We start from the raw sequence: 106513 nt of genomic DNA, 5'->3' as shown, positions 1-106513 counted from the left end.
GCCAGATGGATTGTCAAATGCATACAAACCTGTTATCTAAAAACTAAAAGAGAATTACCCATTACTCCAAGAGCACACTCCACTAGACAGAAAGGCGCCACAATGGCTTTTCTTGGTAATATACCTATGACAGAAATTTGTAAAGCAGCCACTTGGTCTACGCCTCATACATTTACTAAGCATTACTGTGTAGATGTGTTAGCAGCACAACAAGCCACAGTAGGACAGGCAGTGCTAAGAACATTATTTCAGACAACTTCAACTCCTACCGGCTAACCACCACTTTTGGGGAGATTACTGCTTTGTATTCTATGCACAGCATGTGTGTCTGCAGCTACACATGCCATTGAACAGAAAATGTCACTTACCCAGTGTACATCTGTTCGTGGCATGTTGCGTTGCAGATTCACATGAGCCCTCCCACCTCCCCAGGAGCCTGTAGCCGTTTTAGTTGCATTAAAAGTGTATATATGTAAATAACTTTGACCTTAATACTCTGTACATACACATTTACTCCATTGCGTGGGCACCTCTAGTATCCTTACTTTAACAACTCCTACCTCACCCTCTGCGGGGAAAACAATCTAAGATGGAGTTGACGCCCATGTGCAATGGAGCCGAAAGGGAGGAGTCACTCGGTCCCGTGACTCGAAAAGACTTCTTTGAAGAAAAACAACTTGTAACGCTCCGAACCCAACACTCGATGGCAGGGACAGTGCACAGCATGTGAATCTGCAGCGCAACATGCCACGAACAGATGTACACTGGGTAAGTGACATTTTCCATATATATATATATGTGTGTGTGTGTGTGTGTGTGTGTGTGTGTGTGTGTGTGTGTGCACAGCCAAGCTAGATAATTAAGAATAGAAATGCATCACCATGGGGATCAAATCCATCATCATCCTTCCCAACATCAAGCTGAGGAACCCTGGACAGCCGGAACAGGAGAAACTTCCCCGATGGGATATGATTTGGGTAGTACGTCGACCCCGAAAATGAGTTCCTTCTGCCTCCATGCCAAGCTTCCCCACCTATTATACCTTAAACAAAACCAAGAGGAAGATTCTGTCAACCTCCCCCTCCCTTCAAGCAATCGCTGGCTGTACTCAGTCTGTGTTGAAAACACGCAAAAGAACAGACCCTGCACCGATGCACATTCCTGAGACAGAGCTGTACCTTTCTCTGCTGAAAACATTCTCACCCTGGTACACTTTTATCACCTTCACATCCCCCACAATATGTTCCCTGATCTAGTGAGAAGAGCGAAAACACGTTCAGTGTAGTATAAAACAAGCTTTGTAGAAAAATACCTGCGCCATCGATGTGACAGCATCTGAAGCTAAGCACAAAATAGAGTCCGTGGTCAAGATGGAGTTGGTGGTTAAATACAGATAGCATTACAACCCACCCTTTGACCAGTGACTCTCATAACATATTGGTCTAAAAGTAACCCTTTTTTGCTCTAAACATTGCAATCAGATTAGGTATGCATTGTATACAGCAACATAGCATTATTATAATAAAAATCACGAGTACTGCGCCAAAAATTGTGCATAATTGCCCAAAATCAGGCAACCAGCTAAAAACCCAGCCCCACCACCCTTTAGCTACATCTTGTTTTACTCCCTTCTTCAATTCTTGTAAAGTGTCAGTGTGGGACTGAATAGATGTGGAATGGTCTGACAAGTTAAAACAGCACATACCCTCAAATTCTGAGCAGCTAAGATCGTGCTTCAGGAGCAAATAGTCAATGGCTGCCCTGTTTTGCAATGCAGTTTTTTTAGTGCCTCGTATATCTAGTAGCAACTTGGCCAAGGCAATATATTTAGTATTAATATTCTTGACTATTAAACATGCTAATTTGTTAATAACTTGAGCATTATAAACAGCTAGCCCTGGAACTCCTACCATAGAAAGGCTCAAGCTCAGATATTCTGACTTAGATAATAACCGAATTTCAGAGTCACAGTCTTCACTTAATTGAACTGCTTTCCTTGTGGGTTGCTTATGTGATAGAGTGAAATGGAAACATCTTGTTTTACTCCCTTCTTCAATTCTTGCAAAGTGTCAGTGTGGGACTGAATAGATGTGGAATGGTCTGACAAGTTAAAACAGCACATACCCTCAAATTCTGAGCAGCTATGATCGTGCTTCAGGAGCAAATAGTCAATGGCTGCCCTGTTTTGCAATGCAGTTTTTTTAGTGCCTCGTATATCTAGTAGCAACTTGGCCAAGGCAATATATTTAGTATTAATATTCTTGACTATTAAACATGCTAATTTGTTAATAACTTGAGCATTATAAACAGCTAGCCCTGGAACTCCTACCATAGAAAGGCTCAAGCTCAGATATTCTGACTTAGATAATAACCGAATTTCAGAGTCACAGTCTTCACTTAATTGAACTGCTTTCCTTGTGGGTTGCTTATGTGATACAGAGTGAAATGGAAACATCATAAGTCCTAACCGCGTAAAAGCACATGGTCTTCCAGATATATTGGCAGGAATGTACATATAGGTGGTGTTTCTACATGAGAACAACCACCCCGCCGGTAGTTTAACTCGCTTGATGTGACTAGCAGCAGTCATGATGCGTTGGCAAGACATACTATTATTCATGTTTTTACACATTTTATCATTTCTGTGCTGACACAGTACTTGTTGTTCCCACGGGATCGCTTGAGGAGACCCTGTTGTTGCTTCAAGACGCATTTGAGCACATTTTCCGATTTTGTAAGTGTTACAAGTTAAGTTGTAGCAGACATCACCGGTAGTAATGTTGTAAGTAACCATGTGTGTTATGTTATCCCATTTTTAATCTGTTACCTCTTGGCAAAACCTACAATACTCGTAGGGGGATGAAGTGAGTCAGTACATCACTTTCTTCTACTGCTCCATCTTTGTTGGTGGCATTAAAGATTTGCAGCAAAACACTGGCACTAGTCGGTATGGCGACTAAACACATGGCGATAACATCAACGGTACTTTTCATATTTGTCATGCAGAAATCCAATTTGTTGAGTACGGTACGCTCCAAGTGGATCCAAATGTTCTCATTCTGGTACAATAAAGGTGTTGATCGGCACTGTCGATCACTCGCTTCGGAGCTGGGGACTTTTCATCCCTCCCAACCCCACATTGACATGCCCGAACACCGACCAGGTGGCTCAATCAGCACACAGACACCTTGCAGTATGATCTGTAAAAGAGGCAAGTATGATCATTCTCACAAATAACATTTATCACCTGGTATGTGCTCCCATTTTTCCTGTCCTGGTTTCATGACTAATAATACGTTGTCCCTGCCTTGTGCTGTAACTTCTGCTGGTTCAGGAGGATGATTTGGGGATTCTACCCACACCTTAGCACCAGGATTTTTGTCAGTTGAGCCAAAACCTTCCTCCCCACGCACTGTAAGAAGGGCTGGGGCTGTCCCCTTTTTAACTGTTCCTCCATACACTGGAATAATGATAATCTGAGCAGTTCTGTCTCCATGTTGTATTATCAAATCAGCATATCTACTGTTTAATTGGGTAACCTTGAGTTCTCCTTAGTAGTCTGCATCGGCCACTCCCCCAGAGACCTGAACACCTTTGAGTGCTAACCCAGATATAGGAGCAATCAATCCGAAATGCTCCAGGGGAATCTGTATTACAACACTTGTTTCAAGAAGTGCCATGTCTTTTGGTTTCAATCTGTACATATTCAAAGATGTAAACCAAGACCTGCAGATTCTGGTGTGGCTCGGTAAGGAGCTAAGGCTCCTAATTTTATTTCCCAATGCATGATGGTGTTTGTTGCTACATGGTGTTGTATCTGTAACGGCGGAGTCAACATTCGCATTAAAGGAGTCTCTCTGCATTTGTCAAAGGTCTATTAAAAATTTGGAGGGCCTCATTTAAATGCTCTCTCCAATTTCTTAAAGTTCTATCAGATAATTTTCATAATTGGGCTTTTAATAAGCCAATCGTTCTCTCAATCAATCCTACAGCTTGTGGGTCATATGGAATGTGATAAATCCACTCAATATTGTGTTGTGAACAATAATCGTGCACCAATTTACCTTTAAAATGTGACCCATTGTCACTTTGGATTTGGAGTGGGACTCTGTAATACAGCATTAACAAGTCCAGAGTTTTGATAGTGTTGAACTGAGTAGAACGTTTGCAAGGGACTGCAATCAAATAACCAGAATAAGTGTCCACCACTGTGCAGGCGTATTGATACCCACGACTATTCGCTAATGGCCCGATGTAATCAGTCTGACATATTTGCCCCTGCAACTTCCCTCTCCCCAACTGACCTCTGACAGTTTGCGGGCCAGATATCGGTTGTGTGTGTTGACAGATAGGGCGTTAAAGAATGACAGTTTTGATCAAATATAGAGGAATGTGCATCTCTCTGAGCTCTGCCCACCTGTTGGTGGCCTCTCACAGATGTGTCCACATTTTTGGTGCGCTCACTTAGCCATCCCCACCTAGTCAGAATCCTATGTCGCCACTTCTGCCTCTGAGATTTTGGCTTTATCGTCTCAAAGGGAATTAAACCATCTTTCTAGGGAGTCGATGGGACAGAGGGGCATCTACATGATACACAGTGACTGTACTATGTTTTAACATTTCACAAATTTCTTGCCACAACTCTTTAACCTACATCTCCTTAGAATGCATTTGCCAGTTGTGTGCATGCCACGAGGGAAGCCAGGTGGCTAACCCATTGGTGGTGGTCCAAGAATCATTATAAATGTGACTTGTCCCAGGATGTTCCTGTTTCAGTGCCTGATACACAGCGTACAGTTCTGCATATTGACTACTCTTCCCTTCTCCTGTAGTAGAAAGCAACTTCTTGGTGACTGGCTTATATGGCATTGTCTTCCAATGTCTTTTGGCCCCCACATACTTGGCTGAACCATCGGTGAACCATACAGTACATGCTTCCTATCCTCGGTGGACAAGGATTCAAATGGCTCACCCCACCTCTCAGAATTACATTATGACCTAGGGTAATTTGCTCCATATCCACTGGAGTCCAGTAACACGCTAGTAACTGTTACTCAAAGGGAGTATATCACTCTCCAGCATCTGGTAGTATTTTGGTCCAGAAACACAGGGCACCCTCTTTCTTCCCTGTTTTTGCCACATGCTCCAATTTTCATATTGTCCCTGAATAGTTACATGTAACTCAGTGTCTCCTTCCTGTACTGGCCATAAGTCTAAAGCCTGTTGAATCGCCTCCTTTGCCAATTCAAACGCACATTATGCTCTCCCCATTCAAACTCATGCTTCTTTCTTGTCACTTTGTACAAAGGGGCCAAAATCTGACTCAAGTGAGGGATATGCTGTCTCCAAAAGCCAAACAATCCAATGAATCGCTCAGTCTCCTGCTTTTTACGGGGTGTGGCAAATTCTAGTATCTTTTGTTTTACCTGTGGCAACATGTCCCTGATTCCACTGAATTCCTAGAAACTCCACATTTTGAGAGGGTCCTTGCTTCTTATCTGGATTGATCATCCACGCTTTGCTCTGCAAAGCTGTCCCTGAATTATCACATCATCGATATAATGAGACAACTGCACCCCTGGAATGACAGATACTTCATGCAGGTGTTCTGCCACCAGCCGGTGACATACGGTGGGGCTGTGTACATACCTAATAGAGAGCCTTAACATCTTGAATTGTCCACTGCAGTGGGAGAAGCTAAAGTGCTCCTGACTCTCAGGGGCCAGTGGTATGGAAAAGAAAGCTTTAGCAATATCAATAGTTGCATACTAGGTCCATTTATGTTTTTGTATCCTCTCAGTCAAAGTGATGGTGTCGGGGACCGCAGCTGCCAATGGAGGCAGTATATTTGTTCAATTCGAGGTAATAAATAGTCATTCAAAAGCTCCCATCTGATTTGGTGACCGGCCACAAAGGATTGTTCGATTCAGTGGTGAATGGGGCCAACACACCTGCCTCCATCAAAGTCTTGCTTATCTCTTCATGCCCTCCCAGAATTCGGAAATGTTTCAAACGATCCACCGTGTTGCTGTGGGCACTTTCACTGGTGGTATCGTCAGATGACCCACCCTCACAGCTGCCACTTAAGTGTATCGCTTTGATCCAAATTGATAACAACCATCCTCCCAGTATAGAGTCATCCCCTTCAGAATGTGAATTCCTAGTATATACTCCAGGAGGGGCCCAATCAAAACAGTGTTTTCTCTTTTAGGCATTCTTCCTATTTTCATTTGAACAGTAGTCTGCACTGTGGAGTTTACTTTCCACCCTACCTTGTGATGGTGTAGTGCTGACCTATTAACTTTTTGGGATTTCCATAATTAAAGAGGCCTCTGTTTCGGTGTCCGCCACAGCCCGAACCTTTTGAACATTTCCATGTTTCCAATGAATTTCTAAATCAACATGGGGTCTTTATCTTTACAAGCCCATCACTGTACCCGAGCTTGGCCTGTTTCCTAATCTGATTTAAACCGGTCAAATTTTGCCCAAATCAGATCTGGATATATGCTCTCATATCTGCGAGAAGATTTCTCTCTTTCCCTGTTTTCAGCAGTTGACCAATCGGTGTCCAAATCTTCCTCCTCCTTTCCCCGTGAAGAAACATTTTTCCCCTTCTCTTTTCCTTCCTCCTGCATCTGTGACTTGCCCTGATTTATTTGTTTGTTTTCCTGCTTATCTACTTTTCTGCTGCCCTCCTTTCTGTCCAGCACTCGCTTACGGTACATCGCACATAGACTTTTCGTATCTAACCCATCTATCTGCTCTTTATTGAAACCATCCTTCAGAAACGCCATAAACATATTTCTCCTAGATACTCTATTAGTGTTTGTGCGACCCTCAGACCTTGAGGCTCTCTCAGGTTTCATCCAGTCTCTAAGCTCTCCTAATTCGCAAATTGTCTCCAATACATCTTTCAATGCCTGCCCTGTCCGATTTATTAGGAGAGTCATTATCACCTGCTTGTAAGCTGGGGGAGCTAACCAAATTATTTTGTTTCATACTGAAACTATCAGTGGAGCATCTAACAAATTGTGAGCCTCATCCAAGAGAATAGCAGTTTTCATACTTTCTTCTTTAATTATTTGCATAGCATCTCTCAACGTTTACCAGGGCTTATTATTTGGAGGCCTGTCTGACTCAGTCGATATTTCTGACTACACCCAACAACTGCAATTGCAACAAGTTGCTCCTTCATTCTCATAACCTCTAAACTGATCTTGTATTATTTGTATTTTTATTATTTGTATTAGTATTTATAAAGCGCATTCCGGCCGAGGCATCGAAGCGCTAGCGAAGGTAAAAGTTGCGTCCGCAGAGAGGGAGAGAAATCAGGAGACTGCAGTTAGCGCGTACGGAGCCAGTTTCTAACTAACTTCCTAAAAGTTAAAAGATATTGTTCCTTCCTGATTGTCAAGGGAAGAGAATTCCAGCATTTTGCTGCGGCCACCGTAAGGCCTTATCTCCCCATTCTGCTTTGTAAGTACAGGGGGCTGAATTCTAAAAGCTCCTGATGAGCGAAGAGGACGCTTGGGTCTATACCAATAGAGTTTAGAAACCAGATATTTGGAGCCGATCCATAAACTGCTTTATGAGTCAAACATAAGGTTTTGAAAATAATTCGCTGGGCCACTGGAAGCCAGTGCAGTTGTTTTAAACTGTCACTAGCCGAAGCTGAGTGAGGGAGGTTCAAGATAGCTCTAGCAGCCGTATTCTGGATCAGCTGTAGCTTGTTCAGAAAGGATTTGTCTAGATTGAGCAACAGGGCATTGCAGTAGTCCATTTTGGACATCACCAATGCCAAGGTAACTGTAATTTTCCATTTCCTTTGAAGGTAGGGGAAGACTTTCTTTAGCATTTTTAGGATCCAAAAGCTCGTTTTTACAATGTGGTTGACATGTAGACTAAAAGAGAGACAATTGTCAAAAATGACCCCTAAGTTTCTTGTGGCGGAGAAGGGACTGGGAGAGTGCCGCAGTCGGTTGGCCACCAACGAGAATTCCATAGTTCACTTCCTAGTCCAAAGCAAAGTATTTTGGTTTTGTCACCGTTTAATTTGAGCCAGTTAGACTTCATCCAACTATGGACTGCCTGCATGCATTTATTGAGGCGATCCGCCACTTCCTCCCGTTTTTTGTTAACTAAGATGATCAGTTGGGTGTCGTCTGCATAGGAAGTAGGTCTAAAACCAAACGATCTAATCAGTTTGGCTAACGGGGCAACATACAGGTTAAACAAATTGGGACTAAGTGATGAACCCTGATGGACACCACAGGGTAATAGGTAGGCTGGGGATCTGAAGTCTCCACAGGTAACCGTGGTCCACTTGTTAGTCAAAAAAGATTACAGTAGCTTAAAAGCCTGCTCTCTAATGCCTGGGCTAGCATAATTTGCGGGGCGATAGTGTCGAATGCCGCGGACAGGTCTAATAAGGTCCGAATAGCCCCTTGCCCTTCGTCCACCGTTTCCGTATGGAGTCCGAGGAGGTAATGAGGGCTGGCATCTAGTCCTCCAGATTCTAATATGAAGTTTACTAATTCCTTGTTAATGTGCTTCTCGAAAATCTTCGCCAGAAAGGGAAGAAGGGCAATCGGATGCAAGTTATAAAGGTCCTGGCTGTTTCCATTTTGCTTCTTTTTCAAAGGGATTACTGTAGCCTCCTTCCAAGATGCTGGATAGACCCCAGAAGTAAGGATCTCCTGAAAGATTGGAGCTAGGGCTGAGGAAACAAGGTCTGGAGCCAATTGAATAATAGAAGGGGGCAGGGGTCCGAGGGAGAGCCTGATTTGATTTCAAACATCAGCTTATTAATTCTGCCTGGGGGAAGAGGTTGAAAATTGTGAAGTGGCTTATACTGGAGTCCATGTGAGCCATATTTTGGTGGCTCGCTCTCTCCTCACAGGGGATAAAGTTAGCATAAATCTGTAGGATTTTGTTTTCAAAGTGCATAGCTACTTTATTGCAGAATTCCTGTGAATTCTCCAATTCTGGCAATATTGGAGGGGTAGTCAGACCATTGACCCCCTTAAAAAGTTCTCTAGGGGCATTAGAGGTCTCTTTAATTTTTGTGGTGTAAAATTCAGATTTGGCTTTAGTACTTGCTTCTTTATAGTCTTTATTATGGGGTCAGTGCTAAGAGTACAAAACATCCTTGCATCTCCCACATGCAGTACCACCCCAGAAGCTCCTGTGTCAAACAACTGCACCATCCACGGAAGCAATGCTTCCCCAGGTTTTTAGCAAACCCTATCCATGATGTCATTTATCTCCTGTTGAGAATATCTTCTAAGGAGTACATCTCAACCCCCCATCCCCTGGGTTTTGTTTGGTGCACTGTATCTTCCTTCTAAATATAGGCTGTGCAAGCTGGCTCCCACCATTTTAAACAGACTCTTCCCTGGAGTCGGAAAAAACTGTGGAATCCCAAATATTGGCATCCCAAACATCAGAATTCCAATCTAATCCTGCTTTAGCAGTGGCTAAATGAACTTTCTTTTGATTGACCCTCCCCCTGCGTTTCCGGTACCTATATTGTGCAATGCGGATGGCTGCTTTCTGTGCGACAGACTGATAAGTATCAACTTCATCCTGCAGTACCTCATTCTGACAGGGCAGCATGGTTATGTTATTTTTGGCTTCAATTCGCTGCCTCTCCAATTGCTGATATGCTTGTTCTAACTGCGTATATTTCTCATGCATTTTTCTATAAGCAGATAACAGCATCCGGCTCCATCTGCCTAAAATAGATAAATCATATCCCCTCTCTTTGGCACTTTTTGCAAGCAAATTAATACCTTTTTTGGTTCAGCATAGACAAGACATTCACTCCAATTCTCACCTAACCCGGCTCCACACGCCCATTCATTCGCAAGAACATCATAGGGTGCTTTTTCTCACCTGGTTTATCCTTTGGTACCTGGAAAACTGCATTTGACTTTTTGCCAAACATTTTCACTTTTAAATCTTTTACTTCGTATCCTGCAAACGACAATGACAAATTGTTCTGCTTTGCTTCAAACTAAGAGCAAACCGATGCCAAGGAATGCAGCACTCCTAGTTTGAGTAATTAATTTATTAAGGCACTTCCCAGATATCAAACAAAAGCGCATGAAAATATAAACATAAGCATTTTACTAGACTCTGGTAAAACATGTGTAAATGCTAAAATACTCACAGCACTTAAATGATGATGACAGGTATACATCAACAATGAATATATGTTGTGTGTATATATATATATATATATATATATACACACACACACACACACACACCACCCCCCCCCCCTCCACCCCCCCTTACCATGGGGATCGAATCCAGCATCATCCTTGCTAACAACAAGCTGAGGAACCCTGAACAGGAGAAACTTCCCCGATGGGATATGATTTGCGAAGTGCATCCACCCCCAAAATTAGTTCCTTCTGCCTCTGTTCCAATATTCCCCACTCTATATACCTTAAACAAACCCAAGATTAAGACTCTCACAACCTCCCCCTCCTTTTGAGTAAGTTATGAAATTCAAGCGCTGGCTGTACTCCTTCTGCGTCGAAAACACGCAAAGGAACGGGTCCTGCCCCAATGCACCTTCCTGAGCCATAGCTGTACCTTTCTCTGCTGAAAACATTCTCACCCTGGTACACTTATCACCTCTGCATCCCCCACAATATGTTCCCTGTTCTAGCGAGAAGAGCGAAAACACATTCAGTGTAGAAAACAAGCTTTGTGGAAAAATACCTCCGCTAGCGATGTGACAATTTCTGAAGCTAAGCGAAGCACAAAATGGAGTCAGTGGTCAAGATGGAGTTGGTGGTTAAATACAGATAGCATTACAAGTGGAACTCAGGACTTCTGTACACTTTTCCGCCGATACCGCTTCTGCCCCAAGTTCGGAAGGTCATCAAGGCAGACTAGGCCCAAGTCATCCTGGTGGCGCCTGACAGGGCGAGGAGAGTTTGGTATCCTCAACATCTGACCTTGAGCGCCTGTCCTCCAATCAGGCTGCCCCTTCAGGAGGATGCCCTGTCACAGCAGCAGGGCTGGGTTCTGCACCCTAACCTGTGCCCGCTCCACCTCCATGTTTGAAGATTGAGCGACAGTTGAGCACTTTTATCCTTCCTCCAGAGGTTCTGGATTTTATCCTTGCATCCTGGCTTACCTTTTCAAAATCTGTATACGCCTGCTGTTGCGACATGTTTGTGACTTGGTCCGCAACCAGATAAGTCGGTCTGCTCCATGCTAAATCTGAGGTTTTGTTGTTTGTTTTGTCTTTAATGAAGCAAGTCCTTACTTTAGGCACAATAAAGGCTATCTGTCGACTATTTCTGCCTTTTAGCTGTTGCCGGACCAGCATTTATTATTGAAATCACCAGTTGTGATGTGTTTCCTTAAGGGCTTTAACATTTGTCCCCCCTTTCATTATGCTCAAGTGGGACATGAATTCGTTTTTTTACCTTTGTTGTGTTCTTCTTTTCAACCCATGCATAGTTGACCAGTCAGGTTGCTTACCCTCAAGACTGTATTCTTGGTGGCCGTAACACTGGCCCACAGGGTGAGCAAACTTCAGGCTCCGTGAATCCTCCAAACATTACCATCTATCCGGACATGTTGGTTATACAAGCTTGTGCCTCCTTTTTGCCTAAGGTAGTGACTGACTCCTTTTCGCGTCAGTCAATCTATCGCCCTTCCAATGGTCTTCGCTTCTCTGATTCCTCTGTGACACTCCCATCTTTCCCATTCTGTGAACAGGACTCTTTCACTTAAAGAGCTCAATCTAGGAATGTTGTCACTGATCAAGATCAATTTGGTTTTGGCTCCACGTCTGTGGGTGCAGAATTATGAAAGCAACTGATGTCAGTGCGCATGAGTTTCACCTATATAGGCCTGTGCACATCATGTCCAGTGTGGACAACGTTTGCTTGGAGCTGCAGGCTCCACCTTCCAGAACACCAGGAGTACCGCTTCAAAGGTTTCTGAATTCAGTCTGATGCCTACGGAGTATTCTAAGGTGAGGAATCTGCAGTTGGATAGTCCACTAGAAAAGACGTTACCAAAGGTAAATAGCATGTTCATTTTGGCCCACGTCTTCCCTTCTGTCTCCTCATGTTCAGAGTCACTAACCATTATAGTTTTCCAAGTAGGCTTCATCTACCCGCATATCTGGCATTTTTCTGCCACTCATTGTTGCTAAGCCACTAACGTATATCTCACTTATCTCGTCCATGCCCACACTACATACACAGCTTTCTCCAAATGTCGCTTCACCTTCTACCACTGCTTACATTATCCCACTGCTGCCCAATTAATCATCCATGTGACATGACTGAGAGATTTGGTGAATGTAATGTGCGTGTCATGGTGCAGTGGGGAGAGTTGGGGCATATTGTGACTGCGCCAGGTGAGTAGTGGTTCAGGGGTTCAATGATGATCATCCCAACACTGCAGGTAAAGGGTAGAATTGAGTGCCACAGTGACTCACTTGTAGGACGGTGAATGGTTCAACTTGTGTTGCTAAGTGTTGTAAATAAGTAGGGGGCTAATTTGAACTCTTGGTTCAACAGGCTAATTTAGATACAGGTTGTAAGCTTTCCTTCTACAGAACCCTCGTTGGCTCAGTCGACAGAAACCTTCTTCTGATGGCCCAATGCAGTAGAAACAGAAAAAAAACTATGACCCCAACTCTCTGGAAGGAAACTCTGAGGGTGTGGAGACCTTGAGTTCTAAAGGTGCCTCTAGGCTATTTTTCTCCTAATCAAGAGTTTGATCCCTTTGGGAGGTGAGGATAGTTTGCCCACAGTTTTTAATTTTTGATTGAGCTCTGTGTACTTTAGAACACGGCATAGCCCTGTAGAACGAGTTACTTACCTTCGGTAACGACTTTTCTGGTGGATACATTAGCTACCTGTGGATTCCTCACCTAATGAATACTCCCATGGCGCCAGCATTCAACGGAAATCTTCTTCCTAGTCTCTGCACGTCGACGAGGACGTCACTCTAGCCCACGCGACGCCGTCTGACGTCATACAGGCAATAAGAGGTCCTCGACGACGTGCCGACGTCAGTACCAACATTTTTTACGTGCATGAGAACAACCACCCAATGCAATGAAAGAGCAAGGCAACATCCCATAACCTTGTAAAATACACAATATTGCAATGAATAGCTGTAAATTTAATATAACGAACAAATATATGCAAATCATGTATGTACACAAAGATATATACATATATATATATATATATATACAGATAAATATACACAAGTATCCATATATACAACATCTATTGCAACCTTGAAGACCAAGAGGAGCGCACTCAAGGATTACTTGGTAAGACTAGAAAGGCAACGGGGAGGCGGGTGGGACTGTGAGGAATCCACAGGTAGCTAATGTATCCACCAGAAAAGTCGTTACCGAAGGTAAGTAACTCGTTCTTCTGATGGATACAACTACCTGTGGATTCCTCACCTAATGAATAGAGTCCCAAAGCAGTACCACGCCCGGAGGTGGGTGCCTAAATGGTCAAACCAAGAAATCCTGCAGCACTGACCGTGCAAAATGGCCGTCCCTTCTGACCTCAGAGTCCAAACAGTAATGTTTCGCAAAAGTGTGAAGGGACGACCAAGTTGCGGCCTTGCAGATGTCAACCACAGGAACACCTCTGGCCAAGGCCGAAGTGGCCGACTTAGCTCTGGTGGAATGAGCTCTAATGCCCTCAGGAGGGTCCTTCTTTGCCAAAGAGTAACAGATTTTAATGCAAAGAACCACCCACCTGGAGAGTGTTCTCTTGTGGACTGCCTTTCCTCTCCTCTTGCCCACGTACCCGATGAACAGCTGATCCTCCAGCCTGAAATCCTTTGTTCTATCAATAAAGAAGCTCAACGCCCTCTTTGGGTCCAGACGGTGCAGTCTTTCTTCCTCTTTAGAAGGATGAGGCGGAGGATAGAACGTGGACAAAGTAATTGTCTGAGCCAAATGGAAGGGTGAAACTACCTTCGGGAGGAAAGCAGCCTTGGTCCTCAACACCACCTTATCCCCATAAAAAGTTGTATAAGGGGGCTTTACCGATAAGGCCTGCAACTCACTCACTCTCCTTGCAGATGTTATAGCTACCAGGAAAACTGTTTTTATAACCAAATACCTTAAGGGGCAAGAATGCATAGGCTCAAAAGGGGACCCCATAAGGAAAGTCAGGACCAAGGACAAATCCCATTGCGGCATAACGAATGGTTTTGGAGGATATTTATTTAGAAGACCTTTCAAGAATCTGATAACAATAGGGGATTTAAATAACGATGGTTGGTCTGGAAGACAAATGAAGGCTGACAAGGCCGACAAATAACCCTTAATGGTAGCCACTGCACAACCTTTCTGCGCTAGAGACAGAGCAAAAGACAAAACGTCCGATAGATGAGCATGTAAGGGATCAATCTGCCTCTCTCCACACCACGCAACAAATTTAGACCACCTATTAGCGTAGATAGATTTAGTGGAGTGTCGCCTGGCCGCTATTATAACATCCACTACATCAGGCGGGAGAGAGAAGGAACTCAGGTTGCCCCGTTCAATCTCCAGGCATGTAGGTGCAGACTCTGGAGGTTGGGGTGTAAAACCTGCCCCTGCGACTGCGAGAGGAGGTCTGCCCTGAAAGGGAGACGGAGCGGAGGGCACATTGAGAGTTGGAGAAGGTCGGAGTACCACACCCTCCTTGGCCAATCCGGAGCTATTAAGATGACTAGCGCCCAGTCTTGGCGAATCTTCCTCAATACTCGAGGAATCAAGGGTATGGGAGGAAACGCGTAAAGCAACTGGCCGCACCAGGTTATCTGAAACGCGTCTCCCAACGCTCCCTGCATCGGATACTGGAGGCTGCAGAATAACAGACAATGCGCGTTCTCCAGAGTGGCAAACAGATCTACCCGAGGAAACCCCCACCTTTGGAAGATCAAACGGGCTTGATCTGGATGGAGACGCCACTCGTGGTCTGCCGAGAATTGGCGACTGAGACCGTCCGTACGTACATTCAAGACCCCGGCCAGATGATTTGCTACCAAGCAAATCTGATGGTCCTTTGCCCAGGACCATAGTCGAAGAGCTTCTCTGCAGAGAAGGTACGACCCTACTCCTCCCTGTTTGTTTATGTACCACATCGTGGTAGTATTGTCCGTCAGGACCTGTACCGACTGACCACGAAGGGAAGGGAGGAAGGCCTTGAGAGCCAGACGTACAGCCCGTAACTCCAACAGATTGATATGAAACATCTGCTCCTCTGGAGACCAAAGGCCTTTGATCTCCAGATCCCCCAGATGAGCTCCCCACCCTAGAGTGGAAGCATCCGTTATGACCGTGGCCACTGGTGGCGACTGCGCGAACGGCTTTCCTTGTGAAAGATTGTTGCTCGCAATCCACCACTTCAAGTCCACAGCAGCATCTCTGGAGATCTTGACAGCACCTTCTAGATCTCCTTTGTGTTGAGACCACTGCCTTCGGAGGCACCACTGAAGAGCCCTCATGTGCCAGCGAGCATGCGTGACCAACAGAATGCAGGAGGCAAACAGACCGAGCAGACGAAGGACCTTGAGGACTGGAACTACCGCTCCATTTAGAAACATTGGAACCAATTCCTGAATATCTTGAACCCGCTGAGGCGGAGGAAAGGCTCGATTCAATGTTGTATCCAGTACTGCCCCTATGAACAGGAGGCGCTGAGAGGGCTCCAGGTGAGATTTGGGCTCGTTCACCGAAAAACCCAGGTCGAACAACAACTGAGTCGTTGACTGCAGATGATGCGACACAAGCTCCGGCGACTTGGCTTTGATCAACCAGTCGTCCAAGTAAGGGAATACTGCTATCCCCTTCCTTCTGAGCTCTGCCGCAACCACCGACATCACCTTCGTGAAGACTCGAGGTGCTGAAGTAAGACCAAACGGAAGGACCGCAAACTGATAGTGCTGCGATCTCACCATAAACCGGAGATACTTCCTGTGTGACTTGAGTATCGGGATATGAAAGTAAGCATCCTGCAAGTCGACAGACACCATCCAATCTTCCTTGTTCAACGCCAAAAGCACCTGAGCTAGGGTCAGCATCTTGAACTTTTCCTGTTTGAGGAACCAATTCAAGATCCTCAGGTCCAGGATTGGTCTCAACCGACCATCCTTCTTGGGAATCAGGAAATACCTTGAGTAACAACCTCGACCCCTTTCCTGCTCTGGGACCAACTCTACCGCGCCCTTTGAAAGGAGGACTTGTACCTCCTGTTCTAGCAACAGGAGGTGTTCTTCTGAACAATAAGATGGGCGGGGCGGGAACTCCCGAAAGGGAAGGGTGTAGCCTTTTCCCACAATACTGAGAACCCAAGTGTCCGTTGTAATAGTCTTCCACTTGCAGAGAAAATGCTCTAATCTTCCCCCTACAGGAGAGGAGTGAGTGGGAAACGGTGGAAGCCTAAGGCTGCTTTCCCTGCTGCACCCCTCCAGAGGACGAGGAAGAGGCAGAGTGCTGCTGAGAGGCTCCTCTGGTGAGGGCCCTCCCTCTCCCTCTAAAAGATCTATAGGGATGGGAAGAGGCAGGTTGCTGGAATCTCCCCCGAAAGGAAGAGGAGGAAGAGCCACGCCCAAATCCCCGAAACCTCCTGAAAATCCTGGAAGAGGCAGAGGAAGAAGGAGCTTGGAGTCCTAACGATTTGGCTGTGGCCCTGCTCTCCTTAAAACGTTCCAAGGCCGAATCTGCCTTGGCGCCAAACAGCTTGTCCCCATCAAAAGGGAGATCCAATAGGGTTGACTGCACATCCGCAGAAAACCCCGAATTACGGAGCCAGGCCTGTCTCCTTGCCACCACAGTCGTGCCCATTGCTCTGGCCACCGAGTCGGTCGTGTCCAGCCCAGACTGAATAATCTGGGTCGCGGCAGCCTGGGCATCTGAAACAACATCCAAAAGACCCTGGGGAAGCTCCGTAAACGATGAGGAAATGTCATCCATAAGAGCATGAATATATGCCAGACTGCAGGACGAAAAGATTTTCTTGGACTGCGCATCCAGTTTCTTCGAGTCCCTGTCCCCAGGCACCGTCGGGAAAGAACCAGGCGCTGATTTGGATGAACAGGAGGCCTGCACCACCAAGCTCTCAGGTGTAGGGTGCCTAGAAAGAAAGCCAGGGTCAGTTGGTGCAGCTCGATACCTCCTGGCTACGGCTCTATGAACCGCTGGGGAAGATACTGGTCTCTTCCACACCTCTAGCACCGGATCCAGCAAAGCGTCATTAAACGGCAATAGAGGCTCTGCCGCAGCTGAGGCCGGATGAAGCACCTCTGTCAGAAGGTTCTGTTTTGTCTCTGCCACCGGCAAAGGCAGGTCCAGAAAACTAGCTGCCTTCCGTACCACTGCGTGAAAGGAAGCAGCCTCCTCCGTGTATTCCCCTGGAGACGAAAGATCCCACTCAGGGGAAGTGTCCAGCCCACTGGCTGTATCTAGACCATGCAGTCCATCACCCGAGTCCTCTAGTTCTCCTTCTTCCAGGACTCGTTGGTACTCCTGCTCCTCTAATAAACGGAGAGCACGTCTCCTCGAATGAAGCCTTTGCTCGATACGCGGAGTCGACAATGCCTCCGCCGAAGCCGAAGATCGGCGCCGATCTTCAGAAGCCACTGACGCCGCATCCGGCGCCACAGGTAGCTTCGGCGCCGATGAAAGAGCACTCGGAGCAGATGGACCCACCGGAGTCACAGGACGAAATCCCGACGACGGAATGGAGATCTCCGGGACCAATCCCTCCGAAGTCACCGGAGCGGCCACCGGCGCCGACACCGGCGCCGAGCCCACGTTCCCAAAAGGGAGAAAGGGCATAAAGGGTGCCGGCCGTAGAGGCGCAGGATCACCCAATGAAAAGGCCAAAGGGCCAGCCGGAGCACCCCCTGGAGCCATCTGTTGGAAGATGGTATACATCGCATTTAGGAATGCGGTACTATCGGCTCCAGGGGTGGGAAAAGCCGGATACTGGGGTGCCTGTATCGAAGGCGACCCCGACGCCGGAGACAACACCAGAGGCTGCACCACTTCAATCACCGACGCCTGTCCAGGTGAAGTCGGTGACGCCGGAGAGGGCAACGGCGTCGATGGATGCGGCGTGACCGTGGGACTGACCTCCCAAGTCCTCCGGCGCCGATCCGAAGACCTGGAACGAGTCTCCTTGCTTGAATGGCGCCGTGATTCTCTACGGCGCCGGGAGTCTCGATGACGCCGATGCCTTGGCGAAGAAGACTTCTTATGATGTTTTTCTTTCTTCGACTTCGCCATAAACAACTTCGCCTCACGTTCTTTGAGGGCCTTTGGATTCATGTGCTGGCATGAATCGCAAGTCGAGACGTCGTGGTCGGAGCTTAAACACCAAAGGCAGTCGGAGTGAGGATCCGTAACTGACATCTTGCCCCCACACTCACGACAAGGCTTAAAACCCGACTTTCTCTGCAACATTATTACTGCAGCGAAGGACTACGCAGTAAAAAATACACTGTAACCACGAAAGTAACAGTTGCTCCCTCGAAGATAACCGTTTCGAATGCACGGAAAAAAGGGAACTGACGTCGGCACGTCGTCGAGGACCTCTTATTGCCTGTATGACGTCAGACGGCGTCGCGTGGGCTAGAGTGACGTCCTCGTCGACGTGCAGAGACTAGGAAGAAGATTTCCGTCGAATGCTGGCGCCATGGGAGTATTCATTAGGTGAGGAATCCACAGGTAGTTGTATCCATCAGAAAGACTTTAGCAGTTACGCCCCTGTTAAAATACACTTTGTGGCTCATGGAAGTTTTGTAGCTGAAAGCGCCCTGCAACAGAAATTCCTGCCCCGTTGATAGCATCCAAATCGTAAGCTCCAGCTTACCTAAATCTTTCTATTTCTGTTTGAGCATTGTGTATCCTGAGAACTGGCAGGCCAAAAGAGCGTAAAAATAGTTATCTGAATGCATGTATGTTATGTTTAAATCAGTCAGCCACATTATAGCTGACTGATGGGCTTTGGAGTTTTGTCGAAGGTTCTGCAAACTTTCTCTCTGTAATAATAGCTTCTACCTCTTTGGTTGGATGCGTTTCTTCAACTGGGCTTTCCTAATTATCTGCACTGTTATTCTCTGGGGCCTTGTGTTCATCACTGATTAATCTGGAAAATATTTATCATAGTTATCTTTTTTTTCTTTTTTTGCTCGAACCCAAGCTAAACCTGGCCTAGTAAAATGATTTGCTTTTAATAAGGCAGGTCTATTACTCCTTTTCAATGTAGAAAACAATATGGATCACTAGAATACTCCTAACTCGGAGACCTTTTCCTCTCATGCTATATACACCTAATTCCCAAATCTTTTTTATGCACAAATAATTTCTTCCCTTCAAACTGATCTTGTACACTAAGCATGGCTCCATTGACAAGCATTGTTATTTGAAACATTGCAAAGTCTAGAAAAACTACAGTTTTCGTAGGGGACCCATGTGCACAGGGTGGGATATACGGTGTGGGGTGTAAAGTGGACATCCACTTATCTATCGGGAAGTGTCATCCCAAGATGATCAGTGCTTTTTATCCCTGCTCCTGTGGACGGGTGAATCGATGCTAATCCCTATTAGGATGGGGTATGTTTTAAGTCACCCATCACCTCTACATGGAATCTGGAATTTAATGTGGTTATACTTAAAATTAAAGTGATAGCTCGTGATAAAGACATTCCATTGATCTTTGTTTCGCAGTGTGGCCCTATTCTAGACTCAGATTCTGTATATTAATCCGCTTTTGTGTTAATCAAAGGCTTTGTAATAAACAGCTGTTTTGTAATCCAACGTGTAAGGATAGTTTAATTTCCACTATTCGGTTATTATCAGAACTGTGAAATAGATTTATTTTGTTGACTTTGATGCAGGCACTGCTTCAAACGAACACAACAGAAACACAGTAGCACTCTACCAGAATTAAAAAGGATTCATTGCCTGACCATAACATCATCTATGTAGCAACCCAAATAAATGATATACTCAGTCAGACCCAAGGGTCAATCGGAACATATGTGTTTTTTTCATAATAACCCATATAGAGGTTCCAAAAGAGGGAGGGAATCTGGCTCCCATGGCAACACCTTTGGTATTTTCGATGTTTCTTTCACAGGTTTGACTTCTGCTTTTTGCTTGGAGTGCATGGCACCTTTGACATCTTGATTGCAAGGCATTTGGCAATCAATGCAGAATACTCGTATGACCTGCTTTTTATAATAACTTTCATGTACACCATACTAGTGTTCGTATGGTTTTATGGTTTATAAGATTGAGCACATGATTTGTTCACTATGGTATGAATTTTATTGCATGTTCATAGGGTTGCACCCCTACCCGAGATATCATAATACCAACTACTGTTATAGGTATATTATTTGCAGCCTTGACAAGTCCAGAAGGATGAAACACCTGTTGGCTGCTGTGAGGCTGGTACAATGCTGTGAACTGCATTCACTTTTTTGGGACTAAATCAGGATTCCTTTTTACTTTGGATCTCATTTGAGTGGACTTACATTTAAGTCTGGTACAGAGTGCTGCGATGTTTCTGTTGTAATAGTTCCCAGCCTCTTGGGCCGGCATCATAAACCGTCTGGCAAGGTGTTTTCACTGGATTGTACCTGCTTTTCATGTATACGGTAAATTGTAAAACATCATTAACTATTATACTTCTGGTTACTTTCGGATGTGCAGATTGATTACAGCATTGCCACCACTTTTTATGATTGTATAACTACTTCAAACGATGATCATTAGATTATTATTTTTTGACCTAACATACCCAACCACTAGATGGGATTAGTATGGAAAACCTAATGCAGCAAAATGGTTAAAATAGTAACTTTCTCTTCTCCCTTGTCCTGCATTTATTTTTCTGGTCAGGATTGTCAGCCCTTCCTTTGAGATAAAGTTAAAAAGGCGAAATAATTTCAGAAATCCCAAACTAGTCGGTAAGACAAGCAGCATTGTGGTGCTCCAAGTATATGATTGTCAATACCATACTAAAAATTATCACAAGCGATGTCTTACCCAGGTTAAAATCTATGGTTGGCATTATTACTAACAAATTTATGATTCGTCCAGGCGATAAAGATTGGTATATAGATTTTGGAAGAGGAAGGCATAGGGAGATCAGCGAAGAAACTGGGCAAATGCAAATTGGCGGGTCACTCAGCTGTGTGTATGGTTGCAGCCTCCATGCTTGACTGCCTCTGTACACAGAGTTTGACTTCCATGTATGCCTCTGAGGAAGTGAAATAACAAGCAGATCACATACCCGGTTGTCACTGTATACGGTCTGTTTTGAGTAGATGGCTGGCAAAGGTGTTGGCTGATGGGTAAACTGGAGCATAAGCTTACATGGTATTAAGAAGTGGTGTGCGACGTTGATTATGGTGGTGGGAATAGACATGATTTTTGACACTTTGGTTGTTGATAGTGAGTATGAGGTTTGAAGCAACTGATGCGGGGTGTACCATTACATCACTGGTGGTAAGAGCTGGTGGATGTGATTGAAATATTTAGCCTGAGGTGTCTGGTGATGGTTGCTTTTTGGGAGAGGGAGGCTTTGGAGGAAAACCATGCTAATAGAAGATATTTGAGAGTAGGTCACATCATGGGATCTTCATTATTATTGATAAATATTGGAACATCACTGTGCATGTGTAGTATCCTGAAATATTTCTTTGACAGAGAAAAGTAAATCTTCCTAACCATAAATGAACAGCGTCTGTGGATGCAACTTTTCTTTTCTATTTTGCATCATCTTACAACATAAACTGAGTTTATTAGAGGCCCACCAGAGCAGTGGTTACCAACCTGTGCTCTGGGGGCCCCTCAGGGTTCGGCAATGCCTCCTCAGGGGGTACACAACTGCTTAGAAAATTAAGTAAGATTAACAGATTAGGGCCCCAGCTTTCAGTGCTGACTCAGTGATAGGGTCCTGAATTCCAATAATGATTCAGTGGGGGGTCCCCGGGATCCAGTAATGATAACGTAGGGGTCCACAGAATTCAAAAAGTTGAGAACCACTGCCCTAGAGAATCTAAATAGGCTTTAAAATACACATAGCTACTGCTTAATTTTTCCTTTGAAAAAAAAAAACTCTTCCCATAGACATTACATTTCATATAAACGAAAACAGCACTGTCATGTTAAGGGAGGTGAGACCCACCACAATTCCAGCTTGCACCACAGTGCTCTTTGATTCCTCATGTTCTTTCTCTCCAGTGAATATCCTAAAACACTAGATCTGTTTTTCTGTGTCACAAATTATCTAGTGGAGCAACTGTGTTGCATCTCTTTGTCACCGATGTCTGTCCTCACTCTCGAAACTTTTGTCTGGTGTTAAAGTTTGTTTTTGATCATTCCTCATGACCGCTTTCCTCACTCTTCTTTTCTAGCCTGACCTTTTCTAAACCGAGGCTACTTTTTGACGAAGTCATCTTCTCGGGGATGAAGCCTGGTCATTGTTCGAGGATAAGTGTCTTCAGGAGAAGAAACACTAAGGAAAAACTATGTTAAGTTATTTCTTGACTTGCAGGGACTTTGGCACAATTTTTGCAGTCACAATTACCACTAGAATGTCAAAATAGAGGTTGGGTGCTCTTCCCGATGGTGTTGCCTGGACGTCCCAGCAGTTGTAAACCTTTCAAGACGGATGTTTTGTGATGGGTAATTTCAGCATCTTTTTTTTCTTCTAATTCTGACTGCTCTTGTACATACTCTCTCAAATATATAAATAGAATTTATATTGCAGTAATGAACAAGGTCCCTTTGGTACGGTTACTCTAGGATTCCCTCTGAAGTACATTAGAATGTTTTATTCTTTGCCACCTGGATGCATTTCAACTGTGATCTGAAGTAACTGTTTTCAGATGTGGCGCCCTTTGCTGACTCGCCTGCGTGTTATGCCTATGTGCTGGTAGACCAAGACAGTGAGGCAGTTGGGAAGTGTCAAAATGGCCCAGGGAGCTTACCAGGCCGGCAGGCAGCGACACCACGGCCCTTGTAGCCTATCAAGCAGGTCGACAGTGTCTCATTCTATGACATGCCACTAGATGTCATTTTTTGTTACCTTTTGCTCATACTGATGTCCAGTTTTAGGGGGTCATTCTGACCCTGGCGGTCCATCAACGACCGCGGGAGCACCGCCAACAGGCTGGCGGTGCTCCCATGGCATTCTGACCGCGGCGGTACAGCCGCGGTCAGATACAGGAAACCGGCGGTGGAAACCGCTGCAGCGCCGCCATGGGGATTCCGACCCCCTTACCGCCAGCCTTGTTCTGGCGGTTTTGACCGCCAGAACCTGGCTGGCGGTAACGGGTGTCGTGGGGCCCCCTAACAGGGCCCCACCAAGATTTTCAGTGTCTGCCACGCAGACACTGAAAATCGCGACGGTGCAACTGCACCCGTCGCACCCCTTCCACTCCGCCTGCTCCATTCGGAGCCGGCATCTTCATGGAAGGGGGTTTCCCGCTGGGCTGGCGGGCGGTCTTCTGGCGGTCGCCCGCCAGCCCAGCGGGAAACTCAGAATTACCGCGGCGGTCTTTTGACCGCGCAGCGGTATTCTGCCGGCGGGACTTTGGCGGGCGGCCTCGGCCGCCTGCCAAAGTCAGAATGACCCCCTTAGTCTTGGCCAACCTTGTGTGCTGTTAATGAGTCAAAACTTCTCTTGTTACCCCCTCCTTGCCGCCCCCTCGTGCGAGGGGGGCATCAAAAGAGTACAACAATACACAGACACAGGCAGGGATGGAGAAAGTGGACAGAACATTGACAAGCTCCAACTGCACATAAATTAGGCACATAAGAAGTGCGTCGCTCCAATGCAGACTTGCATAACTGGTGTGCCAATGAAATGGACATAGGCTGGTAATTAGGCAAAAATCCATGTGTGCAGATTGACTGAATCAACTAATAGCTGAGGCATGCAAGTGTATCTATATATGAATGGCTCTGCTACCAACAGCTGAGGGAGGCTCACATTTTGTCCCTCCCGCCTTGTACATCGTATAAGCTCTCCAGACCTAAATATGCACTTACTAGCAGTTATGTTTTCTATATTGAAGATATATGCTTCTCTGTTCTTAGCAAACAAGACCTGCACCTGTTCCTACACAAAAATACTGCCCCTATGTTTTTGTGCATGCTTTAGTTGAGCCACTCAAAATTCCTTACTACCCATTTTAAGCTTTCCTTTTTGTTTTGCCTCATTTCCAGTGCACTCCTTTTTTATGGTATATTTGAATATCTGACTATGGTCCTCAGTCTGTCTGTGGTTGAATATTAATTTCTGTTAATGGTAAATGTATTGGTGTGGTTTGTGGAATTTCCTCAATATCTTTCCATACTGTACTGTAAGGTATAAATATCTATTGATGAATCTGGGCACCCTTGGTTTACCCAATGTAGAAAACGTGCCAGTTAGTCCATGGCAGAGCAGGACTGAAGCAGTCAGCCTCCTCTCCAAATCTGGCTCACAAGTAGCTAAGTGCTCTTATATTTGTAGCAGATATTTCTGCCATCCTAGTTGTGTTTCACTTCCTTCAAGTTCTTATGGTAGTCCCACGGCCTTAAAAACAGATGTTAAGCAGAGTGAACCTCTTTTAGAGCGACATGTAGTGCATCATTCCGCAACCTAGTGGTTGTGTCTGGAAATATTCCGCAGGACAAAGATTTTTTAGGTTGAGCTTGGCAGCAAGCAGTGCTGTCCGCAAGACGTGTTGTATTGACTGTGGGCTTTTAACCACGCCCACTCTTGCCTTTTGTTCTTTGTTGTGCTTGTCTTTAATGCTTCCTTTTCGTTGGCCCATTTTTAGGGTCGAGCCTGCGTCGCATGCATATCGCTAGCGAGACACTTTAGGAATTAGAAAAGGGCTCGGAGCCCCGTCCACGTCACGTCAGTGCCTTTCATTGGTTCATGGGCTTGCCAGTTAGAATCTGCTTGCTTTGATTAGTGGATTGCACGCATCCGTCATGCCTTTTCTGGTGGTTAGCCCTCCTCGAGCGCAGCGACCAAGTACAGAAAACATGCGAGGCTCGCTGTCTCCCGTCAGGTTTGTGGACACTTTTTCTCTATTTTTGCAGCGCAATCTCGCTTGGCAGAAGTCGAGCGCTTGCATAATATCGACCCTGTTACACAGTTACTTGCACTTTTGCCAGTTATGTACATAATTTCACTTTTACCGATAGGTTTCATTACGAGTGAACTGTAGCAGCGCGATCGCACAGTTTTTTTCTTTTAACGTGGCAAGAAAAATCCGGTTGGGAATTTACAACTGGTAATAGCTGTAACTCAGACAAATGCGAGATCCGTTGCATTGCAAATGCTTGTTCTAAATGCCGCTGTGTTTAGTTCTGCTGCACACCCGTGCTCGTTCGGTAAGCGTGTTCCGTTTCAGTTTGTGAAAGCATCCTATACTAGGTGTAGAGACCTTTGTTTTACAGAAATCCTTGTGTTCCACAGTCGACAAGGCGTCTCTGGCCTGCTTGTTAGCTTTGTCTCTGGAAATGGATCATGTGGCCTGAGGCTATCGGAGCACTCCGTTGACCCATGAGTTTGTTCCACGGTTGCTATGTCTCCAAAACCGCAGTGCGGCCGTTGCGTGTGATCGCTTCATGGAGAGCCACCCAACCCCCATTAGCTTGAAGAGTGCCTCTTCGATTGCCACGGTTTGTTCCATTCTCTGCCCCTTCCATTCCTTTCCATTGCCACTTTCAAGTGCTGTATCTTCAAGACCCGGGTTGAGAGAGTGGCGGGATGGTGTACTGTTTCTCGGGGCCCAATTTACTGCAGGGCTGGACATGACATCTACCGCGTTTCCCAATAATTTATTTAGTATATCACCCTCTTGTTTGCTATCTGTCAAACTGATTGAACTGAAAGCCACCCGTTGTTGATTCATGTCTTCTGTTTCAATGTTTATTAATAATTGTTCATGTAAGAAGTCCCTGTTCTACAATCACTTCTACCACAGTGTTTTTGGAATCTTAACAGATATTTTACCTTTTGCTACGCCAGCACCCAATGTAAAGCATTATAATTGGTGTTTTCGCTTGCAGTATTGGTGCAGTGCATCAGTGGCCTAGTACAACTGATTACAAGCCGCTGATTAAAATAGAGATCTCTTATGTCAATATGGAGAGTTAAAAGAGGCTGTTGATACCAGCAGCTGTTTGTGGACACAGCTGATCTTGTGCCTGTCCTTCAGTCGGAGAAACGGAACAAATCCTATGTACAGACAGGTGTTTTCTAAACTAACAAATTCACAGTTTCCTCCTGCCTTAAACTGCCATCACAAAAAACATCAGGTTCCCTTAACCTCCCTATGTGCTACTGAAAGTAATTTAATCTCCACAGGGGTGGCATACCAATTTTCTGAAAGGGAGTATGATTGCGCATAAATCCATACTAATGCTAATAGTCACTGTGCACACCTTTCTTCAAATGGCCTGCCCCGGACACCATTCGCAGTGTTGGTTCATAGGTAAATTATTTTTAATGTGGCAAACATGGTGTCACAGATAAGTGGCGGGGCCACCTGCAAGGGCAAATCATGAAGATTGAGTGCATGTGTGTAAAAAAAAATGTGTGTGTAAATAATATAGATTACCTAGTGGTGGTTTCTACTAGGTCAGTGGTTCCCAACCTTTTGCATTCTGTGGACCCCCACTTTAACATTAATGGAACCCAGGGACCCCCACTGAATCATCATGGGAATCTGGGGACCCGCCTGAGTTATTACTGAAAGCTGTGGACCTAATTTGTAAATATTTGCTAATATTTTTTAATTTTCTAGGCTCTCGCGGACCCCCCTGAGAAGGCTTCGCGGACCCCCAGGGGTCCCCGGACCACAGGTTGGGAACCACTGTTCTAGGTAGTCATAGTTAGGACCCGGTTTCTATTGAAATAATTTGTTTGTATTGCTAAAAGAAAATATGACACTCACTTCATCTGCTGTATGGAAAGTTTCAGGGTGATCTGTCAAGCAAGGCCCGAGCAAAAATGTGTGTGGGCGGTCCCAAAACATGTTTTCCTCATTCATTTTTCCATAGGGATCTTGAACAGCAATAGCGCCCAATGGACAGAATTACCCCAACTGTGGCAGAAAGGTAACCTGTGGTCCAGAAAGAGCCCTTTTTAGGTGGAGCACGCAAGCGCTTTGACCTGTTGTAAGTATTGTGGGCATTTAACCATACCCACCTCATGCCCATCACTTTCCCTAGTTCGTGGGCTTGCCTTTCAAATATCACTTGGTGTCATTGGTAAATGCTTTACGTTTGTCCCACCTTGGGACGGTTTGGTTAACTGCCTTGGACACTGACCCTGTTACAGCGATAATTGCACGATTGCCGATATACTTCAGTGCGGGCGAACTTGTTTTTTCTTTTGTCTGCGCTACGTGGCTGCGATGGCGCTCACAGCACGAACTCTATTAGTGGTATCGTTTTTACATTATATGTACTCTGATCTGCTTAGTACAAGTTCTTTGGAGCAGGCATATTAACCCTGTGCTCTACCTTATGATGACTCCAAGCTTCCACTAGACAAAAGTACGTTCTCTCTCCAGAATGAACATTAAATTGCCAGAGTTATTTTGACATTTTTACATTACATGCACTTTGTGATTTGCCTAGTACATGTTGTTTGCAGCAGGCACATTAACCATGTGCGCTATCTTATGATGACTCCAATCTTCCACTAGAAAAAAGTATGTTCTCTTGGCTGCCATGGAGCTCGTAGTGCGAACTTGATTGTTGGTATCATTTTTACATTATAAGCAGTCTAACCTGCTTAGTACATTCTTTGCAGCAGGCATATATACCTTGTGCACTACCTTATGATGACTCCAGGCTTCCACTAGACAAAAGTATGTTCTCTATCCAGGAAGAACATAAATCGCCAGAGTTATTTTGACATTTTTGCATTATGTGCACTTTGTGATTTGCCTAGCACGCGTTCTTTGCAGCAGGCACATTAAACCTCTGTACTACCTTATAATGAGTCCAGGCTTCCACTAGACAAAAGTATGTTCTGTGTCCAGAAAGAACATTAACCCTTTGTGCTACCTTATGAGTCCAAACTCCCACCAGGCAAAAGTACATTCTCTCTCCAAAAAGAACATTAATCACTAGTTATTTTGACATTTTTACATTATATGCACTCTGATCTGCTTAGTACACGTTCTTTGCAGCACACATATTCATTCTGGGACTTGGAGTTTTATTTTTACAACTGGATACAAGTTGGAAACCACCCCTCGAGTAGTATTCGTAGAGTTCTCCAGCTCCCTAGTTTGATGCGTAATTCGCTCATTTAGTTTGTTTCAGCTTTGTATTCTGGGACTTGGAGTTTTATTTTTAGAATGTGATACAAGCTGCAAATACAAAGCAGAAACCTGACTAGATGAACTACACACTTTTGAGTCTGTGAAACTTTAGCTGTGTGAGCGTGTATTTCTAAAACTAACCTCGAGGAGAGCTACACTTGATTATGCTGTAGAATGGTCAATATTTTATCACTAATATTACCGTTCAAGACTGACTGAGGATCCTTGATATCATGTGAGGTGGCTATCCACAAGCAAGTGAAAAATAATGTGCGTTTTGCTCGACTCCCCAGACTGCGGTAAAGGGACAGTGATCCAATAAGCACGCATTCTTGGAGTACAATTATTTATTCATTGCCCTGCAGTCAATGCCGCCTGTACCAACTGCCAAGTAAATATGTTTTGCACCTGAGAGTAGGTTGTGTTTTAAGGGCCTTGTTTAAAAAATATTTTAGTAGACCTTCTAGCCCTTTAGGCATATGCAGGGCCACTGGAATTAAATGGCATAAAGGACTAAAATATGCGGCAGTGTTGACCAATTAATCTGGCAAAAAAAGTCCAGTTATGCATTTACTCCAACTCAAGTAAATGTGAGACCTATTGCATTGCAAATGCTTGTTTCTTTTTTGGAGTCAGTAATAGACTCAGTCTGTGATGCAGAGCACAAGCCCACAATGCCCCTTTTCATAATCTTCTTATTTATAAACCTCTTTCTGCCATTGGGTTAGGAAGTGAAAATTCCTTACTCCACAACATTTTATTAAATATTCTAACGACTCCTGCACCTCAGCAATAGCGTCATCAGAATGTAAGGAGAGCTTTAAAGTCTTCATTTGCTTTTCTAAATGGATGCAACAAACTGAAGGTTTGGCTGCCACTGTGATGCATGCTGGATTGTATATTTCTTGCATGCCTTAATGTGACTGCAGCTTTTCATTTATATGAAATGATGTGTTGATGAAACCTTTCCTTTATTTCTTCTGTTTTCAAATGGTGACAAAATAGAAAAAGTTTGAGCACCATGCAGCTCAATGTGTTTGTGAATCAATTGTTACTTCTAATTGGGTTTCAGTATATTATGTTTGCCTTTTAAAAAGGTAAAATGGAAGGCAGTCTTGGGTTTAGGTAGACGTTTGTTCCCTTAATGGTGTAGAGATTTATTTCTGTGTGTTTTCCCCGATCCTTAACATGCAGAGCCATTCCATGTAAACGTAATGAAGATACCCAAGGTGAACTGGTGGTATGTGTAATTAACTTTTTCTTGTAGTAAGGAGGAGATGGACCTTGAGTGTCTGAATTTAACTGTTTCCAATAAAAGGCTTAAAGCTGAGATTGCCTTCTTCCAAATGAAACTGAATAAAAAAAACAGGGCGCCGGGTAGGTTTTAGGGCAGGGTACTTACATTTTGATTAATTTACACTTTCAGGAATCAAAGGCGTCAAAAACCCCAATGTGGCCCAATCTACTTTTTATTTATTTCCAAAGAATTTAAATTGGAAGTTAAAGCACGGCTTCCAATGTTGAATATAAAACTAGATGTGAATGTCTCATCAGCAGTCCATTATAAATCTATGTGTACATCTATATACACTCACATTTACATAACCAAATCTTTCTGGATCACTCTGCAAGTCTCGTGGAGATGGGGGCTGGATTAGAGTACATGCCTGCTTCAGAATTTGGGGAAGGAGGAGGGTTTAAGAGAGGTAAAGAAGGCTTTTTGCATTCCTAACAGTTCTGTTTTATTGTTAACGAAAGTTGCCAGTAGAGAACATCCCAGACTTGTTCCCCTTTGGCACACTGGGTTTTTCTTGAACAGTGGTTGAAAGAGCTGCGACAGCACTGACATGATAAGTGGGATTATTGCAAACTGATTACACCTCCTGCTCTACTTTGGTTGGGAGAAGAGGCCATGACTAAAAACATTGGGGAACAATGATAGCAAAAGAAGGGCCTAACACCAAAGTGATGCCAAAATATAAGTATATGCATTTATGAGTAGGGGTGTGGTTGACACCAAGCGTTATGGTTGGGGTGGCACTTCCATTAAGGAGACGTCAACCAGGCATGACTGTTCACTTCCTCTATAGAGGGTCGTTGCACCATATCCGGCTCCAGCAGCCGTTGCAGGAGGTCTTGGCAGTCCTGTGTAACACTGAGGGGGCTTGGAATGGAGACCCCCTTCTGCTGCTTCCAAAGCATTTTAGGAATGTCTGTGTCATCAAAGGGCAGGCTGGCACAAAGCATGACATACAGAACTACTCCCAGGCCCCAGATGTCCCCCTTGCGACTATCATGAGGCACCCCTTGAAGAACCTCTGGTGCGGCGTAGGCGGTACTGCCACAAAAGGTGCGGCTTAGGTCTGCACTTGTGGTTGGAATTAGCTTGGCAAAGCCGAAATCTGTCAGCTTGAGGATAACCCCCTTGTGGAGTAGTGCATTTTCGCACTTAAGGTCTCTGTGGGCCACACCCCGGCTGTGTAGGTAGAGTATGGCCTCCACCAGCTGCCGAAAGAGGAGCTTGGTGCGGCCTTCTGGCATCGGCCCTCCCTGTGCCACACAGTCAAAAACGTCACCGCCCTCAGCCAGCTCCATCACCATGTAAATTTTTCCATCTGACGACTCCAGGGTCTCATAGACACGGATTATGTTCTTGTGATCCAGGCGTCGGACAATTTGTAGTTCACGAGGTAGGAAGCGCTGGATAAACTCTGTGGGTAGAAAGCAGTTAGAGTTAATGCTGGCACAGTCTAAAGTAATCCTCAAACCATGGTACAGTCTGTAAAACTCCTCCTTTAGTGATCCTCTCCTGTAGGCCTATTGATACTTGTTATAATACTAGTTGAATGGATTCACTTACATTTCTAGCATTTCAGTGGTAAATGTTTGTTTTACACACACACACTTAACATATTTACCCATGTGCCCGTATGCACACACACCCACCCACCCCCACTTCCAGCACTAGACCGAGGCTAAAAGGGGTGAGGATTGGCTATTCAGGACACTAGCAGGAATGTGAAGCAACGGATCAAATACTGAAGCATCCTCATTTTCACAATTCAAGTTCTAAACCAATCCTAACTGAATAGGGTATCATTTTACCAAAGACGCATTAATTCATAAATTATAGAAATGCTAATTAGGCATACAAATTAGAGAGAGGAAGTGACTGGAGCCAAGTTTGTAGCTTTTTGTGGCTGAGCAGAAGGGTCTTGAGGGCATGCTTGAACTCTGTGGTGGCAGTGATAGCTGGGAGCTAATTTCTAGTGCATTAAATAGATAATATCGGCTGCTTATGTCACATGGTGCTCAGCTGGCTTTTAGCAATCCAACATGTTAAGCATGGCAGAGCATAGTAAAGTGCTGTAGTATAGAGTGTGACAAGTTGGGGAGGTAGATTGGTGATGTCTCATGAAAAGCCCTATAACTACTCATTTGAGCAATTCCTACTCAGCCACGTGTTTGGTCGAGAGTCAGTCTGCTAAGCTGAAAGTGGTGGGATGTGTGTCCCTTTTGACAGAGAAAGACTAAAGCCTCCGTGACAAATTAATTCTCCTTCACTGTCATGTCAATGACAATAAGAGTGGGGAAGTATGAGAAACAGGCTATTACAATAGTCTGTTCAGATTTTTAGTTATTGTCAATAGGATCATGTGGTAAATAAGAAATATTAACAATGGGAGAGGTTACTTAATCATGAGCAATGTTCTATAAACATTAAAGTAATGGAACATAAACACAGACGGAACAAATTAGGGGTTGTAGTTCATGAATATATTCAATGTTTACAATCTGGTATAGCTTTAATGACTTGGTGATTATTGAGGGGACTAAGGGTGTTGTGATGTATGTTGAGAGAGATCCTGATAGATGGTAGGGATGGTGCAGGTCTGTGATATACAGCTAACCAATACATAAAGTGAATGAAAAGGAGATTTTGCACTTGGAGGTTTGTCTTCATTGAACAGATGGAGGTTGGCTGAGCAACAGAAGGAGGTAAATAACGACAATTGAGGCAGTCCTTAAAGCCAGGAATTTGGACCGGTTTATACTGCTGGCAGGAAGTCAATCTTCCTGATGTCATAGGTTATGGGGAGGGAAATGGGTGATGGTCGATGTGGACCAGTGCACAGGAAGGAAGGAAAGTATGCAGGTAGCAAAAACGATGCTTCATTGAATGGAGAGAAGGCATGCATAGGCCAACAAGCAGGCAGTTGGACAAACACTAATGCATTTTGAGTTTGAGGTGAGTAGAAGTCAGGAGCAGCTTCTTTTCGTGTTGAGTAATGGCAACCTACTTGCCGGAGATATGTTGGAGCTTTAAAACTGAGGCATAAACTAGTGTCAGCTAGCTTGTGATGTTTTCTTTAAGAGGGGTACAGTCAAGGACATCATGTAGTAGACATATTTATTTTGTTGTAGGTAGGAAATAGATGGCTTCTGTTTGCAATAAACTGAGCGTATGACATCCTGGAGCCAATTAGTGCCTGAAAACGTTAAGATAATTTGAGAGTGAAGTTGAGTTGAAACAGATGGGAAAGAGAAAAAAAATGATACATTTGTGTGAAGGTGGCAAGAAAAAATGGAGGACGTTATCACTTAAGAAGGACTGCATAACAGAAATAGTATTGATCCAAAGACTGAACCTGTACATTGAGTACTAGTACAAATGTGCATGTGTGGAGCATGTGAAGCCTGGCAGCAGTGACAAGTGATGAATATTTTACGTCTCCTTTTTCAGTTGAAAAACACACCAACTTTCCACGCTGAGAGATATGAGGCCAGGTTATCCCTGAGAAGATGAGGGTCAGCTGGAAAATAGATAATTTAGATCTTTGATGAATTGAGCACTGGGAATACTAGGGCCATCCAATGCCTAATGGATCACAGACAGTCTGAGATCCTAGCTGTTAGGTGCTGAGGAGGTATAAGGAAGGGTAGGAATAATTGTATTTTGCTTATCATCATTATACATATGCTAAAGAACGATAAAATGTCACCAAGAGAGGTAGAATAGAAGAAGAGAGGCCCCTTCCCAGTGCCCTAAAGAGCACCTAACGTAGTGGCATGAGCCGTGAAAACAAGGGGCACTTGAAGACCAAGAATGACCAGTTGGAATTGAGGAGATCCATTTCAGCTCTGCATCAACAATGCCAAGAGAGGTAAAGGTATTATCCTTTTGACTGCTAGGGCTTTCCCCTGGTGCTAAGCCCTTTTTGGATGTTATGGGAAGCTCATATACAAACCTTTGGAACGTATGTTCCACAAAAGGTACCCACATTAAATTTGCATATATTTTTTCACAACAGGCTGGGGATTCTAAAGGTACACAAGGTTTGTAGGTTCCTATAGACGGAACCAAGAAAATCACCAAAATATAGCAATTTTCTGTGGTAAAAATGTTCAAGAAAGTGCATTTTTGTTTCTAAAAACGACATCAACAAAAGGTTTGCTGTGCTAGGATCACCATCTTTCCAGCTTTTAGAAACAGAAGTAGCTCTATATCAAAAAAGAAGTGTTTTTTTACCACCATTTTTGCCTTTTTCTAAGAGGTAGTCCATTATTCCTGATTTTTGTGGTTTCAGCCTACTTAAAGTTTGTGGTGGAAGCATGTGAGACTTCTATCTGCGGATTGCTTACCTTAAACTATTTCCCAGGTGTCAGACTGGATCTGCAAAATCTTGAGCACTACCTCTGGGCACCGGTAGGTGGCATTGTTTGCTCCATGTTGGCGTCATCCACTCAGGAAGTGACGTGTGCAGTGCCTATTTAGTCGCCACCCAGCGTGCTGATATCAGTCCTTTTCTTTCCACCCAATCAGCGCAGATCCAAAGAGAGCTACCTCAGTTCATTTGTGGACTCTTTTTTCGATATTTTTCGGAATTCTTTTGAGTTTTTGCTCTGTGTGCAGTAGGGATGTGCCCACAAATTTGTAGAGTTTAGACCCTGTGGTTCTTGTCACAGGCATATGTCTCTGACAAACCCCCAACCTGGTTTGCCCGTGGTGCCTGGAGCCAGGCCATTACTCCAAGGTCTGTCCCAACTGTCAAGCGATAAACTCTAAGACGGTCCATGAGGGCGCCCTGAAGCTCCTGGTAGTCTGACATCAGATGACACCACACCACTCCAGGTCCCAGTCTAGAGAAAGGCCGCTGGCCCACTCCCCGAGTCATTCCTGCCGATCATCGTCGCACTCCAGGTCCTAGTCAAGCAGGCCCCATAAAAAAAGTCCAGACAGTTGACGCACAGTTCGACTTCACCGCACAAGGTGCAGGAATGACACCACAAATCTACGCCCTGCTCCCACAAGTCGGCTGTGGAGCCTGATTTGGGGGTCTGCTCCATGCCTCTCAGAATTTCACAAAGCAACCCTTTCCCAGCCAAAAGAATTTTATGAGGCCATACATCTCCTAGTTGGGCAGGTGGGCCTCTCTGAAGTGCCTTCAGATCCCACATGTTCGGCAGGAGCACCCAATGTATTCCTACCAGTGCGTTTGCACTCTGTGCCAGTCAGGCCTTTTGGATCCGTTCCTGGATCTGCTTTAATTGAGAGTCTGTGACCTTTCCCAGAGCCCCTTTCAATGGTGCCATTCTCCACGCTGACTCCATTGTTATACCCGACACTGATATGGAGCTGGATCAAAGTAGTCCAACGTCGACTCTTGCGCTGACTGGAACAAGATCCTCCAGGTCGGAGACAGTGCTTTCTTTATTGGTAGACCATATGTGGAACATGTATGGAATGGATCTGAGGATCCTTATGGTCACCCCAACCCCATGGAAGAGACTGAATATAACAGGTATGAGGAACTGGCGGTTGCCAGCAGTCTAGACGGCTCACCAGACACTGGCCTTGTCTCTCTTCCTAATGTGGGTACGGAGGAAGGAGTTCCATTTGCCATGATGGTAAGCAGGTCGTCTGAGATCCTGGACCCCACTTTGAGAGGCCCTAGCTCCTGTGACAGGAAAGGGCACAAAATGCAACATGGACAGACAACCTTTTTCCACTCAAATTGGACCGTTTTTTTTTTGCACTGTGGATTTTACACCCTGGCTGGATTGCCACTGTAGGCATCCTTCTCTGCTTGGGCAATTATGAAAACTAGATTTCTGTGATGTAAACCTCTGGAAACTGCAGGGATCCACAAAATTCCTACCACCCACCTGACACGCATTTCGCTAACTTTGCTAGAAAAGCAGACATTTGACGTGAGCAAATTTAGAGTGGTGCTGGTGTTGTAGGTTGCTCTGTACTGGAGCTGCTCTCCACCTAAATTTGGGAACTACCCAGCATTCTCTGCTCTTTTGCATAATTTATTCATCACTCTATGCCTGAAAGGGTATTGTTTTGATTTGTACTGGGTGATCCCTTGTGCCTGGACAAAGCTAAACCTCTATGAAGAGCTATAATATTAGCGAAACACATGCCAGGGGTTGCTTTTGCTCATTCCAGGTTAGCTTGTATGGTATTTTACCAATTCAAAGTTGTAATATTGTGCCTGGAGTGGTGAAAGGCTTTTGCCATTTACAGCTCGGCAAGGTTGGCACTGAGCTAATCCTATGCTTAAAGACCTTGTTTTATATTTCCAGTTCAGCGTGGATGACTCTGTGCTAAATCTATGCTTAAAAACTTTGCTAGAAAAGCAGACATTTGAGGTGAGCAAATTTAGAGTGGCGCTGGTGTTGGAAACTTGGAAACTACCCAGAGTTCTCTCTACTCTATGATATATAAAGTTAAAGCTAAAAATGGTTATGGGAATGCCCTAAATGTCTTTTTTCAAAGGGTCCCATACCATGATTAAAAACAATTCAACCCAATGCTAAAGTGAAACTCCAATGATTCCGCATCTCTTGTATGCCAACATGTTTCGGTCAAATTCAAAACTGCCCAATGAGTCACTCTGCGTTCTCCTCCCTACCGTCCCTTTTCTAGCCCTAGGGGTGTGTGTGTGCTAAAGGAAGCATGGGGCTCTCCTACCTGATCATTGAAGAAAAATATAAAGGGTATGGAGAATATATATCCAATAGCTTCATTTCTGCAACACATAGGTATTCATACTGTAAAGTGCTTTTGTACATATGAGACCTTACACAGTTCCAAACTGTGCAAACCATGCATACAAGGTGCCCAAAATCCCTTGCACCACACCCTCAGTGTCCACTACACGCCATAAATCCAATCTTTGCTGATATATACTGCAGTGTATCTCAACTGTTAGTCATCTATGGCCTAGTATGTGTGGACGTATATTTTAGTAGGACAAATCTAATACGTGGCCTAGCTCAGCTAACTAGGTTTACTGGCAGGCTCCATCGACTTGAAGGGATCAGACGCTTACTTGTTTTCACACTTTCAAAAAGTAGAGAAGAGGCTCATCCTAACTGTTATCCATCCATATATCCTCATGCCTTATATGCCCTGTTCTCCAATGGACAAGAGAACTCTACTTATCTTTTTATTATTGTTATAATTAGAAGGTATGTGTCTTACTTGTATCCAATGAACAAAGTGTGCTCTTATTTGTTTATCTCTATGACCACTTGTGCTGCTTTGTATAGTATCCCAAGTGTCTCCATTCCAACACTCTATAATGCATGCACGATATACTGAGGCTGACTACATGTAACACATAACCCTTTCAGTATGCCTATCAGATATCCTTTTCTCTTTTACTCTTAGCACCACATTACTCATGTTCCAAATGGGCTCCGTATTTTAAGTTAATATCTCAATTATGCAGTGCTAGCATGTCACCTGAACCCCAAAATGCCTTGTGCCTGCTGTTACTTAATACACCAAGGGAATACCATCACCAATAATATCTAGATTGCTCTCCTCTGCCGCGTCAGACACCCGACCAGCAGTTTTGGGTAGTTCTTAATGCTCACCTTCGAGAACACCACCCCTTTCACATTGCATATGCCGATCATGGGGAATTATGGGAATTATGGTTCTCTTTCTAGTTCTCCACATCTGGTATGAGACAACCATGCTTAGCATAATCCTGCCATTTAGTGTTGGGTTTAGAAGTGTGCAAGTTGTTTTTTTCGAAGAAAGTCATTTGAGCCACACGGTACAGTGACTCCTCCTCTTGCTGGTAATGCACATGGGCATCGACTGAATTGTTAGATTATTTTCTTCCGCCATCAGGTTCAGATGTGTGCTCCTCTGCTCTGGTTCAACACAGTCATCGTTTGTCCCTTCCATACCTTAACGTCGGTATTGGTTTTTAATTGAGTTTCTTTAAAGTCTTCCTCATCTCTCCATCAACGTCGACTTTGTCAGGGCGACTCAAATCAACTGCGGCCCCGGTGGGCCTTCAGGGCCAACATTATCTTCCACATTGCCTCTACATCATGTTTACCTGGTGATAGAACAAATGCTCTCCAGATTCTGCCCTTGGTGCCACGACAAGTACCCACGCACAGATCTCCATCAGGTGTGTAACTTTTGCCTCTCTCTAGACCATCAGGAAGCCAGCTGTTAGGCCTGCAGATCCTTTCAGTGCAAGAAGACCCTGTGGGGTTGACAAGCTCAACTGCTTGAGATGAGCTCTTGCTCTGAGTTCAAAGTGCAGGACATCATGCCGGGACAACCTCTAGCACAGTGCTTCCATCCTTGCCCCAACACCAGCAACCCATTTAAAAAACTCAGGACCAACCAAAATCTTCACTTGGGCCACCACAGCCCTCAGACCATGGTTGGCAACAAGCAGCTGTGTCAGATACACCCAGCCCCAGCTCAGTTCCGAAAACACAGCTGAAGATATATGCTCTTGAACTTACTCCCTCACCATCAGAGTAGGGCCAAACATCAGACTCCAGAGTGTCAGCACTGAAGCACCACTCCACATTGGCGTCAAATCACCCATCGACCCATGACTCTCACCATTGAAAGCCTTGGAGTTGAAAAGTCTGGCATCGAAAGCCTTGGAGTCAAAAGGCTCAGCATCAAAAGCCTCAGAAACAAAGGTTGAGTTGAAGGCAAAATCATACTCCTGTGCAAAGCACACAGTTGAATCCGAAACAGTGGAACCTGTGCTTCATCGCATGCAGGAGGAAAGAGACTTAGGCCAAAAAATCTGTTCATTCACCCAGACACTGGACGTATCCTGGCTAGACCTCCTCATTCTGGTGCACAGCCAGCCAAGAGACAACTTACTTTTGAGGAAGTTTGGACATACCTATACTATCCGTGCACAGTAAGAAGGCTCAGAAAGCAACTAGCCCTGTGCATACCATCCCAGCACCAGCTGCAGCACTACCTTCACCAGAATCATATTCTCCAGAGGGTTCTATTCATTATTTCAGTGGGGACAGGGATAACAGTGATCAGTACTCCATTCCACATCAGAAACACCCATGCTTAAGGATATGCTGAGACACACACCTGACATCTTTAAAGACCCAGTTAAGACACATGCCCTTATTCCAAGGGTCAATAAAAAGTATAAACCTTCCCCAACTAACCCTACATACATGAGAGGCCAACTCCCTCCTAACTCTGGTGGTCACCACAGCAAAGAAAAGGGAGACTTCACAAAAATCTGGTGAGGCGCCCCCACCAGACAAGGAAAGTAAAAAGATAGATGCAGCGAGGAAGAGGGTAGATGCTCAGGCTGCCAACTAGTGAAGGAATGCCAACTTCTCTGGCCTGCGCTCTTTATAGAGTAGTGCTCATTGAGGCGAGATGAAGGAGCTCCTCCAACATCTCCTGAGGAACATTAAAGAAAGGACATTTGGGATCGCCTTGGAGGGTAAATTAATTGCAAACATCCATTCACTGCGCCCTTGATGGTGCCGACAAAAGAAGCAAGGAACATTAACTTTTGTGTACTCCTCAGACGTCAAGCGTGGCTTAGAGTTTCAGGCTTCAAACCCAAAGTGCATCCTTGCATTGCTTTTTGATGGCGAACACCTAGTTGACCCTCAAGTACACACTCTACTTGAAAAAATAAAAAAAATATAGCAAGACTGACAAATCTATGGGGGCGTAACAAACATAATCACAACGTATCTTCTTTTACCACTCCCCCTATTGTGGAGGGACGAAATTCATCCCTACAGATCCCTCAACCTCTTACCAATGCCTCCAGCCACACACCACCTTGCCCAGGAATTACTACAGGGGCTCCTTGTAGGGGCAATAATTCCAGGGGTTAAGCCAACTGGGTTTCACTAAACCCTTCACCACCTCCACTAAACCCTGACTTGCTAACCATCCCCCGACCACACAACACTTGTCGGGGGTGGGGCAACTACAAGGGCTCTTTCCCACCTGACGGAACATCACCTCCAACCAGTGGGTGTGAGATATTATCAACATGGTTATTCTCTGGAGTTCACTGCCACACCTCCAAACATTCCACCTCACAAACAAATTTTCCCTAGCACATCAACAGTTGCCCAAGAAGGAATTCTAGGCACTTTTTTAAAAAAGAGGCCATAGAACCAGTGCCAACACACCAGCAAGGCACAAGAGTCTATTCACTCTACTTCTTTTTTCCCTAAAAGGAGTGGTCCTTGAGACTAGTCTTGGACCTCAGACCCCAAAAAGAATATAGCCTCTCAGAGCACTTTCACATCGTCACTCTTTAATATGTCATCCCACTACTACAACAACACGACTTATGGCAGCACTCAACCTAAAAGATGCTTATTTCCACATTCCCATTGACTGCGTGCATCGCCAATACCTCAGGTTCCTAATAAACAACAATCATTTTAATTTTCAATTCAAGGTGCTAACCTTCAGGGTCACAACCACTCCCAGGGTTTTCACCAAATGGTGTTGCAGTGGTAGCAGCTCACCTGTGCATACAAATCATACTTTTTCCATATTTATACGATTGGCTTATCAAAAGAAGTACTTGTCAATAGTGCTTCCAACACATTCAGGACACCATAAATTTACTTCATCAACTAGGGTTCACCATCAATGCAGTCAAACACCATCTACAGCACTCCAAATACAACCCTACGCAGGAGCCATTCTCAGTACACAATTAGGGCTAGCCTACCCCAATGCTGCCAGGATTCAGTCCTTCCAGGCACTTATTCTACTGTTTCAACCTCCTCAGCAAATAACGGGACAGTCATGTGTCTTCTCAGTATGATGACTTCATGCATAGCCATAGTGAGTCATGCCAGACTCAACATGCGTCCATTGCAACAGTGCTTAGCACGCCAGTGGTATCCAGCAGAGGGTCAATTGGAGGATCTGGTGTTGGTCGGCCATCAAGCTTGCCACTTCCTGCAATGGTGGTACACCAACAATCTCCTCAAAGGATGGCCTTTCTTTGATCCAGTTCTGCAAAGAACTATATCAAGACTCCCCCCTCACAGGATAGGAAGCGCATTCTCAAAATCTCACTATGCACGGAGGCTGGACACTCAGCCAGAAATACCTCCATATCAATCACCTGGATTTGCTAGCTGTTCATCTAGCGCACAGAGCCTTCCTTCCCCACCTGACTGGTAAGGTGTTCTTGATCAAAACAGACAACATGACTGCCATATACTATCTCCAAAGGCAGGGGGGAACCAGGTCCCCTCAGCTAGTCCAGACCATTTGTGAATAGGCTCTCTGATACAGCATCCATTGTTAGCGGCGTACCAGCCTGAAGCAGACAATAACTTTGCAGATCTTCTCAGCAGGGTACGTCAACAAGTCCACAAATGGGATGTCCGCCACCTAGAAGTAGACCTTTTTGCCACAGCAGAAAGTGCAAAATGTCAAAACTTTGCCTCCCGGTTCCCACAATGCACGGTGGATGAGCTGGTCAGGGATATTTGATTTGATTATGCTTTTCCACACTGTAGATGTAAGACGAGCCCTTATGTATATAGATAAAACCAAGTCATTTAGAAAAATACTGCAACTCTTTGTTGCTTTTTCAAAGCGACACAAAGGAAAAACTTTAAAACAGGCACTGCATGTTGGATTGTCAAATGCATTCAAACGTGCTATGCTAAAGCTAAAATAATTTTCCCTTTCCCTTTTAGAGTTCACTCCACTCATTAAAAAGAAGCCTCCATGGCCTTCCTAGGAAATATTCCTATAGCTGACAAATGTAAGACAGCTACATGGTCTACTCCATATACATTTACCAAACATTACTGTGTAGATGTGCTGGCCCGTCATCAAGGCAGTGCTGGCCAAGCAGTTTTATGTACACTACTTCAAACTGTAACTCCCACAGGTAAGCCACCACTTATTGAAGAGGACTGCTTTTCAGTCTATGCTAAGCATGTGCATCTATAGCCACACATGCCTTGAACATAAAATGTAGCTTACCCAGAAAGCATCTGATTGTGGCATGTAGTGCTGTATATTCATACACGCCCACTCTTCTCCCTGAACACTTGTGCATGTTAGTTACTTTTATAAGTTATAACACATCCATTTACATCGACATTTTACTATGCTATGCTTCACATTCCATCCTCACCTGCCTTGCGGGAAAACAATCTAACAATGGAGTCAATGCCCATGCGCATTACCAGCGAGAGGAGGTGTAGTGAACCCTAGTTTGTTTTAATGGGATAACAGGAGTTAGCTTAGCCTTTAGCTTGTAGACTCGTGCCCCAGTCACCTAGTGACTTTTAATTTACTTAGCTTGTCCTGTCTTAGACCATTTATTTATTTAATTCTTCCAAGATGGCTGCCTTGTTTATAGTTAGGCCATTTTGTTTAGATTTATGTTATCAGTGTCACCGCGCTAAGGTGTCATGCGACAAAGACAAACAAACTGTAGGTGCTCACATTAGAAATTACCGTCCCAAGCATGCTGTGTTATCTATTGTTTTGGAACAACCTACGTCAGGGGTCCAAGTAGCTCTGTATAAATACATCACACTTTAGACAGATAATCACAGGGATTCCGACCAGATACCATCGCTGCTATCGATGCTGCACGTCGCCTTGACGCTGACCCGGACTTCGTGTTCTTCCAAAGTCTGAGCTCGAGACCTCATTCCAAGGTAACAAGGGTTGGGGGTTCTTTCCAGGGACATGGCATTGGCAGAGTAGGTTTAACATACCCAGCTCTCTTCTAGGGAGAAGGTTAGCCTATTATGATAGGGTACCAGGACATATTATACACTTTGGGGGTCATTTTGACCGCCGTGCTGAAGACCGCCAGTGGTGGCGGTTTTCCACTCGGCGTATTATGACTGCTGGCAGTCCTCCGTCCTTTTTTGGATGGAGAGCCGCCAGCAGCCATACTGGCGGGCGGCGGGGAAGTGGAGTTTGCTCCACCTCCACCGCCACATCAACAGAACTCCGCCCACCGAATCACATCCTGTGATTCGGCGTGGCGGTGTTCTGTTGACTGTGTGGTGGCGGTGGAGCAGCCCCCATGGATCCCGTCCCCTCCTGGAGGATCAACGGACCATGTAAGTTGATCGTCCGTTAGGGGAGTGGAGTGGGGGGTGCTGTGTGTTGTGTGCGTGCATGGGGGTGTGCGTGTGTGTATGTAGAGGGGGGGTGTGAGTGCGTGTAAGCATGCAGGGATGTTGTGTGTTTGGCAATGAGTGCGTGTCTGTATGTATGTCTGTATGGATGTGTGCGTGTATGTCTGAATGAGGGTGTGCGTGTATGACTGTGTGTGTAGCAGTTGGCATGTATGTTGGTGTGTGTATGTGTGTTGGTGCTGCCTACGTGCGTGTCAGGTGTGTATGTGTAAGGTAATGTTGGGGGTAGAAGTGGGGAGGGGGGTCCTGCCACTTTTGGGGTGTGGCAGGGGTGGTGGGGGGTGTAGGGGAAGGACTCGGGGTGGGGGGTGGGGGAGACCCCTATCAGTGCCAGGGAAGCAATTCCCTGGCACTGATAGTGCTTACCGCCATAGATTTCATGGCGGTTCCAAACCCCATGAAATCCATGGCGGTCAGCCGGGTCATAATACCGCCGGCGGTATTGTGACGACTGCCGGGCTGGAGACCCAGGTCTCCGGCCCAGCGGTTGTCTCCGCCCTGGCGGGCGGAACAGAGAAGTGGCCCATGGTCATAATTTCACAATATTTACTGCCAGCCTGTTGGCGGTAAGACCGCCGCTTCTCCACCGACTGCCAGGGTCGTAATGACTCCCTTTATGTCTTTCCATGCTAACGCAAGATGGTGGGGGTCTTCATAATCATGACTCTTGTCTTTACGTTTCTATCTCTTGCACTGTTCATTAACCTAATCATTGCAGCCCATGCGATTTACCGCAGATTGAATTAAATAAAAACTATTGAAACATTACTGCATCTTCGTTATTGCCTGTGTTTGGTTGAGACATGATATCTCTGTGAGAAAGGGGTAATCTCCTTTTAATGTTGTGACGGGGCCACTCACCTGAAAAGCAGGATGTCTGAAGGGGCCATGGTGTGCCCGACCTCCTGGAACACCTCTCAGCACTTCCTGGTGGACACAGAAACCCCAGCAGATGTCCCAAAAGGAAAGGGGGAGTGTAAGAGAAAGAGACAAAACACTGCTACGCCTTGCCGGTCCAGCCAGGCACCCTTTATCTTCGGGGGCAGGCTGTTGTTGACAGAGTGATAGTAGAGTTAGTGCACTCAACTTCCTAGAAACTGAATCTCTCTTTCTGATATGGGCACGGGAGCGGTAGAACAACACCGGGATGCTCCAGCACTTTTCTTGGATAATAATAACTGTTGGCACAATTACTAACACTGAATTACCAAAAACCCAAACTGAGTACCATAACAATAAGTACTGCAACATTAGGGCTGGCTTCACAGAGATTCACTGTTGCACACTACAATTAGAACTGTGGTTGTACTTATCATGCACAAGAAAGACAAACAAGGGCATTAATTATATCACATATAACTTTCCTGCATGCATAGGGTTAAACTAAAAGGAACAAAAACAATCCAAGAAATACAAATGTCCACTCTGGGTTCAAACAGTTAGGGTGGCACAGTTTGTTTTGGTTTCACTGTGTGTGCGAAAAACCCTTCAAAAAGCAAATTCCTCAAACCTGAAACACAGGCATGAATGACACAATTTAAAATCCAAGAGTTATGTTATTAGAGAAAGAAAAGTCACGTAAATGCTCTGTTAAAATTGCACTGTCACTTTTTGTAGTACTTGAGCTCAAGCAGATTTCCCGAAGCACATTTAGGCAAGTAACTACAATAATAATGTAGAATGTTCAGAAATGCATTTGTCTCTTCAAGATAAGCACTCTGCCAAAATACGAGGTCTGAAATACACCAGCTGTTCTATAAAAGCGCAGCACTCAAACAACAAACTCCCTGGAGAATAATAGTCACTTAGCTGCAGTCTTTTCCGGAGTGCTGGAACAATGCCTGGTGTCAGCTGGTGCAGGAACGAAGAAAAGAATTGCCTCAAAAGTCCTGAATACGAGGATGACAGCAGGGGCTGGACTGCCAAGACAGATGCTGAGATCAGGAAGAAAAACAAAGCCAAGCAGGGAGGCATGTTTCACTCTGCTATATATAGCCAATCAGGAAAGCAGTTGATTTTCCACATGTGGATGAGTCACCACACTCAATTAAAAGCACATGTCTACACCTGCTCACATTAGCAAACAAGCATTGGTAAAACAAGCATTGATTAAACCAATTGTGTAACACAGCACATTATGTTTACTTAGAAACATGAAGGTTTAACCAAGAACAGAGATATGATTTAACCCTAATCCCTGGGGATGCTGACAGATAATGCAGGAGGCACCTTGGGGGTTCCTGACATTTAACCACGACACTCCCTGAGATGTCATACTTCTGAGTCCATGCGTAACGGCTCCAACAAAACACCTTTAACTGGTTGGGATTTTGGTGAGGTACTGCTAGTGAGCCGGAAGGGTTGGGACTACAGTTGCGACTTGTACTTTAGGCATAATCGCCTACAAACATAAGTACTGTCATCGTTGAACCAGCAGTCTTGCCCTGAGCAAGGGTCCAAACTACGACATGGCGCCACCAACGATGGTGTTTAGGCACTAATTTACGGGTACCCCAATTATCACTGTCTCACAGATGACAGGTACACTAAGTACCATTATACAGAGACGTCTGTGGTCTTTGGAAATCCTCCTCAGCTGAACAGGGAACACCTAATTAGGCTGTAGGTTGTTCGAGCTCGAACTCATAAAAGGAATATACTCCCCACTTGGGATTCCATCTCTTCACCCAATTTTTTTTTTTAGCGCTTGGCTTCAAAGAAGAGGGCTAGGATGTCACTTTCATAGTAGAAGCTAATGAGGCTTACCCAACAGAAACATTCTACTCCTGGGTCACCTTTCCTGAGGAAGACCGCAGGTCAGTCACATTCCACACATATAGAATTGCTAATGTACCTCAACGGTACCTAGAATACCAGTACCATGAAATTCCGCTCACTTATCAGGAGCATCAGAACTGGTTTGAAGGCGCCCTATCACATGTAATACAATGCGTGAGGTTAGGTCCCTTGAGTAATGACGGACCCACATGGCCTATGTTTGCCACATACACACTTCACCCGGGTATACAAAATTTGCAAGCAGCAGATCTGCGAAACTTATATAATGAAATAGTAACATTATATAGATGTCTTGTTCAGTTCGTAATGCAGACTTTGAACACAACACCAGCGCGTCCAGCACCACCAGCACCTGCTGGATACCAATTGGCTACTGGGGTTAATCCACAAACAGTGCATACTATTATGGGTAAAATACCCACAGAGCGGGAGAAAATACCATATTGGATAGCCCAGAAAACAAATCAGCTGGAAGCTTTGTTTCCCCATACAGGACCACAGGCGAAACATAGAATTCTAACAATGTGCTTGCCCTTTGGGATGGTTCCCTCAGTGGATGACTGTGCCACATGGGGTACAGTCTTTGCTGCAATATATACTACCACACATGGTATCCCGACACTTGCCAATTTACCGGAGGTGTTAAAACAAATACAGAATGAGCATGGGGCAGCACCTTCCCTAGATTTGGGGATGAAATTGATGCATAATTTTGACGCAGTATCCTTGATAATACTCAGCAACATTAAAGGGGAAGCTGTAGCACTGGCTATACACCAGCATCTCCGAGAAACTCCACATTTGGATCAAGAGAGACAGCTACCAAAAATTATTTCCGATACCTATACTAGTATAGGACAGGATAGTCTGGGAGCCAAACCAAAGAAACTGGAAGTACAGAGTACCACCCCTAAGGAAGGTACAAAACAGACACAAAAGGGTTCGAAAAAGCGCTGGGAGAAGCCAAAACAATTTAAAGACAGACAGAAGCAGAGAGCAGACTCTCCGCATCTGGACAACTCCGAAAGGAGATATACTTTCAGAAATCAGGAGAATATTAGAACTCCTGATATATATACTGATTCACGTCCCTCTCATTCCTTTCAGGATGCTCCGGATAGGCGTAGCGAGAGAGAGGGCCGTCCTGACCGACGTCCTGAATACGTGTAACAAAAGAAAGACTCGTCACAGTCTACAGTAAAAAAAGAAAAGAAGACTTCGCAACAAAAGCCACAGTTTAAAAAGAAAAAGGTGGCGGCACTATCGGTCAAAAATGCCAATACACTTGAGAACATTGCTGAAGAACAAGACGTGGGCAGTGACACTGTTAGACAGCACAGCAGAGGTCATGATATGTCGCCAGAGTCTGAAAGATAATCTGGATGCGACAGCAACTAGCGATTTTGTTGCAGTTGAAACGGCAGACGGACGTGTACTACCACTGGATAGACTTTATGATCCAAAGATACAAATAGAGGGAGATGTGGAACGCACCATGGGTGGGATCTTTTGGGACGAACTTAATTGTGACATCCTATTGGCTGAAAGAGATTGGCTGCCTGAACACGTCCGTAAGCTCCCACATAGGAAAAATGTAATTTTGCCTTCTTTCTCTAATCTTGTTCCAGAGGCAGAAAAGGAACACTACACTGTCAGATGAGCTCTAGCGCAGGCACCTGCATTATACCGCAATCATGTAGGTTGGGACAAGGATTCTCCGTGTCATGTAATACCTATCAGGTCTACACTCCAGCCTCAGACACAATATCCAGTCAAACACGAGGCTAAAGCTCCAGTGAGGGAGATCCTCACTCAGCTAGAATATCAGGGGGTAATTGAGCCCTGTGCCTCTGCAACGAATAATCCATTATTCCCGGTTGCGAAGCCAGACCATTCCTATAGAATAGTCTTAGATTACAGACACTTAAACAGTCATACACGTACATATGGAATACAAAATTCACATAGCACAGCACTGATAAACAACATAGTGTGCAAAAAATATAAAACAACGTTGGATTTCTCCAACAGGTTCTTCTGCCAGAATTTAGCGTAAGAAAGTCGGGACCTGAGTGCATTCTCATTTGGCTCACAAAAACACTTTTGCCATTTACCTCAGGGCTATAAGAATAGCCCAGGGCTGTTCTCATATTACATGATATTGATCCTGAGGCGTTATCCTTTGTAGACGACATTTATCTCACAGACGACGACCTGAACATTCATCTTGTGAGGGTCACTCAAATAATTTTGGGGTTTGCAGAAGTCGGGTATAAATTCAACTTTAGGAAAAGCAAGATCACCTTTCTCAGTGTATTGTTCCTGGGATACGAGCTATCAAACAAAGGAAAGAGCCTGGCCCCGCACTTCCTAGAGAAGTGTGCACAACTACACCCACCAAATACTCTAAAGAAACTACAGTCTTTATTTGGTTTCTTTAATTTTGGCAGAACATACATTCCTGACTATGCACAACGTATCAAGCCACTATATGACTTAGTACGTCCAGATTTTGCTAGTAGACACTGGACAGTTGAACACACACGCATCCTTAGGGATTTGCAACAGGACATGCTGGAAGCTAAACACTTACACACTCGTGACAATAAAAATAATTTGGTCATCAGAATAATTGCTGGTGCCCTTGGGTTTACGTATGTCATCTTCAAAGAGGATGACACGGTGCCCATAGCATATAAATCACATTTATACTCAAATGCAGAGTAACGCTTTGCACCCATGGAAAAAATTCTAACTGCAGTTCAGATGGCTGTCATAAAAGAGGCCACTTGCCCAGGGGAAACGCATTATTGTTGTTACCCCGGTGCCAGCTTTAGAGGCCGTCACTAAAGCAAGCGTTCCTAATGCTAAAGCATTACATCCACGCTGGATTCAGTGGGCAACCTCTCTGACAGCTACTGATGTAGATTATATTTTTGATCCGAATCTTCAGACACAAGAATTTCTCCAATATGAACAAGAGTGCCCCCCTCCTCTACATCTTTTGCCTTTGAACGACTATCATTCTGTCATTTATACTGATGGTTCAGCCCAACCAGCTGTAGGTACCAGACATCAATACTCAGCCTCTTGTGCAGCCGTGAGTGGAGTGATGAAGGATGGAGTCTTCCACCCTCATAGCACCTACACGCAGACCCTAGGGGACTGCACAGCTCAGTTAGCCGAACTAAAAGCCCTTATTTTAGTGCTAGAAAAAACAGAGACAGGAAGACTGACTTTGATAGTCTGTGATTCATATTACTGTGTTCAGTCTTACAATGATTATCTTAATCATTGGAAACTGAACAGGTTTAGAGATTCTAAAGGGAACACCATAAAACACAAGACTTTGTGGGGGAGAGTGGCTGATCTTAAGGATAAGCTACCGTGCGTCCATGTAGTGTATACATTGGGCCACCAACGTGTAAGAGTACACGTTATCGGTAATACTTTGGCTGATGAAGCAGCCAAATCCGCAGTAGCTACGGCTTCTGTGGCTGCAGTGACTCGTTCCCATACGAGGTTGGATAATGAAATAGTGACTGCCGTAAAAGCTTCGGCTGAAGGCAAGTCTCTCCCGAAAAGATACCCTACAAAATATTCTTACCACATCATGCACAGAATGTTGCTTACGCAACACTTCCTGGGGTTGGAGATCAAGCAATCCCCAACGAAGACCAGAGATTAGATCTAGTGAAATCAGCGCATGAGGGTGTTGCTTCTGATCATGCTGGTATTTCGGCCACGGTAACACTCTTACAGAAAACTTTCTGGTGGCCGGGTCTATTCAAACAGACAAATCAATATGTCCTTTGTTGTGACATCTGCCAGCAGAAAAAGGGCTCTAGTATCAAATGCCCACCACAGACATCCCTCGTACTGTCCAGTAGGCCATTACAATGTGTGTACCTGGACCATTGTGGTCCACTCCAACTGGATGGTGCATACAAATACATCCTAGTTGCTGTAGATTCTTGTTTTAGATTCCTGTGGGTATGGCCACAGCGGTCAGCTGACGCTCAAAACTGTTATAAAAAATGTGCTGATCTTTATCGGTACATATGTGGTTGCAGCATTCCACTCGGACCAGTGCACTGCATTTGCCTCTAAGGCATTCAGGGTCACCATGGGGATGATAGGAGTTGAACTCCATTACTCCTCACCATACCATCCCGAGGGAAATTCGGTCATGGAGAGGCGGAACCATGATCTAAAGCAGTCCTTAACAGCTAGAGTATTAGGTTCTTGCCGCAGCTGGCTTCATCACCTATATGAGGCCCAGAGAGCACTGAATAATCTGCCAAGACGGTCCTTGGGGGACGAACTCCCTATGAGGTTATCGTTGGGATACCTATGTATGTCCCAGATCTTGATGGTCCTGGTATGGTGGCAGCAGAAACACCTTTTGACATAAATGAACATCTCACTGTCTTACAGGAGCTTCAACAAATTTGAGATGATAAATCATCCACCAGTGCTGCGACCTTAGAAATAAGGGAAGTTCCAACAACTTCCACTGGCTGATTCCTAAAGTTGGGGATCTGGTTCGTGAAAAGATTGCTGTAAAGAAGGAATTCGGTCCATTCTACTGAGCACCAGTCTCAGTCTTGGGAATACAAGGTACCAGAACTGTAATCTTGCCACCATTGCCTGGTCCCGAGGAAACAGATTTGTTTCGATTGACAATGTCAAACTACACCATGTGGCCGATCCTGCACAGTAGACCCAGAGGTCCCTTGGGTAGTTCCCGATCCCCTCTCACTACCCAACAGGACATTCCTCTTCAGAATAGAGTGACCAACACTACTATGGACTATGCTACAATGTCCAACAATGCTACAAATTCCTCCTCGACCATGGGGAGGGCGGAGAATGAGCTCTTGCTGGTTCCAGTCACCACTTCCTCAACAACACCTGGTCCAGAATTGACCGTCTCATACACCAATACAACACAGACTGATGGCACTATTTACTATGAGCCTCCACGTGAAGTGAACACATCTACAAGTACTGAACTTGCTCCTGTTTTTGCAGAGACTGGCTCTGGTTACTTCATCGACATTGATGACTTTTCTTCAGACTCATCCACTCAAGCGTCTGAACATGATTCAAAAACATGCAAGCTATATCTATGGCTTAAAAAGATCTACTTGATATATCCTTGGAACTATTTATGGTTCTGCCTAACAATCTTGACATTATTTTTTTGGATTGGTTTAGTGAGTTTTTTTCATACTTATAAATGGTCATTACATTCTAGAACGCGCCTCTGTAGCACCAGTAGATGAAGTCTTAACTCCACATCATTCCTCACACAAGGTCCGCAGAGACTTGTCCGCGGTGAACATTTCAGCTGTACCCATTTCTGATGGGATTGTGTTTTGCACACTATTTCCTTTTGAAATATACAGGCCTACTGAGTTCATTCAAATTCCATATGTATTCAAAATATCCATGACAGATGTTATTATACACAGTGTTGCATCTGATGAGTGGGATGTCCAGACAGTTGATTCTATGTTAACTGAAATTAAGGACTATTCAGTATTTGAAAGTGATGATGTATATGTAAATACAATTAATTATGGGTAAATGTTCTGCTACAATAATTGGGGAAATTACTACCTACACCGTACAACTAGACATAGACCGGTATTTAATTACACACAGTGGGAACATTGTTTAACGCCACCAGTGGGGAGCCCAAAGAGTTATTTAGAAAAATGTACTTATGTTTCTGGGCATGACACAAGAAATTCTGAGTCATATTTCTTCAAATTGCCTCCTTCAAAAATTAGGAAAGTTTTGCTAACAGATACAAAGCTGATATATTCAGATGCCTTTGTTTCCTGTCTTACCATTGAAGGTTACGATCACTGGAAGAACAATATTGATTTAAAGAGTGTATGGGGGAACACAAGATTGGCAAATACAGGGCAGGGAAGCCTGATTCCTGTATGTTAGAAATGGGGTTTCTGGTTGGCTAGGGTATGCACCTCAGCCAGGCAGAACTTACCCACTCTAGTCAGGGCAAGGGAGTTACACGTCCAAGATAACCCCTGCTCACCCCCTTGGTAGCTTGGCACGAGCAGTCAGGCTTAACCCGGAGGCAATGCGTAAAGCGTTTGCACAACACACACATACATGTGACGCAATATCCCCACCACAAAGGAAACACAACACCAGATTATATGAAAATACACTGTATTGTACACAACGTAATTATTAGACCAACATCACATAACAGTACTATCCTGCTACCTTAGCAGTTGTCAGAACACGTTACACATTAATTACTCTGCAAACTAGCAGTAGTCACACATAACACACAGGTTACTCAGTATTCTGCAACATAAGCAGTAGTCAGGAAACACGTAATTACATTAGAACACTTGTCATAAGGATATCATAAAACGCCCATAGTAGGAACATTAGAAAACCTATGGCAAGTTAAGCAAACATATTAGCAAGTCATGCCCATAAAAGGAACATGTGCACACATATGTAAACACATCATAGGACAGGCAGGCAATATAACATAATTACAAAGTCTGTAAAAAGAACTTTAAATCAACGTTACATTAGTCCCTTTTAAAGTACCTGAAAATGATGAAAAGGCACCTCCAGTGCCTAAAACGAATAATGGGGCCCCCGGCGCTCCTCTGCGCAAAATGGGGGCCTCCTTAAACATGGCAGACCGAGAGGGGCGGCACGCACCCTCTCTGAATTCTTGACGGGCCCCTTCTGGGACCGTGATCACTGGGGGCCCCCGGGCCTCCACCGTCTCTCTCCAGGGGGGGCCCAGGTCTGGGAAACCTCAAAAGGGGGTGGGGGCGCCTCGCACCCCCTCCTAATTGAAACACGGGCCCCTCCAGGGACCCGCTAACTTCTGGGGTCTCCCTGGGCCTCCGGGGGCCCTTCCACTAAGGGAGACCCCTTCCCGATTGCCTTGGGCCCACGAGGGGGCCCACCAGAGAGCTGGCGGCAAGGGCAAGCCTCCGATGAGGCTGCTTCCCCGCTTGCACCGTTCGGGGAGAGCCCTCCGGGGCTGGAGCAGGTGAGGGAGAGGCGTCCTCCTCTCCCTCCTGCTCGAACACAACGCCGGCACCAGTTCGGCCAGCCGGTGCCCCGGGGGCGCTCCTCGGAGCGATCCCTACCCCGGGGGCACCGCTAGGAGCAGGCTTGCTCCTCGTTACTTCTGAAGTGGTTTCCTCGCGCCCCAGGGCACGGAGCTGAGCGCGATCCTCGCGCTTCACAGAATTTACTTCCCCGGGCTGCGGCGGTGATTTTCATCAACGAAGCGCTTTTCACAGCGCTTAGGAAAATTATGCAGCCTGGGCTGTGGCGGTGATTCCCAACGAAGCGCTTTTCACAGCGCTTTAGGAGAATTATGCAGCCTGGGCTGCGGCGGTGATCTGGGCTCAAAATAAAGCGCTCTGCACAGCGCTAAGGCCAAATCTGACGCCCGGGCTGCGGCGGTGATCCTCTGCAGCAGCTTTAAGAAAGAGCGCTTTTCCTAAGCGCTAAGGCAATGCTGTAGGAGATCGGTGCAGGGGTCAGGGGCCACAGCACCCTGCCCCTGGGAACAATAATCAAGGAAAAGGTACAGGGCTGGTGGGCCCAGCTACAGGCCAGCACAAAGGATGCAGATGGTGGCAGTTCCTCCTAGTGACCAGGCAGGTCACAGGTCAGCACAGCAGCAGCAGTCCATGGCGGTTTCCTGGTGAGTCCATTCATCAGCGTTCTGTGTCCAGTTTCAAGTTCCAAGAATGTTCAAATTGTGGGGAAAATTCCCCTGTACTTATAGTCAGTTCTTACAGTGTTTTACAGTGGTAGGGAGAGGAGGTTCCAGCCAGTTACAACTGGTTCTGGGAGTGCCCCCTCTCTCCTTTCAGCACAGGCTCCAAACATCAGTGGGGGGTTAACGACCCTATTGTGTGAGGCCAGGGCACAGCCTTTACAAATGTAGGTGTGCCCCGCCTCTCCCTTCTCTCAGCCCAGGAAGACTATTCAGTATGTAGATGCACCTCAGTGACACCTCCACCCTCCCTGTGTACAGGCTGTCTGAAAAGTATGCACAAAGCCCCAACTGTCACTCTGCCCAGACGTGGATTGGAGTCAAGCTGCAAAACACCAGAATCATAAGCACAGATAAATGCGCACTTTCTAGAAGTGGCATTTCTGTGATAGTAATAAAAAATACACCCACACCAGTAAGCAGTATTTATTATCACCATCACAACCATACCAAACACGCCTACGCTAGCCCTCATAAATCAGACAATACCCCTACACATAAGGCAGGGCATTTCTAATGCAATCCTATGAGAAGGCAGCACTCACAGCAGTGAGACACCAAGTTAGGCTGTTTGTCACTACCAGGACAGGCCATGCAATATGGCACATGTCCTGCCTTTCTACATACATGGCACCCTGCCCACAGGGCGTACTTTAGGGGTGACTTACATGTAGTAAAAGGGGAGTTCTGGGCCTGGCAAGTAAATTTAGATGCCAGGTCCCTGTGGCAGAAAACTGCGCACACAGGCCCTGCGCTAGCAGGCCTGAGACAGGTTTGAAAGTCTACTTCAGTGGGTGGCGCAAGCAGCGCTGCAGGCCCACTAGTAGTATTTAATTTACAGGCCCTGGGTATAGAGATACCACTGTACAAGGGACTTATAGGTAAATTAAATATGCCAATCAGGTATAAGCCAATCATACCAACTTTAGATGGGAGAGCACCTGCACTTTAACACTGGTCAGCAGTGATAAAGTGCTCAGAGTCCTAGAGCCAACAGCGAAAGGTCAGAAAAACCAGGAGGAAGGAGGCAAAAAGACTAGGGATGACCATGCGTATGGCCAAAAGTCCAACACAACCCCCTACCAGCCAAAATCCAGGGGAGAACAATCAATACCTTGATGTACTTTCCTGATTGGGGCGATAGAACAAGGACCCAGGCCCACAACAGCAGGGGCATGTTCCAGTTCTACGCCTTCCTGACTCCACTGGGATCTCTCTGTCAATGCGTCCCAGGCAGCCTAGACCAACCCACGGGGATTCTCTAGCTGCCAATGGCCAGAACCAGGCCCCAGGCCATCTAGGAGCCTCTGGTCTCTGAAACCATAATGAGTGGGGGGCGGTAGCCCCAGGTGCAAAGCAACCTGTCTCCACTCCATTTCTTATCAGTTCAGGGGCTCTACCCTGCCACTGATCCACCAACCTAGGGTCCGCACCCATAGGTTCTACAGGGGCTAGAGGCGAGGCTCTCCTCCCTCTACCCCTCCTTCTAGGATCCCGCCCTCCTCTCCTAGGAGGGGTATCACCAGAATCCACACTTGCCAGGGTGCTGGGTACAGCAGCCCTGCACAACTTTCTCGCCAGCCCAGGATCACTACCTGGCGACTGACCACCCAACCCAGGGACGACACCCTTGGGTTGCACCGGGGTCCGGGGCGGGCTTCCCCCTCCCTGAACCCCACTTCCAGAGTCCTGCGTCTCCCCACCTCGGGAGAAGCCACCAGAAGTTTCACACAGGGGGGTGAGCACACTAACCGCCCCCCCAACCAGGTCAGAGTTTACCCCCTGAACCTGTCTATCTAGTCCAGGGACGACACCCTTAGACTGGACCATTGCCCAGCGAACCAGGACTTCCTTGGGAGCACACCTACCCCCTACCAGATCAGAGCTTACCCCCTGAATCTGGCAATCCAACCCAGAGTCACTACCCTGCGGTTGAACCACTGCCTGGCGCACCAGGACTTCCTGGGGAGCACACGTACTCCCCATCAGGTCAGAGTTTACCCCCTGAACCTGATCATCCAACCCAGAGTCACCACCCTGCGGTTGAATCATTGCCTGGCGCACCAGGACTTCCTGGGGGGCACACCTACCCCCCACCAGGGAAACACTTTCCCCAAGGGCCACACAAGAGTCTGGCTGGCGCAAGTCTCCTGACCTCTGCCCATCGGATAGAGTCTGGATTCCCCCCAGCCCAGAAATGGTCTCACCAAGGTCATTCCTGGGGGGCTCTGCACTCAGAGCTGACCCCTGACCCTCCAGGTTCTCCACTGGGGCCCGCAGCCCCCTCTCAACCCTATGCCTGGATTTCCGCCTCCTCCGCTGTAGAGCGAGACTACCAGACACCAGGACCGGCGGAACGCTATCACCAGCCACCCGCCTAAGTCCTAATGACAAAATGGGATCCTTCTGAACAGCTGGCCCTACGGCACAGGTTAGGCTCACCTCCTGGCGTTCACTCATGGAACCTTCAGGGGCCTGGGACGGTATCTTGGGCACCTTGGGCCTCAGCCCAGCCCCATTCCCTCTCCTCAGAGACGGGACATGGGGTCCCTCACCCATCCCAGTCCACTGGGACCTACCTGGGACACTCCATTCCTTTCCCACCACACCTTGTTGGGAAACACCTAGACCACTCTCATTAGGAACACCCCCTAATGTCACACCAGACCCTCTGGTACGCAACCAGAAGTCTGCCTCCTTTGCAAGCTCCCTGGGGTCAGAGAGCTCACACACTGACAAGTGTTGGCGTAACTCTGAAAGACAACAACGAAACAGGTGCTCTCTGAGAATCAGATTAAACAGCCCTTCAAAATTGTTTACTGTGCTACCCTTCACCCATCCATCTAGTGCAATGCAGCAATCCTCCACAAACTCCTCCCAAGACTGGTGGGACAGTTTCTTACCACCCCTAAACCTTTTTCTGTATTCCTCAGGGGAAAAACCATACTTCACAATCAGTGCGTTCTTCACAGCGGAGTACCCCTCCCTGTCACTCTCTTCTAGAGTCAGTAGGGCATCCCTCCCCTCCTCAGGAATAAAACTCCCTAGGCCAGTTCCCCAATCCTTCTCAGGGATCCTGCGCTCTACCAGAGCCCTCTCATATTCCTTTAACCACTGACGTATGTCACCCCCCTCTTGGAACCTAGGTACCAGATCTATGGGTATGTGAGGAACATCTTTGCTACAGCACTGTACATTGCTGCCACCACTGGACTCCACCTGCAGCGCTGGTGAGTCCAGAACCTTCAGACTGCGCTCTAGAGCGAGTCTTTCTCTGGCAAAGGCCCTCTCTGCCTCTGCCATTCTCTCCTGTACTAAGGCCTTCTCTACCTCAGCCCTTCTCTCCTCAACAGCTAGGCGCGCTAACTGCAACTTCAGGTCCCTCTCTTCCCGCCTATCTCTTAGCTCATCAGGCGTCAAGGAATGAGAGGTAGCCCTGCTTCTTACACTGGACCCAGCAAGGGACTCCCTATCACTGGGGCCTTCCCTGTCAACTGGCGTCCCCAACCGGTCATTCTCACCCTCCTGATCAGTCTCTCTACCACTCTCTAGGGATGAGGTCTGGGAGCCCTCCCATTGGGAACCCTCGCTACACTCAGGATCCTCTGGGTACCCCCTACGCACACTCCCTCCCTGGGTAAATGTCACAAACCTTTCAAAGAAATTCAGAGATCTCCTGAGGTCCCCTTCTACAGGCAGCCCTCTCTCTCTACAGAACCCCTCTAATTCCCCCTGCGTGTAAAACGGCAGGTCCTCTAAATCAAAGGTAAGCCCCATCTTGAAAAGGTACAAATAACTCAACTGTGACAACCACACTACCCAAGCATGAGAACTGAAAACAGGAAAAATGACCAAAGAGAGAAAGTTAAGAGAAGCCAAACATGTGATGGTCTAAACGCAATCCTTGTAGTGAAATAATGAGTCACAATGGTATTGTGCAAGCGCAAGTCCTATCCCACCGCTGCCACCAATGTTAGAAATGGGGTTTCTGGTTGGCTAGGGTATGCACCTCAGCCAGGCAGAACTTACCCACTCTAGTCAGGGCAAGGGAGTTACACGTCCAAGATAACCCCTGCTCACCCCCTTGGTAGCTTGGCACGAGCAGTCAGGCTTAACCCGGAGGCAATGCGTAAAGCGTTTGCACAACACACACATACATGTGACGCAATATCCCCACCACAAAGGAAACACAACACCAGATTATATGAAAATACACTGTATTGTACACAACGTAATTATTAGACCAACATCACATAACAGTACTATCCTGCTACCTTAGCAGTTGTCAGAACACGTTACACATTAATTACTCTGCAAACTAGCAGTAGTCACACATAACACACAGGTTACTCAGTATTCTGCAACATAAGCAGTAGTCAGGAAACACGTAATTACATTAGAACACTTGTCATAAGGATATCATAAAACGCCCATAGTAGGAACATTAGAAAACCTATGGCAAGTTAAGCAAACATATTAGCAAGTCATGCCCATAAAAGGAACATGTGCACACATATGTAAACACATCATAGGACAGGCAGGCAATATAACATAATTACAAAGTCTGTAAAAAGAACTTTAAATCAACGTTACATTAGTCCCTTTTAAAGTACCTGAAAATGATGAAAAGGCACCTCCAGTGCCTAAAACGAATAATGGGGCCCCCGGCGCTCCTCTGCGCAAAATGGGGGCCTCCTTAAACATGGCAGACCGAGAGGGGCGGCACGCACCCTCTCTGAATTCTTGACGGGCCCCTTCTGGGACCCGTGATCACTGGGGGCCCCCGGGCCTCCACCGTCTCTCTCCAGGGGGGGCCCAGGTCTGGGAAACCTCAAAAGGGGGTGGGGGCGCCTCGCACCCCCTCCTAATTGAAACACGGGCCCCTCCAGGGACCCGCTAACTTCTGGGGTCTCCCTGGGCCTCCGGGGGCCCTTCCACTAAGGGAGACCCCTTCCCGATTGCCTTGGGCCCACGAGGGGGCCCACCAGAGAGCTGGCGGCAAGGGCAAGCCTCCGATGAGGCTGCTTCCCCGCTTGCACCGTTCGGGGAGAGCCCTCCGGGGCTGGAGCAGGTGAGGGAGAGGCGTCCTCCTCTCCCTCCTGCTCGAACACAACGCCGGCACCAGTTCGGCCAGCCGGTGCCCCGGGGGCGCTCCTCGGAGCGATCCCTACCCCGGGGGCACCGCTAGGAGCAGGCTTGCTCCTCGTTACTTCTGAAGTGGTTTCCTCGCGCCCCAGGGCACGGAGCTGAGCGCGATCCTCGCGCTTCACAGAATTTACTTCCCCGGGCTGCGGCGGTGATTTTCATCAACGAAGCGCTTTTCACAGCGCTTAGGAAAATTATGCAGCCTGGGCTGTGGCGGTGATTCCCAACGAAGCGCTTTTCACAGCGCTTTAGGAAAATTATGCAGCCTGGGCTGCGGCGGTGATCTGGGCTCAAAATAAAGCGCTCTGCACAGCGCTAAGGCCAAATCTGACGCCCGGGCTGCGGCGGTGATCCTCTGCAGCAGCTTTAAGAAAGAGCGCTTTTCCTAAGCGCTAAGGCAATGCTGTAGGAGATCGGTGCAGGGGTCAGGGGCCACAGCACCCTGCCCCTGGGAACAATAATCAAGGAAAAGGTACAGGGCTGGTGGGCCCAGCTACAGGCCAGCACAAAGGATGCAGATGGTGGCAGTTCCTCCTAGTGACCAGGCAGGTCACAGGTCAGCACAGCAGCAGCAGTCCATGGCGGTTTCCTGGTGAGTCCATTCATCAGCGTTCTGTGTCCAGTTTCAAGTTCCAAGAATGTTCAAATTGTGGGGAAAATTCCCCTGTACTTATAGTCAGTTCTTACAGTGTTTTACAGTGGTAGGGAGAGGAGGTTCCAGCCAGTTACAACTGGTTCTGGGAGTGCCCCCTCTCTCCTTTCAGCACAGGCTCCAAACATCAGTGGGGGGTTAACGACCCTATTGTGTGAGGCCAGGGCACAGCCTTTACAAATGTAGGTGTGCCCCGCCTCTCCCTTCTCTCAGCCCAGGAAGACTATTCAGTATGTAGATGCACCTCAGTGACACCTCCACCCTCCCTGTGTACAGGCTGTCTGAAAAGTATGCACAAAGCCCCAACTGTCACTCTGCCCAGACGTGGATTGGAGTCAAGCTGCAAAACACCAGAATCATAAGCACAGATAAATGCGCACTTTCTAGAAGTGGCATTTCTGTGATAGTAATAAAAAATACACCCACACCAGTAAGCAGTATTTATTATCACCATCACAACCATACCAAACACGCCTACGCTAGCCCTCATAAATCAGACAATACCCCTACACATAAGGCAGGGCATTTCTAATGCAATCCTATGAGAAGGCAGCACTCACAGCAGTGAGACACCAAGTTAGGCTGTTTGTCACTACCAGGACAGGCCATGCAATATGGCACATGTCCTGCCTTTCTACATACATGGCACCCTGCCCACAGGGCGTACTTTAGGGGTGACTTACATGTAGTAAAAGGGGAGTACTGGGCCTGGCAAGTAAATTTAGATGCCCGGTCCCTGTGGCAGAAAACTGCGCACACAGGCCCTGCGCTAGCAGGCCTGAGACAGGTTTGAAAGTCTACTTCAGTGGGTGGCGCAAGCAGCGCTGCAGGCCCACTAGTAGTATTTAATTTACAGGCCCTGGGTATAGAGATACCACTGTACAAGGGACTTATAGGTAAATTAAATATGCCAATCAGGTATAAGCCAATCATACCAACTTTAGATGGGAGAGCACCTGCACTTTAACACTGGTCAGCAGTGATAAAGTGCTCAGAGTCCTAGAGCCAACAGCGAAAGGTCAGAAAAACCAGGAGGAAGGAGGCAAAAAGACTAGGGATGACCATGCGTATGGCCAAAAGTCCAACACTGTACAAATGATTTTTTTAAATGACACTGTACAACAGACACCCTGCCTCAGGTTAGCAAAAATAAAAGAAATGAACACGCCCAGTATCCCCACACCGGCTAAGTTTAATGATTGGTAATTCTTCCTGAATAACACCGAAGAAGAACTAGATGCAAAAGTTCAGGCTGGTACCTATAATTCTTCACTTTCCAGTCCCGGCAGGTGGTTAGTTTGGCAAAATAGACACCAGTGGATGACAGGTGCGTTTTTTAAATTCCTTAGGGGGTTTTAAGATTAGCCGGCCAGATCCTGGCTTTATCTCAGGTCAACACATGGGGATAGTTACTACATACAGTGTGGGTAAACTATGTCAACAATGGATAGAGTCTAACACGTTAGCCACAGTTAAAGAACACCTTAACACACTTTCTGAAGATATAGACTTGCAGGACTTCTTGTTAGTTCCTAGGAAACAGCGCTCTAAAGGATTTATATATGCTATGTATATTGAGATATGGAAACCTTCTCAGATAGAAGCTGCTGCACGTTTAAGGCAGATAGATAAAGAGAACTTAGAAAAGGCTTTGGCGGTTGTCAATAATGGCAAGAACACCTTATCCAACAGAATTTACTCACTAACAAACATAGTGTCATCTACGATTGATATCATTCAGTCAGACATGTCCTGTTTATACCATGGACAAAGTCAGCTGCGTTCGATTATGCAGCTTGGTTGGACGTTACAAACATTGAAAAATGGCTGTATTCCATGGAGATACATTAACGGTAGTGAATTATTCGCTGCTTTGAATTTATCCAAGAAACAACAGACAATGGCTAAAAGGGAAGTGAGTTTCACCATGCTTCATATAGAGAAGTTGGAAAATTGCCTTTTACGATAGCAGAGAGTCCGTCGACTGTCTGGCTCCTACATGGCATTATTAATCTGCCCATATCCACCTTTCGTTTTTCAAAATGCCTGAAACATCTTGCCGTATGCAGGTATGAGCGTCTGGGCGATAGCTATATTAAGGAAGAGTGGGAGTTACCCTTTGATTACAAATGTCTAAATGGCGAAACACAGGTCTTTCTTAGCGGAAGCGAATGTGAGACCACTGTTAGTCTTTCAATGCAAGCAGGTGTCCCTTCACGGCCATTGCAATGCGGGGGTCGCAAACTTGGCCTGTTTCCTGAAGGGTACTCCCGTCTCTTTGATTCGACGAGCATTTCATGTACTTTCCAATGGCAGTTATGTTGTTCTGAGCGATCAAAGCTGTTGCGGTATGCGACCGGGCATTGCCTACACAATTTCGGTTTCTAAGGTTGTTATGTGTTGTGGACATGTTTAATTCCCCCCCACACAAGAGATAAATGTATCAGAAATGTGGCCTCACATTGATACTATTAATGTAAACTATAACAAGATGAGTAGACTAAAGGCGCTACTGGTTAAAAAACAGGTCACGTTGACATCCGCTAGAGAGACGTATGTTCTCCAGATTGCAAGATCATCGGCGAGATACAATCCCTATTAAATACCAACTTCCCCAAGCACTTTGGTGAGCTGGTATCCAGAATGTTCAATGCCTCGAACACTACTGGGATTGTCCATTTCTTTAAGGCTGTTGGGTCTGGATTTGTGTCCGTCTTCCAGACTATCTTCGGAGTCATCCCGTCGTCCATCCATTCACTATTTTCAAGTGTGTTTGGTGGCTTTCCTGTAATTCTGGCATTATTTGGCGGAATACTACTGATATTTTTTCTGATTCACAGTGGTTGTTTCTTTGCAGCTACACGAAACGATGGAGCCGATGCCACCAGCACAACTGTGCTGTGAACGCATGGTTCAGATCTTCTATGCTTCCTTCCTGGAGGACCTAGAGTGGAATTGGTCATTGTCATTTCAACCACTCCTCTGGTGCGTGCAACCTGTCTTTCACTGCATATGATGCTTCTTCGAACATTTGCCAACAGTGTGTCTTGCCGTCTTGCCAGTATCTCCTGTGGACCAAGAACTGCTGATGTCCCCGATGAGGGTCGTACCCCATGAGACTAAGGCTGATCCGCGAGGCCACTTATGAACACTTGTGTTGGCTGAGCTGGCTACGGACAATGGCACTGATGCAGGTGGACCTGCACATGAGACTACTGCGCACTTCTGCTCCCTGAATCCTTCCACCCAAGTGATCGATCTTACATCAGACAATTTGGCCTCAATTTTTGATGATTTTTTAGCAGGTGAATTCGGAGCTAGTCTTCAAGATCATGACTATAGTTCCACGCCACAATGATTGGAATTTGTTTTTATCAAACTAACTTCCAATGTATATTGCTTACTTTGGCCTGCTGTGCTTGTCATGGTTAACTTTAAGTTTCTTTTGTATGTTTTTAAACATTTAATTTTAAACTATGTTTTTTTACTTTTGTTTTTATGCTTCACTTTTAGTCCAGAGCAGTTTATTAGCTTTTGGATTCCCTCACCTTCGGTGGCGTCCAGTAACGGCATCATACTTGTTATGGCAATGGGGAGGGTGTAGGGAATCCTAGTTTGTTTTAATGGGATAACAGGAGTTAGCTTTGCCTTCGCCTTGCAGACTCGTGCCCCAGTCACCTAGTGACTTTTAACCTACTTAGCTTGCTCTGTCTTAGACCATTTATTTATCTAATTCTTCTAAGATGGCTGCCTTGTTTATACTTAGGCCATTTTGTTTAGATTTATGTAATCAGTAACTCCGCGCTAAGGCGTCAACTCATGCGACAAAGACAAACTGTAGGTGCTCACATTAGAAATTACCGTGCCAAGCATGCTGTGTTATCTATTGTTTTGGAGCAACCTACGTCAGGGGTCCAAGTAGATCTTTATAAATACATCACACTTTAGACAGATTATCAGAGGGATTCCGACTAGATACCATCGCTGCTATTGATGCTGCACGTCGCCTTGACGCTGACCCGGACTTCATGTTCTTCCTAATTCTGAGCTCGAGACCTCATTCCAAGGTAACAAGGGTTGGGGGTTGTTTTCCAGGGACATGGCATTGGCAGATTACGTTTAACATACCCAGCTCTCTGCTAATGCAAGATGGTGAGGGTCTTCATAATCATGACTTTTGTCTTTACGATTCTATCTCTTGCACTGTTCCATATCCTAATCATTGCAGCCCATGCGATTTAGCGCAGATTGCAGATTGTATTAAATAAAAACTATTGAAACATAACTGCATCTTTGTTATTGCCTGTGTTTGGTTGAGACATGATATCTCTGTGAGAAAGTGGTAATCTACGTTTAACCACGACACTCCCTGAGATGTCATACTTCTGAGTCCATGCGTAACAGCTGCCACAAATCACCTTTAACTGTTTGGGTTTTTGGTGAGGTACTGCAAGTGAGCCGGAAGAGTTGGGACTACAGTTGCGACTTGTTGTAGGATAGGCATCGTCACCTACAAACATAAGTACTGTCATTCTTGAACCAGCAGTCTTGCCCCGAGCAAGAGTCCAAACTACGACAGAGGAATCGCTCTGAAGTCCGATTGGGAGCACACTGCCTAACATTCCAATCGAGTTTGCCCCTTGTATCCTGGTACATGCAGTTTGAACAATTAACGACAGAGGAATAGCTCTACCTAGTGACTCAAAAGACTTTTTTTTTAAGAAAAACAACTAGTAAACTTCCAAACCTAAAATTAGATGGCAGGATTATGCTAAGCATGTGAATTTACAGCACATGCCACAAACAGATCCTTACTGGGTAAGTAACATTTTTCCTTCTCATGTTAGGTATGTCTTCTCCCAGGGATTCTGGGCATTGTGATTTAACCATGTCTTTGCACCGGATTCATGTAAGGATTATGGTCTAATTATTATATGGTTTTAATTGCGTTTTAATCATATCTCTCGATATGGTACGCTTGAAAGTATGTGTTCAGTGCTACTACAAATTTCTATCCCTTCTGCATTAATCCTGTCCCTTATTTTGCTCAATGTATCATTACCTATAAATCTTAAGTCAGGGGTTATTTCTTATTTTCTTCTATGTTTCATTCCATCTTTCATTGGCATTTTATATATTATACTCTGTTCATGCACCAAACTGGATGTGGAATTGTTTGGATCACCTGCTTATCCACACACTGTACTGATTAGGTTAATTCCCTGAATGGCTTGTGTGTCAAAGAAACAGTGTAATATATTATAACTAGTTCAAACTATACCATCATTCAGACCTTGTTTGTCTGTTCCCAATCAATATGTTCAAAACAAAGTAGCTTCTTAGCCAGTTGGTCTGTATTGCCCAATACCTTCTCCAGTACCACCTATCTAAAAGCTTTGTTGGTCCCACCTGTATTCAGGTAGTGTCTGATCAGTTTGGTATTATCCCTGTTACATCTTAAAGTGCTTTGATGTTCATTTATCTGCACTTTCACTTTCTTAGTGGTCATCCCTTTGTAACGAAGATTAAATAGGGAAGTAAAGCTATAGGCTACATATGTTTTATTGCAACTGGTGTATGCTCTAAGGGTCCGTGGAGTTTTTTATTCCTAGGTCCACTGATTTCCCTTTAAAGGCACACACTACAGTTACTGCATGGGTAATGCACTGTGACAGATGGTAAATCCCATAGGCTGTGTATTGTGATGTCCTCTCTGTTAGTTCTTTGGTCTTGTATTGGCTACCTCATTCTTGATAGATTTGCCTCTTGTTAATGCAAACATCTATGGTTCAAAATTTAATGATGCCAATATCAAAATTCTCCAAGTCTGGTGTATTATTTTTTTTCACTCTGTTCGAGAAGGGATCATATGTGGTAGCAAAAATTAATCTAGCTTCCTGCTTTTGGTATTTTGACGCAATAACACCTGTCTCTGAATATTCAGTGTCCTTTTCTGTCCTCATTTGATATATTTATGAGGATATTCCCTTTCTTTGAGTTTATTCAATAGAATCTCTGAGTGCTTCTTGAAATATTTCTTCTTCGTAAATTCACGTTGTAGCAGTTGTCCCACAGGGGGATTCTCTTTCAAGAGACCATGGATGGAAACTATTGAATTATGACAAATTATTTATCTTTATAGAATTCTTCACACACCAGTGTTTCTTCTTAGGCTGATTCTCAGATCTAATAAAGATTGCTCGATTCGACTGCATGACAAAGTGAACTCCAAGAATTTATTGATATTGTTCACCCAACAGCTAAAGGATAGCAATAAATGTTCATCACCTTTCCAGATCATGAAAACATTGTCAATTTTGGCAGTGTAGCACTTCCAGAGTCATGTATGTGGACTGTAAGGGTTTTCATCATCATAGATGTATTTAGCCATGTACGTACATACATGCTATGCTTAGTGCAAGGCTCTATCCATGGATGTGCCATGTGGCTGAGGGAAGAATTGGTCTTCAAATTTGAAATAATTCCTTGTTAAAACCATGTGTGCGCAGTCTAGCACAAAGTCCTTTGGTGTTATATAGTCCCATGTTTCTTATTCAAGGAGTGCTGCTAGTACTCGTAAGGTCTCATCATGGGAAATGCGTGTATAAAGTGATTTCACATCCATGGTAACTAATATCTCCTGCTCTGGATTGAATGTTATCTCTTCCAGGAGGTTCAACACATCCTTGGTTTCTTGTAAATAAGTTGGTATTCGTCTCATTAATTGATTCAGGAACACAACTGTAAATTTTGATATTGGATCCAGGGCAGATCCAATTCCTGATACAATAGGACGCTTTGGGGGAGGTGTTATGCTCTTATGTAGCTGTGTAGGATGTAAAAGTATGGACTCGTGGCTATTTCTTGCACAGTTATTCTTCCATCTGTGGTGTAATCCAGCTTTCCTCCTTGGCTTGTCTCACCATATATGTTATATCTTCTACAATATCAGGCTCTGGGTCTTTTTCCAACTTCTTTTAATTCCTCTTCTCATTCAGTAACCCAAGACACTCTTCTCTGTACATAGTGGTAGGAAGGACCACTATTGCTCCCCTTTGTCTGCTAGTTTGATTATAGTTTTGTCTAGATTGGAACAAAGAGCATTGATAGATCTAGCCAAATTTGATAGATTATGGTATATGTCACTCTGGTGGTTGTTCAGGCTATCAGTCTGTTTTGTGACAGCTTGATCAAAAGCCAGTTATTTAGGTCGCACAGTAGAAGTCATCGGAAATAAGTTAGATTTCTTTGTATCGCTGTTTTCTCTTTGTTCTCATCTTGATGTTGCTGCATTGATAGATCTAGCCAAATTTGATAGATTATGGTATATGTCACTCTGGTGGTTGTTCAGGCTATCAGTCTGTTTTGTGACAGCTTGTTCAAAAGCCAGTTATTTAGGTCGCACAGTAGAAGTCATCGGAAATAAGTTAGATTTCTTTGTATGGCTGTTTTCTCTTTGTTCTCATCTTGATGTTGCACTTTGTTCAGGAAATAGGTTCTCGGCCTTATCTTTATGAAGAATTCTGCCATTTCAATACGCAATCTGAATACATTATATTTTGCAGTGGGTACATATTCTGGGCCCTTCTCCAGCACTGACTTTTGTGCCTGAGTTAAGGTAACGTCACTCAGATTAATAATCTGACTTAGTTTCTGTTTGTGCCTGTTTCTGGATGTTGTTGCATTGCCTTTTCTGTTGTGTTGTCTTCCAACTGTACATTTGAATCTTTATCTTCGCCTTCTCCTCACTAAAAAGGCTGGTATTAGTGTGCCAGAGGTAATTCATTGGGGGGTGGAGAGAGGAAGGAGTAGGGCACGGCGGGCGGGTTGGGGCCATCTGCCCAAAGAGCAGGGAAGAGACTCATCCAAAATAGTAAAGTTGAATATCCCAGATGTCCATAGCTGTATGGTTGGTTCCAGCCATCATGACTTCTGCCTCTGTTCCTTCTTCACGTCTTCTTATTGCCCCATTGCTCCAGTCAGAGTTTTTCGTATTGCTTTTCTTTGAGGATGTCTCCCACGCTCAACTGTCAGATTTTTGGGTAGTCCTTGGTTGGTAGTCACTTTTAGAATATGTTTTTAGGGTCTTTTTGGAACTTAGTAATTCTGGATTGGTTTGAAAATTCTTAAAATTTATTGACGGTCTTGTTTGTCTCATCTAGTTTCTTCCTAAACATTGTCACAGAGAGCTGAAAGTGCAATAGAGATTCACTAGTGCTGATCCTAATCCCAACCCCAAACCTCTTTCTCTGCAGCAGCTGCAAAACCACTTTGATTTGCCATTGGCAGTACACTGTCGCCCAGTGAGAGGTCAGATCACCATTTACCTTCACAGGTGGCAGAGCATTACATCAGACCAATGGGTGCGCTACATCATCCAAAATAGATATGCCCTCCCTTTCCTCCCCTTCTCTTTGGATATGCCTCCTACACCGTAATGTATCCCAGAGGACCACTTATCTATTCTGCAAGGGGAGTTTCAGGCTCTCTTGAACAAGGGAGCCATGGAGAGGGTTCCTACATCAGACGCCAGGGCTGGTTGTTACTCCCTAGTGCTGAAGTGTGACATCTTATCCTCGATTTTTACCCTTCTAACTCATATCTGAGGAAGGACAAGTTCAAGATGCTCACTCGGACCTAAGTTGTCTTTCCTGGGTCAAGCAGACTGGATGGTGGCATTGGATCTACAAGACTCCTATTTCCACATAGCCTTTCTGCAGGGCCCACAAGTGTTACCTGTGGTTTCAAGTAGGCCACAAGCACATGTTCTCAGTGCTCCCTTTTGGCCTCACCAGTGTGCCTCAGGTTTTCATGTGTTAGTGCAACAAACAGGGCAGATTAGAATCCTGAGTCTTGTGCTAGGAGGCCCTGCACCTCTGGAAATGGCTCAGTTGTACAGCACCTGTCAGGATCTTTAAACGCCAGGGCGAACAAACTCAGCTTACGTTACCTGGTGATTCACGAATGACGACTGCACTTAGAGGTGGCAGGGGGCATCACCCACCAGTGGTAAGAACCGTGGCTCGAACTTTTTGACACCGCCGTGAATGAGCAGTGTCCAAACCTTGGCACATTGTAATTCCGAAGACAGTTCTCACTGGAAGATACTTTTAGCTTGGATTGGAGTTTGGCACTCGTGTACCCCCTTCTGTATCTAGCTATCCTGTCTAAAGTTCTGTAGTAAATTAAGTACGACTGGGCCCAAGTCAACCTAATGTCCCCAAAGTGGGTGAGGAGAGTGTGTTACCCAGAGCTTTTCGCCATTAGCGGCTGTTCTCTGATACGGCTGCCCCTTTGGGAGGAACTCCTGTCACAGCAGCACAGCACACAAGTCTACATAATGTACACTTATATCCTCGGAGATTGAGCAGTTTTTGACATCCTGATGCTAGGAGGTTTGTTGTCAGGTACAGTTGTCTGACATGTTAGTCTTTTCTTTTTTATTCTCAGCCCAGTAAGGTTTGGCTGTTGTGACAGTTAATGGTTATTTATCACTCTTTCAGCCTTTTTACATGTATTTGACCAGTCATCTTTCTTCAAATCATCTGTTGTGATCCATTTTCTAAAAGGGCTGACTCATTTGTACCTGCCAGCAGAATTTGTGATGCCTCGATGGTAACCTAATCTAATTCTCACTTTTCTCATAAGCTCTCCATTTGAGCCAATGCACAGGCACCATCTCTGTTTTCTCACCTTAAAGACAGTTTTACTCATAGTGATAACAACTCATTGCATGAGCAAACTACAAACACTGTCTATCCAGCAACCGTATAACACCTTCTTCCCAGACAATATAGTATTTAGGACTAAAATTACATTTCTCCCACCTTTCCACATAGGATAGCCCATTAATCTGCAGCTTTCTGGTCCCTCCCTGCCTCACCCATCCAAAGGAAGACGAGAGACTTAGGGGGTGATTCTAACCCCGGCGGTCTTAGACCGCCGGGGCCAGGGTCGGCGGGAGCACCGCCGACAGACCGGCGGTGCCCCGCAGGGCATTCTGACCGCGGCGCTTTGGCCGCGGTCAGTGCAGGAAAACCGGCGGTCTCCCGCCGGTTTTCCGCTGCCCCTTGGAATCCGAGGGGATTCCGACCCCCCCTACCGCCATCCAGTTCCCGGCGGTCCGCCCGCCGGGAACCGGATGGCGGTAGGGGGGGTCGCGGGGCCCCCGTAAGAGGGCCCCTAAATGTATTTCACTGTCTGCTGCGCAGACAGTGAAATACGCGACGGGTGCAACTGCACCCGTCGCACAGCTTCCACTCCGCCGGCTCGATTCCGAGCCGGCTTCATCGTGGAAGCCTCTTTCCCGCTGGGCTGGCGGGCCGGAACGGTAACCTGACGGCGGGACTTTGGCGGGCGGCCTCCGCCGCCCGCCAAGGTCAGGATGAGGGCCTTAATCGCCTAGACCCAAAGAAAACAATGAGTTTTTACATTGACCGTACCAAGGGCCATTGGGTAGACCATCAGCTCTTTGTGGGGTTTTCTAGTAGGAAAGAAGGAAAAAGCTGTGGAGAAGAGAACCATTTTTTCTGGATTATCCTGTGTATCAAAATGTGCTACGGTGTGGCCAAAAAAGCCTCCTGAAAACCCATGCACTCATTATACCAGAGGAAAGCTGCTGCTACTGTACTGGCGCGTGGTGTGCACGTCTTGGACATCTACCAGGCTTCTATGTGGGTGTTAAATCATGCGTTCATGAAGCACTACTGCCCAGGTCTGCGGGAGCAGCATTTTGCCCAATTTGTCTTGCAGGATATGTTGGTCTAAGCTATTTCACAGAAACATCAGCTGGGGAGGTACTGCTTTAGTGTCTCTTCACAAGGTGAGAAATCTGAAGTTAGTATTCATCAGAAGACCAAGTTACTTACCTTCGGTAACGCCCTTTCTGGCGAATACTGTAGATTACGTACCAACCCACACTTCCCCCATTTTGCAGAATGGGCTATTCTCGTTCATACTAATAAGATTTCATCTTGGAAATCTGCACAATCTGATTACAAAGGCTTCCCATTCGAAGTCACAAACGGATAGAAAGAGAAAGAAAGTGACGTCACTGCTCAGCGGTGATGACTTTGTAGGGCCCCCGACCTCGTATCCAGGGTGGGGCAGAGCCAATGCACAGTAGCTTGATACCACTCACGAGTGAGCAAATTGCTTAAGAAAATTCTCTAGAGCCATTCTGGCGCTTGGGGGTATTCACAAGGTGAGGAATCTGCGGTTTGGATAGCGTATTCACCAGAAAGAGTGTTACTGAAGGTAAGTAAATTGTTCTTCTGCCACCTTGGGGGCAGATTGGGGGCAACCCCCTACCCTTCTCTGGTCTCTGGGAGTAGAAGAAATACCACTGTGCACGTTATAGGGCATATGCATGGCCTGGTGCTTGGTGGACAACCCCTGCCCCTCCAAATTCACCCAAGGGGGCAGATTAGGGGATTTGCACCCAACCTGCCCCGTCTGGGGATAGAATGACTATTGTGTTCCTCTGTGGGGTGGGGGCATTGCACTGTGTATGGTGAGCCACCCCTTATATTTTTGGGGCAAATTATCCCTTTTGTGCAGTGCAATATCTGCTGCCCAAAGGGTGGATCGGTGCAATCCCACCAGTCTGCCCACCCAGGTGTCTGGTGGGCTCACTGCTCTATCCTGGTGGAGGCAGAGTGGAGTCAAACTCACCTGTCTTCGCCCTAGGTAAAGCAGCACGAATGTTGTGCCCATTCTGGGTTGGGGGCCTGGCCCTGCCCCGCGCACAGTTGGCCGCACACACCCCTTGTGTTTTCTTTTTTTTTGCAGTTATTCCTGGTGTGTAGTGGGCCTTCTGCCTCCCCTCCCCAGGAGACAGACTGACAGAAAGACTGATACTGTTAGGGTTCGTTTCCTCTACAAAATCCCTGGTATCTAGGTGAAGCGCCAGGTGATTTCATCCTGCTGTGATTACCTAGCTCTCTGTAGTGAAAGTGCGGTATCTCTGAAAAGCTGAGTTCTCTGGGAGCAGAGAACAGGGCTGTTTTAAGCCCCGTCCGCAATCCTAGGGAAACCAGGAAGTGATATTGTAGGTGCCAGCCCTGCACAGGAAGTGAATTCATCACGCGCAGGAGAGCTGCACCCCATTGGCCTGGAGTGGGAGAGTCTCCCAATCTACCCAAGAGGGGTGTGACAAGTGGCAGGAGGTAGGCACTGGAACAGCACACAACAGCTGCTGCTTCAGTGCCTGGTATTTGGACGTGACCACCATTGCATCCAAGTAGTAGAGACAACAGATCAACCTCTGCAGAGAGACTGAAGAGCCTAAATGTAGAATAGTGGTTGCTTATGGTGCATCAAGCATCGGCTTTTTTTATTTCTGAGTTATATACTTGGGTGTTCTGTACAACGCCACACTTCAACTTGTGATCACTTAGGAGCGCTTATTCACATTGAAAATGCAGTAAAGAGTTGAAGTTCGAGTCCATTCATATACAACAAGAGCCCCTTTTTGACACTTCCTGCACAGGGTCAGCCCTTAAGTCGAAAGATCATCTCAATTGTTAATGATGAGGTGGTTCTTAAAGTATGTGTAGTTTGGTTCTACCCTTAGGTGAATGTCAAGGCTCTATAGAGTTTGAGGCCTTGCACTTCCCAAGAACAGCTGCCTTGCTTTTGCCATTTAAGATTGTTTACATATCAGGAAACTAGTGCTAGAACAGAGATTTTTAACAGCTTAGATTTGGATACAGCTATTGCAGATAGCTGCGACATTTACTCCAGCAGGCCTTGTGGACAATTCATGTAATTTAAAAAATAACCCTTTATGCCACTGGCCAACAGAAAAGATATTTCATGACGGGTGAAGTGTGATCTTGTTCATGCAGGTTAAGTTAAAACACATGGTAAGCTTATTTGGATTCATTGAAGCCTGCTTGTGAGCTTTTCAAGGGGCATGGTAATTAGGCTAAAGCAGCACAGGCACATCATCTCCCATTCCTTTTCTATTGTATTTGGCGTACAATCAAAGGTTGGATAAGTTACTGGAGCAAGACCAACAGCATGTTGACACCATAAACCACATCATTGATTTGAGGTATAAATGAGAGGTCTGCGTAGAATAATAACTCTGTGGCTTCGCCCTGGTTCCAAGCTTGGCTACCAGCTGATTGGGATCGTATGAAAGTCTGCCCTCCCTTCCACCCACTCAAGGATCTTTGATTTGTTTCAGTTGAAGGAGAGGACGTTTCACGTCATCTAGTGACGTTTATAGTCCAACCATTAGTTGTTATTGACAAATTGTTGTATCCTTGACATACATTTGGATTGTTTATTGATATGATCTATCACACATGCTGTTGGCATCATATGCCTCTTAAACAGCACCGGAGGGTGAGGAGCCCTATGGTATCAAGCCAACGTCTGGGTAGATGATTTCATAGATTCAACTCTGCTTATTACTTAGACTTTGTGTACATTTTATCACTCAGTGATCCTATGTTCTCACAATTATCACTTAAATAGGGATTATCAATTTGATGCATGTTAAAGAGCATTCTTTTGTTTTATGTGATGTTTTCACAAATTTTGTAAATGTAATAACTATTTTAAAGAGAGTCTTGGTCCATTGATGGATTCGGTTGAAATATACAAAGGCAACACACTACCGCCACCTTATGTTTTAGAGTCAAATATATCTTTTAGAACTTGTATTGTTCCCTTGTCAGTGAACCTTATTTTGTCTGGTTTTCAAATCAAACCTTAAATGTCCTTTTCCTGCAGGGTTTTCCACCTTTATTAGAACTCTTTCCTTTAATATACTAGTTTGAGGTGATGTTTGATAGAGACTGTGCACTCAAAATAACTTACACTGATGAGGAAGAGGTTGGGAAAATGTGGGTGGGCTCACGAAGGGAAGAGGGTCCCGTTTGGACTCACTGGAGGTTCTCCACTGAGATGTGATTAAAACTTGAGATAACAGTTGCAGCTAATAAATCTCTCTAGCAACCTTTCTGAAGGAGTCCGCTCTAGAAGATCAGAACTGTGCCAAAGTTCTAGAATGCAGGTGGAAACAAGCGTGGGCGTCTGGATAACAATCTTTCCTCAGCATCTCTGACCACTGAGATACCCTTACTTTCTTTGGTATTCCTGCCAGAAGAGGGGTGTTTGGCATGAGAAAATGGGCCTGTTGAAGAATGTTTTGCAAGGTCCTCTATAAAGAGAAGTCTGAAAATAACTACATTTCCCCACATATTTGCAATATGAGTGTCACAGAATCCTTTGCTTTCCAAAGTTAATCAAACAAGTTGTATGTGTGTATGTATATGCACAGAAAATATGTTAGTATTTGGCATTTTTCAATCATGTGGGTAGCTTATAATCAATTTACTCCATCAGTAAACTGCACCACACTGTCCCCACTTGTCTCTAGGTGAGTGCTGACGGCAAAAACTGATTACATCTATGGGCTCAGGTGATGATGGAAACATTCTTGAAAAGCTGCTAAAATCCCACTTAGCTTTGACAAGCTCAGGTATGTGGATCACTTTCTGGTAAGTGGTTCTGTCCTGGTGCCGAAGAAAAAGCTATCTTGAAAAGTGACTTTCATGGGATTCTCTCCAAATATCCCTCTTATGAAGGAGCATCACCCTTTCTGATGGATACTCCTAACTGCAGATTCCTCACCTTTAGAGTATCCCCAGGTGACAGATTGAATCTGGAAGATTTTTCAGCACAACCTCTGTGCACCTGTAGATGGCATCAGCTCTCCATGTTGACAGCACTCTGCTGCAGAAGTGTCAGATGGAGCCCCATATAGGGGCCACCCCATTATGCTGACAAAAGTTCCTTTCTTCACATACCTTTGTACGCAGATATAAAGCTAGCATTCATTTTATTTTGTTCTTTGACAAGACCTTTTTGTCTACATTTCGTACTAGGGTGCAATGGAACATGTTCCCTTCTAAAACTAGTGCTTGTGCCTTGTTGGGAGTGTCACAAACACATTTCTGTGACTGATTCCACAGAGGTGCGTCTTTGGTGTTTGGAGTCAAGCCCAAATCTAACTCATCTGAGGAGTGCACCCAAAGTCAGTTCACGATGGCACAGCCAATGTTGTCTCTACCTGGGGAGTTGTGAGGATGTCAAGGTGCCCCGCAGTCTCGCTCCTGGTTCCTGACTCAGGAATGGATTAGACAGGTGATTCCAATGCACCCCGCATTTCCGGGTCCATATGGGAAGCTACAACAGGTTGAGGTGTTGAAGGAGGCTATGTTCCGTATCTTTAGGACCTTACAGATTCCCTCTGACACACCTTGGAGCTAATGGATCCATGGAGGCCTCAAGTCACTTTATCACTGGCGAGACCACCCCCCGCTGTTTGTGCCTTATCAACTTGCTTTGGGCTGAGCTCCAACTATGGAGCCAGCTCCAAGCCCAGCACGATGATCCAGGGCAGTTTCTGCTGTGACAATGCCAGCACCGACACCATCTGAGGAAGATGCCGACCCCATAGTGAAATCTGTCTCGGATCTGAGCCCGTTCGAGCAAACCCATGCTCAAATTCAGTCCCTACATGTTTGCCCCCAACCCTTCTGTTGAAAAAGTTTTGCAGCCATGTTCTCTACACTTTGTAGACCTTGAATGCAGTGGTGCAGAATTCGTAGGTAAAAAAGCATTACCATAATCCAGCCTCAAGGTGATTGGAACCTGAATCACAGTTTTCCTAGAATCTTCAGGACAGCAAGGATATTTTTTCTTGGGTATCTCGAAATAATGAAACCGAGGACAGTGACTTTGCTGATCTGAGATGAGAAAGTGAATTCAGTGTCGGAGGTAATACCCAGGTTTCTGGCAGAATCGACTAGGGTAGAAACAATTTCCAGATCTGAGGACCACCAGTCTCGTGACCAACTAGGGGAGTATGTGTTTCAAAGAAAAGGACCTCTGTCTTTTCACGTTGCATTTAAGATTTTGATTTGTCCATAGAGCTATTCTAGTCATGCAGTCCGCAAAGGCTATTCTAGTGTTTTCCTGGTTCTCAGTCAATTTTACTATGTTTGGGCATTGCTGGCAAAGAATGAGATCTTGAAGCCATAAGAACAAACTATGGCTGCTGGAGGAGACATATAAATATTGAATAATTCTAGGCGCTTTGATACACCCCACCACAGATGGAAAAGTGGGGACAGTGTAATTGGCCAAGGTTAAGAATTTGGATACACTAAAAACGAGGCAATACATCTGTGGGCTAAATTCCTTTTCTCCAAGCTACATTGTCTGTCAAGTAGAGAGGTATGGCACACTGTATCATTGCAGCTGATAAATCCAAAATAATAAAGGCAGCAGAGCTCCCTCCTCAACTGGTTATCACACAATGATATTGGTCACTACGAGTGTGGACTCTATACTGTGGCCCGGTCTAAAGCTAGATGGGCTATCATCTCGCATTTGCTTGCCTTTCAAGTAGATGGAACGTAGAGTATTAATAGCTTTCTCAATTATCCCTGCAGGAAGAGGAAGTAAAAAGATAGGTTAATAGCAAAGATAGTGGGGTCATCAGTAGGTTCTTTAAATAGAGGTTTGACTATGTTTTTCTTCAATACTGTAGGAAACATCTCAGAAAATAAGGACAGGTTGTGTTGCTCTAGGTACACATGGTTTGCACACTCCTGCCATCCACTGTAGGTTGCAGATGCTTGCAAGTTTTTTTTTCTTCAAAGAAGTTTCGATTCTACAATGACTCCCTCTCTTAGTCCACACTGCACCAGGAAAAAGACTGCACCTCAGATTGCTTTTTCTGCCATTGGGGTTGGATGAGCTTCACGAGGTGCCGATGTCAAGCAACAAAAGATTTTCATACATCCCTCCACTAGGAAAATCATAGCTTGACTGCCTCAGCAGGAGTCGTCCCATACCCAGGGAGGAGGAGAAAGCGAATTTTCGATGAACAAATATAGCAGGATTCTGGTTCTGCCTGATTCCCAAAATGATTGGGGATAAGGAGCTTCTCTCCTCTACACCCAGGCCTCCACCTTACATACCACCGGCACTGCTTCGGCATACCACCACCTCCACAGTCACTACAGTTGTCTACTCCTTCAAGCCAAAGTGACTTCAACCAAGCTAGCCCCTGTGATTCTCATGATCCATGCCATGACCTGTAACACCTGCTGATGACCTTTGGGAATACTAATAATCTGGCCCACATGAGGTTTCTGACCTAGAGCTTTTATCCTGTGAAAGCCTCTTCCCCAGATGTGACTACTGTGTACCATGCCATTATCCAGAGGGTGGTTCAAAACTACAAGGTTAATTTACACGTATTGGAGGAAGAGGATGGCTTTCTCTTTGGAACCCTTTCCTTAAGCGAGAGGTGTCTCTGGTGCTTGCCCATGCTAAAAAGCATGACTAAATACAGTATGAGCAATTTCAAGGAGCTGGTCAAGAGGAGGGCTGTGATAGCCAGGGTCAAGAAGAAGTTTAAGGTGGGAGCGTGGCCAACATGGCGACCGAGATGGCCGCATAACCTGCAGCTCCGATCTCGGCCCGTGCCAAATATCCTGTTATAGACGCCTGCACTCGTTAAAAGTGCAAGGCGCCGCATGCTCAAGTGGGGGACACCATAACAGCTGTTCAACATTTCTAAAAAAGGTGCCATACACACCTGAAAGTAGGCTTCGACTTGGCACGGCTGACCCGAGCGGGGGAGAGCGCGGCCCACCCGCCTGCGTCGCTGGAGTCTGGGACCGCCCTTCACTGCCGTGTCTGCACCAGAGGCTGGAGCTGTGGGTTTCGCGCTCCAGGGGCTCGACCTGCTGCCCAGGAAGCAGAAGTAGCTGGCGCCGGAGCGGGTGAGGCTTTCTCTTGGTGCCCCCGCTCCGGGGCCCAGCCCCTGAGTTGTCCGCGCGCGCCGGGGGGGGCGCGGTCGGTTCTGCAGCGCGGCCTGCGCCGCTGGAATCTGGAACCGCCCTCCATTGCCGTGTCCGCACCGGAGGCCGGAGCTGTGATCCTTGCGCTCCTGTAGTTCGTCCTGCCGTCCAGGAAACAGAAAAAGTTGGCACCGGAGCAGGTGAGGCTTCCTCTAGGTGCCCCTGCTCCGGGGCCCACCCCCTGAGTTACCCACACACGCCGTGGAGCGCGGCCGGCTCAGAGGCCCCACATAACCTGGGACGTCTCGCGTGTAGGCTCCCTCTGTTCATGTAATATCGAAAAAGGGGGTGCACTGTTCCATAAGAAAAAGGGGGAAACAAGAAAACTAATCAAATAAGGAATTGGCGAATCAATACTGAGTAATCTCAGGAGGGCCCTCAAGCACCCACTAGGGTGACAGGCATCATCATCGGGCTCGCTCCTCACCAGACTGGCACTGCAATGCCTGGCGGACCTCCCAACATTCTGGGTGGCACTCAACCATTGGAAATTCGCTAGCAACGCGGGTCTGGGAACAAAACTGAGTGAGGAAAGGAGAGTGTAGAATAAGACAGAAAAATCTTAAAATTAGCTCTGAACCTGAGCCATTATTTTAATGTGATAGAAATTAGGTTCAGGCCAAGATTAAAAACAATAAATATAAGAGTGTTGCTGGAAATAATGTACCGTCACACTCTATATTTCAGGGAAGGTAGTTAGCCTAATCCTGCATGGTCAACATGTTTCGCGTCTGTAGTTGGTCACAAAGTGATCCAGTGACGCTTCTTCAGGACCCACACAAAAAAACTATTGATTATTAAACTACTTCTCCTATGTGTCAATAATAAATCAAGTGCACATCAAGTCACTTACAGTGTAGAAGACAGAATATGTCTAAGTCAATTGGTCAGTACAGTCGCCCTGTATGTAATCAAAAAGACACGGTACAATTAGTGCCAGTGATCAAACACAGAAAAAGACACAATTACAAAATATTATAGTGACAACCACCCTAACCCGTGTGAAAAAATATATAAATATCAAGGTATTGCAATGCTTACCATCCCATGTTAAAGATTGGGCTCCCTAGGTCTGCGCTAGCATCAACCAAGGAGAACAAACTGAATGGAGATAATAATGATATGTAATAATGTGAAACCACATAGTAATACATAGTACTGAACAAGTCTGAGAATGTCTGTCTGACTTATAATGTTCATGCCCTGATTGAAGCACACCATTGTAGAGAATCGCCTGAAAGGAGCATTATCTGAACAATAAAAGAAGTAAGGAAGACGAGAAAGAAGCAGTGCAGAGCAGGGCAATAAAGGAAGCAGAAAAGAAGAAGAAGGAAGAGAGAAGGGGAGTAAAGAGCAAAAAAAAGGGGGAAGCGAAAAGCAGGGAAAAAAAAATGTAAATGTTGAAAAAGTTGGCCACAAAGTCAGATATTGCAGAAGCTTCTGCAAGCAAGGTTAAAGTATAGTGACACAAACACCAGGAGACTAAGCACAAGGGGTACACCAATCCTAACGTCCAGGCAAAACTACGATAGGGAAATATGCCCCCCAAGCAGCAAGACGCAATTCTATGTCCTCCTTCAGCGCCCTATCAGCGACATTAATCGAGTCGCAGCACGCTCAAAAGTCAGAGGGGGCTCCACCAACAAGTGCGCAAATAGACAACAGTCAAAAAGCTACTCGCAAACAGAACTGTTCCATTTAACCTACCAATTCTACTGAAGCAGCCTGAGAACTTGGATATTCATCATATATTCTGGATAAAGCGCAAATTACGCAATCGGAGCGCCCCCACACATTTAATTTCTCCAGTTCCAAATAGAATCTATGGCTTCGAATTTATGAATCAAGTGTCCCCGCCACAGCACTTAATCCAACTGGGTACCTCGCCTTAAAACTCGAGTACGACACAGTTTCCTCACCCAACACACAGCAAGTTACCTGCATAAAAGGTGTATACCCCTGCAGGGCTCATCATCTGTAACCGTGCAAAACACAATTGCTAGCAACAATACCATTACAAAAGCAGTCAATGGGCAAACTGAAGTCTCCACGAGCACCTCCGGGGAATATGGACTCTGGTACCCCACCCCGTTCCGCGGAAACCTCGATCACACACCAAGCACTACAGAAGATGGAAGTAACGCTTCAAACGCACACAACGCAGTTTGAAAAGATTCTACAAGCTATACTTGACACTAAAACCACTTTGGAGGCGAAAATAGGTTCAGTAATTGAAGACGTTAATTTACTGCGTGCAGATCAACACGCCCTGGCTGAAAAGGTCGCTGAATTGCAAAAAGATATGTCACACATTCCACCAGCGGTAACCAAACTCCAGTCACAAATGGGGGCCATAACGGCAGAGGTAGAGGCATTGAGGTGCAGGGCTGAGGGCGCTGAAGGCAGATCCCGCCGTAACAATATCCGCTTCGTGGGATTCCCCGAACGTGTTGAAGGCCCTAGTGCGGAACTGTTCATTGAGCATTGGTTAATAGAAACGGTATTAAAGGACAATATCCCGAAGTTTTTCTCTGTAGAACGAGCCCATAGGGTCCCCAGAAGACCTGGCCACCCGGGGCCCGGCCCCACCCCCTAGTAGCAAGACTCCTCAATTACCGTGACAGGGACCCCATATTGCAATTGTTTCGTAAGGCAGGCCCCATTCGCTTCGAAGGGACGGAAATATCGGCCTACCCGGACTTCACAGCGGAAGTACAGAAACAACGCAACTCATTTTTCCGAATCAAAGAGCAACTGAGAGAGCACAACATCAAATACACTCTATTGTTCCCCGCCAAACTCCGTATACAGGACGACATCCGCACACTTTTCTTTGCCTCACCAGAAGATGCATGGACATGGCTACATGCAAAGGGTCTCGCCGAACCGGCAAATACAAAAAACACCATGAACAGAAGACATCCCCTCAGAGACAAACGTAGATCCCGGAGGAAACAAGACACCAAACCTACCCCGGAACAATCCAGTGAGGAACGTTCTTCACTGCTACAGACCACATCCCTCTTTGCCAGCACATCCCCAGCAACTACGTCAACACAATCGGAAATAGAACTAGACTTGGGGGCGAACTCTGACTACGCAGACTCCGTCTGCGGCCCGCTCTTACTCCACGATCGGCTGACGACATCTGCTAACGATTACTAGACTCTGTGACAACAGCACATGGTGTCTCGCACTATAGAATGGACCATGAAACGCTCAATGCAACTCTCTGCCAGTCGCTGGCTTAATCTTGGATCTATCGTCGCCGCTGCTCACGTCAGCTAATCTGTGGTTGCCCCCATTTAGTAGCAACATCAACAAAAGTCCAATGGGCCACGATCATTATTGGCTTGAACTTACCAACTTGAAACACCCCCAAACAATATGGACTGTCCCACCTGGTTGGCAAGTACTATATCAACACAGCCCCTGCCGCAACCACAGTTATTGTTATATATAAGTTAACATTATTATTTTATTTAAACTGTTACTGTAAGGAAATGCCTCCTTGGCATGGTTACCCCCTGATTTTTTGCCTTTGCTGATGCTAAGTTTTGATTTGAAAGTGTGCTGAGGCCTGCTAACCAGGCCCCAGCACCAGTGTTCTTTCCCTAACCTGTACTTTTGTTTCCACAATTGGCACACCCTGGCATCCAGGTAAGTCCCTTGTAACTGGTACCCCTGGTACCAAGGGGCCTGATGCCAGGGAAGGTCTCTAAGGGCTGCAGCATGTCTTATGCCACCCTGGGGACCCTTCACTCAGCACAGACACACTGCTTGCCAGCTTGTGTGTGCTAGTGAGGACGAAACAACTAAATCGACATGGCACTCCCCTCAGGGTGCCATGCCAACCGCACACTGCCTATGAAGTATAGATAAGTCACCCCTCTAGCAGGCCTTACAGCCCTAAGGCAGGGTGCACTATACCATAGGTGAGGGCACAAGTGCACGAGCACTATGCCCCTACAGTGTCTAAGCAAAACCTTAGACATTGTAAGTGCAGGTTAGCCATAAGAGTATATGGTCTGGGAGTCTGTCATGCACGAACTCCACAGCACCATAATGGCTACACTGAAAACTGTTAAGTTTGGTATCAAACTTCTCAGCACAATAAATGCACACTGATGCCAGTGTACATTTTATTGTAACATACACCCTAGAGGGCACCTTAGAGGTGTCCCCTGAAACCTTAACCGACTATCTGTGTAGGCTGACTAGTTTTAGCAGCCTGCCACACACCAGACATGTTGCTGGCCACATGGGGAGAGTGCCTTTGTCACTCTGTGGCTAGTAACAAAGCCTATACTGGGTGGAGGTGCTTCACACCTCCCCCTGCAGGAACTGTAACACCTGGCGGTGAGCCTCAAAGGCTCCCCCCCTTTGTTACCGCACCACAGGGCACTCTAGCTAGTGGAGTTGCCCGCCCCCTCCGGCCACGGCCCCACTTTTGCCGGCAAGGCTGGAGGAGATAATGAGAAAAACAAGGGGGAGTCACTGGCCAGTCAGGACAGCCCCTAAGGTGTCCTGGGCTGAGTTGACTCTAACTTTTAGAAATCCTCCATCTTGCAGATGGAGGATTCCCCCAATAGGATTAGGGATGTGCCCCCTCCCCTCAGGGAGGAGGCACAAAGAGGGTGTTGCCACCCTCAGGGCTAGTAGCCATTGGCTACTAACCCCCAGACCTAAACACACCCCTAAATTCAGTATTTAGGGGCTCCCCAGAACCTAGGAACTCAGATTCCTGCAACCTAAGAAGAAGAGGACTGCTAAGCTGAACAAACCCTGCAGAGAAGACAGAGACACCAACTGCTTTGGCCTCAGCTCTACCGGCCTGTCTCCCCACTTCTAAAGACACTGCTCCAGCGACGCTTTCCACAGGGACCAGCGACCTCTGAAGCCTCAGAGGACTGCCCTGCATCTAGAAGGACCAAGAACTCCTGAGGACAGCGGCTCTGTTCCCCAAAGACTGCAACTTTGCAACAAAGAAGCAACTTTGAAACAACTCGCGTTTCCCGCCGGAAGCGTGAGACTTGACACTCTGCACCCGACGCCCCCGGCTCGACTTGTGGAGAACAATCACTTCAGGGAGGACTCCCCGACGACTGCAAGACCGTGAGTAGCCAGAGTTGACCCCCCTGAGCCCCGACAGCAACGCCTGCAGAGGGAATCCCGAGGCTCCCCCTGACCGCGAGTGCCTGCTTCAAAGATCCGACGCCTGGTAAAGACTCTGCACCCGCAGCCCCCAGGGCCTGAACGATCTGACCTACAGTGCAGGAGCGACCCCCAGGTGGCCCTCTCCCTTGCCCAGGTGGTGGCTACCCCGAGGAGCCCCCCTTGCCTGCCTGCATTGCTGAAGAGACCCCTTGGTCTCCCATTGATTCCTATTGATAACCCAACGCTTGTTTGCACACTGCACCCGGCCGCCCCCGTGCTGCTGAGGGTGTACTTTCTGTGTAGACTTGTGTCCCCTCTGGTGCCCTACAAAACCCCCCTGGTCTGCCCTCCAAAGACGCGGGTACTTACCTGCTGGCAGACTGGAACCGGGGCACCCCCTTCTCCATTGAAGCCTATGCGTTTTGGGCACCACTTTGACCCCTGCACCTGACTGGATCTGAGCTGCTGGTGTGGTAACTTTGGGGTTGCTCTGAACCCCCAACGGTGGGCTACCTTGGACCCAAACTTGAACCCCGTAGGTGGTTTACTTACCTGCAAAAACTAACAAACACTTACCTCCCCCAGGAATTGTTGAAAATTGCACTGTCTAGTTTTAAAATAGCTATATGTCATTTATGTGAAAACTGTATATGCTATTTTGCTAATTCAAAGTTCCTAAAGTACCTATCTGCAATACCTTTTATTTGAAGTATTACATGTAAATCTTGAACCTGTGTTTCGTAAAATAAACTAAGAAAATATATTTTTCTATACAAAAACCTATTGGCCTGGAATTGTCTCTGAGTGTGTGTTCCTCATTTATTGCCTGTGTGTGTACAACAAATGCTTAACACTACCCTCTGATAAGCCTACTGCTCGACCACACTACCACAAAATAGAGCATTAGAATTATCTCTTTTTGCCACTATCTTATCTCTAAGGGGAACCCTTGGACTCTGTGCATACTATTCCTTACTTTGAAAGTGCATACAGAGCCAACTTCCTACAGTTACAATCTTGATGCATATCTTAGCTTACAATATTCATAGTAAATGTCATTATTATGTTAGTAATGGGTACATACTAGGCAACCACAATACAAACTGGCTAGGCGCAATAGACATGGAGAGTATTATACGCACAATTAGGGGCAGACCCGTAAACCTACAATGCACAATCACACAATCACAAATATCCCATGGCTTTTCAAAGACAACAACATAACCCACAGTACAAAATACTCACATGGAACATAAGAGGCATGGCATCATCATGCAAACGACAACAGATCTATGCATACCTCAGGAGACATCAAATACATTTTGCCATGCTACAAGAGACACTTCTAGTTAAGTCCTCTTTGGAGAACACACAAGCAAAATGGAATGGACAATTATATGGTACCACCTTCTCAACATACGCCCGAGGAGTAGCGATATGGATAACCCCTGGGGTTCCCTACGTTATGTCTAGTGTGTAGTGCGATCCAAATGGACGTTATGTGATTCTAGAGGGCGTCCTAGATGGCAACCCCATTGCATTGGTAACGATATATACCCCCAGTTCGTACCAATGGGAATTCTTATGGTCACTCAACAATAGCAAACTCATCGACCCGGAGATAAATGCCATATGGGGAGGCGACTTCAATTGCGTATTAGACACCCAGACAGATCGTTCAATCCCCCCACTAGATAACACTCCAGCTAAACGAGCCTCACTCAAACTCGTAAAATGGGCCTCCAACAACAGACTAACTGAAACCGGCCACCCCACACTCTGCGAATACTCTTTCTACTCCCCAGTACACAAACTACACACCAGAATAGATATGTTATTTGCCTCAAATGACATAATCCCAAAAATCTCCACGTCAAGCTATCTGGCCCGCACCATTTCAGACCACAACCCACTTCAAGTCACCTTGATGTGGGGCCGCACACACACTTGTATCCCAACATGGCGCCTACAACCAGATGCCCTAATAGACCCTCCTTTCCATGCTGAATTGGCTAAATGTTTATCGGACTATTTTGCCATAAATAAAAATCCAACAACAGCGCGTGCCACGGAATGGGACGCTCACAAAGTTGTAATACGTGGCCACTGTCTAGCAGCCTCTGTAGGGGTCAGAAGAATGCTTAATAAGGAATTATTGGAGTTAGAAACTAAAGTGCGTAAGGCAGAGACTGAGTCCGCCACAAACGTGGCCTCGCTTCAAACATTAAATTTGCTGAAGTCCAAATATAGAGAAGCTGACATTAGACTCAGCAGACACGACTACAGACATTTTAGAGCGCGACAGCATGTGGGAGGAGACAGGTCAGACAAACTGTTAGCATGGCTAGTACGAGAGCCATCACAAACCTCACCCATAGGCGCGATCAGAACACACTCAGGAGATGTGGTTAACACTCATGCTGAAATTAATAAGACCTTTCACACGTATTATTGCACCTTATATCAATCTTCCTCCCCTCCAAATGAGCAACAATTGACCGACCTCCTATCACCGATCCCCCAAAAACCTAAATATTATTGACAATGCAGACACACTAGATGGCCCCATCACTATTGAAGAGCTACGATTAGCCCTTTCTCAAATGGCACGTGGCAAAACCCCCGGGTCAGACGGACTACCAATGGAATATTACAACTCACAATCCACCCACCTTCTGGAGCCCCTGTTCGAGGTATTTAACGAAGCACGCACCAGTAAACAGCTACCAGACTCCATGCATGAAGCATTGATAGTGGTACTGCCAAAATCAGGACGTGACCCTCTGAATGTTAAATCCTACAGACCACTTTCCCTACTAAACTCCGACTAAACATCTAGGGAAGATTCTAGCAAACAGATTGCTACCTCATTTACCACACCTGATTCACCCTGACCAGTCGGGATTTATCCCGGGGAGAAATACTTTCCTAAATATAAGGCGCCTAATCCGCATAATGCATAACACCACAGAAGCAGAGTCAGTGGCCGTCTCCATAGACATAGAGAAGGCATTTGATACACTCGGATGGGACTATCTCTTCCGCACTCTCAAAGCGTTCGGCTTCCAGAACGGCTTCATTGGTTGGATTGTTACATTATACTCATTATACTCATTATACTCCAACCCAACAGCCCGCGTTAAAACGGGACAAGTGATATCGGAGGCGTTCCCCATAGGCAGGGGCACCAGACAAGGCTGTCCTCTCTCTCCTTTATTATTTGCAACAGCTATGGAACCATTGGCAATTAAGCTCCGCAGCTGCGCACACAAATGGGGCATCCAAGAATTAAACATATATCATATCATATCTCTATATGCGGATGATGCCCTAAAATACCTGCGTAACTACACCTTCTCCCTCACAGGGGTAATGCAAATCCTGGATAACTTTGCCCTCTCCTCTGGCTTACGCGTCAACTGGGCAAAATCGTGTATTTTCCCTCTTACATGTACACCTAACGAACAGCAAATGACATCATCAACACACCAATTGCCATGGGCTTACCAGACTTTTAAATATCTTGGGGTACATGTGTATCACTCCATGACAGACTTACGGGAGGGCAACCTTGATAGGCTGCTACGCTCAACTCGCGGGTCCTTGTCATTCTGGAGCTCACTCCCATTATCGCCCATGGGCCGTACGGCCATAGCCAAAATGTTAATATTGCCAAGATTTATATATTATTTCACTGCACTCCCGATATCCCTGCCACGCTCGTTCTTTCAAAAACTGCACTCCAGACTAACTGATCTGCTATGGGGCAGGGACAGACGCAGAGTAGCACTAACCATTACACAATACCTACAAGAAGAGGGCGGACTCGGCATGCCAAACTTCGAATTATATTATGCAGCAGCCCAGCTTCAATGGGTAGCCATGTGGCTCAATGAACCTTCTACCCCAGAGTGTAGAGCGATATCAGCTTATACGGCACCACAAACGATACTGACAGCTCTTATGGCTGGACCTCCCTACTCACCTAACAAAACCCCACTACTGGATACAGCCGGATACTGCTGGCGGAGATATGTTCAGGGCAGAACCCCTAACCCCTCTTACTCGCCTGTAATACCACTGATTCAGGTGCCGGGGCATCCAAGCCCTCTCCCATCATCATGATATCCGAGTAACCAGAACACTGAACACGGGGGACCTGTTCTCGGGCTCTAAAGCAAACACCTTTGCAGAACTTGTTTCTACTGGAGTTATGCAACCTGGGGCCTTCTTGACATTTAGCGCCATTAACAATCTCCTTTATAACTTTTGGGGCCGCCATCCTAATGAACCTGATGAACCCCCCCTACTTACCTCACTACTCACAATGGGAAACGCAAAGGGCATTATTACCAAATTATATAAAATACTCCTAACAGACACGTGCACTGTTTTGACTCAGGTCAAAAACCGCTGGGACGCTGTCCTTCCTACACCAATTGCCCAGAAAACCTGGGAAGCAGCCCTCGCCACGATTAAGTCGGTATCCCGAAACGTGAGACTGAGATACACACAATTCAACTACATTCACCAATCATACCTATCACCAGCCCGCATTACAGGGAGTGCAGAATTATTAGGCAAATGAGTATTTTGACCACATCATCCTCTTTATGCATGTTGTCTTACTCCAAGCTGTATAGGCTCGAAAGCCTACTACCAATTAAGCATATTAGGTGATGTGCATCTCTGTAATGAGAAGGGGTGTGGTCTAATGACATCAACACCCTATATCAGGTGTGCATAATTATTAGGCAACTTCCTTTCCTTTGGCAAAATGGGTCAAAAGAAGGACTTGACAGGCTCAGAAAAGTCAAAAATAGTGAGATATCTTGCAGAGGGATGCAGCACTCTTAAAATTGCAAAGCTTCTGAAGCGTGATCATCGAACAATCAAGCGTTTCATTCAAAATAGTCAACAGGGTCGCAAGAAGCGTGTGGAAAAACCAAGGCGCAAAATAACTGCCCATGAACTGAGAAAAGTCAAGCGTGCAGCTGCCACGATGCCACTTGCCACCAGTTTGGCCATATTTCAGAGCTGCAACATCACTGGAGTGCCCAAAAGCACAAGGTGTGCAATACTCAGAGACATGGCCAAGGTAAGAAAGGCTGAAAGACGACCACCACTGAACAAGACACACAAGCTGAAACGTCAAGACTGGGCCAAGAAATATCTCAAGACTGATTTTTCTAAGGTTTTATGGACTGATGAAATGAGAGTGAGTCTTGATGGGCCAGATGGATGGGCCCGTGGCTGGATTGGTAAAGGGCAGAGAGCTCCAGTCCGACTCAGACGCCAGCAAGGTGGAGGTGGAGTACTGGTTTGGGCTGGTATCATCAAAGATGAGCTTGTGGGGCCTTTTCGGGTTGAGGATGGAGTCAAGCTCAACTCCCAGTCCTACTGCCAGTTCCTGGAAGACACCTTCTTCAAGCAGTGGTACAGGAAGAAGTCTGCATCCTTCAAGAAAAACATGGTTTTCATGCAGGACAATGCTCCATCACACGCGTCCAAGTACTCCACAGCGTGGCTGGCAAGAAAGGGTATAAAAGAAGGAAATCTAATGACATGGCCTCCTTGTTCACCTGATCTGAACCCCATTGAGAACCTGTGGTCCATCATCAAATGTGAGATTTACAAGGAGGGAAAACAGTACACCTCTCTGAACAGTGTCTGGGAGGCTGTGGTTGCTGCTGCACGCAAAGTTGATGGTGAACAGATCAAAACACTGACAGAATCCATGGATGGCAGGCTTTTGAGTGTCCTTGCAAAGAAAGGTGGCTATATTGGTCACTGATTTGTTTTTGTTTTGTTTTTGAATGTCAGAAATGTATATTTGTGAATGTTGAGATGTTATATTGGTTTCACTGGTAATAATAAATAATTGAAATGGGTATATATTTTTTTTTGTTAAGTTGCCTAATAATTATGCACAGCAATAGTCACCTGCACACACAGATATCCCCCTAACATAGCTAAAACTAAAAACAAACTAAAAACTACTTCCAAAAATATTCAGCTTTGATATTAATGAGTTTTTTGGGTTCATTCAGAACATGGTTGTTGTTCAATAATAATATTAATCCTCAAAAATACAACTTGCCTAATAATTCTGCACTCCGTATAATAAAATATACCCAAACTGTAAATCAGAATGCCCCAGATTCGCCACTCCCACCGCTAATTTCTTCCATATGGTCTGGGACTGCCACTCAATAAATACTGGCTGGAACCGCATCACAGAGACCATAGCTGACATAACAGATAAAGCGCTCACACCTACCCCGGAGTCCTGTTTGCTGGGTATACGACATCGGGGCAAGAATGAAAAACACACTCACAAGTTTATAGATCTTGCGTTTGTAAAATATAAGCGCTTGATTGCTACACACTGGAAGGCCCCCAATGCCCCCCCCCCCATTCTGCCTGGCTTAAAGACTTGCATAGCTCCACATTAGCAGAGGCTCAAACATTAAGACAGCTGCAATATAAGGGCCAAATGCAAGAAGGTGCTGAAAACTGGTATCACTTTGTGGTAAAAATAGACACCAGAGATGACATGTATCCCCCTTGATAGGCTAAGCATACACAATAAAGATCTCCTGCTAGACACATAGCATTCACAACAATGGTCTCACTAAACCTGTCGAAATATCCCCGTCGACCCCATTATACCAGATTAAAATATAAAAGCTGACAATAAATGAAGACCACCCCCCAAGCGTGGACATGGGACCCAAGGAAGTATGCTGTTACCCCGCTGGCCCTGCCCCGACCTTACCATTTATCATATAATACACAAGCAAAACATGTATGCTCTACATGGCTATACAGCCGCATATTATCGTCATTACCTAAGATGCCTTTATATGTGCCTAAGCAAAATAAAGATATGTTTTCTTTCCCCCCACTTTTTTTTTTTCCTCTTTTCTCTTTTTGTTATAAACTATATTAATTTAAGTTGTATGTTAGTACACTGAAATATAATCACACTGTATTGTAATTACAAATACGCGAAGAAGTACACGAAAAGAGAGAATGTTCACACTCTTACTAATCCATGGTAAAGGTACTGCTGTTTGTGAGTTATGTTTAATAAACAGATTAAAAAAAAAAAAAAGAAGTTTAAGGTGGCCCAGAGGACCCAGTGTACATCGGAGACCCTCATTCTTTAGTGGTTCACACTGTTTGGAAGAGAGCTTCCGCTCAGGCAACCAGGATGCTCCTGCTTCAGAGGAGAGCAATAAAATTTATGTGGATAGGAAGTGAGTGGCTTTGGGGCAGCTCAAACCAGTTGGACTGCTCTCCTGATACAATCGCTGTCACTGGGAAGAGATGAAAGAGTTGGTGAAGCACCTCCCTGAACCTAGCTGTAAAAGGAAGCAAGCAATGTTGTAGAAGGAGACGTTATTTTGTGCACCAGTATTCAGTGGGCCATGGACTCCCCTGAAACTGCCTCCAGGGAGATCAATACAAGTATCTGGCAGAGATGGTGTGCATGACTGAGAGTTTAGGGCTTTAGACCAGAGGTCCAACAGCACCTAACTAGCCTGTTGTTTGGTGGTGAGCATCTGTTTGGCACTCAGGTCAATTGTAAACATAAGAAAATCAAGAAAGACATGGAGAGTGCTAATGCCATGGGCGCTCTGCATGCACAAACACCCAGGTCTGCCTTCCACTAACAGCAGGTAAGGGGAGTCCCAAACACATTGGCTCCTACCCTGAAGGCTGGTAAGTAAACATTAGCAGTCCACTCAGTACACTTGGGGCTCAAGTCCTTCACTAGAGATGGGTAATGTAGCAATGGCAGGGGAGGGGATAGCGGTGGCTCCAGCAAGAGATGTCTCTTCCAAACTAGAGATTCTCTCTTTGTTCCCCTGATCACACAGCACCTGTCTGGTGAAGATTATGGTTATTCCTTCCACAATCGGAGGACACAATCTTGGACAATATAGGTGCACTTCATGGTACTCCAGGGGGACTGCCTGGAGTTCCACACCACCAAAAATACCACCTTGTTACCACCAGATGAGGCGAGACCATCTCTGACTGTCATAGGAAGAAGAATAAGCATGTCTTGCCAAAGGTGCCATTAAGTTGGTACCTCCTCACCAGAGTGACCAAGGAGTCTATCACTGTTTATTTCCTCAACCCCAAAAAGATGGAAAGATTCTGCTTATTCTAGAACCCCACTACATCCTGTTGTATCCACATGACCACCCTGCACAACTTCATTCTTCCGCGCTGCCACAAGATCACATGGTAACCCTCCACCTGAAGGATATATACTTTCTCTTCTCCAGATACCCAATGCATCACTACTACTTGCGCTTTGTGGAAAGTGGACAACAGTACCAATTCAAAGTTGTACTTTTGAGTGTCACTCCTCAAGAGTATTTACTAAATGTCTAGTGGTGGTAACTGCACATTAGTGAAGAAACATCATTAACATATTTCCTTGATGTGATGACTGACTGATAAAGGGTGGCTGTGGAGAGCAGTACCTAGCACACACTGTTAAACAGGCCAGGATTCACAGTCAACACCAAAAAGTTACATCTCGTGCTACAGCTAGATCTATCTGTTTTTTAGGGGCTGTGTTAAACTCTGGCATGGTGGAAAGCCTATCCAAAAAACAGAGAGGGTGAGAACACCCCAAAGACAGCTGCCTCCTTTTCACACTATGTCCTTTTGCAATGAGGGTGGTAATTTATTTTTTAGGAAGATGACTTCATGAATCGAAAGTGCCACATGCACTACTGCACATTGCCCACTACAAGAGTTTATAGTGAAGCATTGTTCATGGACGGAGGGTCAATGGGATGGTCTAATATTGGTCCAGCCCAGGACTCAATGCAGTGTCTTTTGATGAAACATCAGAACTTTTGTTGCTGTGTAGGCCTTTTCCAGACCCTCAACCACAAGTAGCCATTACTACAGACTTCTCACTCATGGGGTGGGAAGCAGATATCAACCACATTGCTGTTCATGGTATGTGGATGTAGGAACAACAGGAATGTCGCATCATTTACCAGGAATTCATGGCAATCAGTTTGACACTCAAAGCATTTTGTAGTCCCATTTAGGGCAAAACAGTCCTGATAAAGATAGACACCATCACAGCCATGTTTTACATCCAGAAACAAGAGGGGGCTCACGCTTCCCAACTATCAGCACTAGCCCAAAAGATTTGGTATTGGGCTATTTGAAATCGCATTCTGCTCCTACCAGAGTACCTGCCTGGACAAGGTCCTGTTAAGCAGAATGCATTAACAAGACTGAATGTGTGATGAATCCCAAAGTGCTTCAGGAATACTCCCACAATCCATATGTTTGCTAAATGCAAAACACCAAATAGCCAAACTTTGCCTTTAGGTACCCACAGCACATGGGCAATGCTCTATGGATGAATTAGTCAGAGAAATGTGTTTAGCTTTTCCTTTCTGCCTCTGATCCTATGTGTTATATGGGAAGTGAGGCCAGTTTTGATGACCCTCCTTTCTGGTAGCCCGACTAAGGTGAGACAGCTTTGGTTTTCTATGCTGCTAGTAATGTCTAAACATTGTCACAAAAAGCTTCTGCTGACATCAGCTTTACTGCCTTAGTATCAGGGTCAGCTCAGGTGCCCAGACCTCAGGCAGTTGAATCTAGCCGAGTCCATCCATAAAATAAAGCCAACTCTTTTGCAAAACAGGCAATCTGATTTCTAAGGGTGATTTTGATAGATGAATTGTTACATGTGTACAAATGTTCTATGCTAAGGTGAGTGTAAATTATATGTGGTGCTTAGAGGGCATTCCATTCAAAGATGGCCTTCTTAGGAAACATTCTCAAGGTAGATACATGCACAGCTACTACGTGGTCAACACCAGCAACACCACACGCATCTACAAAACATTATTGTGTAGCCTTTTTACTGTATCTGGAGGCTTTATTTGGCCAAACAGGTTTAAGAACTTTGGGCCAGATGTAGCAAAGAGATTGCGCCTCGCAAATAGCGAAAATCGCCGTTTGCGAGGCGCAAATGCCTCTTTGCTATGCAGAAATGCATTTTGCGAGTCGGATCCGACTCGCAAAATGCATTTCCAACTCGCAAATAGGAAGGGGTGTTCCCTTCCTATTTGCAACTCGCAATGCAATTCAATTCCATTTGCGACCGCAAAAGCGGTCGCAAATGGAATCGCAGTTACCATCCACTTGAAGTGGATGGTAACCCAGTCGCAAACGGGAAGGGGTCCCCATGGGACCCCTTCCCCTTTGTGACTGGATAAAAAAGAATATTTTCAGAGCAGGCAGTGGTCCAAGGGACCACTACCTGCCCTGAAAAAATCCGAAACTAAAGGTTTCGGGTTTTTTTTCAAAGTGCATCTCGTTTTCCTTTAAGGAAAACGGCCTGCACTTTGAAAAAAAAAAAAACTGCTTTATTAAAAAGCAGTCACGGACATGGTGGTCTGCTGTCTCCAGCACGCCACCATACCCGTGAGTGCCCATACTCGCAATGGGGTCGCAAACTGCGACCCACCTCATTAATATTAATGAGGTGGGTCTTTGCGACCCCATTGCGAGTTGCAGAAGGTGTCTGAGACACCTTTCTGCATACCAAATTGCAAGTCGCAATTTAGATTTTTCCTACATCTGGCCCTTTGTTCCAAACATTACCATCATCACCCCTGTTTAGGGTAGGTGCTGCTTTGTAGCCTAGGCAGAGCGTGTGTATCTATACCAACACATGCAGTGAACAAAAAATGTAGCCCTGTATTATTCTGTTCATAGCTTATAGTGCTGTAGATTCACATACGGCGGTCCTTCCTCCCCGGAAGTGAGAAATGATCCTAGAAGATTTCCACTTAGTATCCCATCACAGTGCACAGCCCATTGATTCTGTCTCAGTTTACTACACCCCACTAACATTACTCAGCTGCTGGGGGGAAACAACCTGAGGTGAAATCTTCTTCCTGGTGCATTGTGGGCCAAGGAAGGATTCATGAGGTATCTTGTGACTTGAAACTTCCATGAAGAAAAACAGCTCACAAACAAATGTAGAGCATTTGAATCTATATCACTACATGTTACAAGCAGATGACATGGTAAGAAAGATTTTCCTTACAATTCGAGGCAGACCTTGTATCTGAAAAGCTGCATTGTGGCTGTAATGCGGAAAGCACCATGAAAGAAGATAATGTCCTGTTAGAAAATGTTTATATTTGAATACGACTTCGACAGCATTTTTATCAGTGATCATTTCTTCCTGCTTTATGACACTGCACACAGGTTGGTGTTAAGAATTTCTCCTCGGCTAATGATCATACAGTCCTGAATAAGAAATGGAATCCTGTTTCATATAGACTTCATGCTTCTGCAACGAGTGTGCATTTCTGTAAATAAATGCTTGTATTAAATTAGATCAGTTTGTCTCTTTGATACAAAAGGTTAACAGTCACGGGTTTAGATGTAATCTTGAAGAGGTGGACTAAAAGGCAGGTATGGACTGCACCGTTCAGAGTCTCTTGCAATCTGATCAAGCCAGGTATTATTTTCCCTAGCCTGTTGTGAAGTCTCTAGGTATCCAGGTAGACAGGCATGTTCAGCTCTGTAATCATGCATTTTCAGTGCAGGAAATGTTTGTATGCAAACGCAGACATATTTTAAATGATCAACTAAATAGCACAGTACATCACACCTGTAACACAATAAAACGCATTTACAGGTCAGATGAGGAGCATTGGACTCGAAGTAATCTTCAAGAGGAGTAGACAACAAAAATGCAGATAAAGTTGCTGATTCTGCAACCTATTGGTGGTTTAAACCCCATATTTGGAGTGAATATGGAAAATGGCAATATTTGAGTTTCCTCTTGCAAAATGCTGATATGTAGGGAGGAGGGGCTTAACAAGGGTTATGGAACAGGGATAGGAATTAGGCAAAGGGGGGCACGTGGGTTGAGGTAAGGAAAGAATAGGATACGAGCATGTGGAGGAAGTAGAGGGTACAAAGAGATGGCGGTGATGTTGAATGTGTAGCGGGGAAGAGGAAAGAGATTGGGGGGAGAAATGGTGTGCAAAAAAAGAGGACTGAGCAGGATGATGGTGGTGGGAGGTAAGAGGTGAGATGAAGGATTCTGCAAGAGGAGGTCACTTGTGAGAAGAATGCTAGTTGTGCAAAGGGTGAAGGAAGAGTATGGTGGAAGTGGATGGCAGGTGGATGATGTAGTGAAGAAGAGTGAGGGTTGAGGAGGAGGGGGTAGACTAGGACTATTGAGAAAGAGGAGAGGAGGTGGTGAGAATCATGACTGGTAATGAGCCAGTCTTTGAAATGTAGCTGTGACTGCTGTAAACGAAGGTGTTTGACGCATGTGAACGCTACTGGTTCCTTCTGCTCCCAAGGCCAAACTCTGAAGAAAGTCGTGCCACTCTCTAGTTGTTCTCTAGTCTTCGATAGGTACAGCACTTGAATGTATCCTAGGTAGGTTTGTTCAATGTTCGTCAACACATTACATTCATTAACGAGTGCAGGCATTGAGATTGGCATTTGCAGTTTTTGTCCTGGGAAGCACTTCCTTCTAAACTCGCTGAGCCATCTTGCCATGAAAGACAGAGCACTTTTTCCATGAGTATTTACAAATGTACACACTAGTTTGCAAACTTGTACTATGATTTATTAAACTGGACCATCAGCTATTTTTTCTTTAATAATGAAATGTTGTCACAAAGTAATTGATCTTTTCTTTGTGATATATATGATGTTTGTATCTCTGAATGTAGCCCTGTGTACTCAGGGATTCAGTTTCCCCTGGTTCGGAATTGTGCAAGTTCATGAAGATGCAGCGTTTTAAATTAATTTCTTTAAAACAACAAAGAGTACTGGTTTTTAACACTGATTTGTGCTGATCGTACCTGAAATCTCAATTACATACAAATCATTCAAGGAGTTGTGAAGTAGGACAACAAGAGCCACCATGTTCTGTCCTGTGCCGACTCGGAAACTCTAAAAATGCAAGTTCTTATCTCTATTTTTTATAGGCTTTCCATTTTAGAAAATAACTTCAGTGTGGCATTTCCTGGTTGCTAATGTGATGTTGAGGTTATGACTTAAATATATTTTAAACTGTTGTGAGTGCATTATTTATTAGGATATGTCTACACCTATGATCCAATATTGTAAAAATCCTCGAAGTCTCAAGTGATTGAGGATGTCCTAAGAAGAGAAAGTAAATTACTGCTAATATAAACTTTTTTTTTATATCACCACAGTAGTAACGTGTGCCTTGTTTTTCTTATGCACATTTGCCTTTAAAAAGGTGGAAGGTTGTGCTGGGGAGATGGATGGAAGATTTGTGCGCTTTGGTGTTTTGTTGTAAATTTACCCCATTTTAGAGGGCAATCAATCCTAGTGGATACGTTGTCAAGTATGATTTAACAGATCATGGTTCTAATTTTGAGTTATATACTTCTTAGTAAACATACTTAATTCCCAGATACTCGTTTTTCTAATCTGACAAAAAAAATGATATAATGATAACAAGAAAGTGAAATAGGTACCTTTATCCAAGGCAGCGGTGGTCTTAAAAGGTCACTCTTTCTACAGGAAATACCTAAGAGCAATGCAAGAACGAACGTTTTCTGCAAAAAACGTTGTCAGGTGTTTCACCCAAGGAAGAAAAAGTGAAAACTGACACACCCTTTGCAGCCGTAAATAAACAGCAGACACGGTTATCATTTAAAAGAATGCAGTACTTCAAATCAATTATTAAAGGAACAGGAAGCAGGATTCAGAACCTACATGTAATAATTCACAATTAATGCATGGTACTAAGTGATCTCATTGTGATTACGTACAATGAAACAATGTGTACATAGAGAGGCTTTGGGTCGATAACATTACATGTGGAAGCACAGAGTAAATCCTGATCAGTCCCGCTTAAACCTGTCAGTTATTGGTCCTGATACCTCCAGCGTCTATGTCATTTTGACCCGTTATGTAAAAAAATTAAAAAAAATCAGGTCATCGGGACTTCATAGAAAATTCACTTTAAACACCCAGACGCCTCTGCGGCAAGGCTTGAAATTCCAGTTTGTGAGAGAAGTGTGCCAGCCTGTTACACCGGTGCACAAAGAATGGATACCTTAGGCAGCGATATGGAAAGTATATATTTTGTTTAACTGCGTCGGCCAAGGACAACAGATACCCTAGACATTGTTCAGAAGGCAGGGGGTTTGAAAATAATTACATAGAACCCCTTGTGGGTTCAGAAAATGGACATAAATTACGTGTTGGGGGAGCCTGTCTGTGCCCTCGTTGTCGTGTTTGTGCCCAAGGCTTCCTAGTATGGTTTTCAACCAGGCAAATCCTGAGTCACAGAATATCGTCGATGAGAGAATGATTGGCAGTCAGTCCTCTCAAACAATCTGTCCTTAGTTCGTCAGAGTCTGTGTTCTGTGACTTTTCTCACTCAAAGTTTGATGAAACGCTTTCTTATTTCATGGGACTGTGTCCTCTGTTCCCAGTAGAACAACATGGCGACCACTAAACCTGGCCTTAATCGTTAAATTCTAGTGTAAAAGGCAAAAGGTGTCGCACTCGATTGCACGTGATATCCAAAACCAGAGACTGGAAATCATCAGCACAGCAATATAGGTGTGTAAATAGAGGATTACAATTAGGAGAACAGATGAAATACACAACAAGCATTGCCAATTTGGACTTGCGTGCTGACTTTTTGTAAGTTCTTGCTATTACTGAGCTGTGTTGCTTTGTTTTGGAGGATTTCAAGCCATTATCCCTGGAATTAGGGATTACTGCCCTCTTCAGAGTCTGTTTGAAGGTTCTTCAGGCTACAGCACAATCTGATCATAGTTAGCCATATGGGAACAACTCAGCTCTTTTGTCTTGGGGACACTACGTTTTGTAAATATATAGCTGCTGTTCCATTTTTGAGGAGTTGTCTTGGTATTGCATAATGTGCTGAACAGCCGGGGACTATAAAATACCCCGCCTAAATGTAACATACCTAAGGCAAAAGGGTACATTAAGTTTCTTTGAATACAATATATACGTTCTACACATTTGGTTTGTAGCCGTTTGCAAAGTTTCTTATTCTGTTAGGACATATGGATTATGGGTGTCCAACACAAGTCAACATTTCTGGACAACGACTATGTAAATGATTTTCATTTACATTTATTGTATACAAATGCATGTTGAACACACAGTGCTTGTAGACCTGAGATGGAAACGATATAGATGTGTCAGTATGATGCTTTTTGAATCGTATACTTGTTTATGGCACTTATCATCACTGGAATGTGGGATTACAGGCCCAGTTTGTCTTCAAGTAGTAAGGTGGTGATGACAGGGTGAAAGATGGGCCATGACTCTCCTAAAGGCCAAGTGGCGCTTTGAGCCCAATGAGCTGCAACTGCAAAGTAACAGAGCTGGGCGGGGTGTGATGGAACCTATCCAATGCTCCACCCGCAGGAGAGTCCACAGTATGTGGAGAGGGTATGATTCAATGTAGATGGTGAAGATCCAGGCGCTGTGTCCACATGAAGCATGAATTTTAGCTGGATGGCTGCAAGTTCATGATGAGGTGGCAAGGGTGACTCATGTAAATGTAAAGGTATAGCTGGTGAGGGCGCTGCAGAGAAGGCGCCTGATGTAATCTTGTGCACCTTCAGTCAGGTAAAGATTCAGTAACCAAGAAAGAGATATATCATATTCAAGAAGTTCCTCCTGTCATTTGTTACCACATGACTCATGACCATATCTCACTTGTTGTGAACTATTCCAGTCTCTGAGGAAACATTGTGAGGAGAAGCCATTCTTGAAAGCTGAAGGCTACAGAGAACAATGATTCCATGTGGTAAGGAAGTAGTACTGCAGAATTTAGAACGCAGGTGACTACCCCCCATTCACTGTTAAGTTGAGAATCCCCAGGCTCCATCATCCACACAGAAGAGCTTTTGAAGAATGTGTGAAGTGATGAAGTGCTACCCCTCAATGAAGTTTGGCGCACTTTACAAAATTAACTTTTTAATCAAAAGAAGTTAATGCTTTATGGTGCTAGTTCTTGAAAATTAATTTAATAAAATTGCTTTTACGCAATGCTTTGAAATCCTAGCTGTAGCTGAAAATAATAGTAGTGCTGGTGTGGAATTACTATATACGCTGTGTGGACAATGCAGCTGACACTCTTTAGCACTCTGTTGTTCCATATAGAGTATTCGGTACTTGCTGGAACTTCCAGAGTGAGATTCTATTTTTCCCCTTCAGCAAGCTGAATGTAGACCCTTATGAGGGGTTCTCCATGTTGTTGGATCTGTACTTATCTCACTAGCTACCACATTTCCTGTCCTCTGCAGTCCCTGATGTGACACAAACATCTGGTGACCGCGGCCTAGGTGGAACTAGGAAGATGCACCCTACACACGGGCAATTTTCCAAAGACATCGGTGACCAAGTATATAAGCAGTTCATTAATTTTTTCGAAGTTTACCTTTGAAATGGGGGTATCCAATGTGTGTATGCTACCCTGCGACCAGGGGGTCACTAAAAACCACCAAGTCTCTCACTTACTCTCCCACACCGCTGCCTCACCCTCTACCATACCCCTTAGCTAGTAACAAAGACGGCTAGGCTATAGACCGAAGGCGCCAGTATTTGGTTGCCTGTAATTTACTGCACAGGGCACGTCAATGTTATCTTACTGAATCAGTGTATCCCTTCAACAAAGTAGCCTTTGAATTACTGTTTGTTTTCACCTTAATAAAGAAGAAGCCTATTATTCCACAACTGGTGACATGGAAATCTATTTTATGATTCCATCTTCCCTAAAGGAGGCAAACATTGTTTACGTGAATACACCCGTCCCTACATCCTCCTTCAGATTTTATATTGCTGCTTATTGTAAAAAGAGAATTTTAATTAGTAGGAGACCTAATTAGTCTCCCATGATATTATTCTGTTATCTGTGGCCTGCTCGGTGCCACCTAGACTGGCCCAGCTTTCAAACAAGGAAGTAAGGGGACAGGAGATGCTGAATGGCAACGTAGCAGCTCCTAACATGTTTGTGTGAGATGGGGATCACCTGCAAACCATGAAGCTCGAGTTGCAGAAAGAGGCTGTGGCTAGAGTGCCCCTTCCACTGTTTGGAAGTAGCAAAGGCAGACATTCTTTCTGTCCCCAAGCTTCTCACAAAGGAAATGATTTTAGTTTAAGCAAAAGTGACATTTAATTCCAGGACTCTGGTACAAAGACTTTTCCTGCTGAAGACAGTGACCATAAATTCCTTAATACTTTTGACATGGCTGCAACAGTCTTGATTGAGGCAGACTTCAGATGACTTAATGGCTCCAAATGGAGGTATTAGTGAATGAATGAAAATAACCCTTCAGCAAAACTCCTGTCAAAATATAGTTTTTGGCATGAACGCCTTTCTCGGGAAAATATAAAGAAATGTCTGACATATGGATGCCTTAGAAGATCAAGATACCATTGTGGTAAGGGTAGACCTCTAGAAACAAGAACAATAAGACTGTTTCAGACATAAAGCATCTGACCAAAAGCGCTTGAGCAGTTATAGAGCTGATTAAAGCATGGTACATGCTCCTAAAATTTCAGCTCAAAATTATAAAAAAAATAGTAGGGGCATCTGTGAGGTCCAAAGTTGTGGTCAACACTTCTATTTAACACTAGTACACACCTACATAAAGTACCTTTTGGTAAAGATTATTGATGAAGACACCAGTGATGCAGTTTCACTCGGCTTGGAAACCGTGAATATACCCAAGATAAAGGAATGAATAATGGGAGATGTAGCCTTGCCTGGCTAAGTTGAAATCCTCTCACTACAGCTATGCCAAATCGATGACTTTTCAAAAGGAATAGCTTTTCAAAACATTTATTCCAGTTCGGCTTACTGGAAACAGACCCAATAAACAGTTCTGATTGGCTATTTATTCCAATTCCAAAAGCTTTGATATCCAAGAGGTTTATGATTTTGCAAGAAACAGCAGTGTCATTTCCAGGATCTGTGACTTTTGCATGTCTCCCAATATCCAAACTGCTGCATGCCTGCTGGGAAGCGTTATATAGCATCCTGAATGGCTGCTCTGATTTTGGATTGCACTTTGTGAAGGCAGATCTCGTCTGAAACAGAACCCAGCACAACCTTAAGGAAAGCACCCTAACTACCCAGATCACCGTGGGTTTATCTAGTGACCGACCACATGGGGCTCTCTGCCCTACAACATAAAGCACACAGGTGTTTTGAAATGGCTCGTCTCCAAGATAGCATTTTTGCACCAGCTTTACACAGACTCTGACACGAGGGCTGACCCTGTTCTCTGTCTTTCCTCTGTGACTGATGGAAATGTATTTTTAGTCATATTGTGCCTTTATATCTTCTCTTCCACTTTTGCATACTAGCCTGGTCCATCATCAACTCATGAGTTTCCTAAATTGATAGCACCTTTCCTGAAATAAACATGTCCATCTTGTATGCCACAAGCATGTGACAGCTGTATAATGGTTGATCGAGGTGGTTTAGCGTTAGGGTTAATATGGTTATGCTAAAACATTAGAGGAGGGGTCAAAGCTGACTGGGCATCTTTCATTTGCGAGGTGTGTATTTTATGTTATTGCTAAGAGAATGGCTTTAATGAGTGGAACTCCAATGGAGAGTGTGGGTCTTTCATCCTTGTAGGTTGTGAGACTATCAACCAATGACCATGTGCTCATGACCCAAGTAGATGTCCTAAACTAGTGGTGTGTTTCTGCTCCATGATGTAACAGGCCTACAGGATTCTCTTACCTTCCGGCCCTCGCTTCTTATCTATTATTTTGATAGCAACTTTGAACTGGTGCTTCTTGGAATATGCCTCCTTGACCTTGGAGTAGGTCCCTTCACCCAGGGTCTTGCCCAGCCGGTATCCCCTTGCCAGCAGAAAGGCCTCCATGCTGCCTGGTCAGCAGCCTCCAGTGCTTCCAGTCTGGCCTCCAGCGCTCCCAGTAGACTGAGCATATCACCTAGATCCTTCTAAAGCTCCATCTCCAAAGGCCTGAGGCTTGGTGGCGAAACCTTACATCTCTGGTTTGGCTGCACTGCCCTGGGAAAGGCTGTGGGGAGAGGAGGAGGAGGGGGCAGAAAATGTTCAAATTGCAGCTGCCTTTATGATGTAATTTGCTGCTGCAGACACAGCAGTGGCAGCAGAAAACCAGATGAGATGTGGCCTCCTTTGTGCCTTGCTTAAATCAGGGCCTGAAGTTACACACACAACATCTAAAATTTTGCCTATTTTACCCTTATTCTTGCCTTGTGAAAGTATCTACGCCAGCAGGCTGCACTCTGTTCGTGACTAGGCTATGTCATGAACTGGTAGCTTGTTTTATGTTATTTGCGGCTATTACACAATTAGGTCAGAAAATAATTGGCCTTCTTGGCCCATAAGCCATGTTTTATCAAATTTGAACTTCTAAAACTGGAAATAAAATCTTTGCTCATAGTTCTTCTTTAACTGTTAATTTACCATTCTATATTTCTCAAATCAGATAGCACACTATATATGACAACACTCAGATGAGCACCATCTGCAATTAAGACTTTGTATTTGGAATCCAACTTCTGTGACAAGGGGGAGGTGTGGTCTAGCGACTTGAGATGGTGACCTTGGAACCTGGAGAGCCAAGTTCCAAACCTCGCCTCAGCGCTCGTCCGAACATCGTGTGGTTCCAGACAAATCACTTAATCTCACTGTACCTAACTAAATGTGTCTAAAATGTCTATGTGTGTGTGTAATCCCCACTTACTGACACAATGTAAAATCGTTTCCCAGCCCTCTGTGTAATGTAGTGTTCCGCTGCTTCACAGCAAGATTTAAATAACAAAATAAACGCACATACATACATTTGGATTATACCAGCAAATAATACTGTTGGCCACAAATAAATTATGTTTTTGCAAGTGTTTTTATTTTCATTTACCTAAAGTCTCCCCTGCAGTTGGCAACACTGCTACAAAGATTTGAAACACCGTAGAGGGCAATAACAATCTCATATACATTATTAATTTATGAGCGCATTAACAATCCTCAGAATACATCAGAGGCTATTTTGTAATTATTTATATAAAACGTAGTATTCATCGTAGTGGGCATTATTATTCTCTGAGGGCGTTAACTTTCTCCGAAGGTCAAATAAATCGACATAAAGACTAGGTCCTAGGCCAGGTTTAGATTGCTATCTTTTGGGTAAAAATGTAACATCGTAATCGCAGCTGGACAAATCAGAAATTTCTTAATTTTCCTGGATATTGTGTCTGGCAGTTGAGCAGAACGTAATAGCATAGAAATAACCAATGTAAATACAGTTAAACTGATGGAAATCCAGGTGGGTATAGTTTAAAAAGGGGTAAGAAATCAATACGCTGTGATCGCTTATGAAAATGTAAGCAGCTGTTACATCGATAAAAGTACAGGCTATTGGGTAAGGGTAAAATACCCAATCCACCTGTAATAGTCTATCATTAACTAGGAATTTTGCCAGCAACATTGCAGCAGCCTATGACCCTGAACCCTGAGACAAAAGCTGACAGTGGTTTTCTGTTGTCGGAGCAAGTTTCACAGGGGCGGAAATCTCTTAATTCCTGATGTTGATATTTAGACTGCTTCCACATCCTTTCTGAATGCGACCATGATGAGATCCAGGACATAGATGTAAGGTGGCTTTAACAATATTAGTAGCCCTTTCTGTCTCCGACCCAAATGTCTGACTGTTGATGCATGGATTAACTAGTTGTCGAGTCTTGGATGAATCATGACTCTTTCTTGTGAAAAAGCCAACCACCTGTGCCATTTACTGAATCAATGAATGGGGGTGATTTGTAGAGCGTACAAGGAGTGTCCCAGTGCTAAGGAAATTCAGACATACTCACAAATAGAGCACAGAGAACAGCCATGGCTTACGCTTCCTCTAGAATAAATGTCCCTACCCAAGGTTCTGAAGCTGAAGAGGTAGCTGCCAGAAAATAGAAAGAACCTTCCCTTCCCTGACTGCTTATCTGTTGGCACTACCGTCAAGGTGGCTGTGGCTGACCAGAGTGTTCTTACAGGGTGATAAAACTGAAATCATGCAGTGAGATACGAGGGACCAGAAGAGAAAGGAACTGATGAACCAGGGCCAAAGACTTAAAGAGAATCCTCTTCTTTATTGGCAGCCAGTGAAGAAATCTAAGATGACTGGAGACCAGAGCACACAAAGGCAGTTTTTAAATTTAGACAAGCTGCAGCGTTCTGTATCACTCGCAGCGGATTGGCCAGGCCTTTCAGAAACCCCAGATAAAGAGCGTTGGATGATCAAACATAGAAGTTATCAATGCATGACCCATTGGCTTCCTAGAGGGCAGTGGGAGGAAGAGAACTCTTTAAGGGCAAATAGCAGAGCAAAACAGGAACCTACCACAGCAGACACATGAGGTTGGAAAAAAAGTTGGTTAGTAAACTTAACTCCAAGATTTTTAACAACTGTGGTAGGGGGCAGGGCGAAGGACAATACAGATGCAGGCAAACCCGATTTCCACCTATTTGCCGCCTTTAACCCTAACAAAATGATTTCGGTCTAGTCAGTGTTGCACTTCAACTGACTCATGCACATCCAATTAAAAATTGCATCAAGACAGGCTTTAACAGATGCCCCAATCGTTGTTGAATTACTCTTGAAGGAAAAAAGTAACTGGATATAATTGGCATGGGATGTCTTTAAACCCACATGACTCCATTAATGGGGCCAGAGAAGCTATGTAAATTTAAATAAAGTAAGACTCAGTGAAAACTCTTGTGGCACCTGTTGCTATCTTGATTATATAGCCAATGAGAATGGAGCCAGCCAGACTGCTTGCCACTTGGAGTCCAGAAAGGACTCAGTCCAGACTAGTGCCACGCTTCCAACCCCCAGTTAGCAAGACATGTAAGAAGGATGAAATGAGAGATGGTATTGAATACTGCTGAAAGATCAAGTGAGATCAGAGTGGCATTCTTCCCCTGAACGAATGTTAACTTGATATGATCTGACAGTTCTAACTGGGCTGTCTCCATGCTGTGTCGGGGGCAGAACCCAGATTGAATGGGAGTAAAATGTTGTGCTGCTCTAGAAACACCGACAGCTGGCAATTGATAAGCATTTTGTTGTGGTTCTTATGTACTTTATGTCTATTTAACCATAATGTAGTTGTTGGATCCTTATGTACATCATGTAGAATGTTATGCAACCTAGCAACTGGACAGTTAGAGAGAAGTGGTCCAGCCAGAGAGGAGATGCCAAGTGGTGGTTGTGCTGTACATGGTGGACACAATAAAGTGAACTGAACTAAATCTACAGCGTCCATGTTCTCTTAACATTGGCGATGAGTTGAAGCATACACCAAGATACATTTACAAGCAGTGAGTGAGCAGCTGCTATAATTCAAGGAATTAATTATTTAGACTGTGCATGAAATTGACTGTAAGATGGGCATACGCTGACATTTCTGTGCAAAGAAGTGTGTATAAATTCAGGCATGAGCACTGATCTCTGTGGCATCGCCGTTATTCCAATTTAAATGATGCCTTGATGAGTAAACTGTCAGAAGGAAATCTGTTAATAAAATAAGACAGATCAATTTGACAAAGTAATATAGGTTTAATGGATTTTCAGCTGGGAACGACAGGCAGTCTCAACATAGAGGCCATGACTGAAGTTCACAGTTCTAGTTCACAAGCAGTGGTATATATACTGTAAAAACCACAAAAAACTACGGTTACAAGTTCAGCATTGACGTAAGCAAGAACAAGCAGTACAGATAAGATAATAGGGGAGAGGTATCTCTTGAAAAGAGCTCATGCACGATTATTGGTTGCCTCATGGGTGGGTAAGTAACATTGACGTCATTCAACATCTCTAGCTTTCTGCACGACAAGTGATTATATGTTACAAGATGCTCACAGTAGCCCTGCCTTTTGCAAATGCTTATCTGACCCTTACACAGCTCCCCTCACCAAGATATGAATGACTTGTGGTTTTAGGACCCTTTCGGTAAGGCAGGATACACCCTTTTGTTCCACCCTGTTTGTGCTAAGTGAAAATTTTGAAAGCGACAGTTGGTGCAGCTCCAAAGAAAAACTCTCATTCTAATGTGGCTTGGGCCTCTTGTGTGGTCAGCACAGCTAACTTAACAATGCAGCCTTTTCTATTGAACCCACAGTCTTTCTTTTCTATTGAACCCACAGTCTGTCTTTTTTAACATGTCATGTATTAAGCCTTTCACTACTTACATTGGTTTACAACTATCTCTAGCCTAAAATGTTTGTATTGGGATTTGGGAACTTATGTTTGTATGTATGTGGTGTATATGATGTGTTCCTATTCTTCCTACATTATTCCCTCCTCTAGTTGATTATTCAACTACTTTTCCTACCTTCCCATCTACTAACAAAACTAGGGGAATCACCACATACCCAATACTCTGTCCCTCCCAATTTAGCTGTCATCCTTTTGCAACATGCTATTATTACCTGAAAAATAAGGCACATCAAGAGCAACAACACGATCAAAGGCAACAAGGCCTTGAACAACCCAACATCCAGGACTGCACCCATTCAAACCAGCCCTCGAACCACCCATCAGGGGCACCTCTCTCATCGATCATTTTCTTTGGTAGATCATGCAATGTCTGAATGGCCTGAGTTAATGTCCCATTGTCTGCATCATTGGCTGGCACATAAGTACAACAGGCCGATCCAATCTTCTTACACACCTCTCCTTCAATGGCTGTCATTAAATCAAGTACATATCTGTGTTGCATTACCATCAGCCTAAGGGCTCGGAGTTCTTCCTTGATAGCATTGAACACATCTTCGGTTGCATTTATGGTCTTCATCAATTCAAAGCCCGTGATCTGCAGCCAGCGTGCAGTTGCTTTCGCCTGAATAAATGGTAGGATGCTACCAAAAAAGATTTGGGCATCATTAAATAGTCTATGTTCCTGTGGAATGTCTTTCCACACTGCAGTACCAAAATACTCAGCAGCTCTTTTTGTCCAGTAATGGTGAAGCAAGGTTGTTGGACGGCTCATGGGGTGGTCATGTAACTGAGAGATGTCCACACCTGGTATCAGCAGGGAGGAGGTTTGCAAAGTCACTAGGGAGCAGAGGCCATTCCAGTTTGTGGGTAGTTGTATGTGGAGCCGGGCCCCACACATCCAGTAGTAATCCATCA

General features: G+C 45.2%; 1 protein-coding gene across 1 annotated transcript; it reads right to left on the bottom strand.

Moving 5' to 3' along the window:
* Nucleotides 1-29695: 29695 nt before the first annotated feature.
* TSSK3 (testis specific serine kinase 3) lies at nucleotides 29696-78165 on the bottom strand. Its single transcript, XM_069221471.1, has 3 exons — nucleotides 78158-78165; nucleotides 76852-77297; nucleotides 29696-31064 (listed from the first exon to the last, which is right to left on the bottom strand). Exons 1-3 carry the CDS (start codon nucleotides 78163-78165, stop codon nucleotides 30400-30402), a joined length of 1119 nt encoding a protein of 372 aa, XP_069077572.1. The 3' UTR covers nucleotides 29696-30399.
* Nucleotides 78166-106513: the final 28348 nt, after the last annotated feature.

This window comes from Pleurodeles waltl, chromosome 3_1 (assembly GCF_031143425.1).
Source record: "Pleurodeles waltl isolate 20211129_DDA chromosome 3_1, aPleWal1.hap1.20221129, whole genome shotgun sequence".
Lineage (NCBI taxonomy): Eukaryota > Metazoa > Chordata > Amphibia > Caudata > Salamandridae > Pleurodeles > Pleurodeles waltl.
Note: the sequence above shows the minus strand (reverse complement) of the source record. Positions and strands in the feature narration are given on the sequence as shown.

Bases quoted from the DNA above. Each gene is read 5' to 3' on its own strand.
- TSSK3 (XM_069221471.1), bottom strand. The intron at 31,065-76,851 runs GTGTGTATGGCA...TTCTACCCACAG, and splicing joins AAGTCGAAGCCTACTTTCAG to AGTTTATCCAGCGCTTCCTA.